Source organism: Numenius arquata, chromosome 5 (genome assembly GCF_964106895.1).
Source record: "Numenius arquata chromosome 5, bNumArq3.hap1.1, whole genome shotgun sequence".
Taxonomy (NCBI): domain Eukaryota; kingdom Metazoa; phylum Chordata; class Aves; order Charadriiformes; family Scolopacidae; genus Numenius; species Numenius arquata.
The window spans coordinates 56,585,183-56,707,835 of record NC_133580.1 but is presented as its reverse complement, the minus strand read 5'-3'; the positions used below and the strand labels follow the sequence as shown (position 1 = coordinate 56,707,835).

At 38.7% G+C, this 122,653-nt stretch overlaps 2 protein-coding genes across 2 annotated transcripts; one reads left to right on the top strand and one right to left on the bottom strand.

Annotated features, from left to right (window-relative positions):
* Positions 1-48,072: 48,072 nt before the first annotated feature.
* Positions 48,073-85,152, bottom strand: ACOX3 (acyl-CoA oxidase 3, pristanoyl). Its single transcript, XM_074147340.1, has 19 exons — positions 85,135-85,152; positions 81,528-81,706; positions 79,720-79,953; positions 79,194-79,265; positions 77,653-77,742; positions 75,638-75,781; positions 74,689-74,777; positions 64,809-64,905; positions 64,205-64,387; positions 62,683-62,805; positions 60,228-60,348; positions 59,636-59,755; positions 58,818-58,931; positions 57,018-57,133; positions 54,191-54,365; positions 53,613-53,680; positions 52,839-52,925; positions 49,262-49,323; positions 48,073-48,845 (listed from the first exon to the last, which is right to left on the bottom strand). Exons 2-19 carry the CDS (start codon positions 81,693-81,695, stop codon positions 48,833-48,835), a joined length of 2,076 nt encoding a protein of 691 aa, XP_074003441.1. The 5' UTR covers positions 81,696-81,706; positions 85,135-85,152; the 3' UTR covers positions 48,073-48,832.
* Positions 85,153-85,238: 86 nt separating this feature from the next.
* TRMT44 (tRNA methyltransferase 44 homolog) lies at positions 85,239-104,120 on the top strand. Its single transcript, XM_074147869.1, has 11 exons — positions 85,239-85,668; positions 88,156-88,273; positions 89,147-89,366; positions 90,651-90,719; positions 93,584-93,691; positions 95,072-95,143; positions 98,260-98,366; positions 98,980-99,163; positions 99,834-100,221; positions 101,143-101,259; positions 103,666-104,120. The coding sequence occupies exons 1-11, from the start codon at positions 85,239-85,241 to the stop codon at positions 103,899-103,901; spliced, it is 2,049 nt and encodes a 682-aa protein (XP_074003970.1). The 3' UTR covers positions 103,902-104,120.
* The last annotated feature ends 18,533 nt before the right edge of the window (positions 104,121-122,653 follow it).

Here is a 122,653-nt window from a genome sequence, read left to right as displayed (position 1 = left end):
TGTAATAAGAATCTTAAGCTAAAACTGCACCATTTTGAGAATTTGCTTAATGTTCAGGTTTTAAATTTATACAAAATAGGAAAGAGCTGCATGAAATTAAAGTTTACTGCTTAACGATGTGTAGCAGAATTCTTTCTGCTGTTAGTTCCAAAAATACTTCAGGTCATTCTCACTGATAATTCCCCACCTCTATTTGTGCCAACATTAACAAATAGAAAGTCACATTGATTGTAATGTACTGCATAGGGTAGGTTTGTTTTAGATTGAAATTCCCCCCTAAAAAAAGAAAAGAAAAACCCACTCAGTGAGGTATTTAACTTTCTTTTTTGTGTGTGTGCGCAGAGATTAGGGGGATTAGAAAAGAGGGTCTTAGAGGCATAGAGGGTGTTTTGGGTTAAACCCAAGATCTAATCCCATGGCTGTAGTAATTGTATTTTGAAAAATCATTTTTCAGCTGCTATGGTAAATGTTTCTAAAAACAGAGGAAAGGTTTACAATCTGTTACAACAATGAATCAAAATAACTGCTCATTTTCCATGTTAAGTCTCAAGAGCCTGGGTAAACACCACGTTGGCTCACTGGAAACAGAAGAATGATTGACAATGTAATGCAACCAAAAACCTGAAAGAAAGAACAGGTAGATTAGTTATCCACTAAATTAATACTCATCTGCTCCTCAGAGTTCTAGTCCCCAGAGCTGGGTCTGCTTAACAAATAAACTGTCTGAGGGTCCACAGCAAGTACACCATAGAAACCTAGGCCCTGGTCCTAAAATTGTGAAGCGAAACATATGCTTGCAGTTAAACATGTGATTAATACATTGGTGAATGCTGAAATCTGGTCCGTACTGGAGTTCTCATTGTGTGAATATTCAAACAGCCCTCCAAATCTCTGCAAGTGAGTGATCATAATTAGCCAGTCCAACACATAATTCACCTGCCTTTGGTAGCAAGTGCATAGTATCCCTGATCTTATGAGTGATGATGGATGGCATAGCACACACACCTAATTAACGGCAGGTTATCTATACTATAAAACACACACGATGCATTCACATGTATTCACTTTGCATGCACATACGCAGTCTATACACATAAATAAGAATATAAGAATTGTAGAAGTATTCATGAGGGAAATGCAAAGATCAAAAATGAATTCTGTGGGTACCAGATGTTAAAAAATCTGACACTGAGCTGTCTTTACCCTTGATAATTTAAAAACACTGGTGGAAGTATTGGCAATAATGCTTCAAACATTGTCTAACAGGTATTTCCTTCTGTAATACAGAGGTATTATCAAGCGAGATAATACCAGACGTGGCAGTCAATTCATGTGATAATGATGACATACTTTCCAGTTTAACAGTAGCTCAGGATGAAGTATAGACAGATGTATCTAGAGCTAGGCTTTTTTTTTCCTTTTTTTTTTTTTCCTCTTTTTTTTTCTTTTTCTTATTATTTTTCTTATTTTATCAGGTGGTTCAGATAACTTGTAGCCTTTTTAAAAGCTGTCTGAACTGTCTAATAGCTCATGTTAACTTTCTGTAAACCTTAGAACTCTGGTCATACTCCATGAATAGCTCCAAGTGAGACTGGAAGATCTCTGAAATTTTTAAGGGCTTCTAGTTGCTGAACACATAAATAAGCACCAAAGGATAGATTCTGATGGAATTTTTAAGTCAGACTAATAACTTTGCAGCTGATAAAATTAGCTGAAATTGGAAATGATACATGTCTGGAGAAAAGGATGATTTTGATTGCATTTTCTGCAGACCACAGGAATGAGAGTCACATGGCAGTAAGAGGGCGAGGGAGGAGGTGGCTGTGGTAAATAAGCTCTGACTTTAATACAGATAAAATATTTTCTACAACTTATTTGAAAAGTAGGGAGTTTTCAGTTCAAATCTATTCCAGACTGTAATTGATGCTGGACTAGTTGCTCAACACCTCTTCTTCAGTTCCTGCATCCATTAGATGTAACTGGTAGCAACTCCTAACATGAAGCACTTTGAAATCTCAGGCAAACAAGACTATACTATCAAATTGCAAATGCTGTCTCTATGTGACTAAATAAAATGAGACTCCATGAGCCTGTGTGGTCTGCAAGAAGATAGATGTCTAAATGGACATCGCCTCCTCTCTGATGTTTAGTCTCTTCACTGAAACCTTAGTTCATTGCTGAATATGTGCTTTTATAGATGTCTGAATTCAGCGTCTCAGCAGGGTATAGGCAACCTGCCCAATTACTCAGGGTGATGTCTCCAAGCTCCCTAACATTTAATTTGGACTGACTTTCAGCTGACAGTTTAAATTTCAATGATTTTTTTTATACTGTGGTAAGTCATCATCCATTTTCCAAAATGTTTTGTTTTCCTGGCTCAAATTCATACTCTGTTTCCCCTTTATTAGAAAGAATCAGTTTTGGGGCTGGTTTTTCTTTTTTTTCTTCTTTTATATATGTTTTCTCTTTGTGTCAAGTCTCAACTAGAAAATTCTAGTAGGCTATTAAGGCTCTTATCATTTAAAGACAGAATAGCAAAACCAAAATGAAAGTATCCCTTAGAATGTTTCTTTTTAACCTCTCTAGACTAATGTCATACTTTGTATCACAGGAAAAATCCAAAGTTAATATGGCAAACAAGATTGATTCAGCCTTGACAGAAAATCTTCCACTTTCTTGGAAATTTTTGAGATGAGATGAAATATCCAGTGCTTGAATCAAAACTGAGAGAAGTCAGAGGGCAAGGATACTCTCCATATTTATAGGATTTGGAGGAAAAAAAAATCCCAATGAAATTTGCTTCCAATAGAAAACACTTTGAGAAATGTGAGCTGCTGTTCTCTTCATTATACAATATGAAATATTTGAAGTAACTTATGAGAGACATTTGCATTAATACTTAGACATATAGGCTCATTAATTTGATGTGATGTCATTCAGACAAAAAAAAAAAAAAATGGTAGCAAGTAAGGGCAGGTTCTAGAAGTCCATGGTATTACTCATCCAGCTGGATCCAGTGCTTGAAAGGTAATGCATCTTCCAAACTGTGTTCAACAAGGCAGAAGTCATCCCATGGCCAGTAGCTAGCTGGCCTGACTGACTCTGCTGTGGAGTAGTGCTTTATTGTGCAAAAATTGTGACTGTGTTGACAGATCTTATCTGCATAAGGACAGCAGACATTTGTCTGAAAAGGTCGGGTTTTTGGAAAACAGCCTTCATTATCAGCCAGCTGCAAAGAACCCAACATTTGAAGAACCGGGAACAGGAAAAATCTCCATAAACATCTTTACGCGTTAACAATGTGTTTGATTCTGGAAGGTCTGAAACATCTGGGAGTGGTTGGAGTGTTTGTGCTACGAAAACCAGCTGAGGCTTTCAAGGTGAGCTAGAAGTGGCTGACTACGAGTCACCTGTCAGCCTCCTCATAAATCTGTTAAAAAGCAGAATATGTATAGACTGGTTGGTATTCTCTACTTTCATGCACGGAATAACATAGCAGCAGGTGACTTTAATATAAGCCAAGTAATTTGTGCACATTATACAGTATAAACTCATCAGGCAGCTATTTTGATACTGGCAAGACTTCTGAGCAAGCCAGTTTTGAGAAGGAAAATAGAAGACATGATTTATTCCATTTTCTTTGATTCTTCAAGATGCAAGAAAGCATCCAGCCTTTCTGCTACTAAAGCATTCAGAAGACCCATTAGGGATTATACTAGAGCCGTATGTTATGTGCTTCAACACTTAGGTTAGGTTGTCAAATTAAATAACCTCTAGCTCCATGATCCCTATCTTTCCACTCCCACCCGTTGCTTTTTGCCAAACCATCTTTTACAAATAGTTGCAGCAGACAAGCTTGGGGAAATGTCAGGCGAAGAAAGGGAGGGTTTATGAACAGAAAAATCTGATATATTTTAACATTTTAACAAGAGTTCCTACCTTGTTATTACCTATATACAACATTGTAAATCAGAGGGGGGGGATGTAGTGAGGCAAGATTCATTCTTTAGCTTATCACGAAATGAAGCTAAATATGAAATCTTCATAATAGCATGGAAAATAGTAATTTCCTCAAAATAAACTTTTTCTTTTGTGAAAAAAAAACAGCAAACATTATCTGTTAAATATTGATGAACTCTATTTTCAGTGGTGACACTGAGAAACAATATGAAAAGGCAAAGAGTAAATCCAGACACCAGTCAATCACTTCCACCTTTGTTGCAAACACAGCCAAGGTACCAGTCTTTGCGATTACAATTACAAGCTGCTTAGAACTGGAGTAAGAGCAACAAAGTCCTTTAGCATTTGTCATGAAACAGCTATAATTTTATGTGAAGGAGTGGCCTGGATTTGAGCCAAGTGGCCAGCTGGAAAATATACAGCCAGTTTTGGGATCTGTATAAACTACTACAACGACTCCTTCTGAAGAAACAACCTAGAAGTGTTCAGATCCCTTTGCCAGAATCAAATTGCAGGTACATCAAATCAAATGGAGGACAGTCTAGTCATGTCGTATCGTATCTATCCTATCCTATCCTATCCTATCCTATCCTATCCCATCCCATCCCATCCTATTCTTTCTTATGTGTTGTCCTGTTCTGTCTCATCCTGCCTTTAATGTGGTAATAAATAAAACTGTGACTAGGCAGTCACAAGGTGTTACTTTCTGATACTCAAGGAGTACATACGGTCAGTAAAATTAATATTATTATGTAATGGTCTGTAGCTTTTAGCTAAATAAAACAGAGTAAGTTTAATCCCTAAGAAAATGTTACCCTGAAATCAGAGGAGTTTTAGCCTGATTGGGATGAATTCCAGAACAGTTTAGGTGTATCCTGAATTTTAAACATACTTAGCTCAGATATTGACCATTTTGGAATAAAGGGATTGTGGCCTTGAGCTTCAGTAAAGTATATGATCAGCCAGAGTTGTACCCCAGTTGTCACTGAAGGGATGGACTACAGTATTTTACAGTAATATTTACTAAATGATGAAGGCTTTTAGACTAAATAGATAGCTATTGCCGGTGTTGAAGTGAGAAATATAAAGGCACAAGTAACTGTGATTACTTGACAGAGAAAGAGAACACACAGTTCCACAGACAGCCCAGATGTCGTCTTCTTCCTTTTTTTCTAGGTTAATGAAGAGGTATCTTGGTAATCAAAAACATTACCTTTCTATTTAAAATACCAGATCCAATGTATAATTAGAATAAGATGAAATAGCAAAATCCGGTCCTAGACTCTAATACTGTGAGAGTTTGCTGGTCTGCTCCAGATGTATAAGCTCAGAACTAACAAAATTGTATTTTCAATACTGATGCTGAAGCAGAATAAAATTTGAGTCAACACTGAAACCAGTTTCACAACATTTGTTGTGGAGCTGGATATACTGATAGTAAGATTCAACTTCAGCAACTGCCCTTAGTCTCTCACAGCCTGGAGACACCTTTTTTGGTACAGATTATTCTTGTGGCATCTCTTGCAACGGTAAGAGATGTTTAAACAGGATTTGAACATGATATTGATGTATCTTTTTAACTCCACAAATTGTGGCAACTGCTTCTTCACCACAGATGTTTTGTTCCTCTGGGAGAATCTCCCAATTAGTGGTGGTCTTTTGTAAGCATGCTTTTTTAAATGAGGCTGCTTACATCTTTGGCTGAAAACCGAAAAAAATTACCCATAGCATTTTATTGGTGCCTTGAATCTTGAGACTGTACTTACTTCTGCATTTAGATCAGCTCTTTTTCCAGTCACTTTTCTAAATCCATTTATGGTGATGCAGAAGGTAATATGACCAATAATGGAAGATTAAGACAACTCCCATAGAATAGCTTTAATCCGATTCTCAATAGTGTCTAATAAAATTCTATCCTTTAGCAAAGAGTTATCAGATCTCAGAAAATAACCTTTACAACCCTACTTTCCAGTTCTAAATAAAGTAGACATAGTTCTGATAAGGTTATTATTAGGATTTTCCTTTCTGGGGCATAAATGAATTCAAATTCTCCTTTTGAAAACTAGACATCTAACTCTGCATGTACTGCAGTGAATTGGGTCTCCTTTCTTGCTGTGGACTGGAACCTCTTCAGATCAACAACCGACTCCACTCTGTGTCTGTGCGGCCTGAAGCTTACAGTCAGAGCCCAGCTACTACTGAACTGTAAATAAGTGCATTGACACACATTCACTCTGCCTTAGCCTGGGTTTGTGGTTTGATATATTTCCCAAAAGCTTCGAGAATTTAGTCTGAGATTTTTTGTGTGCCTGGCATATGCCTTAACGCACAAGCAAGAGTGTGGGAATACACTTTTTTTTCCCCTACTTGTCCCTCATCAATAGTAAAAGACTTCATCTGTGAAATTTTCTAACACAGACCAGAGTGCAACAGTGGAGCCACAGAGGCAGAAGTCAGTAAGGGTAAGTAGTCGTAGACTGAGCAGTTCTGGGATCAGTCCTACTGCTCCCATGTAAACCCTTCTCTCCACCTCAGCTTCCCTGATCTTCTGTTGAAGGCCTTATCCCAGTGTGGGCTACAGGCAGGATCTGTCAGTCCACCCCATACAGCAGATGTGCTTCAGTCAGCAATGTACTTACTCATTAAGAGCAAGAAGGGAGAGCAATTGCTTCACTTTTGTACTTACTGGAACATGAACACCATGGAAAGGTTGGGGTTTGGTTTTTTTGGTTGGTTGTTTTTTTTTCCATGTCTTTTATTTCTTCCTTTACACATAGATGTATTTGGTTCCATTCAGACCAGCTGACCTTTAAGCTCTCAACAGATTCCTTTCATGAATTAGAATAAATACGTTAGGTGATTGCACTGGAAGCAAGAATGGGGAAAACTGGAATTTCTTACTCAGTGTCCTGAGAGTGCTGTGAGATTCCTTCCCCAAGAGCTAGAACAATGACCTGATGGGATTAGATTATGAGGACTAGGGTCTGAGAAGCTATCTCAAATAAATCCTAACTGAGATTAAGTACTGAGGTCCAGTACTGTAATATGGAAACGTCTCTCCTCAAGTGCCATCGATGTTGAGAAACATCTGAACCCCAAAGACGTGCACACCTACAGCTGCATCTCTGCATCTATCCTATGTCAATGCAGTTGGGATGAGACTAAGTATTGTAGTTAAGCCAAAATCCACGTAGGATGTCAGAGACTCTGCTCCACAGCTAGCTTTTGTAGGTGTTCTTGAAGGGGTGCTATGCTATGGTATTTTCTGGCTCCTTGTGATGTTTTCCTCTTTCTTTAAAAAAAAAATCCAAACAAAAACATGTTTAGGAGGGAATATACCTTTTCAATACAACGTGCTTGTGACTCTGCCACTTGTCCGGGAAATGTGGAATCAGGCTTTAATTCCATTCATTGGTTAAGGGAGTTCAAACTAACATCTCTCATCTCCTAGTCAATGGGCTTAACAAAGTCACTGTCAGGAAAAACGGCAAAACCCCCGTGCTTCTGTGAGAAAAGGATTTCAGAATTGTTATTTCTGAACAAGGGCATAGCAACAAGCATGAGCTCGCGTTACTTAGCAGAGTGACCTAGGCTCGGTCCTTGGGTCTCAATGAATTCCACCAAAAGACAGTTTTAATGAGATGCCCCTCAGGTGGTCGGGACCTAGCACAGAGTTCTGGACTCAGCTCTGGGAGCAGGTACTTCACCACAGGTCATCTAGACACAAAGTCCCAGAGCTATTGTCAGCTTCAGGATTCTTTTCCTTTCATCTGTTTTTTTTTTTTTTTTAAATTTTATTTGTACTTAGTTATTGGCCATTTTTAGAGAGCTTTTTCTAAAAGCAGTGGAAGTGAGCCCTGAATGGAACAAAGTCTTAAATCAATGTGAGATGCTCTCAGAAAGAAGTTGTCCATATACATCCTTTCTTCTTTGTGGGTGGCTCCAGAGAATAATGATCCTATTTCTTATACAGAGGCAAAAAGGCAAGATGGGGGGAAAAAAGTTGACCCAACTGTAAGCATCACTGTAAGCAGCTCAGGGGGACGAGGGTAGTGCAAACACAGTTCCATAAGATGGAACTCACTTTATTAAAAGCATCTGACATGCAGAGAAATAGGATATTTTGGCACCATCAGGAACTTTATCAAGACTTATCCATGTAAGGCTGCATTGATTGTTATTTATAGCATCAGCTTAGAGGGGGTATGGAAATTATACCAGGAACCTCATTAGTATCAGCATGAGAGCCGTGGCCAATCTCGCTGCTCTAATGATTGTATTCATTCCATAGCACAGATACAGCAAGCAGCCAGGGAGAAATCTTCTCAGTGCCTTTCAGCCTTATTATGGACGAAACGTGTGAAAATAGAGAGCAACTACAATACTGACAAGGCAAGACCTTCCAGGGACTGTTACCTGTCTTTTCTAGAGTCACTAGACTGACATATACTGACATCCCACCTGCCTTCCTCTCCACTGGAAAGCAGATTTGTCTTTGCTTCAGAAATTGAGCCATTGGAAAGGGGAAAGTTTCTAGAGACAAAGTTTTAAAAATCTGTGATTGTTTTCTTCAGAGTAAAGTGTACTATAAACTGAAACAGTCAAGGAATGACATATGCCTTTAGCAGACATGCAAGTTATCTACTGCAAGCATTCGGTGTAGTGAAATCTGGCATGAAATGGTTTTAATTGTAAACCTCTTACCACTTTGAGAACTTTTCAGTCTTGCAGGCACTTATTTTCTTTAATCTGATAGTGAGACAAGTCAAAGTTACAGCTGATTTACTGTTTAAACCAAGATGCTGCCAATTACTAATATGGCCTATATAACACAAGTACCACTATAGGTGTCACAGCTCTGACTGAACCCTAATTTTCAGGGAGTATGCATCTGCTATGGTCTCATTTTGAATTGTGGTGTGCTCATGGGTTTTGCTTCAAAAAGCCCTTATTCAGGTCTGAGCAGCTGGTGTGTCTGTCACACTAGCTCTTGTCAAGGCAAAAGCTGAAAGAGACTTGGTTTTCAAAGAGTTTGAGGTACTGGTATGTATATTTGAGGGCTTTGGTACTTAGCATGTTTGCAGACTGTATCACCAGAGAATTACAGAGGGGACAGACTGAAACTGAGGAGTCTCAGTCTATATAAAGAGCAGAGCTGCAAAAATGTTACTGAAAAGAAAAATCATGGCTTGAAGTGTAGAATTTTCCCTATGTGCTTGCTACTGTTTATTGTCTGCTTTTAATAGCATATCCAGAGTTTTAAAATTCAAACTCCTATGCAATCCGACTTTAATCTACTAGTTTTATATCAGGTAGATGAGTGGAAAAAGACATGCAACAGCACTATATTTTGAAATTGTGCATTCCTGTGGGAGTCTGTTAATTTTCAAAGGTTACAGTTCAGGCTCTAACTGAACAACTGGGATAGAAGTTAACAGTCTGAAAGTTTTAAGTATTATGCCTTAGCTGAATTGGACTTGAAGGGTTTTTTTGTAATCAAGGTTTATCTTGCATTCTGTATTGGCCTTAACTATTTCATTTACTAGATTTTTATTGATAGTAAACTTAGTGATAAAGCACACATGAAATATAGCCATGTCAGCAATTGAAACATTTGATTTAACTTGTCTCTCCAGGTTGGTGTAGTCATTCCTAATTGCTTTACCTCTGAACTTTTCTTCTCTGTGGATTAATTATCCAGGAAAACTTATCCTGACAGCCTCAATCATATCTGGAGTCACATTATGTTCAACCTGTGTATCCATCCAAATTTTTTCCCGTGGGCTGAATGTCAGTTTAGTACATTCTCTGGTCTTATACTTTGGATGCTACAGGAAAATCTATGCCTTGGATACACTGTTTTCAAGCAGGATTTTTATGTGCAAATTTGTTTTCTCCTTTTTAATAAAATTCTAATCTGATGTACCCTTTGCAACGGTTAACTTTGAGTCCTTATCAGGGCTAAGTAGATTTACTACAACATGTGTACATCTGAATTGGCACATTAAAATTTATTCTTCTTAATTCTTTCCCCTTGTTGTTAAAAAACAGGTGGGGTAACATAACATATTTTCAAATAACTAAATGGTATAATTTTTCTCATTGTCAGTGCAGAGATCCTTCTGCGTCATTTATCTACGACATTGCTTCCTTTCCTGGACATTATTCCATTTGCAGACAAACTTGAGGATTTCTAGTAGGCATATTTACTGAGAAATTACCTGCAATATGCATTTGTCTGTAACTCTGAAAGCATGTCTCTTTCCTGATAATGTTTTATGCTGCTTCATTTAAAATTACGCTTCTGCAATCAGAAACTTCAAACCGTCAAACACCTTTTTAACTTATTCTCTTGTAAGCTGTCAATAGGTGATTGAAGTTATGTAATCTTGTGTTTTCTAGGCCACAACTGTTGAAAAGGGAATCACCCTGTTGTTCTCAAATGAGCTATTAAATAATGATAGAGGATTGTGTGGTTTCTGGTAACTGCACTTGAAGTGCAGCAGACAGACGTTAAACATCCTGTGCCTCGCATTTCCATAAACTTTGGTTTGGAAATCACTAGGTTCAGTAGTCTTCAAAATCCCCAGTAACCACCTGGCTACCATTAGAAACTAGATGTACAAGCCTAACTTCAGGCCATGAGTGACCACTTGTGAGATGTGGGTTCAGGATCGTGTCCAGTCTATGACTAACACCTGAGCTGGTGTTGGCAGCTGGCTGCCAAAGGGCTGCTCTTCACACATCATTCGATAAGAGCAGAGGGAGGGGAGCAGAACATCAAAAGGACCAATAAGAAGGTCCAACAACGGTATATTTATACCTTGCAAGTCATCACTCCTTTTGGTTGCTTAAAAATTTAGCTGGAATACAGAACCACAAAAGAGAGGCGTCTGCTTTCCTAGAAGGAAATTGTGTTTCCTACAGGAATGCTTCTAAGGCTTCTGTGTCACATATTTTGGATTGTTTAAGGCTGCTTACTATGCCTAGTACCTGTACGTAAGTTAGAAAAAGCATTATTCTCCATTGACTATGAGAAATGAGAGCTTCCTAAGATGGGTGCTGATGACTGAGATATGAACATCTCCTTTTGAAACTTTTTGGGTACCCATTTGAGTGTGGTCAGGGAGAGAGCAGTATTATGCTTTAATTTTGGAGTCCAGAAGTAAGAGTTAGGGATATAAAATAGATTTTAATATTATGTAGAGATTCCTGCAGAGATAATGACAGCCAAGGAGAGAATTTGATAAAGTAGGTAGGGGAGGAAATGCTGTTAGGCTAATTGGAAATCTGGGATAATGTGGTGAAGAGGAGCAGTCTGAAGAATAGTGTCTGGCAAATGTTATATAACTGAAATTATTCTGGCCAGCTTTGGGTAGAGAAGAGCCAAAACCCAGAGCAGGCTCTGGTAAGGACCACTCAGAAAGAAGAACTGGAATGGAAAAAACTTGTGAAGCACTTTCCAACTGTCCCAAATTCCTTTGTCAGTAATGCAAAGTGTTCTTTACTGATTGCCTTGGATGGGGCTGGAGGTGGTGAGGTAGTGTCTAAGCTTCAGCATGTACCTAGCAGCTTTCACGCACGCGCAAGATGAACTGGAGGAGAGGAAAGATGATTCCCCAGTATTTCTGCAGAGAAAAAGAGAAGTTCTATTTAGTTGCTGAATTTTGCCCAGTTTGCCTACCAGCACCAAGCCATTGTAAGAGCACTCAGCTCATTGTCTCCTGAAAAGATGTTACCAGTGGAGCAGCTGTTGTGTTTCAGTGAAGCATCTAAAATTAAATCACATGAAGCTGTCTAAGTTCTTATTTTCCCATCCCAGTAAAGCCTTTTTTCTGGTTCAAAAACATCTTGACTGCCCTCAGCTTTTCATGACCTACATTCCATGCATTAGATAGTCTCGCCCTGCCCCCGACCAGTGACAGACACCCAAGGACAAAATGTCAATAATATTTTCCCAGAAATAGAGATGATGCATGTCTGAGTCAGGGACAGAGAAACCAAAGGGTGTATAAACAATAAAAGCATGGAAAGATGAAAATGATGCAAGAGAATCTGCTGGAATTTGTTTCCTTCATAATTTTACATGAACTCTAAGTATATTGAGTATCAAAGTGTTGTTATTTTCCTTTCAAAGTCTTGGAGGTGAAACAGTTATTGTTTTGCCATTTCAAAGATATCATTTAGGTGTCTTATTTTTGAAAGAGAATAAGAACAGGACAAGTAATCAGTGATATGTAGTCCTTGTATTATTTTCCCAGCAAAATATTCCCCTGTGACTTGAGGAATTTGAGCTTCAAGTTGTATCTGCATTTTTGTGTGCAAAAATTTTCCTAAAAAGACTTCCCTTTCATTAATTTATCTGGTTGCTATAAGAGGATCAGCCTACATACTCCCTGTTTTAACATATGCCCCCTAAACATCTGCATAGTATTCAGGAAGACAAAATGCTAGATTACACAACCAGAGCTGGTTTTTCCTTTGGGACGGTGCCTTCCATTCAACCTTAAATCACCTGGCTTCTTTAGTTTGATTGACTCACAGTTGCACAGTTGTAGAGTCTTCATTCATGGTCGTTTTCAAGACCAGGCTGGACCAAATTACAGGTGGCTTGATCCAGCGTTGGTGATCATCCTGCTTTCAGTGCAAGGCTGCACAAGATGACTTCCAGAGGTCCTTTTCAGTTGACATTTCTATGATTCTGTGATAACAAATGTGGTTGAGGGAATTTGAATTAGAAATTTCATTTCTTGTGGTGATGTATGTAATACTTAGGACAGTAACTGGAAAATGTGGCTGAATCCAGCATAATAGTATTTGTCTCTGTAGTCCCATTCACATTAAGGAGAATTGATTATGAATTGAGCCAGTTCATCCACTTGTATTAGCAAATCAGTTGCACAGGCTTCGGCAGAATATGCTGGATGGCTTCAGTGGTTGGATGGAAAAGTGTTTAATTGGAATTGCAAAGTGGCAAGACTCCAGCCAGTGGTTTGCTGTGACTCTGCTACAGAGGGCCTTTATGCTTCCCTTTCTGTGTCCAAAAAAAATTAGTGTTTAGATTCTGTAATATGTTTTATAAATATTTTGCTTGTCACAGTAATAAATTGTTTTTCTGTTTTGATGGTAAATCTGTTGGCTGTGGATGTTTCAGATAAGCCAAGCAAACTGAGATACTAAATTTTGCTACATAGACTGGAAATTTGATGATATGAACCTATCTCATAGGTCTGTGATTTGGTTTCCTAAGAAGACTTAGGACATTTTAAGTTCATTGACCCTCTGAGTGCAAAGAAGTGTGCATGAAGTACATATTCTCCCTTTGAACAGCAGGGGGAAAATTAGACATCTTGGAAAATACATAACACATGTATTAAGCAAGAAGAAGATTAATGCTAACCAATAGGAAAAAGTAAGAATGAGGGTTTTATATGTTATGAATACTATCCCTCTCCAGAGCATAGGCTTTGGATCCAAGCCTGCAGAATGGTGTATCCATCCATTTTAGAGCCTAGGGTCTTTCTGTGGCTAGACATTTACATCTGGCTTTTGAAAGAATAACACTTATGCTTTTCTTTAAAAATAGGACTTCTGAAGATGAAAGTGCTACTCTTGTTTTATATAATAGTCTTATGCTTTAAGCACTTAACAGGGAAAGAGCTGGTCCAGACAGGCACTGAATGCAGGGCATTTGACTGTGCTTTTCATTCTAGATACCAGTGCCCTGGCCTCCTGCGCTATGCTGCAGAGAACTGGAGCCAAAAGGAACCCAAGGTCCAGCAGTGAACAAAGCCAGAAGGGGGTTTGCAACTTGTGGCTACTGTGGAGGACACAGTCTTGGGTTTTGGTTTGTTCTAGCACAGCTAAAATTTGGACTCTATATTCTTTGGACAGAATATGGGAAGAAAAGTTGTACTATGTATACAAACAATATTCTGTCTTTTTCAGGATTAGGATTTTTAGGAAACTCTAAACTAGCTACTTGGACCTCTTTGGGCACAACCAGAGGAACGGTTTGCTGTTGTATCCCAGATGGGCACAGGGCAGAAGGCATCTAGTCTGAGACATTTGGGCACCAGTACCTATATTCCACCAAAATCCTCTCTTCATGGTCTAAGTCCCTCACTGGCTGTAGCTCTCAGTGGCTTGCTTAAATCTATACTTTTTAAACCAAGGACTGGATCCAGATCACTTCAGTGTAGCCTACAGCCTGACTGCAAAACCACTGCTCCTCAAATGCATAGTACTGCTTTAACAAGCCTTAAGTTTGTGAACAATTTCCTCCTCTGGTAATTGTTCTCAGATTTCCTCATTTCAGGAAGGTGAAAAGGCTTTTCCAAGAAAACCGCAAACCAACAGTGCTTGATGAGAATCCTAGCAAGTCATTGAAACCTTTCTGTTGAGCCTTGCAGTATGAAGCTTTGGAGAGCAAAGACAAAATATAAGCTGCTTCAGCTCAAGATAAGCTTCAACCTTTCTGCTGTAGACAAGAGGAAGAATTTATATCCATGGAGCTGAATTTCCCGTGTTTGATGCTGAATGAAAAGGAAAGCTTTGCTGGCACTGGTGGACACAAAGTAAAACTGTACAAAGTTAGAGGCCAAGCCAAACAGTGGAAAAAACAATGACTGACTCTTCTTAAGCTCAGCTGTAGCTGAAATAGCACCTTAGGTTTTCCAACCAAAAAAGTCAGAAATCTTTGGGTTTTTTTGTTTAGTAAAAAATGTCCAGAATGGTTTGTAATTTTCTACTTTGATTTCACAAATAAATAACTGAACACTGAACTGAACTCTGAGCAGCATAAATTCTGGTACCCAGAACAAAATTTCTTATACCAAGAAGAGGGAGAAGGAAATCTGGTGTGATGAAAAAAATAATAAGGAACAATTCGTATTTTAGGGAGTTATATGTGTTGGCACATGTAGAATCTTTTAAAATGTCACAGGTAAATTTGGAGACCAAAATCAGGCCCTGAAATCTTAGAAAATAATTCCTTGAGCACAAACATTTTTCTTCCATTGATACTATGCAGGTTTTTCCACAGGCCCACTATATCACGGTACCAAAAGAATTAACAAAGACCTATTTATTATTTTCCTACTGACTTTTGAGTTTTTGACTAATTAATATTCAAATTATTTCATTATTCATTGTGTTTTAGGCCATGCTCTATCCAGAGATTACTGTTGTTACGAATTAGGTAACCAGATTGTGTGAAGGCTGTTTGTCTGGATCAGTCAGGTCTGAGCATTTTTCAGAAAAAAGTCACCAGAATTCAAACTGATGTTGAGGAGACATTTTTAAGCACTTCATCTGGTGATGAAGCAGCCACAGGGACAGTTAAATCCACCAGGGGAACAATAATCACCTTTTTGGGGATAGAGGGCAATGCCGTCTTAAACTATGGTGCCCATGTCTGACTAGACATGATGACCTATTTCTTTTCTTGCAAGAGAAATCGAGGTGTTTCATCATATGTCATTGCTGAACTCAATAGGGTGCTGTCAAGCAGTTAAATAATTTATAGCAGAAGTGAATTGACGTAATTTATAGAGACCAGCTGCAAAGGAGAAAAATGCTCATAGATCACCAATGGGTTTCACAGCTACTATCTGACAACTGCGAATGATGAGACTTAGGAAGCTGGGTATCTGTTACAGGCTAAAAAAAGTATGTTATGGCTCCCAACGTGTCATGTTGTGTCTCACCTTCTCCAACATGTTCCTATGACTGTATTGATTCTCCTGGGCTTCTTATTCTGTGTAATTTGGCCAGTCCCAGTTCCCATCCTCCAGCAAAGTCTTAAATCTTTTTTCACTCATTTTCAAAGCATCATTCCCTTCACTGATCTGCCTTTGTCCCCTCTCCCATTCTTAAGTAGACAGTTTGACCATTTCTCCTCTCTACTTCCTCACATCCAAATTCATGTTTCATCTGTGTTTGCATTCCCTAGTTTTCTGTACCAAAATGTCTGTGCCCCAAAAAGGGGGGCATCTGGAAGAGACAGGTAGCCTATTTCTCATTCTGAAAGGCCGGTACTACAGGAGATGTGAGAAGCTTAAGACTGTTCAGTGAGGACAGAATTGGTGCTCTTTAGCTTTTAAAAGAAAAGCTTTTTCTACTGAGCCCATTTAATCTGTGATTTCATAGAAGTTTATCTTGTAAAATTTTGTCTAGATTTGGTGGAAACAGTGAGAGGATGCTCCCTGTAAGAAAGTGTTATTTTCACTGTTTCTGTGTTGTAGTATAGACTTCCAGCTTCTCCAAGAAAATGTCTGTATAGTTTTAACTTTGCAAAAAATGTTTAATTTTCTCATTTTTGTTCTTGGAGAAAGCTGAACAGTTGCACAATTTTGGCTGATACTTGCCAGTAAAATGCAGCCTAAGGCTAAATTTTCTGAGAAACGTGTAAAATTTCAGCCCAAATAGTTCAGGTCTGGCAAAGTTATAAGCTGTTGAATACAGAGTCTTGTAAGTGGAAGTGTTAGGAAATTTTAATAGTAGGCAGTGCTACCAACTCCACCTATAGGATATTTGAAATCTACTATTAGGTCTATAAATTAGATCATGCTAAAAGTAATACTAAAATAATAGTAAACATGTTTTTATCAAATCTGAAATGTCATAAAAAGCTTTAAGCTCTAAGCTGATATATAAATGTAGGTTCTGATCTTGCAATATATTGTAAGCAGAGGCGGAAGTTAACGCATTTGAGTTGTGGTGTCGGTATTCCCACAACAGCTTATTGGCGAAGATTCACTACCTTGATTTGCTAAATAAAATTTCTGTGGGAGTTCCTATGCTCTGCAGTTCATGCCCTGAAATCTCTGCTCAGTCATTATATGGACCATCTCCCACTGAAGTCAAGTTTCCCCTAAAGAGTATTGAGCAATAACTGAATAAGGACCTCTGTGAGTAGAGACATTTTTACTGTAACTCTATCCATGTAGTGTAGTTTCTGTCATGTTTTTATGATAAGGGAGAGCAGGATCAGGGTGTACGGAGGTGGGAGTAAGAGAGCAGTGCAATAATTAACATCTAGCAGACCTAAATTCTTTCTCAGTCGCTGGAAAGCAGCTGTTAAATGGATGAAAACAAAGAGGAAAGAGTACAGTTGTTTCAGACAAATAGGTCCACTAATGGTTTCCAAAGTTTATGTTGAAACTGTGGTGGGCAAGCAAATGGAGAATAGAATGAAAAGTCAGGGGTGAAAATGAGGTTTTATTGGCAGATGAAGCTGGTGGGCAAACTGATGAAAGAATGGTCTTCTCTCTCACTCTTTCTCCCTTCCTTTCTTCTGCCCTCACTCTCTTTCTTTCTGTTTCCCTCTTTCTCCAAATCTAGAATTCTCAAAAAAAAAAAAAAAAAAAAGTTGGAAAAGAGAGAATTTAATGTCTTGAAATGCCCATATTGTAACCCATTTCTCACAGCTACCACGACTTCCTCTTGATACTTCACGGTCAACCAAGATACCTTCCCACCTCTCATTGCCGTATAAAGTTTTCTCCTACCAACTTTAGCTTATCCCCAACCTTCTCTTGAATGCTTAATGTCTTTTCTTCTCTCAAGTACCTTTTTCCTTCCCACCTTATGTCTTTGCCTAATATATTTGGTTGCTTTATAAGAATTTATTTTACCTGCCTAGGGCTCCTATAGTACTTCCATTATCTTTTTGCGCAGGCAGCTGTAAGCACCAGCTTTAAGGTCATAGCAGAAGTATCATTTTGTTGGATCAGAGTCTGATGAGATTTTGTCCTTGGGATGCCCTGGAATGAGATGACAACTAAGGGTTAGCAACTGAGACCATTGCTCTTCTTTCCCTCTTGCCACTGGTGTGGGTTTATTCTGCAGAATCAGAGTTAGAAAACACAAGAACTGCATTGCCCTTTAGATGCTCTTCTGTGGGGTGATGGGTTGGTTGCCCCACTGCAGAGAGGAGGCTTTTCCTTATGTAGATTCAGAGTTCCTGCATGTAAGAATCAGATTTTCAATGGCCTCCACCCCTCTTATCAGTAAAGACAAAGATGGAAAAAAATCAAGCAGAGATGAATTTTGAGTGTGGAGAAGCTTAACCACCTCTCTCACTGATTATTACAGAGTCAGCCTTTTGAGAACAAACACTATTTTAAAAGAAACTTTTGAAAAAGAGGAGGATTTAGTCCTTAGAGTACAATGGGGCTGTATTGAATAAATCAAGGATAATCACACTAAACTAATTCCCCCTCAGAATGCCAACTTTCCCGAAGGTATTTAGAAGACAAATACCTATAGAAATGAACTATGTTTCTAATAATGCAGATGAATGGATCCCAGGCTTATGAATTCTTAAGGAAAGGGAATAAATGCAATTTCATGCTGGCTCCTTGGCATAATGATAAAATAGAAGGTCTGTACTGCTGTACATAAAAGGCATATGAGTATTCCTGAAATCTAGAGTCATCTCTTCAATCTGTCAGACCCATTTCCCTTATTCTTGCTGTGCTGGGAATGCTGGTTCTTAACACTCCTTAGGCTTTGTGTTCTCCTCAAAATGACATCTCTGGTAAATTGGAGTGGCAGGATTAATATACAATAGGAATTTGGAATATTTGCTGAATCTGGACTTTATAATAGCATGGCATGTAGTCTCATTTCAGAAATGAATTAAAAATGACTTGGATAACTACACTTTCAAGTAGGCTGGCAAGCAGACAAGGGACCATAAATCAAGGTTAATGATAATGGCAATGTACCAATTTGGAAGGGAAGATGAACATAAGGAGTATTGCAAGAATTGGTGCTAGGCCCAGGTTTACTAAAAGCTATTATTTATTATGTTAATGGAAACTAAAGAACACTGAAGTCAAAGCAGTTGCCAAAACCTACAGAAGATGGAGAAGACATCTTGCCTAGCTTCAGCTATCTGAGTACTACTTGCTTAGAACATTTTAGTTTCTAAATTCTCCTGAAAAAAAAAAGGGGAGAAAAAGGTCCCTCAAAAAGAGGTGTCAAGGCTAAGAGGAAGGATGTATCGTCTAGAAGCACCTTTCTATAGACCTGGAAAAAACCCAGATGAGTGCAGTTGTTAGATGACTGAAGTACTTCCAGGATGAATAAATACGATTAAATCTGGAAAAAGGTTAAATTATGTTCCCCATTGGATTTGCTTTGGACTAAGATATACAGATGGAGAAAGATATTTTGAAATCTTAGTGTCAATAAAGAAGTTTTAACAGAGATCAAGAAGTAAAAATCAGCTTTCAACATTAAATAGTTCCAGAGTCAAGTGTTTTAGTGCTTCATATATAAAGCTCAGATAGGTATTAAATGATTTCATTGCAAAAATAATAAAGAAATGTATGTGGAATTTGAAGAGTAACAGCATTGAATGAGAAGTCAAAGGGTTAGTTCAACAAATCATATATTGAAAGTTCAAAAAAAAAAAAAAAGAATCAAATTTGGCCAAATGATGACTAAGAGGGAAAAGAAAACCTGCTAAAAGTATTTATTTAAAGTTGAAAACAGCAAGGGGAGTGATAGCCCAAGGGGCATGAGTAAGGAGGATGAACTCAGTGTAACTATAAGCTGAATATTAAAATCATTGCTTAATACTAAATTTCTTCAGACTCTGAAATATTTTGCAAGAAAGAAGGTGGAAGCCCAGTAACATCAGAATTGTGCTTTTTTTGTTGCTAGTTTGACTGTTTTTAACTAGTTTTATAAAACAATGAGAGCACCCTGTGGAGTGTGTTCCTATGCTAATTATGGCATGGGCAAATTAGAAGTTAAGTGAAGTATGATTGTGGCCCTCTAAAGACAGAAGAAAAGAGTGTCTATCAAAGGTACTGTAATAAGTTTTTATTACAGTCTTAAGGTTTGCCCAAGAAAAAATGAATGAGATAGAAGAAGTAATGAAATCAACACTCTAATCTAGTGGTTCAGTCCTTTCCCTGAAAGATGTGAACACACTTTTCCAATTTTACTTCATTTAGGAATGGTGCGTCCTATTTCTACAGTATCCATAGTACTTGGACAAGATATTTAAGTGGATCTTACAGCAAGGTCTGGAACCCAAGTCCACTCTCGCAAAGGAATTCTTTAAACCAAAAGAAGAAGGATTATATCTTGGCCTAGTGAATCTTTTACAACTCCAGGGAAAGTTGGCTGTCTAGAAGGGTGTATGAAGTCATCCTCCAGCAGTTCAATGTTTAGATCCCATTCCTGGGACACATGTATTTGATATTCCTTAGGCAAAAAAACCAATTCAAAATAGGTGTTTCTCAGGCTGTGCAAGTGCTCTGCCCACTGCATGAATTGATGACAAACCAACATTATAACCACCAAAACCTCTGCTGGCATTTCTGTGGGGAACCTTCTTCAGTAGTTATGCTGTAAAAATCTTTGATATATAATAGAGATTCATAGATTCATAGATTCATAGATTGGTCCAGGCCGGAAGGGACCTCCAAAGGTCATCTAGTCCGACCTCCCCGCAGTCAGCAGGGACACCCCCAACTAGACCAGGTTGCCCAGGGCCTCGTTGAGCTTCACCTTGAATATCTCAAGGGAAGGGGAAGGATACTCATTGTCTTCTGATGTAACTGATGTGCTAGACTTTTCTGCATTATCAGTGGTAGAGCATATGTGGCTGGTGTTGACATAAGTACGTAAGTTACTGGTGAAAATGGAGACATCAGAGGGCTAACGTTTTGCAGTTAAGCAGCCTGTGTCCATATCTGACTTTATATTGCTGATTCTGAAAAAACATAATGTGCTGACAGCAGCATCCGTCTGGAAATTCAGTGGAAAGAATAGTCACACAGTCAATAAAAGCTCCAGAGCTGACTCTCAGGAAGCAGGAGTGGAGGACTGGTATCTCTGAAGGCTACCTACTTGCACTACATCACCTGTGTTACTAATCCTGAAAACCTTGCCATTGTCTGGAAACGATTTGTTTTGAATATATTCAGGAGTTCTGGACCTTGTTTCCACCTGCCCCAAAGCAATTCCCTGCACTGCAGGTAGTCCATTAAACAACAGAGAATCCCGGTTTAAGGTTTTAGAAAAGGGCTTTTGCTCTTTGCAGCTCCACTTGGATTTTTATTGACTGGATGGAGTAGACTATTATGTCACTTGCCCTGTAAAAATACACAAGCCATGAATAACATCAGTGTCAAAGATAAAAAGGAAAGGCCAAGGTCTGCAAAGGAGCTTAAGGTACTTAAATCCAAAGCATAGATCTCTGGAACCTTTTCATATCTTTCAAAGAGACTCAGTTCCCATCAGTGCAGATTTCTAGATGTCTGCATTTCTGGTGTTGGAAATACGGATTTCTTTCAAAATCCTGATAGCAGATCAGTAACTTAAGTCATCTCAGGGTTCCCAGGCTCCAAACGTTTTGTCAGTCTTCCTCATGAGGCCCCTGTCCTCTGGGGCATGCTCTCGGGACTTGTTCCCGTTCTGCCTGAGCAAAGCTTGGAGGACAAGGTGAAATCGCTTTTTAATGTTTGACACAGCAGTGATTAAGGCTGTCTTGTCTGGCCCAGAGGTTTTTGCTGGGATCCATCCATACATTCTCATGTAGGTCAATGAAGCGTCTCCTGTCTGTAGCTTGCCTCAGTCTTTGATGAACACCTTCTGTAGAAGAGCAAGTGATGTCTAAGTACCCACCATTCTGTCAGGAGAGGACTCAAACCATTGGGCTGACTGACTCGGGCTGCTCTTGAGGTTTCTTGACGGATTACTTATTTCACTGTGCATAAGCTGTTGAATAATCATTGGGTGGTGGAGGAAAGTGGTGAAAAGTCTCTCTGTTACCGTTGGTAATGCACCGTGCCTGGTGTGTAGGCAACACAGACCTAGATGAGTGCCCTGATCCTCTGGATATTTGGCAGTGAGAGGGCTGTGCACCTTCATTTAAGGTGCTTCGTGAGAAAAGAGCTGGGCTAAGTTGGGGCCTAATTCTAGGCAAAGATTATCTTGGGTCCTAAGAAAGGGGATCAAACCCCTACATTTTCAGGAACGTGGCAAGAAATCCATAGGCCAGTGATGGCATAGAAAGCAAAAGATCTGATCTAGGGAAGTTAGGGAAGTTTCAGAAGCCTGGGAATGAACAGGAGTCCCTAGCCACCAGTTTAGGGTTTATGCTAAACTGAGTTAAAGCACTCATGCAATAGTTTGTGATGCAGAAAAACATTGAATCTCTGAGCAGGCACAAGCAGGCCATGGATTTTAATAATCAGGGAAAATGGATGTCTGGGTGGCACTTGCAGGAAAACCACTGGGAACACCATAAAAAAAAGTTTTCTTGTTTCTTGACTATGTATGCCATTACCTGCATCATAAGTCAGCCCAGGATGGATGTTTAGAAGGCTCTTATGCAGGCTTAGATAGCACTTGGTAGCCCCCAAATGCTGCAAGCAGCCTGTCCACCGTCTGTAGGGCGTGTTGAAAGCATGGCTGAAGAAGAGGGAATTGAAACAGCATTCTTTGGGTGGGTAGATCTGCTTGTCACCAGCTATTGGCAAGGTGGGTGCTGTGTCAGAGCTTGCCTTCAAGCTTGCATTTTTAGACGATATAGACTCATCTCAGATCTTCAGATATCACTGAGGTTTCATGCCATTACTAATGATAAAAATGTCTCTGTCTTTTTTTTTTTTCTTTTTTTTTTTTTCATTAAAGACCTGCTGTCTAGCTCAAACCGGATCTCTGTTTTTCTGGACACTCGCTAGTATCTACCTGGGCTACCATTAAAGTAAAAATCCATTTGCTTCTCTTTAAGTACTGCTGTTCAAATATGGTCTCTGCAAAATGTAATTTCCATCTAATGCTTGAACTAGACCTCATGAAATAAGATGCTGAGAAAGATTTACGAGTCACCAAGGCTCGAGCTAATGTGCTGATAGCTGTGGAATTTCAGATGTTCAAATAGAAGTACTCACAGCTGTGGCAGGAATTTCCTAATTTGCCAAAAGCCCATAGAAAATAGCCCTCCAAGCAACGGTAACTGAAGGTTTAAACTGTATGTGTGCACTTGATTTTTTTACAATTTTACATAGTTCTTACCACCAGTAAAAAGTAATTTTGGAATCATCATATGTAAAGATACTTCTGAGGATGGAACAAGCAAGGAAGAGTGAGATGGACCTTTCTGACTGTTCTGCCCCTGGGAATTCTCCTGGTCGCACACACCTGATGACACCTGTCCTGCCGAATCACTGCCAACACATCCAGTGTCCTCTGGGAAGTTTCTTACTGACTTTAATTTGATTGAGACTTTCCTCAGCTTCTAAGCACAACATACCTAGCGTAACAGACCAGCTCTTGCCTTGAATACTCATTTGAAATATGCAGTGATATTAAGTGAATATTTAACTTAGGTAAAGGCTGCAACATCAATTTCGTTATTACACATAATGGAGAATTTGATGTAATGGAAAGCTGATTTATGTATATGTCACATGCCAAATCCAACTTTCAGGTTTTTTGGTTCACTTAATGTTATTTCAAGACATTAAATGGACTATATCCTATGTTGTTTTCTGCAGGAAAGATGGAGTGCAATCCTTTTTCATATGTTTCATCCTTCAAGTAAATGTTCAGAAGAGGGATGAAAAGCTATTTGAGGAGACAGGCGGTGCTTATAATCATGTAGTTGGGATTTTATGAGTGTTATTATTTTTCCAGTGTATATATGCTGGCATAACACTGGTTTGGACACAGTTATGAATGTGTATTAATAAAAAGTTTTTTACTAGTATAATTCCTTCCCTGGCCAAAATCAGCTATACAAGTGTAAGCATATGCATGTAAGCGCAACTATGTTTATACCATTACCAGGCACAGTTGAAGCAGGACAACCTTTTGTCTAGGCGAGCTCAAGTTCTTCATCTCTTCAGAATACACCAGAATGGCACCAACCTTGATGTTTAGAGATTTGTCCATTTTTTTGGTGAACAAATTATAAATCTTTTTACTCTCCCGTGAATTTGGGGAATAGTCCTTAAATGAACATGTTTAAAGAGATGTCATGCTTCCAGTGGAGGCATTGGAAACATTTGATTTTTCTGCGGTGTGTTTCAAAAGCCAGCTGTGTTGAGCATGCCAAGTGTTTGATGTTGGTAGTCTGACACGAGCAGTTAGAAATGTGTTGTTTGTGATCTGATTTTGGCTAACACAAGCATTGCCGTGCTTTGATGAATCCTTGATGTCTTAGCTCTTTAGGGGAAAGACGACAACAACATCAAACTTCAGCCAAGAAACCTCTATTCTATTTCAGTTGGAGTCAGATATCCAGCTGCAGGGTAAGGAAAGCCTAGGACACTCAGATAAAGAAAAAACCAAACAACCAACAACCTGGATGTGGACTGGCCAGCTCACACTTGGACTGGTGGTGAGTAACATCCTATGAGAGAGCGTTATAAATCCTGTAGAACTTCTGTACTAATATATGGACTTACCTTAGGACCAGAAGCAATAGTTTCATGTCCAAACTAGTGAAAATACACAGTGGAGAGATGTGGCACAGAGATATCATAGAAGAATCTGTGTTAATCGAGCCTGTCCATCCATAGCATTATTTGCGATTCAGATGATCCACTAATGGTTAAGGGAAGTTGCCTAAGAATGCATTTATTGGTGACGAAATACATCTTCTAAAGCAGTGGGAATTTTACTCTTACTATAGCAAATGATCTTTCTTCTGTGCTTAGAAGTGAATGTTAGATGTAAACCAAACTAATTTCTTTTTAATGTGTGGGTCGTTGGAGTAGAAAAAAGGCATTGTTTTTCAAGGTCTGACCCAAAGTTCATTGAAGTCTTTGAATGCTTCTCTGTTGTTTTTCATGGTCTTTTCTGTAGCCTCTTAGTAAGGCTGCATGTGCAATGCCTGGGCTTCCATGTTTCATTATATTGCCCAGGTTTCACACTGAGATGGAATGAATGTGTGACATCAGTTTGAGGAGAATAAATATAATTATTGTTCCAAAGCTATTTGGGACAACCTATCGTAAAATTAGGTTATATATTTTCAGTCTTTCTTAATGTAGCCAGTCAGTACGTGTCATTCCAAGAAGAAGCAGCTGAGTTAGGATGATTTCCAGTTCACCATATGTTTTCAGGAATTTTGCTGCACCAAATGAAAAATCGGTCTATCCTAGGAGGAGAAGAAGCCTACTAGACATCATTGGGTGTGTGGACTTGGACGAGCTCTGCAAAACAAATATCTTCCAAGGGATCAGCAACATCAGATGCTATTTGAACACTGATAAAACAAATGTGCTAGGCACAGGCAGTTCCGAACAGGCCAGAGTGAATTTTATATTTTGCAAGACAAATGTCTTTGCAAGTGCAAATTCAGCATTCAGTCAAAGCTTGTGGTCACAAGAAAGTCATCGGGTTTGTTTTCCCTTGTTACTTTCTTTTCTTGTTAGTTGCTTTTATTAAAAAGGTCTTTGATATTTCCTAGAAGACTCTTCTCATTTTCTTGTTATTTTAAGGTATGCTGCTGAAAAAAGTGCTGTGCAAAATGATCTCCTACAGTGTCAAACTTCTCTTCATTTTCAATTTGTTCCAAAAATAGTTCTAAATTTAAATATTGTCTAGCAGAGAAGTACTGAACCATTTTTGTTAACAAGGCCTGTCTGTGACATAGTGGCACATAGAGCTTTATATTTTAATCATTAATTTTGTTTGAGAGTAGTTGTTTGATGTGCAGCTATTTCAAGCCAATTTACTTTCTAAAATCCTTCTAATCAAATTGGATAACCTTCTGCTAAAAATATTTAATAAAAAAAAATCACACTTGTGATAATTTTGGTTCTGTATTGGAAGTTTCAAACTATCCTCACATGTATCAAGAAACTGCTTTTACTCTCATGTAAACACAAGGACATTAACATTTATCTTCTACCTCGTAGGCAGCTTATGTATACATGCTCCAGTACAGTTAAATAGTTTAATGTTTCAGGCTGAATTTGGATATACGACAATGCTGTGTCTGCTCCTGTCTGTAGGTCTAATAGGAGATTTAAGCCCATATTTCATAGAGTAGCTAAATTAAGGCTGAAATCACAGTGAAAGTGAGTTACCACTAAAATTTATCTGTTTCTAGGATTAACTAGCTGAATGAGAGTTTTCCACATCACACTTACGAATTTAGACTATTAGGCAATTATAGCTGACTGTTTTGGAGCTAACCTTTAACCTCTCTGCCTGCCTTTTTCTCTGTACTGGGGATATACACCTCCCTGCTTGTACCTCAAAGAGGGGTTTGATATATATCTTATATTACCTCATCCCTTCCGTCTTCCCACCCGTGGATGATTGCTCCTGGGAGAAGTACTTAGGATTTTGTGTGGTCCAGCTTTGAAAGACTTTGGACACAAGAATCAGCCTGCTTCCTTATGGGACTGCTTCACATCCCACTTCATTTTAGTGGTAGAAATTGTATTCCAGTTTAAATTTTCCTTTTTCCTAACTTCTTCCTAGGAGAGCCCATCTAATTATACCAAGCAACTCAGCCAAATCCGGTTCAGCCAAATTGACGCTGGCTAAGTTCGAGTTTGATGAGTCGAACTTCCTGTGAGCTTGCCAAAGCACCATTGCACGTGACAGAGTGGTAAAGCAAGGACATTTCCCTGAGAGTCTTGAAGGGGGGTGGCTCCTGAAAGCCAAACGCCTTCACACCTTGGCGTGAGCCTGGGTGAAAGCTGACAGCCTGGGCCCACATCTCTGCCATACATCCAGATTTTCCATCAGTTTGATTTCTTTTTGTGCAAGCTGCTAAAAAAATTGATTTTTCTACTTACGGAGATAAAATAAAATAAAATAAAATAAAATAAAATAAAATAAAATAAAATAAAATCCCACCTGTTTTTCAGCCCACTGCTATTTACCACAGGTGGGACTGAATCTTGTTTCTGTGCGTCCCCCTCCCTGTTTCACTTCCCGAGTCCAGGCCACAGGTAAATTTGAAATCCTCTGTGTCAGCCTGCAGGCTGCAGGCAACTTACCCTGAGCATTTTGAAGGGATTCTGGAAAGAAGTTTAGAGTTTATTAGAAGATGGAAACACTTTTGTTTCTAATGTGCAATTAGGGAATTGCAAATCTTTCATGAAAATCTGGATAGTCGGGATAAAAAATTCCAACGGCCTAATACCCCTTGTAACGTCCAGGCCTGGCATTTAAATTAAACATCTCTCTCTTTCAAAGTATGATCCTCTTCACTCTCCCCTTCACGGCCACAAAGCAACATTTAACGTCAGGTGCCTACTGAGAAAATCTACTGCTTCTGCTCTACCAAGGATTCATGCCCCCTTTTCTCCTACCCTTCCCAAAAGCAGGGAAAGGGTTGCTTAAGATCAGACACTTACCTTTGTGAGAGAAATTGTTTGATGGGAGTTGGGCCGGGTTTGGATTGCTTCCAGAGCAATTCTTAGAGCAGCAACTGTGAAGGCCCTGTAAAAACACCAGCCTGAATCCTTTACTTGCTGTCCTTTGCCATTGCTTTATCTGTGAGCAAACTAAAAATAGAGATGAATTATGGGGCTCTAAGCAACTATGTCAAGTGGAGCGTTTGAGATGATGGTGTGTATTTAACAAGAAATGTTTTATAATTGAAACAGAAATAGTAGGAGCTAAATGGGAGCTAAATATAGACTTTTTAATTCATTTGGAATCTGGAGTTGGCAGTTTTGTCTTTGTGGAATTTGTACTGATTTCCTTATTTGAACCAGTATGAAGTGCTTTTTCTATTTTTTTTTTCCCCAGACTCCAAGCATTTCAGTCATCCAACATTTTTGGTACACATCAGCATGGAATATCTGACAATTACAAGTTAAAATTTATAATCAGATTTTTTCCCCCCTAGGCAAGTTCCTGTGAGGAAGAGGTCAGACTGGGTGTCAGTGAATCCTCAAAGGGTGATAGAGGGGAACTATACATTTTTGCCAAACCTATTCTTTTTGTTTAACTTTGATGAACAAGTCCAGGGTGGTATTACTTTCACTCTGGTTGTAGAGGTACACAAGTTACTTCCTCCCATGCTCGTGCCGCGGCAGAAGTGCTCAGAGACACCTGAGTCTGGTGTGCACTATCTATTGCTGCCAAGCCAAGCTAGAAAGTCCTCCTGCGTGATTTCCCTCTTGAAAAGCTCCTGCAGAAGCCTCTGCACCACACTTCCCTGCACGTGGCAGACGTTCTCTAAGTTCTCCTGGGAAAATGGGAAGCAGTCTCCTTTTTTACAGGAGGGATGTTGCCAATACCCAACAAAAAGCGAAAGTCCATTGGGTGAGGCATTGCCTATGGAGAGCTGGCTATTACTGGGCAACAGCAAGTGTGGCAGTAAAGCAATTAGCGGAATATAAAGTGAAATACCAAAGTTTCTTAGTCCTTAAATTGCCCATTAAATGGGCAGTAAGCCACCAGTAGTTCTCTCTGTAGCTGCCTAAAAGTTGGGAATCTGGTCTCAGCTAAATGTCTGTCTCTGTAATTGGGGTGAAAGAGGATTTGTCCCATCTTAACACGTGATTACTGCTGCCCGTTGGAAATGTGCCACTCTACTGACTATAGTTCAGAATGAAAGAATCCTATTGTAATAACAGAATTACCCACAAAAACTCAAAGATCAATGTGGGCCAATAATTAACTTGAAGGAATTCTTTTAGGAGAGATTTTATGCAACTTTTTTCTTTCCAAAACAAATAACTTGTCTAAAAATACCAGCACTGCTCCAGTTCGATCTCAACAGAAATACACAAACAAACAAAAAAAGTTTTTCATTAAGGACTGCAATTATAGAAGAACAGGATATGACTTTCCACCACATCCTATTTCTAGCTGCAGGCTTTTTGAAAACGCACCAGCAGCCCATTCGCAGAAGCGACGTTGTTGACCGAGCTCGTTGGTGATGGAGCTTTCCAACGACAGCAGGTTTCGTCTTCACCTCTCCATCAGGTCTGCCAGTGGGCGAGTTCAGAATTAAGTCAGGAGGGGCAAAGACATCATCGCATCATCTTTCAGCCCTTCGAAAAAAACAAAGAGCACATACTTGGCAGCGCTTTAATTTCTATGGTTACTGATGAATAACAGCACAGCTGGGGAACTGTTGCTACAACCCACCAGCAAAGATAATTTAAGAGGTCACACTTAAGCAGATCCATTACAAAAGCACTGTTTTTTTCAGGAATAATAAAACTGAGGACTGTATGTTGTACTCTTTGGATTAGTATCAAGCGGACTACCCCACTAGTCATAAATTTGCCCTCATTACTGTCATTGTTTAGAAAGCAATAAGAGGAAGGATGGCTCTTTATTTAAGACACCAAAGCAGGGCTGGTGGTTTCTGGACAAAATCTTGACCAGGAACATGATTTGCTTGGATTTTGTCACGGTTTCAGATGTTGATGTCTCTGTCCCAATGCAGGCAAATTCTCAGTGCAGCTTGGAGAGCCTTTCTGGCCAGGGAGACCTGTATCAGGGCTTCACTTTCTACCAAGGGGACAATGATACAATTTTCCAGTGAAGTCCGGAAAAAATAATTGAGTAACCCTGAATCAGAATGGTTTGTGAGCTCTGACACAGACTTTTTGCATGACCTGGGTGAAATGGCAGGTTTGTGCTTTCAGTTTTGACTCCCTTTCTTATCTATTAGGCTACCAGTCATGAAGCCCTGGTAACTTCTCTGCGATGCAATATGTCTTTAAATAATTGATGAAATGGACTTTAAAAGCCCTTTGGGCAGGGAAAGCCTATTGCTTAGTTTTACAGAGTGCCTCATTTAGGAGGCAAAATTCACTCTTTTTGCCTGCCATGCTCTAGCTGTGGGCTCCTCTGAAGCAAATCCATTCCTAAAGCAGCCAGGGGTAACAAAGACTTTCACAATTTTTTTTACTTTTACAAATTCAAAAAAGTAGCATGTAGTCAAGGAACAGAACAACTATTATTTTATATCCCTGTGTGCAGAATTGTAAAGGATACTGTTAAAAAACCAAAATAATTATTAATGGGCTGAACATGTGAGTCAGTCTACGGAAATGCACTGTTGCTCTCAATACAAGTATCGCAATTTTACATTTTATTCAGTGTAATGCAGGATTAGTATCAGAAAAGACAAACGAAATCTATGTAAGTCCTTTTACAAGACTCTTCTTTCTACATATTGTCTCTACACACACTGGAACAAGAACATCATAGAGAATGAAGCCATTGACATCAGGAGACTTTCACCTGGGACAATTTTGGCCTACTTTTGCTAATTGCGTCATTACCCTCAAGCTGCGCTGAACAATTCACTAGTGGCAGACAGCTGAATTTCTAAAAGTGTGTGTAACCCAACTCTAACCACCAGCACAGTAGAAACTACTCTCAGTAGCTTCTCTGGGCAACCAAGGACACCATGAGATTGAACAAATAAATATAAACAAAGAATGTTTTCCAGTTTGCTCTCCATCTGGAATACTGGATATTTTTCCAGCTCTGAAACCAAGGCATGTTTGCACACTATTAAAGACAGTCCTCTTTACTTTCTGCCATCTCTGATGATCCCAGTGAATTTAAGATAATTTCTATAAATTAGAGATTTTCCTTACCTTTCAACACTTTCAAAGAATAAACCAACATCCATGGGTCACTTCATTTTTGAAAATTCTGGCTTAAATATTTTATTTTTTTTTTCAGTCTAAGGCAGAGATGAAAGTATGATTTTCATTTTTATTTCTTTCTTCCTAAATAGCTATTTTCACTTACTGGTTACATTCCTACGAATAATTAGGGAATGCCAGGCCCTGTTGCTGCCCGTGGGAGCTGAGGCTGCTGTTTGCAGCATTGAGCTGCAGGAGCAGTGGCTGGGCTGGGGTGGCCGGGGACAGCCAGCTCTCCCCAGCAGTTGCTGGGGTCATTCCCCATGGGTGGTGGCTACATGCGGCTGCCCTATCTCGGAGGAGAGGTGAGCTCTATAGCAGACAGGGCTTGCTCTGCACCAGCTGGCTGGAGCGCCTGACTGCCTTTTTGAACCTGCTTAATTTACCAGCAGAGATTTAACTTTGGGCTCTGCAGAGGTGCCCTTCACTGGCAGGTACAGGCTGGGTTCCCTTTTTACTTCTGTCTATAACGCCGCTTGAAGAGGAATGGTGTTGATTCATCCCTCTTGTGTTATCCCTCTGGATAAACAGTTTGTTTTCTACAGAACTTGCAGTTTAACCAATATGTCCAATATCCAATACAGGACTTAAGTAAATAAATATCCCCACACACACCCCCAAACAATCTTAGATGTTACCTAAAGTGTCATCTCTTGAGACACAAAAAATGAACTAATCTGAAATGCTGCTGTTGTTCTCATCTTTCTTTCTGGCTCATGGTCATATTTTTTCTCAGTAACAGCACTTCAGGAGCACAGGAACCATCACTCCATCGGTGGGATATTCTTTCTTCCCCTCATGACTGCTGAAAAGGGCTGAGACTGTAGGTAGATATTCACAGGCTTGTTTCCGGATCTCACCAGAGCTGGTCGGGTACAAGTGCAACAGATCTGGGGACATGTGAATGTACAGGTGTCTCCTCTAACAGGTATGCCAGTCTGGAAATGAATACCTTTGTTAGTGTCAGCAGAGATTGCTGCTCACTTCACCCCACTGTACACCTCTGAAACAGCTGTTATGAACTGTGCCCTGTAAGTGCCTGTCTCTAATCAGTGATTATAAAGGGATTCGAGATGATTCAAGGATTGGAGCATCTCCCTTATGAAGAAAGGCTGAGAGAGCTGGGACTCTTTAGCCTGGAGAAGAGAAGGCTGAGGGGAGACCTTATCAATGCTTATAAGTATCTAAAGGGTGGGTTGAAGGAGGAGGGAGCCAGATTCTTTTCAGTGGTTGCCAGTGAGAGGACAAGGGGCAACGGGCACAAGCTGGAACATAGGAGGTTCCACTCAAATATGAGAAGAAACTTCTTTACGGTGAGGGTGACAGGGCACTGGAACAGGCTGCCCAGGGAGGTTGTGGAGTCCCCTTCTTTGGAGATTTTCAAGACCCGCCTGGATGCAGTCCTGAGTAACATGCTCTGACATGCTCTGGGCAATCCTGCTTTAGCAGGGGAGTTGGACTAGATGATCTTTATGGTCCCTTCCAACTCAAAAAATTCGGTGAAATTCAGTGAAATTCAGTTCACCTCAGGTGCACCATTTGGCCAATATCTAAGGCCAGGAGAGGCTGGTTCAGACACCAGCCTCCTGTGCTAAATGTGGGTGAAGACGGAGGGTTGCTCAGCTCGTAGCCTGATGAAGTATCACAGACCATCAGTGATTTCCTCACTCGGGTATTATCCACAGAGTAAAAATCTGAGATGAAATCTTCTATTTCTCCTACATGTGCCTCCACACCCCAATGTCTTCAAGGCCCTTTGGCCAAAGTCCAGTTTGCAGAATGAGGCCAAGTTTTCCTCCCACCCTGTCTGACTTGTATTTGAGGAAGACATACTTGTTTCTGTCACAGAATCAGCAGTTTCGGCAGTTTTTCAGGAGCTGGGATTGTGCCCAGTGAAGCACGCTGGGGATTGCATTTGTGATTATTCCTGGTAGATGCTGACTAACATGCACCTGCTGCTCAAACAGGTCCCAGTCAACATACTGGTTGTGGTCTGGGTTTGCTGTTGTCTCAGATGTGCTGATTCATCAGAACCTCTCCCCTTGTGTGTCTTCCCCTTTCTCCTGGAACAGAGCCCAGACCCTACCCTCTCTAGTAGCACAGGGTTCCCAGGAAAACAAATCACCCTTCGTTAATCACCTCATAAGGCAGGCATTTAATAGTCCTCCACCTCTGGTGGTCTCCAGAGTGTAAATAAAGGAGCTGAGTCATCATTTTCACAAATGTGGAACTCTACCTAGTCTGTAAAAAAGAATAAGAGCAGAAAAAGATTTTTTTAAATACACTGTACATGGCCAGTTTGACCTGCTTTAGCAAAGTGTAGCCAAAGACTAGAAAGATGCTGACCTTTGTCAGTTAGATTTGGGGTCAAAGAAAAATTCACTAAGGGCTAAATTAAGAAAGCAGCAGTCTAAAATTTAGTTGAGGCCATGGGCAAGTAAGTATGCAGGAAGATACTGCACAGGGGTATGCTGGAAATCCCTAGCAAACTCTCTATGGTGTAGCTTCTTCAGCAAGTGTTAGCTCCTCATTTAATTTGTGGAATAAATTAGAAGCAAAAGTTATTTTGACTTTTGTTTTTAATTTGACTTTTTACATCCCTAAAGAAATAAAATTGCTGGTGCAAAGGAAGAAACTGTAATGGCAGTCTCTCACCTGCTCTGATTCTAGGAATAAAGACAAAACCAGTGTCTGATGCTGTCCTTCACCTCCTGCCGGTCCCTTCAAACCAGCTGCTGCAAGTCCATCCATTTTAATGATTCTCTGCATTTAATACGCCTTTGCTAATTTTCAAGGACTCAAGCAATGCATTTCTTTACAGGTGATTAATGAAATACACAAAACAATATCGGACTGAGACTGTCCTGAATTTTCTTTTGAGCACAAAAAAATATCCAGTCTGGTGAATATAACCTAATAGCACTTTGAATTGCAGTAGTTGGTGAAGATCCTGGTCAGAAGCATAGCCTCACCAAAGATGTGATGCAATTACGCAGTAGACCACACTCCTCCTGCTTGTCTTCAGCCAAGAAAGTTGAGGAAATTTCTGTGCTGGGGGTTTTGCTGAGCACAGAAGGAGCTGGGACCCATGGACCAAGTCTCACCTTCTACTGCTGAGCTGTAGCTCTGCTGCTGACACCTTGGGATACACGTGGGCCTACAGGAGGGACTCCAAAACCATTCAGAAGCAAATATTAAAGACACTTCCTTGGGAAGTGCATTTCAGACATCTCAAACTAAGGAGGGAGCTGGACGTGGTCCTTCCCTTCCCCGAGGTGGTACTTAAAATGCGAGTGCCACCTCCTTGCTGGCAGCACTGTTTTAAAGACTCGTCCTTACCCACAGAGGAGGGCTGTGGCCTCTGCAGCCTCCTGGTGTCATGCAGTGTCCTGAAACAGACTCTGTAGCTGCAGAGAGGAACAAGGGTTGGGATGCATCTGTCTGCAGCGTGCCTCCTATTAGCAAGTCCTGCACCTCTCCTATTCACAATATATAAAACTTCTTAAGTTTGTCTTCTTGCATATGGTACCTTTTTCACCCACAGTTGTACCATGCAGTTTTGAGTAATGTTATTACAGTGAGCTGGTTTAGCACTTCAAAAATAAAGTCAGAATGAATATTGGAATGTTTAAAAGGTGTATTGGACAGTTTAGATTGAGACAGCAAAGAGTTGTCCCATTTAAAGCAGATTTCTTGCTATAACTATTTCAAGGAAATATATTTTTCATGTTCTGTGAAATGGCTAAAAGATTTTAGGGACCATTTAATAATTATGTGCAGTCCAAGGAGATAAATAGGACAACAGAAAATGAGCATTTCAAAATTCAAGAAAATGTAGCATGCAGCGATGGTAATTTGGCAGAGCTTACACAATAGATTTCATTTTTTTCTGAACAGAACAATAATTGAAAACTGACTTAGCCTCTTAAATAAACCAGTGACAGCTGGGAAAAACAGCAGATTGGCCCTTTGTGCCTGTTTATAGTAGATTTTGGCAGTGAGATAGTTGATGTAGTCTCTATAGGATGCAGCTATTATGTCTTCCAGATGTGCTTGACCTTTATCTTGGATAAAAAAGCATCTTGCCATAGAAACTATCAATTTATATACTCTTAGCCCAGGTCACCAGCTTCTTAAAGATGCTGAAAAAAACCCTCATGATGATTATGCTTCCGTTGCTGTTCAGTACAGATATCTGACTTGCGAGTGCTTAGATTTTCAAATGTGAGAGCATAATTTCAGCTCAACGTGCCTGTAGAGCTCCTCTATGAGGAAGATCTGTAATGTGATAAGGGTTGCTCAGTACTAGCAGAGGGACATTTAGGAAGTCCTTCCATGGTTAGCTGCTCACAGTGTGTGGAAGTAGAAAGAAAAATGGCAATAGCTTCTTCATAGGTTGCCTTTTATTATTTACTTATGTGTGTACAGGATGATGCTACTGTTTTCTCTGTCTCTTTGAGGGAACTTTATCAAACACAGTTCCCAGCAAAGAGTTAAACTACAGACAGCTTAATGCTAACATTCCAAGTAGTTGAGAAGAGCATGGACCACCTTGTACCCATTGACTCCATGGGACACGAGCAGGAGTCCTACCAATGCCAAGCCTGCATCAATGTAAATTGTCCCACTGGCAAAACTCCAAAGCCAGGAGAGAAAGAAAAAGAGCCTCTGGCTATAAATGTACTTGAGACAAAGGAGGATTTCCAGTATGCTAGTTTGACTGTGTCAAAAACTATAGAGGCACTCAGATAGAGTGGCACAAGAACAGAGTGAATGTCATACATGAATGTTTATGGGGAGGAGAATTAAGACGTAGTGGAGTAGAGGAGAATGGGGGAAATGGATAGTGCTGTGGGATGAGAGGAAAGATGTGGGAATCCTGGGCTTGGCTTGGCAGCACAAAGGGGGAGGTTGAGATGGTCACATCAGGTTGAAGAGAGGACTTTTTTTGGTGGGATATAAATTTTGATGGGTTGTCAACAATTGGAACAGGCTGCCCAGGGAAGTGGTTGAGTTGCCATCCCTGGAGGTACTTAAAAGACATGTAGATGTGGCACTTAGGGACACGGTTTAGTGGTGGACTTGGCAGTGCTCAGTTAGTGGTTGAAGCTGATAATCTTAAAGGTCTTTTCTAACCTAAATGATTCTATAATAAAGCAAAGGAAGATGCTGAGTGGTTCGTACTTGCTGCCACATGTTCATGTCTCTGGGCTGGTAGCTGAAAAGCCATGGCTCCCTGGTCCCAATGGTTTTGTGGCATCTGTCTAGCTGAGTTAACCCTATAGTGACTGAATTTATTGCTTTTCCCTTTCATATAGGCCAGATGTGATGTCTCCTGAGACATAATACAAGTTCAAGTACAGCAACCCAGGGTGGAACACTAGCTCAAAGAGCCACACATCCTGGTGAGTGCATCTCAGACACCCCCAGTGCAGCACTGCAAATCTCCTACCACCCCCACATACTCCTTTCACCATCACCTGAGCCAATATGTCTTGGCCTCCTATGACCAGACAGGCTTATAGATGTGTATCTGTCACCTGATCTGAGGTGTAAGGTTCCCACAGGGCCACCTCATGATGTGACTTTGTATACAGATGCCACGTGTTGAGAATTTAAAAGGTTAGACGTGGGTATGACAGGGCAGACTAAGGTTACAGCAGAAGAAACCTGGCTGAAAGAAACACTAGAGCCAAGCTGCGTGAGCCAGTGGCCCATCAGTATGGTCCACTGGCAACAACGATGGATGCGATTCTGCCCTCTACATTGCTGTGGGACAGGAAGGTAAGCTTATAGAAAGGTGGGGGTATACAAATGTGAAGGGAAGAGACAAGAGAGGGGCTGAAAAACTTTCTCTCGTGTCCATGTTTTACCCGAAGGTAAAGATTTTGAGATCTTGCAACACAGCAGCAGGCCAGTTGCAAAGGAGTAGGAGGATTCTGGAACATAGTTTCTGGAAGATCATGTAGCAGTGTTTCTGCAACTGATTTTCTGAGGAGTTGTTTGTGGGAAATTTAAAAAGAAACAAACCCACGGTAATTGTTCAAATTGGGCCAAAAATGCACACAAATCAGAAAACATTGCTTTTCAGTGGCTGTCTTCTGGCTCTTCTACTGAGACAGGAGTGCCAGCTGGCAGCAGAGGGACAGCGGTTTCTGAGATGTTGTTTCCTGGAGATAGGAATGTTTTAGGAGAGGTGATAGGCAAGGCACAACTTTGCTTCACCACACTGAGCCACTGGTGTAATGTTGTTGGAGACCATTACTTAGTTTTGCAAAGTAGCCGCTCTAAACAGAGCTTTCTTCCTGTATTTAGCTGAGACCACCGAAAGGGATGAATTCTGTCTATAAATCCCTGTTTCTTTCACCGTTGAGGAAGATGTAATGGTACACACACCAGTTTACTCATATTTGGGACAAATCATTTTATAGTATCTTTAAATCATGAAGAAAATCAGGGAAGGCAGTAAAGCAATATGGTAAAATGTATTTCAACAGAATAACAAATATGTTGAAGTAGCCAAAAATAAAATGGAATTTGACAAGTGGGAGGAGAAAACAGCTATGTCAGCTGTTACATTGCTGCATAAACAATTTAATGCAATTATAAATCTGCTTCTGGTCACACTGTAGCATAGATAAAAAGGTTTTTATCATACACTCTTCCTCTGCTTTCATCAGAAGTCCTCCTCTTGAATCACAGGCTGCTTTGGCAATTTGGTAACATATGGCAAGCTGTGTTTACGGAGTGATGTGCAGATGTTTCAGCCCAAGCCTCCACAGATGCTCTTCTCGTCTGGACCACTGGGGATAGGCAGGTGCCGTCAAACCACATGGCCGGAGGCACTGGGTTCAGGCTGTGCCTTAAGCTTTACGCTTGCCGCTAGGAGGAGAACCACAGCTTGTTTTCTTCATACCCTCCTTGCAACTCTTCCAAAATCTGTGCCATTGCTGCTCAGATTTAACCCATACCCGTGATCTTTGCCAGATTTAATGAGTTTTACACCCCATCACTCACATACTTAATGAAGTTTGAGGACAAAGAAACAAGACTTTTCCCAAACTGTTAGACCAGCTGGTGACGCGTCAACGTGGCCTGTCCAGATGTTATGGCCCAGCTAGAGGATAACAAAGCACTGTTTTTATGGAGCTGTTGTCCTTGGGTCTTCTCCCTCCCCAGGTTCCCGTGCACGTGGGCTCGGCCAGCGCACACCCCTGATGCTTTGGAGGCAGCTTCCTACATGATGGGAGGCTGCTCCCTTCTCCTTAAAGCCCCTGGACCCTTCATAAGCTGAAAACCTTTGGCTCAGGCACCACTCCTTTCTATAGATTGTCTCTTGGGGGGGTTTTGTGGATTAAGTGTTGACTTGCTTGCTTTGCCCCACACAAGCACTGTAACCTGCATGAGACATGGCACAGTTCATACAGGTGCACTCTGTAGGGAAATTTGTACACTGCATAGGAAGGAAGGAAGGGCTTTAGACAGAGTTTGCTTCGAAGTGTGGAAATGGTACAATGTAATAATTTAAAACACATTGCAATGTGCCTAAGTAATTAGAGAGGGTGTATGCATCACAATGCAATTTGCATTAAGCTTTCAAGCTTTTCAAAGCATTTCTAGTTTACATAGCTATATGTTAATCCACAGACAGTATATAGTTCTGAATATTCTCATAGCAACCACAGATCAACAAACGATTTCCCTGGGCTATTTAGGCATACCACTGCTCTTAGGTCCTCTGATTTTTAATTAAAAGGAAATAGCTCTAAACATCTTGAGGTAATTAAAATGATAATACCTTCTGTAGGATGCATTTGTTAAAGTAATTCCCCTCCGTGATTTTGTTACTCAAGAATATAACTGCAATTTCATTAGACAAATGAGATTATCCAGGGTTTTTTTTCATAAACTTAAAATGTAAAAAAGGCTTGCAGTTCTCTGCAGTTCTTGAACGTAATAAGAGAATTCCCTCTCCCACATATTATAGTATAATTCTTGAGATAATGATCTTATTAACCTTCAAATTCTAATTAATATACCATATCACAAATGGTTCCTTATTATCCCTTTGTCATTTATAATGCTTTCATAAGGAGCTGATTACTGTGGTAATGTTATGACTCCTTGTTAAAAAAATATACATGCACACCTAACTTTACACATTTATTTCTGGCTGAATTCTGACAAAAAGAAATAGCAGCCAGACGGAAAACTATTTGACTAAGCCTGCTTAAAAATTGTTTATTTCTGAACACACATGCATGGATTGAGCTTTGTAAATGTGTGTCTCTGTGTGTCTGTGTCTCCGTGTGTGTGTGTATGAAATCTGTATCTTTAAAATGAAGATGTTGCAACATGCTGCAATGAACCACTGGATTCTAGAAGTTTTTAGAGAATAATATTATTCCAGGTGTTGCCTAGATACATATGGAAGCAAAAAACAACTGAACAAAAATTGCCACAGATGTAATTACTTAAAGTAGCAGTTTAAGGAGAGACTTCCACTGTGGATGAAAGCGTACTGTCAGTCCCTCTGGTCCTTATGTCCAAACTATCTCTAAATTTTAAAACTCCTTCGATGTTTCTGCAAAAACTATTGACTTTCTGCTCTCTCATACAGTAAAACTTACTCATAAAAGTATGTTCCGATTCTTTCCTCTGTCCTTGGCAAATGCACCTCTGTCCTTATCATTTCCATGCCAAATACAAGAGATTATTTGCACTTTCTCTCAGCACAGGACCTTGGCACTGTCCCTTGCTGTCTGTGTCTTTCCACTGTCTGCTATATTAGAGTGAGTATAAATTCTTGGTCTTTACCCTAAAGGCTCATCATAGCCTAATCCTAATTTTGAAACCTTTCATTCATTGATAGGGAATTTACTCCAGCCTCCATGATGCCGTCCTTGATGCCAAGTGCTGGCTACCTGTTTTCTCATCAGCTTCCTTTCCAAATTAGGAAGTTCTCAGAAAATTTCCAGAGAAGTTTCCCATTAGCTTCTTTTACATTTCACCCTTAAACTCCCCTTTAAGTTTATAGGGAAGTTTTATAAACATGTTTATAAAACATTTAGCTAAAAAAGGCAACCGGAACACAGAGATTGCTGCACATATATGGTGCTTTCCAGTACTGACATATTAGTTTGTTCATAGTGCATTATTTCTTGTCTTTTACTTAAAATGCAAGGTTTTGGAGATATATTTGTGAGAACTTTGTAACAGCACTTAGGATGGTAGGACCCTGGTCTGTGATTTCATCTCTCTCACGTTAACAGTAATCCCTCCTCCTCTCTCCACCAAGAATCCACACAAACATGCAACAAAAAAATAAACAGATTTCTAGAATAACAGCCATGCCTACCTGTTCCAGTATGTTAATTACAACTTAAAATTGAATCGGTATTCAAGAAAAGGTCCCATTTAAGGACTAGCACAGATATAGTGAACCTTGTCTTGAAGAACAGCTTTTGACCATCATTTTGACATCTTGAGTCACCTTGATTCTTATGAGGCAGAAACATCCATGAGTGAGTCCATATGGGACCTTTTAATTGTTTTTCTTAAACTAGTATTGCATCTCCGAGTGGAAATTTGAATACATATGAGAATCATTCTGGTAATTCAGAGGTAACATGACGGTTCTGAGAAGTGGTAAGACACACCCCAATACTAACAATGATGCTATCATGCTCCTCCCAAATAAAACAGACAGTAATTGATCATGTTGTAAATTGAACATCTAAGGAATGTACCTTTCTGGAGAAGTTTTTGCTCTCTAACCGCAATTGAAGCAAAATACAGCATGACTTTCAACTCTGAGCTTTCCTAGGTCAAAATGAAAAAAACAAGAAAACTATTTTTTTTTTCTTTAAACATCTAAAATCCTGTCTTGTGAGATTAGCTGGTGAATCAAGTTTTGGATAATATTATTATGGGAGAAGTCAAGCAAACAGAAAGATGACTCAAATAGTTTAGTGCCAGAACTATTTCTTAACGCAGAGGAAAATCATCCTTTGGTTGCATATGGAACCCTCCCACAATGAACAGGGAGCCTGGCAACAGAAATAAAACTGCAAATGCTCCAACTTTTGCTGTAGAACTGGCCTCACAGCTGAAATATAATGAGGAGACACCAGAAAAGTGGACACTGTCTGAGGAGGAAAAACCATAACATGGCTAAGTAACGCTGTGCCTGTTTCTTTGCTTGTCAAAACAGACAACCTGGAGATGGAAAGGTAACATTTTCTTGAATTCTTTCTCCCCGTCAAAAAAAAAAAAAAAAAAAAAAAAGAAATCCAAAACAAAAAGTGACCCAAAAATATAGAGGAGAATTGCTTGAACGTGTTCTTGCTCTGAGCACGATGGACTATGCAGGCTAGGAGTGGATTTCTCCTGCTCAAGTAGAGTACAGCAGGATGGCACTGTACTACCTCCAAAGTATCATCCGGTGACAGTTGTGGGGCCACTCTGGAACAGAGCCCACCAGTGACACCAAAGAGTGGGTCTGAGTGGGTCCGTGCCGATGGGTTGCGCCTTGGGTGAGCAACAATCAGTGTAACCGACTGCTGTGAAAAAAATACTTGTTTTTCATCTGCTGTAGCGCGCAGCTCAACTGCGCGAATATTCGTGTGCTGAGCGAAAGACTGGGCTGACACTTGCTCAGTGTCGGAGGCACTTGTGGGTTTCTTCCTTTTTATGATCTTGTCAAAGACCAGATGGTGGTACCCTTCCTCAGGCAGGAAAGGTAGTTATTCTACAGAAATACTTTGTGAAAATTGTGCTCCCACCGCCCCGTGCTTCTGGCTGTGGGACTTATCCACAGCTTTGGATTGGAACAGGATATGCATTTTCTGTGGAGCTGGAAGACATTCTTTTAATAAGAATTTGTAAAGAGATCAAAACAAGCACAGAAACCCAATTCCACCCTATATGTATCAAAAATAAATTTACAAGTGGGAATACTCCCCAGGAGATCTGTTTTTCCTGGCTCCTCCATCACACTAGTGAAATACAGCCAGTGCTCAGTTCTGGACTTTGCAAACACTCATCATTGATAAACGAGACAGAAAAAGCCAAGTGTTTGTGTGGGCTTAAAAAAAATCATTATTTAATGACACTCAGAGAAGTACTTTTTTGGAGGGCAGTTCAAATGGCACCAGCTGTTCTGAAAAGGAGATTTAAAGGATCTTGGTACAGCATATAACAAAACCATAGACCGCTGTTTGGTCATCCCAAATAAAGTGTGTATTTGCACACACTTTCTTTCAAAGTAAAACATTTCCTTAAATCTCGCTAGTGATCAGACACAAATTAGATTGTTTTGACATTCAACATTTTGTTCCACTTTTGGATGAGCCGATACTACTGTAATCACATCATATTTTAAGCTCTTCTTTGACATGCTAAACATTGAGCTTGTCCAGTTTCCTGTTGTAACACACTTTTCTTCAGCTTTGAAGTCAATACTGTTGCTCTTTTTATTATTTTTTTTTTTCTGATTTGTGCCCTGAGGAGGCAGTAGTCTGGCCCTGCGAGCAGAGAGTTTCTGCGAGCAGAGAGACAGAATTGTTCATAGAAATTTTCAGTTCCCACCACAGAGTTTCCATTTTCCAGGCAGGCTGGCACTTTTATGGGTCTAACTTTGGATGTGGCTTTTTTGAAACTAGGGCTAGACAAGAAAAAATTCTCTGATCGTGTCAAGGTTGTAAGGATCACACCTGTTCTTACTCCTCCTGTGACATTCCTGTAACTTTTGAAAAATTGTAAACCACATCCTTCTCTCCCAAATACATCAGTGCAGGCCACTTGTTGAAAGTGATCAGTCAATGTAGAGAAGAAAGCGTTCACCTTGTCTCAGCTTTGTCTGACCCAGACTGACAAAACCTGTTTTTATCCCCATATTTTTGAAGGAGCTGCTGCATACTTGAGTCAGCAAAACCAGGCTGTTTTTAACTTCTGAAGCATTTCAGACTATGCTGTACGTCAAGTCTGTTTTCACCTTTATTTACCAGTCCACCAATTCCGCACAGATTAGTAAAAGAGATTTTCCAATTACTTCCAGCTCTCTGAGGAAAATAATCAGCAGTGGAAGGTCAACGATTTCTCCCCTGATGGCTTTCTGAGATCTTGTCAGTCAGGAAGCTCCTAATCCAATTAAAGTGTGTTTCCCTGGTAGGATGCTGATTTTTTACTCATAGTGTCATGTAACACTAACTATGGTGTCTTAGCAGTGTATGTGTAAATTGCATGTCACATACATTCAACAAACGGAGTCTGAGAATACTTGGGAACTCCTCCAAGTGTGAAATCAGGTTTGTCTGACACAATCTATTTTCTATAAAATTTCTGATCAATATTTATTGTATTACTATTTGCTAGTTATGTTTTTAGTTGGATCCTCCTTTAGCTTTTCCATTATTTTGTTTGTGATAGAATCACGTTGATCAATTTCTAGTCCTTTTAAAATATTGGTATAATATTCAGCAAACTCTAATCTAGTGTAATTTCTTTGATACCTTTAAGTGTAACAGAAATGAGTATGAGTAGGCCATTCAAGTCTTCTGAGTCAAGCTTTCACAATCTTTTGTTGCCAGTTACATGGGTCTGCTGAATTTAAACTGTTTACCATAGTAAGTGTTGCTTAACATCCTCCTGGGTTACTAAGCGACTGGAAAGTATTTCTTCACATCCTGGTGATAAAAGCATGTAAATACAGAGCAGATCTACTTGTTGAGTACTTTTTTTTTGTTTTTTTGCTTCATCATAAACAGTTTTGTCATCACAGCTCTTATCTTTGCTACAGGGAATGACATCTGTCTATAGATTCCTGATTTGATTCTTACATTTTACAAGACTAATGTATTATGTTGTTAAAAGAGGTTTTGTTCCCAGACAAGGCTTTCCATTGCTAATGTACTGGCTGCCCCAAAAGACCTTGTGCAGGTGGTTGGGCCAGTGCTCTATGGCATATTGGTGTTAGAGCTGCTTTTCTCTGGATGCTTGAGAAGGTGTCCTGGCCCATGGATCCCCTGTTGAAAGCATGAGGCACATCTCTGTCGCAATCATGGGTCTGACCAAACTAGAGCTCCATGTTGGGCCTTCCACAGGCTGTTTTCCAACTCCTGGTTCTCTCTCTGTGGCAGGTACCCTGCAAGCAATTGCCCTCCTAAACAAAATTGTCACTACGAATTGATGTATTTTCTCTATCAAAGGACTTACAATTTTAAAGTATTCTTTACATAAAGGAGGAATAACATTGGATATTTTGTGATATGGCAAAAATGAGTTTTTGGCAAAGCTATGAGTACAGAGAAGATGACCAGCAAGTGAAATGAGTTGGGATGGCACTCTGCAGAAGGATGGAAGAACATGGGTAGGTGAAAGGGGCTCTTACTCACTGACACTGGATCTTTGGAGGCTTCTTCAAATCTCAGTTGACTGTAGTTCCCAAATAACAATGTAAAAAAATGTGTTAAGTTTGTTTCAGGAAATCCACTGGGAATTGTTCTAGCTGGTCTATTCTTTGACAAACACAGTGAAGTAAATCCTGAGGGAAACTGCGTTTATTCGAGAGCGACTCATGCTGTGGGAATGCTGAACAAATGCAACCAGACCGCAAAAAATTTGGGAAAGAAAAAGGCAAGGTAGTCAGCAGAACTGTTGCTCTCAGCAAAAACTGCATTCATCTCTCTTTCTGCCTCTGAAGGGAAATGATGTGAAATGCTCTGCTTGTCTTTGATAAACCTGTGACTTGCCTTGCTTGGAGAAGAGCGAAGCTTTATGCTTCTATTCCCACTGACAGCATTGCGGGCAGCCTGCTGTGATCACAGCTGACCTTCCCTTGGCTGGGCCCGTCTGTCTCAGATTATGCTATCACATGGAGGTCTCACGCAGCTAGCTCCCCTTTGCTTACGGTGCTCCTTAGGCCAGTGAACCGAGCTGAAATGGTCTGGAGCCTTACCCTGATCTCAGGCTAATGAGAACTGGGAATAACAGAACATTGCTGAGGCCTGTGGAGGTACAGCACTACGAGAGGAAAGGCAGACCTCCGTGATGTCCATATGGCTGCATCTGAGAGGGAGACCGGTCATGCTGATAGCATGTGCTAGTATTAAATCACCACTCAGGTCTGAAAACACATTAAGTCAGTAAAGAAAATACATGAATAAAGACGAACAGGAGAGAAACTTGCTACCCTGCAGAACGCGTGATAAATCACTTATTACAGTGGGAAAGAGGCTTTCAGACAGCAATGGCAACACGTGAGTCTACTTATCTCTGCAGAAAACAAGCACCTCTGGGAAACCCGTATCCACCCAACTGCAGCTGTAGAGATGGTAAGGCTTCCATCTGACTCCCTAAGCCTTTCTCCTGACACCATGGCTCAAAAGGTGATGTGAAATATTCATGTACTTATCTTGCCACCCCAGCAAGGGAGGTGTGTGCATTCAGTGTCCTAATGCACAGGAACAATTTGGTTTTTTTTCTGATTGATAGAAAAGCGTTTTTTTGCTTTAACTGAGTCTCATCAGCAGAAATATCACATCACAGAGGAAACCAGTTTGAAATACCCTTGGCTGGTAGGAGGTTTGACAAAGTGAAAAAGAAGAAAAATGCCACTATCCAGGAGACAAGCCATCACGGGCACAGGGAAAGGCTGGGGCTCTTGCAGGCCTGCTTGGATTCAACTTTCTGGTGGCAGATTTAGCTGCCTCCATGTAGTAGCCTGAAAGGACATACTCCCAAGGCAAAACTGTTTGTGACTGAAGCTATTTGTCAGCCTTTGACCCAGTTCCCCAACCAAGTTTAAATGACACATCCAACTTTTTATTTGGTGTTTGAACTGGGAGGGAAATGACTTCTGTTCTGACAGAGGCCTCTTTTATTTAATGTCCTGTAGCAAGGAACAAACTGCATATAATAATGACATCTTGTGGTAGCTGTTGAATTATTGCCCTATGATTTATTAGAGAATTGGATGCCAAATTTCAGGAAATCTTTCTCCCTCCATGCTGCAGCTTTACAAGTTCACACTTAAAATTGCTGCTGCTCTGAGAAGCTTGATGTAGAAGACCTCTAGAACCTTTGGCTTACTGTTGACTTCAGAGGAAAAGGATAGTTTGCTCATTTGATTACACAGGTCTGGCTTAACGTATGGGTCAGAAATTCATAGTCATAACTGATTAAAGAGTGGTTACCCAGATACACATACAGAAAACATCAGAGCTTTGATAATGACTGAGTGCAGCGTGGCTCTGGCCCACAGAATGGTCCTGCCTTTGCTGCGCCGTGGCTTTGTGCCGGGTGTGATATTAAAGGGAGATAGACTTTGCTGGCAGCATGTAAAGCCCGACAGCTGCTGACACCTGGCATGGGGCTTGCAAACAGTCTTGATGAGCAGTCACCATCGCCCCACAGCTAGGGCTGTGGGGATGTGGGGTGTCACAAAGAGTAAATCCCTGAGGCCTCACTGCCCCCCTGCTTCGCTTTTACTCATTTCAGCTTTGGTGCTCGGGTGTGGGTATCCAGGCATCCCATGAAGCTCTAAAGCTTAGTGCAAGCTGTGTGCAGCTCCTATTAGTGTCTCTAATTGTGACATTTCACCGAGTATCCCGTTTTGCCTGCCCACCATCACATTCTTGCCGATGCACTCTCTGCAGTGCTTCCTCTAGTCAAAGTTAGAAGCTTTTCAGAACAAGCAGCACTTTCCTGCCAGTTTGTACAGGCCTTATCAGCACGGAGGGACTCAGCTTTTATCGGGGAGTTTGGATGCTGACTAAATAGTCATAATAAATAAGATTAGCAGGAACGGCTTAGGGATTTATTTCTACAGAGGTGTCTGTCGTTCCAGTCGTGTTTGGTGGGTATCTCTGGGGCTCACTGGGTCTTTGGTTCTGTTTTGTGGTGACAAAGCTGATTTCTCAGGGCTTTTTTTGGATGAAGGCGGCTTAAGCTACATGTCAATCACTTTTGTTTTTTTCTCCTGGGCTACAAAGGCCTCATAAATAGACTTATACTTTATATGCAAGATTTATATACAGCTCTGTCTCCCAGCTGTGAGGAAGGAGGTATGAAAAGACCATACCACTTATGAAGAGCTCAGAGGTGATGGTGAAATTGCCTGTAAGCAAAACAATGCCACTGATCAGGTGATGGTACAGAATGTGGGGTGACAGACCAATGCTACTGGTCTCTGCGTTTTATGTAGCCGGGCATCTCTTACCCCATTTGCTCCTTTCTCTGTCAGAGATCCTGGTGCTCACGCTGGATATTGGGCACAATGTGCTCTCCCTACTTCCTTCAGGTCTGTACAAGTGTGAGCAGTAGGCACCTGCTGGATTCCCTATTGATACAGAAAACAGATGAAGATAACTATGAGACTCCATGATTCCGTAATATATACTGACAAGTATTTAGCTGTATTGACCCTTTTTTTTTCTCCCATGGATGATGCCACCTATTGGACATTATTGAGGCAAAACAGTTCAAAAAAAATATACTGTTGGTTTTTTTTCTTTCAGCAAAGGTGGCTAAACTTTTGATAGCTTCCTACAGCTCAATAGTTAGACAAAGAGTTTCTATTAGGACATTCCGAGTTATGGCACCTCATTAGAAAAGAATAAAGAATAGAGGTAGAAAAACCACAGGTAACACTGACTACCTCTGGCAAATAAAATGAAGTTCAGAAAAAAAAAATACAGGCAAGGTTTAACAAGATAGTTTATACCCATTTTTCCAACGGGACTAAAACCAACAGTTTTGGAATTTGGGGGTTTTTTTGTTTGTTTTTCTTTTTTTTTTTTACTGCAGTATGTTGAGAGTGATCATCTTTAATTGACCTTGAACTTGTGGCAGTAAAATTATTAAGATTGAGAGGCCTGGCTAAGAAGTTATCTTTACTAAAAGAACATCCCTTTTGGCTAAAATCTAACAGTCTGTGATTGTTTCCAACTCCCCACTTCCATGCCAAGAAAACGTGGGGTGTGCCACTACTACAGCCCCCACCAAGAGCCAGCTCTTCATATTGTCATGTTATTTGGTCTATGATTCCTTAGAATTGTGACAGCTAGACAGCTCCCTCAGGAGTCCGTGCCTCCAGGGATGGAGATCTGGCTTTGTTAACATTGAAATGATTGCTTTTCCTCACCTCTTTTTTTTCTGAAATGGTATATAGGTTGGGTCTCTGCAATCAGTTGGCTATGAACAGGGGAGCACAGGGGGAGATGCTCACCAAATGTTCTCTCACCACAATCATAGTTAATAAAGCTTCTGTCTGGCCTGTCCTAAATTGTACTCATGTTATTCTGCACTTGGGAGTTCTCAATGGACTTGATGGAATCAAAGACGACTCTGCAGAACTACTTGGTCACATCGCGGCAGTCTGTAAAGACGTACAAACTTTCATATATTGACACTGTAACAACAGACGAAATTGTAAAACCCCACAAGGACAAATGTCTGATTCTGCTCAAGTAGAATTCAACACTCAAGTACTGAAATCACATTTATTCAGTAGCCCAAACCATAATTCACCCTTGATTAGGCATAAACAATACTGTATTTTTTAACTTATAAAATAATCTCTTTGGCATAATAGGATTGCTCACAACAGTAAGGGCAACAGGAATTAGGTTTTAACAGTAGTTCAGTTTATAGATACAACAAAGGAAAAAATGAATTTGCTTTTCACAGCGTATCTAAAACATAAAATATTCTGAATTTTCAAGCTTTGTTAGTGTCTCTTCCATTTGTGAATAAAAATATCTGACCGTTAATGCAGCTGAAAGAGAAATACCTTCATAGTTCAATAATGCCCACCACTGTTGTATGTTCTTATAAGACCATATTTATAATAATTTGAGTATATTCTGACCTAAAAGACAGATGCAGTTTCTGTGTGTCAATGTATCCCAGGCTTGATAATGATACAGCCAACCAAAAACATATATAAAACTTACAAGTTTCCATTGCCATACATTTTTTTAAAAAAGATGTATAAACGAGTTGTTTTCAATTAATTTTATCTACAGAATTATACACAATTCAAAGACAGATTGTCTAAAATCCCAATCCTCTCCTGCATCCAAAGACCAATCAAGTAGTTTAACACACAGGCATATGAAGTACATCAGAATATCTTCACAGACTTCAAAGGGGCTGTCGAAAATTATTCCCATCCCTTAATACAGGTTTATCGCTGTTGGTGTTCTTGATGTCTTTTTGCTTTTTTCTTCAAATTCTCTTTTATTTTGTTCAGTTTATTCATAATCCCTGGTGGGAAACGTTTTTTAATTATTAAACATCTGTAATATGACAATAAAGTCAAGAGACAGACTGGAACATTTCTTTTATAGAAACTTTGCAAAGCAGTGATCATAATGAATCTTCATTTTTTTGTATTTAATTGAGAAATATGAATAGTGTGCAGATGTGTTGCTCTTGCTCCTGTCATTATTATAACAGTCCCTGAGACCAAGTTGGACTTGATTTCAAAGTTATTTTAAAACTTGGCACTTCCCTATGAAAATCTCTTTCATTTTCATTGTCTGACATATGGTCTCATTTCCTCCTGATGTTTGAAATCAGGGATCCATCTCAGGCCCATCTAGCCTCCTACAACTTGTTTGGTTTACAATCTTGAACTCAGCCTGCCTGTAACAGGTTTATTAATACAAAATTCTGCCCACCATGAAGGTCTGTTCAGAGCTTTGTTGCCTTGAAGGATCTCTGCCCACATATTTTTATATAACTGAAAAAGAATAATAAAAAGTATTAATTTATACAGAAAATAAAAAAAAGAAAACTTCTGCAAGACAAATTATCTATCTTATTGGTTGAAACGACTGAATTTCTAGGTAACAAATATGAATAATTATGTACAGGCAAGAATAAACACAAAGATAAAGCACAAAATTTTGAAGTAGTGTAAACATCAGATAACTGTGTAAATCATTTGGACCATCCTTGGCATAAGAGCAGGAAACCAGTAATCTTTATATTCTCTTGTTTTCAACTTGACATGAGTTGTATTATCAAAGGTAGAAATTTGGAAATCAGGTTTTTAATATAACCTAATCTTTGTTCTGTCCAAACCTGAAGACTGTGTCTGAAAGCACTCATGCATGTCTGGTTTTACCTTTATTTCAACATATTTCTGGAAAGTGACACAACTTCTTTCCCAGATGTGAACTGTTCGACCTGAGCACAAGAAATTCCTCTCTCATAAACAGATTGTTAATTCCTCATCTTCATCAATTTGCAATTTTACGTGGAATGGTTAAAAAAAAGTGCATGGGAAGTAAATTCTGCAAAAGAATAATTTTAGCAATTCTTGGCAGTGCATAATTAACCGAAGCTTAAAATTTAAGTAACATTATAGAAAGATGAGGAAAGGAAGGCCATATTTTCAGCAGTAAGTTGGGAGTACAGTATAATACATTATTAATGTAGTATAAAAACAGTGATGTAAAGCAAAAAGCATTTTCTTCCACATGAAAAGATAGCTCGGCCCTATGTATTTGAGATGATTAAAATAAATATTGAAATATATTTAATAGTAAATACATTTTACCTTGATTACATGGGCTAGTTTTAACTATTTATTCCACTCCAAGTTCGATTTAATATTGTCTAACAATTTTTAATTAATCTTGAAATAAATGTGGCGATAACTTCACATACTTAAACTGAGATTGCCAAAGCTTCTATGAGGAAACAATGTCTACACCATCTAAGTTTCTTTGAAAGAGAAACTGAATTCTTATTCAGTGCTTAGAGCTGCCCATAACAAATTTGGAAGTGTTTCTTCTGTTCTGATTATGATCTGTGGCTCATGGTGCAAGGCACTCCACTGCAGTACAACATAGCTTATCCTGAATTAAATTAATTTTCCCGTTATGCTTGGATAATCTATCCTTTACCATGCTGTAATTTTTACTAAAATGTTTGCATTGGTTTTTACGAGTTGCAAAGATAGCAACAAATAGAGAATTAAACATAGACAGCCAGGAGTCAAGGAGCTTTATTAAGTATTTTCTTTGAATGAGGGATTGGCAGCCTTTTTTCAAATTTCAGTTGAAAATATTTACACAAGTTGAAAACCACAGACTTAGAGGCAGTTCAGAAAACCTTCCTCAATTCTGCAGCACATGGGTTGGATATCACTGCCTGAAATTATTTTCTCAATGTGACTCAATGAAATGACAAAAACCTTACCAACTATTTAGCACACAGGAAGTCAGTAGTGTTTAAGAGTTCTATTGGCATATCTCACATATTATATTCCTAATATTAATCTCTAATATTAATTCCTAATATTAAAAAGTCTCTGTGGCTTCTGTATTTGTGTGAGCTAAGAGCTAGCCAAGGAGGAAGTAGCCAGATCATGACAGCTTTATTAGCTGCTGATAAGAAATCTCCAGTTGACCGCTAGAAAGTGGGTAGTACTCTAGGAACAGATCATGGTGTACTTGCACCATATTTTATATTCCTGCCTATAGCATTTGCTCACAGCTTCTATTAGATACAGAATAATGGGTGAAAATGCACTTTTGGACAATACAGATATTTTTATCATTCTTACAGATGATGCTCCTCTTAGAGTGAACTTTGGAGCTTCCCTTCCATAACCTCTTTCATTAAGTTAACCCTCCAAAATATACAAAGTTTCCAGTGATGATTACAGTGCTCTTGTTGAGATGGCTGATATGTAGAGCTAGTCCTTCCTCCTTTATTTGTAGAGACTGTGTTACCAAAGTTAATCATTCTGTTAGGTCAGCCTCTCCTTAGAAACATCTGGGCTGCCTTCTGTATTGCTTGATTACCATGGGAACGATGGACAACTTTAGAGATGAAGACACAGAGAGAGAATATTGAAAAGCATTGAGTACACTTGACTCAGCAATCCTGTCAAACCTCCTGGCAGCCTCCCCAGGCTCTGGTGATTCTCTACAGGGTCTATCCATGCTAAACCAAGCTATCATACTGTGACGCCAGTCTCTAAATAGTAGTTGTCCCACAGCTTGGCTCGGCTGATTAGGTTGGCCAGTAAGCAAGAATTTTGGTTTGCTGAGACTTTGGAATGAAATACAACTCTTCAAGTATGTCAAGGGGAAAAAAAAAGCAGAGGGGGACCATAACCTAGTATTGCCAGATCCACAGTGAACCCACATCCTCAATCCTGCTTGTAGGTCTGGTTATGATACCTCAGAAAGGACATGGCAGAACTAGGAAAGATACACAGAAGGAAAACAAGGCCAGTCACAGGAATGAAAAGGCCCCCCAGATAGTAAGTGTATATGGCATGGGACTAGAAAGTAATTTTTCACAATACTTCAATTACGGAGATTTCAGTGTCATGTCAGTGTCATACAGCCAAAAGACAGCTGAATTTGAAAATGGATGAGAAGAATGAATGGAAGGTAGATACATCTGTGGCTATTAAACAGAATGATACAAATGCAACCTATGGCTTGAGATATCATCTTGAACCACCAACTGCCAACAGCTGAGACACCAAGGAAAGAACACTTCAGTATTTCATCTGTTTCATACAGTGTTTTCCTTGGCCACTGTCAGTGACAGAGTGTTCTGTGAACTGGATCCAGTACGGCCATTCTTACGTTATTGACTCAAGATTAAGATTACCGAGATGCCTTGGGCAATGCTGTACCTTGCACTGGTTAGTACAAGATACTCTGTCACATCCTAGAATTCCCACTGGATAAACAGAATTCTCAAAGAATTGTGCAATTTCTGATATAATTTTTAACTGGAACAAGTTTTAAATTTTCCTTTCTCTTATTAAAATAAATATTTTATGAAGAATAAACAGAAAGAAATAATTTCTACACCATTTACATGGACATCACACAAACTGGGTGTAACGTGAATACCAACAGAGGCTGCAAAAGTCCCAGGCAGAGAAGAAACACACCTTACAACCTCCCCTAGGCATTAAGTTATATACTAAAGATATGTTATTCCTTAAGAATCTCAGGAGATGGTATAATTTTTATTTTGTTGTTCAGCAACACCACAAGAGCAAACTAAAGCAATACTATATGAGTTTCCCATTGAAGCCTGTCTCCAGCAAATGCAAAATGTCATTTTCTGCTGACATCAATTTAACTACGGTACCTTACACTGAAAAAGTGTCTCCCTTTTATTTGGTAGCTGTGAAGTGCCTTGGATATGCTATGGCTATTTACAGGCAATAGCCTTCTTAATGATTAAACTTACAAATTTTAAAATGGGTTTTCTTACCTCTCCACTAGCTTTACCAATGGGAGAGTTGAGAATGAAGTCAGGAGGAGCAAAGACATCAACCAAGGCAACTGCATCATCTTTCAGCTGTTTAAAAACAAGACATACATTCAGCAACTTCTGCAGTTGTCTATGGCTATCTGTGAACTACAGAGCAGCACAAAGATTATTTTCATAAAGTACCAGCTATTGGTAACTTAGGAGACATCCACAATAAGGAGTCTAGATTTATTTTGCAATTTTTCCTCGCAGTGTAATTGCCAAAAAGAGTCTGCATTTCAAATCTTTTCTTCCTTCGCTTAGGGGTTTTAAAACATTTTAACCAAGATGATACCATTTACACACATAAATCCATGTATTTTAGAACTTTAAAAATGTAACTTTCAGATTCTTCGTTGAAATTTTACTTACCTACAAAGAATATGGTCCAGTTTGAAAAGCTTTTGTGCTGAGAAAACAAATGAGCTAACACAACAATGAAATAAATAGAACTGGACTGCAGTATTTCACTGGCTTTCCAATGAAGATTGCTTGGCCACAAATGATAAGACTGTTATTTTGTAAGATATATTGTTTTTCATTTTTTGGTAAATAAAATAGGACTAGATTCAGGGTCGATGAGTTGCTAAACTTTACAGAAAGTTATTCAGAAACTGTTAATGTAATATCCTGCTAATTTACCCCTTGAAGTATAGAATAACGGATACATCTTTTTTTTCAGTATTTATATACTATATTATTATTTAATCACAACAAACAATACTGAAGGCTTACCCTGTTGCAGAGCTCCAGAACAGCATTCTGAATAAATCTACCAGCTTGTTCACCTGAAGCATAGCCACCTGCAAACACATTCACAAAGAAGCTTATATCAGTTAAGATCACATTGATACAATCCTTTTACAAAGCAGTTTATCAGTTTAGTATTAAAGAGACTAAATAGACTCTTCTGTGTAATTGGATTGACTGTCTTTCATTAATGAGTTGACTGCAGAACTGTCAAACTAAGACATTTGAAGTCTTTTGCATTAACAAGCTACACTACAACACTTGCTGCCTATACCCTGTCCTCTCCCCACAGCACTGGACCACATCAAAACTTGTGAGCCCTCCATCACCTCTGAGCTAGGTGAGAGTCTTCTGGGTTAATTTGTAGCTCCAGGTTCCTGCTCCTGAAATTTTGTCCAGAATGGTTGTTTTACATTACACCAGCAATAAGAAAATGCTCTAATCTAAATCATAATTGGGATTCCCTCCCCCTGCCAAGATACACTATGGGAAAAAAATTCCTAGTCTTTCAGTTAGGACTTTTATAAAATTACATGAACAGTATATTGAGGGAGTGATCTCACCTTGGTAGAGCACAGCCAGGTGTTTACTTAAAGACCAGAATCCATACAGAGCACTGAGATTCTTAAGCACTGGTTGCAGAGTAGATGGTATGCTGGGATCATGTGTGTAGTCATGATATCTTTGTAAGACTGTTTGTTCAATAAAAGCAATGGCTAGTGATCGACAGCAGTACACCTTAGGAAACAGAAAACGAGGATACTTAGTGACAACATAAGGAACCAATCTTCAGCTGGTGCAAAATGGCATTGCTCTGGTGAAGCTAGTGGAGATTTGTTGATTTAGATCTGCTGATATAGCTTGAGGCTAAAGAAAGTCTAAGAAGAAACTGAATAAAATCATTTCCAAAATTTCTTTACAAAGGTTAGTCATGAAATGCCTCATGAAATGCCTCTTAGAAATTAGATCCTAATTTTCTGCTGTGTTCCAGTTTGGGTACTCCCTTATACCAATCAAAGGGAGCACAGACTGTACACCTATTACCACTGTAACTTGGCAGTTGCACCCAGACTGTATGCAATCAAGTAGCTACATCAGAGAGAAGACCATACAAAATCGGGTTTGCTGACTTTAGGATCACTAATAAACCCATGCAACTCTAACAAAGATAAAGGCAAGTTCACCTTTGTTTAATACTACGCACAATTTTATAAGGAGGATGCAATCTTCAAAGTGGTTCAGTAACCTATTGAAAACTTACTACAGTCCATTCAAATAATAAATAAAAAATCTGACCATGTTAGCATTAGTGCATTCTGTTTATGGATTGCAATAGATTGTAGTATGTTTTGAAAGAACTATCCAACTAATCCTTGCCAATCCTCTGATCAGAACGGCAAAGGTCATTAGTTACTGTTAATACGGACTATAAAACCTTAAGTGATTGTACTCGCATAGGAAAACTTCTTTGCCTTATATACTTCACCTTTGCTGTATCATGGTATATGTCCTACCACAAAATAGACTGCTGACTGGAAACATTCTAGTTGGTGAACAGAAGGGGGATATAAAACCGTTGTTGTTGTGGCTGATTTGTTGCAATGCTGTAAACTGGTGTTTGGTTCTAGCCCATTTGTCCAGTTTTGGTTTTTTTTTTCATTTAGAATTAGTTGATTACTTTTCCTTTTTTCCTTTGAATACTTGCATCATCCTTGCATTTAAGTCCACTGTGGGGTTTAAAAAAGGCACGTTCCAAAGATCGCTGTCTCTCATTTGGTAGCTGTTTGGTGGCATACTTACGTCCAAGCTCAGATACAAGTGTGAATGGCAAAATAGCACACCTATTCTCTCCAGGTTTAGGGAGGACTTCCCCTTACTAGATGGACTTTTTTAGACATGAGTGTCAATTCCTTAGTCAGAATGAAGTAAGTCTCAATATCCCAAATGAAGCATTAATTCCTCATTCTTCTCCCCTATAATTCTATTTTCTTCTTTACCTTTGCTTGCACTTCTGTACTGTTTCTTTCAGGCTATCCCCAAACCAAAATAGCCTAGGGATAGGCTAGGAATCTCTTCCAGATCTCCCTAGCAAGAACAAATATTATATATTAGTCAGTCACTGGGCTGACAGAAAAGTGCTTCTTGATGCCCAGAAAGTTTTAAATCAATTATGTAAATGTCTTTAAAGCACAGCTTGTAAATCATTTTCAGATGTTTTTGAGGCATGCCATTTAAAATAAAGAATCCCGCCAACCTGAAGACAAATTTTAGGGAGAAAAGAAAACCTAATGACCTAAGGTATAACAATGTCTATCTCCAAAGCAGTTGTGTGCCTCAGTATCTTTGAATTTTAGCACATTTGAACATAAAAGAGAAGAGAACCTTCATACTTCTGAGCAAACCATTCTCTCTAACACTCTGGCTCCAGCACCGGCCTCCCAAGAGCTGGCCAACTGACAGGCAATCAGGCTTGAATTTCTGGCACCCATTTTGAATTAGACCCTGAAGAGTTTCTCTAATAAGCTGCTTCTACAGTAAAAACAGGAAAGATTTCCTCCGCTCTACCAGGGGTTTCACACAGACCAACCCCTGTTGAAGCCAGGCTGGCTCTTTCTAGGTGCCAAGTTGAATATTCCTTCCTGATATTTTTTAATGAGCTTTGCAGAGAAGGTGAACGACACTGGCCATCTTCAGGGAACAGGTCTCCCTCCCCAGTGACAAATGACAAGTGTTCTTTCCTAGGATGCGAGCCAGTTTTTCTCATGGAGGTAACGGAAGAATTTGGGGAGCTTGGGGATATACGCTCATAACGCTGCAATTTGGAGTTAAGCCATTCCTAGCTGTTAAAACTCATTGGTGAGATAGTGGATCTGCTGTATGTAGATTGTCAAATGTTTCCTTTTCAGGTTCCAATGCTGTCAGTCTGGTATCTTTCATGAGTACTTTGCACCATAGAAATTAGAGATGGAAAAGACCTATTAGGTCATCTAGTTTACCTACCTGCCAGAGCAAGATTCTTTCCTACAGTATGTATTTGGCCACAAGAGCAGATGGAGATGTAATAATCAGATGCTGCAGTAGATTTAATAGTAGTAGTAGACTTAGTCTTCAGAAGTTGTGCTATCAAAATTAAAGACATCACCAAGCACATGCCTGCAAGTTTTCTGAAGGGAAATATACCCTGGAAGACTTCTGCTGATGGTAACTGTCCTCCTGCTATCATGTTCAATACAATGCACATGGACAGGTATTAAATTTTATTCGTTATCTGATTTGCTGCTTTATGCTTGAGGAAATGACAATTCATGACACAAGAAGATAAAACTAATAGGGTCTGACAAACTTGGATGAAAATAAGTAAATAAAATAAGAAAGCTGAGTAAGTATTACCTGACAGTTATTCTTTGCCTCAAAATCACTTCGCCCAGACTGCTTCTCCTTGCTCAGCTTTAGGTCACTTTCTCGCAGGAGGTAGCAAACCAGCCATTTATATGCTGCTAAAGGAACTGTGAAAAAGAGAAAATCAAAATTCTTAACATTCATATTTATAATGCAAGAAGTCACATGCAGATGCTACTGCAGTCTCCATTTTTGTTACCCGAGATGAAAAGTGACAGAGCTAATTAATCAATCCGTTAACATGACACTTTGCCCATTACTGTAGATGCAATAAATAACATCTAGGTAAGATGGTCAGACTGTAGCAGTGAAGACATACCGTGCCTGACCATACACTAGTTCAAACTGACCCCAAGCTAAAAGGCAAGGTATATCCACAGCTCAATTTAGACTTCTGACTTGATGAAATTTTTTTAGCTTGTTATTTTCTTCCCATATTAAGACTTAGGTCTGCAAGGTATCCAGTCTCTTCTGAGAGTACAAAAACAGAAGACAGTCCACATTTTGTGAAAGCACATGACTTTAACATTGCAAAAGTGGTTGAACGTAATCACATTTGAATGACCTGCTTTGTAGAGAAGTGCATTATATTTTTAGAGCAGCCTGGAACTATTAAGAAAAAAAAGTGCTTTAGCTTGAAGTCCTTGTAAGAATCCTGCTTGCTTGTGTCTTAGCTTAAGATTTTATGTAGAATATTATTTAGGCAACTGTGAATGTTCACATGCTGCCTAAATTCAGGCACTTAAATTAACAGTCCAGTTTCTAATAGAATGGAACAATAAACAGATTCAGATATTTTTAAAACTATAGTCTGGTTCAGTAGGTATTACCAAGGAGGAGAGAACATATGCTTAGGTATCAGTTTGTGCTCTGCTGGATTTCACAAGTTGGAGACATACAACAAAGAAGAAAGCAAGCAGTTGTTCTGAACTAGTCTTTTTCTTGTAAGTCTTTGTATTTTGAAGCTACTCAGATTTTACCCCATAGCTACTATGATACTATCTCACTTGGTACTATGCATCACTATCTGGAGTTCAGCTTTTCTGCAATTATTTGAGCACTGAAGTGCTTACCGGATTCTAGGAATCAACTCATTTGCCCCTTATATATTAAGACTGGAGTTTCCTCCCCAGTATGTTCTCAGTTTCACAGATTCACTTTTGCTCAGTGCTGTGTCACTATCTCATTATCTGTTCATTTCTTTGTTAATTTTTGCCTCCAACGGCCAATCTGGGCTCACAGCAGTACAAAAGTGGGAATGGCATCTCATGTCATACTTGATTTGATTATAGCAGAGTAAGCCAAAAAAACTGCAGGGAATTTTCTTTCATTATTACTCATTTTTCTCTATGCAACTAAAAGCAACTGTCAAAACCAGACACACTTAAAACCTCTTCAACATATTTCTAAATTACTTGTATGGTTTTCTAAAATAAGATATTTTAGTGATATAAGGTAGTGGTAATCAATGCCCCTTACAGCAGTTTTACTTGAAAACAACAATACAGTGGCAAAAAAATAGACCAGAAATTCTATTTTAGAGGAACAAAAAATGGAAGAAAATTATCTGATGCTATCCTCCATTCCAGAATTGAGGCTGGGTACAATAGGACATATTTTGAAATGCAAACTATGTTCTCAGTAAATTGAAATGCATATAATAAAAACAAAGTCAGAAAACAGTAATGTGAAAAATATCTAATAAGTAGCAGAGCTTGAATCTCAAATCTCTGGATCCTTTGGGAAGGAATTTAAGATTCTAGAATCAGTTTAACAACAGCAGAAGGCTACCTGAGGAGTCCATGGAATCTTCAGTGCTAATGGGAGTGAATTTCCAGCCGAGGATATGATGGTAGTCTTGCAAAAAGTTTATTGTTCCAAAAGGGGATTCAAAAGGAGCTTTATCTGAAATACCAAAGGAAATAAAAATGATTTATGAGAAAAGAAATCAGACTTTTTGGAACTAAAAGCCTATTACAAAGCCACGCATACACTTGATAGGCCAGATGCAATTAGGCCATAATATTTATTTTATTATAGCCTAGTCCAGCCAAATGAGGACTGGTGAACAAGTGCTGAAAAATCTGACATCACTGCCTATAAACCCCCTAAGATTCAACTCCTATTGCTGAGTTTTCCAGTTCTATTAGATGCTGGTGAAACTCACTGCTAGAATGCCGAAACTAAATCTTTTATCTAGAGAACTACAAAATGTACTGACGGATATTGCTACCAATTTAGGTGATATGAACTGTTTTAAGTAAAATGAGCTGAGGGTAACCAGCTTACAATGCTTACAATAACTTACAATGACTTTAGGAGTAGTTCCATCGAACTATACTGCACTTCTCAGGGAGTAAGATACTACTTAACCTGATTAGGAATGGCAAAGTATCTAGCTAGCTTCTGAAAGACTTAGGAGAAAGAATATTTCTTGCAGCAAATATCCCTGTATTGTGAATGTATCATATGATGGAGTCTGTAGCACATTATTTATGCTCTACAAAATGATTAAATGACTGTCAATTGCTTTCAGTATGAAATTACCTCCTAATTCCATTAACTACACGCTGTTGAGTCCAGCACAGGATTCCACAATGAAAACTTACCTCTTATGCAATTCATCCAGCTCATTAAGTAGTTGCTGGTTTGCTGAAGCAAGACGTTGTTATCTCCCTCATATGTGCAGTTTGGATCATTGTCATTTCGGATTTCACCCAGACGATTCACTTAATAAGAACAAGTGCACAACTTAATGTGTTGCAATATATTAATGGAAGCTAAGAGGGATTAAATCATTATTCTGTGACAAAATGCAAGACAGTTGTCTCTTCCTGTATGTATAAGTAGTTACCAACAAATGACCTTGAAAGTTCACTGTTTAGCTTATGAAAATGAATAAAGATTTTAGAAAAGTGTGGTATTAGTCTTACATTTCATCTTTAAAGTCTGCATCTTTATTTTTGGAACTGAGACTGAATCACATGTACAGGCTGTCCGAATGCTGGTGCAGATGCTTGCACAGGTTTAGTTAGTTTTTGTGGTATCAGGTATAAAATGAACTTTAAAAATATGGGTATGAGGAAACCGAATTCTAAACATAATGCTAAAATTCAGACACCATGACGCAACAACAGTCAAAGAACACATCAATATAACCATTTTCTTTCTGATCAGTGTATGCAGAAGTCTGTAACTTACTGGCAAGGTAACCGTGTCCTCCACAGGCTTCTCGGCACTCCTGGGCTGCCTGCTGAGCAGTCCAAGAAGACAGTGGTTTGCTGGCAGCAGATAAGGCATGAATCTCACGTCCCAAATCAGCCTTTGTGAAAAAGTAAGTTACAAGTGAATAATAACTTTTACACAGAGTTCGTGACCAGTTAAAGCCATGGCTACGTAGAATCACAGAATCATTTAGGTTGGAAAAGACCTTTAAGATCATCATGTCCAACTGTTAACCTACCACTGCCAAGTCCACCACTAAACCATGTCCCTCAGCACCACATCTACCTGTATTTTAAATTCCTCCAGGGATGGTGACTCAACCACTTCCCTGGGCAGCCTGTTCCAATGCTTGACAACCTTTTTGGTGAATAAATTTTTCCTTATATCCAATCTAAACCTCCCCTGGTGCAACTTGAGGCTGTTTCCTCTTGTCCTATTGCTTATTACTAGGGAGAAGAGACCGATACCTACCTCATTAAAACCTCCTTTCAGGTAGTTGTAGTGAGCGATAAAGTCTCCTCTCGGCCTCCTTTTCTCCAAGCTAAACAACCCCAGCTCCCTCAGCCACTCCTCATAAGACTTGTTCTCCAGACCCCTCACCAGCTTCATTGCCCTTCTCTGGAAATGCTCCAGCACCTCAATGTCCCTCCTGTAGTGAGCGGCCCAAAACTCGACACAGTACTCAAGGTGAGGCTTCACCAGTGCTGAGTACAGTGGGACGATCACTTCCCTAGTCCTGCTGGCCACACTATTTCTGATATAAGCCAAGATGCTGTCGGCCGCCTTGCCCACCTGGGCACACTGCTGGCTCATATTCAGCCAGCAGTCAACCAACACACCCAGGTCCTCATACGCCAGGCAGCTTTCCAGTTGCTCTTTTCTTCATTATAAAGCAAGGAACAGTAACTGGCAATACGTACATAAAACTTTCTGAAATCTACGTAAGGGAAGAGCCTGTCTTTTGCTGCCACAAAAAAACCCTCCCACAGCTGAAAAACATTCAGCGCTAACTTTCTTATCTGGGACAGCAATAATTTGTGCCAGGTAATGGACACATGGGTACACCTTAGCTCAGATGTGCCAGCTGACATGGGGTAGTTCACTACTTGCTAAGCTGTTCCTCCCAAAGACGGAAAGGTAGGTGGCTGACAGTGGCATGTCCAGAGAAAGCTTCTGTCCCCTCTGTGACATAAGCAATCCCTTTCTCCCCAGTCAGCAAGGGGATATTTATAATATTTACTGTCTTACACAGTTTTCACTTAACTTTCAAGCATCAGTTTTGCAGAGTAGGAAAACTTAAATGTACCCCCTCAATTTCCAGAGAATTGCAGTAGCCTACAGTTACACTAACTCTGCTGCCTTTCTCTGAAAAAGTGTTTGGAATTGCAGTTTCTGGAGATAGTAGGTTGATACTACCAAAGCTTGTTTAAGAGTTACTCCCTGGTTGGGTTTTTTTTTGGTTGTTTGTTTTGGGTTTTTTGTTTGTTTGTTTTAGGATCCTCTGTAGAACACAAGGAATTCATAAGGATTACATTCTTAACATTGTCAACAATCAGATTTTCTCTATCACTATATATTTTCTGAAAACCACCATTTTGTGTAAGGTCAGTGACTGCACTGGAGATCATCAGGGTAAAATATCAGATTAAAAAATCAAACATATTCTTCTGTGGTTTGTGCCAAAAGGAGAGATTAGAATACCCAGCCATTAGTACACAAATTTTTCATGAGCTCTGTTTTAGATGAAAAAAAGCCTGACTGTTTAAGTGAGACTGAGCAATACACAGCCAGAGTGTAGGTCCTTAAAATTAACACTGCAAAAATTTTTAAAATTAAATACAATTTATATGCTCTAAAAAATCCCATACTGCAGTTATTTCAGTTGAGAATCAGTCCTTGCACTGAGACAGATCAAACTATTTCCTCTGTAAAGAGGTGACTTCCAATGGTCTGATTATGGATAAGAAATTCAGCATTAAGACTCAAAAGTCTTAACTTTGTTCTCCAGAAATATTTATCCAAATGCATGAATATGAATTGCAAACTCAAGCCAGACTCAGAGAGTCTGTGCAGAAATTAAGAATAGTATCATTTCAGAAAGTCTTTGATACATGTCCCCTGCAGTATCATTTATAACAGTAATAAACTCAATTTGCATTACCATCATATATTTATGATAAACAATTCTGCAAGGGAACATAGCTTTAAATCACACAGAAATCAATAAAACTTTAACCACTCCATCAAAACTAATTTGGATGCTTTTCCGAATGCAATTTAAATCATTACTTTGTATCTCCCATATTTCTGAGACATTGCTCTAGCATTCTTCATTGTAAGACAGCCTAAGACTTCTAAGTAGGTCCTTCATTCAACAATTTCCAGTTTATTATAGTAAGAACTCAGCTAAGAAGAAACGTAAATATCTCACCTGTCTCTGACTCCTTTGCTTCATCAATACGCCTGCATAAAATTCTACAAAGTTCTCAAACAGGGATTTGGAGAAATAATCTAAGGCATATGCAGCAGCCAGATAAGGAAGAAGACGCCATTGCTAGAACAGAAATTAAATAGACCTGATCACAAATTGATGTATATTTTTTATGGTTTTATATATATAACTGTCTTATAATATTGAACCAACCCATTTGTTTTTACTTAGTTCAAATTGGAAAACTGTTTTATGAAGAAGAAAACTTAACAATAACCATCTATAACATAATTATGTGTAACTACTCTTTACACAAATTACAGTTAGTCATTCTAGGTTCATGCATTTTACGAATTTGTGATAAACATTCTGTTAAACCAGTGCAAAAGTTCACTGAAGCTTTGGGGACTAACCACGTATTTTTGCCCTGTGTTTATCCAATGTCTTGAATGCCAGGGCCAGTCATGATTCATGTGTTTGCTCAGTACCAACGTGACAGAGGTTGTAACTGTTTCACTTGCGTGTTCATTGCTGAATGTACGTTAGTGCTGGTCGCATTCTGTGAAAAAAAACCCCAGGGCTGGGAAGCAAAGAAAAAAGCATCTTTGCTGCTCCATGCAACTCAGATGGAGCTCACGAAGGAAAGGAGAAACTGCTTTTGGAAGCTTTTGTGGTAGAGCAAGAAGAGAACGAGAGGTTCAGCAAGCAGAGCCTACAATTACAAGTCAAAACTGAGGAAAATTTGGAGTCTCAAAGAACAGTGGGAAGCAGACCCAGGTTATTTGGAAGAGGCGGAAAGAAGGCAGCTTTTGCCAGTTTGCAGAAACCCATGGAATCTTTCAAAGTTGCAAGATTAAATGCAAACCTGGAAAAAAGCACCCCCTTTGCAAGGACAAACTGGGCAGGTTTGTTTTCAGGACTTCTTACACATTAACCTTTCTCACTCAGCAGATCTGCATTTTCTCTATTTCCAAGTTACCCTACATATTCTTGTTCTATTTTTTCAGAGCAAAAGGTACTTCTGAAGAAAAACAATGATTATACTCCTGTCAAAATTAGTGGTAGCTTAAGACTTCACCACGATGAATGTCTTTGATTTCTATGCTTTTCAAAATAAAGGCTAAAAAAGAGAAAATTCACAATAGCAGCAAAAGAGGCACTGACATTTTTTAACAAATACAAGTTTCTACATCTGCAGTACTTTCACATGTGCATAGAAGACAGTCTTTCTTTGAAAAGGTTACTATTTTAGAAGATAAATGGTTCTAGGTACTTCGGAGAAACATGAATATTTTGGGTTTTGCTCTTCCAAGAACTTATGTCAAAAGCCTGATCATGCCAGGAGAAGCGTAAGGAGTTCTTAAGTTGTAATGAACCCCCACAGCTGCACTAGAGTGACACCTCAGATGACACACACAACTTGAATTTCACTAACTTCAGTGTCGCTATTTTGATCTGCAGTAGCTCTGAATCTGAGCTTCATTACGTAAAAGTTTGTAGATGTGAATTCCGAAGTATTTACCTGTGTCTGGTATTCAAGAACAGGTATTTCCTCTTCATCAGTTGGTCCAAACTGACGACGAGCTGCTGAGAAGCGAATGGCTATCGATAAGGCAAGCTTTAAATTGGTCGTGGAAACTGCTGTGATCAGAATTCTGCCAGTGGACAAGGATCCCAGAGATGCACTAAAACGCTCTTTAACATCCTGAATGAATAAAAGGCACAGACTGTATGGTGAGGCTAGCACTTCATTTACCTGCCTGGAAAGAGATAACTCTGGTAGCAGAGCTGAAGCCCAGAGAGCCCAGAGGACTGACCAATTTTATTTCTTGACACATTCAGATAAGACATTCAGGCAAGACTCAAGGTAGTTTCTCTGAACTACTTTGGCATCAGTGGGGTAGCACAAAGAGCAAGGAGTCAGTAAAATCAGTAAGTTGAGACATCTCTGAAAGGCAATTAAAAAACCAGCATTCTGACCATCTCATGTGAAAGTGTCAGCAGCCTTATTTAAGTAACTATTACCTAGTACTTCCCAACATGAGAGGTCCATGCTCTATCTCTTAACCTACTTATACCTTTGTATATTTAATGAACTATTAATAAGGCAAAACCTTGATTCATACCTTGATTGAACTTGAGTACTTTCCCTCAGCTGTGACATCTCCAGCTATATTCAGTATGTTTTCTTTAGGTACCCTGACATTGTGGAACATGGCAAATCTGTTTAAACAAATACACAAGCAATGTAAAATCTGCCTCGACATAGTCTGAGGTGTCTACATTACACAGTAAAGGTAGCAACAAAGACACAATTACACTATGACCCCAGGCATATCAGTGAACTGAAAGCAGTGCCCTTCAAGTCAGGTAAGTAATTTTAGAAGAGTATGCCTGGGAGAATAAAGGCTTTCAAACTCAGGGCAGCAGAGGAAATTCAAGACGGGAAATTATTTATTACAACTCTTCAGTTTGTTGGTGTTTTTTTTTAAAAAAAGATAATGCTTACAAAAGCAAAACAAACATCTCATGGACTCTAGGAGACCATTTCAGCAGCTTCAAAAGTAAAGTAGTAAACAACTAGTGGAAGGATGAGCAATGTATTCTGTTTGAGGGGAGGGACAGGTAAAGTTACTTATTAGAGACCTTATATAGAAACAGTTTGACAGACACTTACACCAACAGCCCAGAAACCTGAACTGAATTCTCAGTCTGCATGAGTAAGTTACTTTGCTTGGTATCTCAGCTATTGAAAAGCTTGGGAAGATGAACAACTTCCTTCTACTGCTTAGAACCTGACCAGGCCATTCTGACTCCTAGTAATTCCCTGCTGCAAACGGTTCTGCCGAACTGCTTTACTGAAGAGTTGTTCAGTCCAGTCCAGAGACTGCTTTGGAATAGAGACACTATATATTTTTATGAGTCTAAAATACAGATCTGTGAGGATCATTCATATTATTGCAATACAATGAGGACATAGATGAAATAGTGCCCTGAGAAGCAACTGAATAGAGAATCTTCCTTTGTTTAAACTCAAACTAGGATTTCTGTTCCCTGGAATGTGGCATATGAAAAAAAAGGAAGAGCAAGAAATTGTGGCACCCTTGCAGCAGTAAAGAAGGAAGTTGTTAGAACAGGCAGAATGTCCTGAGTATTCATATTCCTCAGGAAGAAAGTATATGAACTGTTTCACCCAAATGGGCAATACAACTTGGCACAATAGCAGTAGTATCAGCTCCACTCATGAATATCTCAGTATCTAATAGCACTTGAAAAGCTGTATTTGTAATCAAAGCAAATTCCTTTTTCCTGCCAATACAGGCTGATCTATTTAATAAGGCTCACGAGAGCCAGGTCTTTCACGTTAATAAATTACATAAGGGCTGCATTGCTACATTTGCTTTAAAATTACGAGTTGTTTCCAAGGAAACATATCTGCATACTGAATTTATTCAGCCTTAGAGATACACAGTATTTTCGGACTTAGCCACAGAGAAAAGCATGCTATCCCAATGAAGAATGAGCTGCTTACTGGCCTTAACGAACCCAAAAAGTGCTTCATTAAGTACCACTTTCAGTGAGACGACACTACTTAGTAACAGAAGCAAATTCAGAATTTCAAAAAATCTGATTGCCATCTTTGTTAATATTTTTTTTGTATCACTGAAAATAAAAAAATCTCATTCAAAAAAGATCTTTGCATTAAATTCACATCCTCCACTCCCTATATTGCAAATAAAATCCATCACAACTAAAACTGTATAGCATCTCCAATATTTTTAAGCAATAGCATGCACTTTAGACAGAACTTGAGCTTTTTAACTACTGTTACTCATTACTTTAATTACAGGAGAGTGTGTGTGGCAAGGTTAAGGTCCCTAGTTTAGCACTCTCTTTTCCTAGTTACTGTACATCCATAGAACTACAAGGAGGTGCTTCCTCCGAGGAGCTTACAATCCAAGTAACTTGGAGCAAGAAGCTACAAATGTGTTCAAATGGTGAGGCAGACACTAACTACCAAAGAATACTTTCTTGATATGATACCTGCCAGTCATTGGCAGCTAAGCACTGACATTTTTTATAAGCCATTAGAGCAAATGAGAATTTTAAGGAGGAATCTGAATGATTAAGGGAACTTCATGGATGTTTACAAAGGATCCCCCCCAAGTTAGGAAAAGATGCATGGAAGAAAATAATGAAATATTCTTTCAAAAAGCTATTGAAAGGGTGATAAAAACTGGAGTCAGAAACCAGACTAAAGGAGGAGTTAACCTAACAATCTTTGGGACACAGATTAGGAAGAAATTCATAGGGCTCCAGCTCTTGGGCCTTCTCTTTGCAAATACATATTTGGAGCACTTTCAATCCTGTCTGTGTGATGAATGGTAAGATTCATGACAGTAATGACAATAAACAAGATGGCAAATTGTCCTTTTGTGTTTTACACTGTAGTGATTAGTTCAATTCATTCAGCAAAGCTGTGCAGTTGTAGAAAATTATTTATATTGATATGTGCTTCAAAATATAGAGCTCTTAAAAAGCAAATTAAAATCTACTAATATATAAATCTATATACTAGTAACCTACTTTTAGGAAATTCAAGCCTACTAATGAACATGTGGCAGATGTGCCCCAACTAAAACACCTCCCAAGATGACCTAATAAACAGTTTACCTACTTTCACCTATTGTGATACAATCCCAAATTCTTAAATCTAAAGGAAGTTTTTTGCTGGAAAGAGCAAAAAAACTTGTAGAAAGACTTATTATAGCCTGACAAAACATAATGTAGCTAATTCTGTACCACATAAAAGATTACCTAGAATTATTTTGATTAAAAAACCACATCTATACCCTTCTTATAACTTTTTTCACAGCTAGTGAACCAGGAAACTACATTTCCAATCATTATATAACAATGTATTTTCTTAAAATAAAAATTAGTTCAAATAACGTTTTTTGAAAGTTTAGATTTTTTTCCTTGATATTGTCCATTACAGATACATTATCTCCTTTTTTTTTTTTTGTAAGCTGCCATCAAACGGAACACATATAAGATGGCAAAAACTTTAAGAAGGAAAAGAGAGAGACAGAACTAGCAATTAAAAATCACACAAAAATTTCCCATGTGTAAAGAAGTAAGATATATTGCCTATAAGTACTAGTGTTCCAAATAAAAGCAGAACCTTACAGGACTTGGGAGTTAGGTGACCTTGTGAGATCACTGCCAACTGCTGTTACGCTTCTTCTCCAAGAACTTTGCTATTTGAAATTGTTAGACATACTGGCCAATTTGAACTTGATATCGGAACATATTAAAAATAAATAGTAAGATTTAATGAAGTCAACGATCACATTTCTAATGGTTATTAGCCCAGTAAGCAATGTGAATAGACATGGACCACATCTGTCAACGCATTTAGGGGAAAAAAATCTCCTTAAAGAATTAAAGAGATACCTTACAATAATGGAACTGTATACATAGTCATGGGGATATCATGTACCAGCAAGTTGGGAAAATGGCTAAATTTCACATGCTGATGACAAGACCATAGGTTTGAAAGCTACCCTACTTAGGGCCTCTTTTGCATAGCAAATAGCGTGACTGAGATTAAGACCTCTCAGCAAGAAAGACAGATAGCCGTCACTTTAAATACATATCATAGGGCTCTATAGCAATGTACAATTTTGCATCATCTAGCCTTTAAAAAACAACTATGTCACATATTTCTACATAGATTAGCTAAGCAGAGTGAAGCACTATTCCAATAGCAACATTCTTGTTCGAGTTCTTTGGCCAGTAGGTTAGGGAACATTTCAAGCAAAAGTTAATCTTACTGACTTTAAATCATGCAACAGTAATTCATCTGGGCTGCAGCAATGCTGATAAAAAAGGAGCAGCTGGAAAAGCTACGAGCTCCTTTTGCCAGTACTAAATTAATAAGCTGTTACCTATAGTACAAATAGCTCAAACATGGTTTGGTGAATTTCAGACTCACTAAAATGCCTTTCCTGCCAGCTTTTGTTATTGACTACATTAGAGATGATGCAGTGACAGTTCTTCCACCCAGAAACAGAAAGCAGGTGAGTGGTATTGGAAGACTGTGAGTCAAGTGATCTCACGGCTGTTTATGGGATACAGTAAACCTTGGGAAAAATAACACTTCAGAGGTTTGGTAAAAAAACCTGCAGAAGGAAGGAAAACAGCCACATATTCCAGACTGAAACTCACAGAAAGGTTAGAGTTGAGAAGAGTTACAGAGAAGCTGGGGAAAACTGGAAGGCAGTATTTTAGCTCTAGTTTCTACAATCACGGCTCTAATTTAAGAATGTAGCTCTCTAACAGTAACGCTCAATAGCAACGATGAAACAACATCGTATTTTATAGGCCTCCTAATCCTATCTTAATGGACTTCATGGGCACACAATCTAAAGTTTTCATAGTCCAAGTGCCAGTCTTGCAAGGAGTTTTGGATGTGCAGACTCCCGCAACTGCTGAGAGCTGGGAGAGCTCCGCTAAGGAAGAAAAACGGTTCACTGCAGTTGTGAGGCTGTATTTCTGCGGGTGATAAAACAAATGCGTGACCAGATCTGAATCTACCTTTTCCCATCAGCACCGTCAAGTGCCTGTCAGTGCGAACTGGCTATGGCTACACAGTTTTGAGGTACACAATTGTGAGTGACAAAAATGAGGGGCTAAGGCAGCACTTTTTAGCAACATGACCACATCTTAGCAATGTGCACAGCACTCTGTGTACCCATATAGCATCTAACCTTGACTGTAGAGACTAAGTGGAGGGGGTAAAACAGGGAAATAGCAATGATTCCACTGAAAAAGTCACTGTTTTGACTTAAATTGCAAATATGCAAGATGTGTCTTGCAAAACATTTGGTTTAACTCTGAAAGTGGCATTGTTCAAAAGGATTAAAGGACTGATGGTACTGTATTCAGATAATGGAAGTACAGGTACAGGCATTTTCATTTTTAACATTTATTTTTATTTTATAGCTGCTTCGTTATTATTGCAATTGTTTGTGACTCTGGTCAGAGGCTGCAAGACAATAAAATGTTGAACAAGCATAAGCTTCTTTGAGAAGCAGGACTTATTTCTACACTTGCTTTCTTATTCACATCCCTGTACTGTCCCTTTCCCTGTATTGGAACAGCCTCTTCTGTGGCCTTGCAGTGAACCAGACCTGAAAAATGATCTGTTTGAAGACAGCCAAATTTTGGGGTTTTTTTTGTCAGATTAGTTTTCAGGCAGTTCCAGTTCCCTAGCTGAGTCCCCTACACAGCTACACAAATATTTGGCCCAGCACAAAGGCAGTGTGGGAGTAGAAGCAAACAACCAAAGAAGCTAGGTATGGAAATTATCTTCACCAAACTACTGTTTCAGATTGTAAGATGAAGCTCCAAGAGTCAATTTAGGCTTCAACCATGTCTTACAGCTCCTATCTTTGTAGTGAAATAACTGCAACCATTGCAGAATCTAAATAAGACTTAGGAGGATAAATATGTGGAGGCAAAAACCCTTTGAAGGACAAGACTTTTATTTGTTCTACCTTTAAACTAGCAGTAGCAGAATCTTAACCTATTATTGGCACTAATACTGGAATAGTAACAAAAAAAGAGAATTAACCATTTAAAATTCATCTGTAAAGGCCTGGAGGTTGTCTGATGTATGCCATTTTTGCCAATATACAAAAAATTGCAGTGAGGGCTTTCAGAACTTGCAATCTCTTTCCAGATGGGATTCTTTTATGCCATGTATTGCTTTTCTGCCCAATAAAACCCCTTTATGGATTTCCTCTTGGGTGTTTTGGTTTGTTTCCAGTACCCAGAAAACTGAATCTGGCCTCAGTGATTGCTAGAGAACATGCTGAATGTCTTACCATGTTATACGTGTAGCCAGACTGATCACACTTTAATTGCACATGAAAGCTAATAAAAACTCTTCAGTTTTCCAAAGCCCATCATTGTAAGTAGATAAAGCTAACAATTCTTCTTGCCCCAGAAAGATCCTTTTCTCCCCTACAATTAACATAAGTAGCTTTAACATAAATAGCTTTCTGTCTGGCAGTGGTTTGCTGTACCTTTTATAGCTTCATTTCACTAGGTCTTCCCTTATCAATAGTTTTGTCTGCTCAACAAACTGTATACACGTTATCAGTGGATGCAGCTGAAAGAGCTCAGAGCACATTTTACAAAGACAGGCACGTTAAGCACCACTTCAGAAACATAATTACAACTGATTTTCAAACTCTTCCCCATGCAGATTCAGTTGGGCATCATTTCTATTTCTAGAGTGGGGAAAGCAGTAATTTGCTGCTAGTTACAACTGGATGTGAAATTGGTTCACCACCAATTCAGAGGCAATCATTTACTGACGTACACTGCAGTAATGGGTAATTTTGGTAATGTTACGTTAGCCATGGCAGACAAAAAAAAACCTAAAGAGAAGAAACAGAAATGCACATCAGCACTCACCCAAGCTCTTGCTTTATGTCCCTCCTCTTATGCCTGCTATACATTTTATTGAAAAGCCCCTGGATCTCAAATACTCAGGGTTTTTTCAGTGGTTGTTTTTTCCTCAGTTATTTCTGAGACCTCAGTGAACAGCACATTTCAAAGACTGCCAGAGCACCAGGAACAGGTGGACATTTTTATATGAAAATAAAGACTGAAGCACTTGCATCCCCTGGTGGCAGTCTGATTTATTTTTTGGTAACAAAACACAAAACCAGTCTAAATCCTCCGTAAGAAAAACTGGAGGTTTATTTTTAACCATTTATGTATTGATCACACAAATTGTTATTAATGATCAAGAGAAATAAAAATATTTTAAAATATTGTAATATGATTTTGTCTTTTTTTGTCAGGGTAGCTGAAGTTACAAAGACTTGCAAAACTCATGTGATTTTTGGACATTCCAATTACGAAGCTATGAGAATTATTTGGAAAGACACCATTAGAAGGAGCAGGCTATTCAACTGGATATACACTGCAAAAATTCCCACTTTACTTCTGAAATTCTTTCTCTTACTGAAAACATTACGCTCTGCATTAGCAGGAAACCAGCCTTCAGCCAAATGACCCAAGAGATTAATTGTTTTCCAGAGCCAGAAGGGACAATTACGATCACCTACTCTGTTCTCTTATATAGCATAAATCAATCACATTTTCCAAGGAAGCTCTGGAATTTCTTCCCCATGCCCTATCTAAGTGTTCAGGTGCTTAACTCTCTGTACCATTATTGAAAATCAGTAGCATAAACTTCTTGAAGTGCAGGAACAAAACCTGACATCTCTGCCAGAGATGTCAGATTCTAATCTTCACTCTGACCGTTTATCCTGAGTGTAACTACGTGGAAACATATCTGATTTACTAAGTGTCTATGGTAGTTAAACGAGACTTCCCACATACATTCAAAAAGCTGGCAAAGCATGCAGCAGAGACTTAGCACTTGTAGTAACAGCGTAATTTAATATTTTCTTGTCACCACATACAATAGCCTTCTATAGTGCACAAGAATTTCAGGCTGTGCTCTCTGGGATAAGCTAGAATATAACATTACTAAATTGCTTAGGAGAACACATTGACAAGGCAGTGTCTAATTAAATGTCCCAATGTGAATCCTGGCATTTTGCAGATCATGCAACCAACAGTCCATTTTCTAGAGTGGCACAGCTTGTCATCTCTGCAAACAAACACAGAGCTATGAATCTACTATCTCTCCAGGCCCATCTAGGCCTTCATGTACCTCTGAGAAACAACATGTCCAAGTCCTGACACTTTTGACAGCTCAGTGTGAGCAGGAAGGTTGCAAAGCGAAAAATAGTTCTCTAGTTCCTATGAACAACTTTGGCATCTGGCCTCAGACTTCTCCAAAGAAAATAGCTGAGGCGGATCAGGAACACAGGCTTCTAGAGTTTTCAGCTGAATGAAGGGTACCTGTTGGTAACCTTGAGCTCCCTTGTCCCTCTAATCCGCAGGTGCTGTCTTAAATTTAAGCTTTCTAGTGCAGGGACTGTCTTAATCCATACGTAAGAGATCTAGATCAGTGATTGGGGCTCCTCAGGTGCTGCTGTTAGAAGAAAATAATACTTTTTAAAGCAGCATATGCAAAGTAAGCAGAAGGATTAGAGTACCCTATGATTGCTTTAAATGATGTGTGATGTCGTAACTAAAATAAGGGACTCCATCTGACATTAAGATAGGAAGTCATTGCCATCTCTTATTTACAGTGTATTATGTGGATTATCATTTCAGATTATTCAGTTATTACTGATATTTTAAGAAATGCTCTATCTTTTCCCAGTAGATCATAGGATACATGGATTTTTCAATTACATGTATTTCAGTGTTATGTGACAAGAACACTCTTCTTCCTCATGTTGCACATAAAACTGCACTGCAAATTGAGAACTAACAGCAGAATTTGAACTTTTCTACAGAAATATGAATTACATTTAGATTACTCAGGCCTCTGTTGCTGTGCCATCTGGTGGCTATTAGTTTGTAATGCAGATGCAGGCAGAAATATCCACCAAAACCGAAACCCCCTTCTTTTCCAGGCATTTTCTCACATTTTTCCTCTATAAAACTTGATTTTCTATATGCTTTTTATCTGTATTCTTCCTGCGTCTTCAGAAAACAGAGCACCTATGACAATGAGCTACATAAACATAAAAGTCAGTTCTATTTTTGCCAGTACAGGCTATTTGGGACATCAGAATGAGGCTGGTACAGACAACAAACTACAGAAGGCCTATGACCTTCTGGAAAGCCAGTCAAAGCTGTTACATTTGAAAGCAGGTACCTTAGGATGTCTATATTTTGTGTACTGCAATGGCACGTTATGAAGGACAATAAATATATATGTAACAAACTGAATTAACAGTTTACCTCTTGATTTTAAATTTGAGTTTACCTCTTTGAGGTAAATTTGAGGCGTGAAGAAGTGACCTCCCCCTGAGTCCCTACTGTGTAAAGACATAGGTCTATGTCTTTACACAGAGTTATGTGACTAATACAGGGGTTTAAATCGTAATTTTTACATAATGGCTGTTTTAATGCAGATATCTACCTAAATTTCCTCACTGTCTCTCCTCCCCATCAGACACCTTTGGTTAGTAAAGCAGAGACACAGTAAGGCCATTGAAGTCCATGACTCTGAAAAGGAGACGAGGTACTTTTTTATTTCAACTGTACACAGAGAATACCGAGATTGTGCCCAAGATTGTTGGTTTGTGTGTGTTTGTGGGTGGGGTGGGGTGTGGTTGTGGGTGTTTGTTTTGGTTTGGTTTTGGTGTTCCGGGATTTTTTGGGTGTGGTTTTTTTTGTTGTTGTTGTTTGATTTTTTTGTTGGGTTTTTTTGTTTGTTTGTTTGTTTTTGTTTTTGTTTTTTTGTTGGTTGGACTCGATGATCTCAAAGGTCCCATCCAACCAAAAATATTCTGTGATTCTGTCATTCTATAGTACAGAAAAAAAATAACTAACTTTCTCCTTTTCTTCTGCAGTGAACAGGTAGTCCAGAAACCCCATGGTTTAAACAAGATACCTAGTTTCTCTACTGGGTCTCATTAATCTTACATCTTTACTAACAGTATAGCTTGTCTGTGGACATCCGTTAGCCTTCCTGTGGGCAGACAAAATAATTAACACCCAAACGGGTGGAGAGGCTCATTAAGTTCATTACTCAGAACTTAATGGATTTGAGTTTTTTTTTCATTATTATTGTTGCAGAGTCTATGACTGCAAGAATGCTTGTGGATATTCACAGAGTTATCAGTGGCATTTCATATTCTAAGAAGTGAGAAGCAGAAAGACTATGGTTATTCATACTGAAATTCAAGATTTTTCAATCTGGATTTTTTAGAAATACCTACAACTTAAAACCACTACCAAATATCTCAGAAGTAAAGACAGAACTGACACAGGAGATATTTGCACCACTACAGTGTGATCTAATCTAGAACGTTGCCTCCTTCAAATGTATTGACTTACCCATTATCCAACCCATTCAGCCCAATTTTCTTTCCTATGTCACCCACCATCACACCTGGCATTGGTAGAAGAGTTTTTGTGTCTCGAATCTGCATAGAAGTGGAACAAAACATTATTTCAGTTGTGGAACAATGGAAGTTATTGGTTGAACTTTTCAAACAGCTAAATTACTCCCAACCTCTATTCTGTTACTGAGGCTAAAGAAAGCTGTCTGTTTTTCTCAAGTACATAAGCCTGGATATAACTTGTATTTAATGTAACCTCTAATTCAGGACAGAGATCCCTTAATGAAAATCGCTTTGGCAATATGACACTAATTACATCACTGTGTTAAATATGCCTTAACACTGATGACTGCTTTCATCAGACTAGCATTGAAACCTTCTTCAGGTGTATACAGACATAGTAGGAAACAATGGAACTTTTATGTAACATCCAGCTTTGAGATACTCCCCGATTTTGTAATAAATTATGTTCAGTCTGCAGCTAGTTCATGTTACTATGTACAACTTCTCTACTGCATTGCCGTATTTTCTGATGCCTTTAATATTATAAACTGATCTGTGGTAGAAACGTGCAGATTTCACAGAGATCAGCCTGCAACACTGGCAGACATAAATCATCTTAAGCCTCATGCAAGACTTTCAGGATTTCATATAGCGTAGGTTACTTCTAACTATGTATGTAGCGTGATCATCTGGAGGCTTTTCAGCTCTTCCATATATTTCAGAATTTTTTGCAGAAAACTGACAGTATAAAACTGGCTGTACAGCCATCACAAAATCAGTGAACTTTTAAAAACAGTACATGTCTTACAATTGCAATAAACATTGAAGGCATTAATTAAAGCATCTGCTGGTCAGATATAAGTAACTGCATAACAGAAAGTCTTTAATATGAACTCACTCCCCCCAAAAAGAAAAAAAGATGAGCAACATTTCTATCCTACCTGTACAATAAAGGAATGTAATCCTTGGCACTCTCCATCAGGAGTATAGAGCTGGGCATACACAACTGCGTGAGTGGCGTGTTTCCCCATATTACCAACCCAGAACTTTGCAGCTTCAAAGTCAGGAGTATTGATGATAAATTCCTGTCGTCAGGAAACAAAGGAGCAAATGATATAAATCATAAAAACCAACACATACCTATTTTCTTTTTTTTTTCATGACCAAGGTAATGTTTTGAAAACATTACCCTGAACTGCCAGGGTTTAATTCTGTACTTCACTCCAACAGTTAAGATCTGTCTTATAGTGTTCAATTTTGGAGAAAATATATGTAGCTAGGAAAAATTTAGAGCTGAAAAAGTTCATTACTTCATTGTAAGGCCTGAGATTCAGCCTTTTAATTGCTTACTTAAGCAGTTAAAATGCAGTTTTGTGTGGAAAGAAAGCCTGGTTGACAGTGTGAAAGGCAGCACACTTCCCAGTTTGGACAATGGGGGGACCATGAGTAGTGGGAATTCTGAAGAATACACGTATCCTGAAATTTAGACACAGCTTCAGCATTCAGAGTTTTAGATTCCAGACAGTGTGCTTTCTGGATGTAAACCTGAACTCAGAGCTTCATGATGGTAACAAAAATTTAGTCATTTCAGTCACTTTCACTGCAATGCACTCATCACCAGCATAAAGCTCAATTTATTTAAATGGATCTTTTCAGGCTGCCAAACTCACAAGGTCGAGCTTTTTTCTGGTAAGGGATCTGATTGTCCATGTTGCATAAATGATCACTGAATTGCTTGTGAAAAAATGCAGACTGCAATGTTGTCCTACTGAAGAATGTAAAATCTTATGCTTCAAATCTGTGATTCTCATTTCTCATTCTTTTGAAGCCACTTCATAACATACAGATATGAGTGATGTTGTTCGTTGACAGTAACAGCACCCAGTTCTGTACAGTACACTGCAATAAAATGCCACAGTCTTTGGCGAAGATGATGAGACTACTTTCTTGGGACATTAAGTAACACATTTGAAATTTAACTTGGCATAAACCAAGCATCTAGATGACAAAGAGAGAGAGAGAAAGTTCTATCACCCTCCTCTCTTAACTTCTATTTTCTTCTCCCTTAATGTAAAACTACACAGTTCTATTCATTTACTGAAAAAAAAAACAGTTAGGACAATGAATTTGTATGTGCAACAGTGTTGATTTCAGAAAACAAATTATGAACAGTAAGCAGTATCCTAATGGAAAGAGCAGTTTATTGTTTTGTTCTTTTGGTCTCTTCAATAGTCTTGTTATCTCTTTTTCATATTTCTTTTTCTTATCCTCAGGAAATAATCCTAATTATCATAGATAAAGCCTTCATATTTAAAAACAAAAGACAATTTAATCTGCATGTCTGTGAGAAACAATGTCCAACTATTCCTTAAGAGACACAACAAAGGAGAAGGATGCAGTAAATTAACTACTTGTACAAGAAAACAGAAATTTCTGGATTTATTGTAAATATTGATATATGACAGCCAACGACTTCTCTTTCTTGTATTTTGTTCTGCTGGAATGGAATCAATTTCCTGTTTTTTAAAAGCATTATGGGTATTAAATGCACTGATTTACACTAGTCAAAAATACTAATCCATAAGACCTTGTTTTAAAAACACTGGAAAGTTCTGTAGGAACATGCTTACCTGTTGAAATCCTCACATCAACCATGAACTGTATTTGCAGGAATTAATTTCTTTCTCTTAGAGATAAATGGAGAGTGAGCTTTCTATGAACTGATGCACCCACAGAACATGAAGTGTGATATGCTTGTCTCTTTTGGTTTTCTTGAACCAGGGCTCCCCAAAACACTTTTCCCAGCGTTGTGAGTATTTAACTTTTTTTTTTTTACATTTGGAATTGAACTGGATTCTTTCTTGTTAATCAAAGGAATTCTTGAATTGTTCTGTCCTGTTAGCAAATAATGGAGTCTAACAATGTCAAATATTATTCCTGTGAGTTAAGGACTGACCTGAGTGCTACGATCAAACGTGGCAGTCGTCCGTATGCCTTTGGTATTAGTTCCATGGCTGAGTTCAGTCAGAGCAAAACATCCAAATATCTAAATAATGAGATACAAGGTACAGTTGAAGACTGCTTTATTACAGCAATTAAAATGGTTAAGATTTTCAAATTATTGCAGATATAGCTATTGCAAAGTACCTTGCAATTGCAAGAAACCAATCAAATGTAACCCTAAGGCTAGGACATCAGACCTGCAGTAGGGTTACAGCTACTTTTTCCCTTTGCTGATGGCTGACTCATTCAGACAGGTACAGATTATTACATCGACTGACTAAGTTTTCAGCTGTCTGGGTTGAAAGAACTGTGTGGTGAAAATCAGCAAGTCTGCTTGCATTACAAGTAGTTCTGGAAACTCCCAAAATTAAGAGAGAAACAGAATGAGGCTGTTTATTTTTAAAATTGTGAACAGTCTACATTATTGAAGGGGATAAATTTATATCAGATAAATGTACACATGCACTTAGTTCTCAGCAGCATTTGGGAATGCTGCCTGCTTGACGCCACACTGAAATGTGCATACTGGAATCCCTTACCCTAGACTGGTTGGGTCTGTACTACATATTCTTCAGTAGAAAACCTTTAAAAAGCAAGTGAGAATAAAAAAAATATAAATAAACCTGAAGCCTCAGGGGAAAGTATTCTGACAAATACATATCCTCAGGATTTTGTGTAGACTTGAAGGTCATGAAAAGAATTCATCCTGATCTTTAACACGGGGTATAAAATCAGAACTATGTAGCAGTACATTGCTGTCTATGAACAGACAGACAGACACAGAATTTCAGAAAATTAAATAAGCAAGGAAGGTGAATGGTTGGCAAAACTAAAAGATAAGAAGGGATAAATAACAAAAGAAGCACGAAGCTCAGTTTGGGTGCGCTAAGTGCATATATCTTGCAAAAGAGGGTCAGGCCAGATAGCGAATGTTGCCCACATGGCCAAATGGCAGAGACAGGATAAACTGTTTAGGACTGGCTCTTTTTGTATCAGACAGGCTGCACTTACTCTGCAGGGCACTCGGACCCGAGTCTCAACTGGACTCCATGTGGTGTTTCTGTGGCATTAAGACATTATTATTTTCCATTTTATGGCATCAGAATGGAAAATTTATAGCATCATGGCAAGGGTATGTGTTGCACAGCGTATGATGTAGATGTGGGAGTGTTTGAGCGTGCAGAACTTCCTAGGATATACTCTTAAACGACTGTGGACGGAGACAAAACTGGTCTAGTGTCATCTATATTGCCTTTTGGGAGAAGTCCCCAAACTTTGCCTGCATGTTAACTTGGGTGGTCTAAAACACATCCAGAAAGTGCCATAATAGCTATCAGTGGGGACAGTCAGGGTTCAGTGCTTCAATCTGCTCTTTGGCCTTTTCTTTTGTTATTTACAAGTACCTAGGTACTTCAGAAATAATACAAGGGTGTAGGTAGTGTCATGGTTCTGACCATGCCCAGTTCTCACAAGTCGTTTTAAAAAAAAAATTACCTCCATGCTATAAATCTGTTTCACAAAGTCTGCAAACCTCTTAGAAGCACTCAAAATTGCACCTGCAAATACCTGTAAAAACAGAGAATTATGAATGAAATCAGTGACCCTGTGATGGAAAGCACAAATTGCATATGCATAATAATTTGTAATTGTGACGTCCATTAAAGAGACCAGGGAAAGTAGGCTGCACAGTAAACTACTACTTAGACTATAGCTGGAGTATATAAGTCAGGATTCGATCTTGTCAAGGCCCCTTTACAGAGGACTGAAATTTTCACAGCTCTAGCCTGTTCAAGCCTTCATTGCAAACTCTTAAAAATCTCTAATGAGCTCCCTTTCCTCTTGACCTTACTGATGTCCCCTTGATTAAAGCAAAACTTTAAGACTATTCTAGTTTGCTTTATTGCAAATGGATTGGGAACTGAAGGTAGCTGCTTCAAGATCAAACAAGAACTGTTTTTAAAGCTACCTTCAGTTTTTCTAGATGGCTATTACACCTCTATATACTTTGAACTGTACTTACACCACAATGTAAGAAATACTGGAGACATGGAGACCAATCATACATTCCTATACAGATGACCATATTAAATATCTTCAATGGGTTCTCTATGATCTCTTGCTGAGTAAGGAAATCATACTCAAAAAGTCTTTTACAGCGCAGGAATGTCAGCTCCTGGTATTTCTCACGGCACAAATCTTCTCCAGGATGATGTGCAAAGAGAGGATCGCTTTCCAGAGCAGAGAAGATTCTGTTCTTGAGGAGAAAAAGACTGACATAAGAATGTTAACCTAAAAGAGCTAACAAAACAAGTTAAGGTTCTTATAAGATAATACTAGGCCTCAAGCTACAACTGCTTGATAGATGTAAATTTATAAAAGCAAAACTCTAGATAATTAAAAAATATATTTAAACAGTCTGTCATTATATATACAGTTCATGCAGCTAAATTTTATGAAAACTTCTTTGTCATGAAGTAATAAGCATGGGACTGATTCACTCTGCATGGAAGAGAACAGTATGGTAAAACTTACTTGCTTTTTATAGCAACTTCAACATTTCACTATATGAAGCTGCTGGCAGGATCTAAAGGGCAATGGCCCTCAATCTGAAAACAAAGGTAAAACTCCAGGCGTTACATTCAGTTAGAAATATGCCATAACGGTAAAGCCATTAAGTTACCACAACTGCTCTGTTCCCAGATGAAAGCAAAAATATACTCCATTTAATGGAACCATCATATAGAGCCATTCAATATGGGGATGTGCATCTTTTAACATTTTAATTTGGATCTTTTTTTCTTTTTTCGTTAGAGTATATATTATGGTGTGGTTTTTTTTTTACCTCAGATCTCTGTGTTTGCAAGATACCCACATCTTCTTAATTGTTTTTCATGTAATTTAGAAAAAAAAAAGTGCAGTGCCTTACCCAAAATCTTTTTAAAAGATTTTTTAAGTCCTTTCCTCCTCTCTGGAGAGAATGACGCAGTAAGAAGGAAGAAAACCAGAAGATTTCCTGTGCTTTTCTTTAAAAGGTAAGGTCATTCCCTTTCTCTGTATGAACAACAATATTTGTCCATGCAACTTTGAAACTCCCTGAGACACAGAGCACTTTTGTTTTTTCTATGCTTTTAAGTATATCCGTCAGATGCAGAACAAGGCATTTTTGATTTCTCTGATCCACCTTCCAAGATTTTAGTAATTATGGTGAATGTTTAAGATTTGCTTAAATCCATGTAAATCTATACCACCTTCAAAAAAGTCAGTTCTGTCTCCTCCCACATCTCTTAAGTCATGCATTCCCACACAATCTCCTGTGCTGCAATTAATCTATTTTTTTGGTAGGTTTAGCTTTCAGTGAGGTAACCACACTCATCTGTCCAACTGCAATGACACATAAGGGTTAATGCAAGCACTGAAGATCATAGGAAATTATGCCAAATCAAGGAAACTGTTTAACAGAGGCATGAACTTAGCTCAGCTTAAGTGCATTCTAAAACCATGCAATACATGATTTAATACAAACACTACAGTAAGTAAGTATGGCAGAATATAGTCTTTCTCAGTTTGAAATGAACACTGAAGTTCTGTAATATAGCACTTGCTTATCTCCCCTGTACTGATGTTCAGTAATGAAATGAGCCTTATGAGACAGCAAAGTAGGCTGCTTAAAAGTTCAGCTCTGTTCTGAAAACTGGATGTGCAAAACCAATTTCTTCATGCTCCATATCTACAGAGTGTTATTAAAGTACTCTCCCTTTGAAAATCACGTACTCGCTTCTACTGGTATCTCCAAAATTAGAACATGCTTACAATTATTGCAAAGTTTACCTTAAGCTGGATGATATCTTCGCCATCTAGTAGCACTGCCATCTCCTTCCAGTTGAAGGAAGCTTTCTTCCGATATTTGCAAAGCGGTCCTTTAGGGAAATCTGGTAGCAAAGTATCCCATGAACTTTGGTTGCCAGTGGCTTCTTTCAGATTCGATGTGGATGCCATTGTTAGTTAACCTGCACCAAACAAGAAAAGACACATCACAAATTGAAGCACTGCAGATGTCTTATTTTTAATATTTAAAAGAAATCAAAAGGGTTGTTAATTAAATCTATAGACTTGTTCAAATGTATGAGTACAGCAGTGCAGAGCCAACTAAAAGCTTGCCCTTCCATTTTTCTAATTCAATTGGCTTGGTACAAACTAAGCAAAAAAAAGGCATTTGATCAAATGTAAATTAATGGTCTTTGTTATTAAAATATGAGGTAAACCTTTTAAAATAAGTAAAATATGAAACAGGGACACCATTTGTTTAATATTGCATAATAATAAGAAGGGGATGAGGTAAAAGATCCAGTCAAGAAAATAACGTCTTATTTAACATAATGTGAATAATTGTTACCTCACTTCTAACTTAAATGCAAAATAATAAAATATTAAAGCACCCAAATATGCATACAAAGCCTGTTCAAATGCAGGAGATGTCTGTTTTATCTCCACGTTACTAGTAAACACCTAACTTTCAACTAAATGGCATGTTGGTTATACGGTAACGGTTTCTTTTTATATAACTGATGTGATGAACCGTTGTTTGTATGTAAACATGAGACAGAAAACGTGAGGAAAACAGCAGGAACTCTGCCCTTATCTTCCAGTGGTTGAATATATGAAAGAGTAAGTGGGTAATTAAACCTTTATTTCATGTACACCAATTGCAAGAAACAAATTTCTGTAAAATTCTGCACATTTGCATGTCCTTTGTCTAATTTAATCTTGTCTGGGTTAGCTCCCACAGATCCACTCAGCTATGTGAGCACTATGATATCTGGGTGTATCTGCCCTGGCCGTTAGGAGTATGGTGCAGAAATGAATAGGCTGCTTTACACAGGGGTAACATAACCACCACCAGCCCTGTGTGCTTCCATATGGTAAACATTTAGAACTGTGAAACTAGAACAATGTCAACATGCTGTCCATCACCAACACTGACTTGAATAGAACAGGTGAATGGGACAAGCAGGAGGCCCTGCCTGCAATGGGTCTGTAAAAGGTACAGTTAAACCTGCATAAATAAAGTCAAATAAAACTATCACAGTAGTGACTTCTACAAAGCACGCAAAACTATAGGGCTTTTCTTCTACATGGGTGATGCAGTTCTGAAAAACTGTAAGCACGTAGGTATGCACTTCTCTTAAGTGTCATATTGCCATACTCAAGAATAAATTTATAAAATAATACCAAGTCTGAACTTCGCAACCACATTTAAACTTCACTTTTCCTTCTTTCTTCACTAAAGTTTAAATTTTCATCTCTGTTATGTGGTGGCTTATTGCATTTTTAGTCTGTCTTTCCACTAAACATTTTTTTCTGAATACACTTTTTTTCTGTGCTGAGTTTACCTCAGACTCTTATGTATGTGATCAAATGCCGTAAGGTCCCATGAAGTCTCCTGGCATTCTGTTGTGTGTATCTACGGGTCATGCAAGTGCATCGCAAAACTTCACAGAACCAGCAGGATTCCACTATCAGTAGGTACAACTGCTCTGGTTTTGGAGAGAAGGGGAATCTCGCTTTGTGTTAGAACCTGGCCCAAAGAGTAAAGGCTGATGCTTCTGCTGCTTCCAGAAGCAGATGTCGGAGTGCCCTCTGCTGCTACTGGCTCCTATCACACCCAGCAACTTCTGTCACTTCACGCAGAGATCTGTGCTATGCTTGTAAAACACAGAAGTGATCAGGCAGGGGAACAGAAGCTGGCTGCCTTATAACAAGGGGACTGGCTGGAAGAAGCAATTATCAAAGGTACTGGGAGGACATATGGGCCCATGGCTGAGTACAGACTATGAACATAACAAAGTACACAAACTACTAGCTTGGCGTTCTACTTTTTCTGTCACTTTTTTTTTTCCCTCTTCATCATGATATATTTCCTTGCTACATTTCTTTTCGTTCAACCTAATCTTCTTATGGAGGTCATTTTCTAGTTCTGGATGGTACAGACATAGTAGATGACTGCAGGGTAGTATTTCTGCATGTGACTTCCAACTCGGTTTTAGGAAGGTGTAGTTCCACTATTAAGCAACGGAAAATCTTTGGAAAGAAAAGATCGGGGGGAAAAGGCACTGAGAAAGAGCATTTCAACCTGAAGCCAAGTAAACAGACATTACTCTTCTAGCTGGAAAACAGGTAAATCAGACAGAAGTTCAAGGCTTCTGGCTCAGAACAGAGAAAAACTTACATGAAAATACTGCAGCTGTTGCACCTAGTTTTATTTACATTACAAATGAATGAGATGATTGCTCAAATGAGAAAACCTAAGTGTTCATAAAAAAGGATCTGGTACTTAAAAAAAATTGCAATTTATCTCTCTGCCTTCACACAGCGTTTTAATATGATTTGGTTCCAAGCAAACAGTTTCAAAACTAATTAGGAAACCAAACCAGGCAATTACCGTAGGAAAGTAACAAAGGACCGCCCTAAAGAATAACCTCAGTGTTAATTTCAGCCTTGTGCTGACATTTGGAAATCTGCATGGGGATGTGGCAGCAGAAAATATCACATTATTTTCAACGTGCAGGCAACTGCTGGAGTTTCACTGAGAAATGCTGTGCTGAAACCCTTTGTATGAGGAAGCTGCTCCTGCGAGTAATTAAAATTCACGACTGGACAACACCACTATGCAAATCATGAGGGAATATTTCCGTTTGCGGTGCGTTATCGCCAATTATCTTGCACAACAATGACACAGCTGAGACACTTGGTAGCCGTCAAGAATAAAGATATTGTACCCTTATTGTATCAGAAATACAGTTATTCACAAATGCAGAGCCGCCAGAAAATAAAATAAAATTAAAAAAAAAAAACACCGTTATGGCAGTTAGCCACGGGAAGACAACACTGGAGAGGTTAAAGGCAGGGAAGTAAACCCTTAGCAGTCCTTGGAGGCTTCACTGCAAAACCGCTATTCCAGCTGCCTAAACTCAGGGCGGGGCCTCCTTTCTGCTCTGAGGGGGGGGAAAAGAAAAGAAAAAAAAAAAAAATCAGACTACGTAGTGTACTGGTTTTTACTACGCAAAACGCAGCGAGATTTGTTCCCTTGCGGAGCGGGGCGGCCGGGGGCCTGCGGGGCCCCGCTCTGAGCCCGCTTTCAGGAAGGCGTCTGCGCGCTGAGGTGCCGCGGCCGCGGTCACAACCACACACGCCCTCCTCAAACTAAAGCTACAAATACGCTTAAAGTGCCCCGGCCTCCATTTGCCTCCGGGCGCAGGCGGCACCCTGTAATTCTCAGCTGCAGCCCGGGACCCCCGCCGGCAGGCCCGGCTCCCCGGGCAGGGCTGACAAGAGCCGCTTCCCGCCCGCGGCCGTTGCGCCGTGAGGCTGACGGCCCGCCGCCGCCTCGCTTGCGGCTTCGACGCCCCGTCCTGGGGTGAAGGAACGCGGTACCTACCTGCCGCCGCCGTCGTCCCCGCCTCAGGAACTGACGGGAGCAGCCTGCGACGCGGCCCGCCTCCTCCCCCCTGCGCGGCGGCGGCAGTGGCGGGGCGGCCACCCATGGGGCTGGTGGGGACGGCGGCCGTGCGGGATGGCGGCGCCGCGCTGCCCCGCGGCTTCTGGGCGGCGGTGCGCGTCTGGCTGGAGAAGCCGCAGGTGGCCAACAGGCGGCTGTGCGGCGCCGCCATCGAGGCGGAGGGGACGGTGACTCTCGGGGAGGGCGGGGAAGCATCTTCCCCCCTCGACGCCGTGTGGGGCGGCGGGGGGCACGAGGGGCGAGCGGCGGCTGCCGGGGCGGCGGAGCTGGGCCGACTGTGGAGGGAGGTGCACGGCCAGCTGCCGGCGGGACACGGGCCCCTGCCGCCGCCCCTCACGCCATGGGGCGGGCCGGGCTGCCGCTCCGAGCTCCGCGCCGTGCTGAGGACGCTGTTGCCCCGGGGGCGGCCGGTCGACCCCCCCGCCCCGCCGACGAAGGAGCTGGCGGTGGAAGGTGAGCAGGAGCCCGGCGCCGGGGCGGGGAGGGAGGGCGGGATGAGGTGCTGCCTCAGCGGCAGGCCGGTCCCATCCGAGATTGTCGTGCAAATGAGATAAATTCAGCTTTTTTCCTTACTTGTGGGAGCGCAGATGGATTTTTTTTTTACTTTATCGTGTACTTAGGTTTGATTTTTATCTTTTTGTTGTTGTTTTTGTTACTGTGCTAGGGAGTGTCAGCAGCTGAAATACAAATTACAGGGTTCAAACACCTGTAGGACTCTGGTTTAAACAAGCCCCGCTTCATCCTCAAGAAAGCACAGTAAGGGAGGAGCTAATGTGACTTTTGGAAGGTACTGCTGAGGTGAGAAAAGCTCTTAGGGAAGCCAGGCACCCTGCCCCTGAGGGAGACATACAGAAGATGCCTCATCTTTTTGTTTCCCTTAAAAACAAAAGGCAAGAAGGTCTGTCATGGTGCGAGCTCCTGTCATGAGTAAGCTGCCCACCCAAAAACGCTGCTTGTAGCACAAACCTAATTACAGGTTTGTAAGGAGTGACGGTAGCCTTCAAAAATGCAGAGTTAATGAAAAAAGTAGGCAGCTGTGGCACCTGCCTGGCGAAGAGGTACTGTTTCTGTCAGCTTTCTTACTCTTCAGTATTGCTTAAAATTAATCTTGATTTTTTTTTTATTTTTTTTTTTTTAGCCATTTACATTATATGATGGTAAGACACTGCAGTAAATCCTACTAATGCAAAGAAACTTATCTATAGCAGAGGTTTACACCTTTTTAAGGTAAATCCTGGATAATCTCCGACAAGAATCTGAATTCCCGCCCCAATTAAATTTACGATTAAGGGACCTGTGGTCATTTATGGGGGACAGGTGACTTAGGATGCTCTCGTGGCTGATGAGTCTTACTCTGATGCCTTCAAAAAAAGTATACATTGCAGTTTTATGATTTATTTTTTCTTTTGATGTTAAAAGAAGATGTTCCTGCACTACATCTAGAGAGCCTATCTGTAAGAAAAAGTTGAGGAGAAGACTTTTTTTAATTAATAATTTTAAAATAAAAAAAAAGAATGTTAGGGAATTGGCTAAGGATGGTCTGAGATAGCAAGACTTGATGTTTTCTCAGTTGTTGTTTTTTCCTGTCTCGCTCAGAAAATTTTGGAGTCAGCTTGAAATCTGATTGCTTAGCCAATATAGCATTCTTGGTTTTCAGAATATTTGTTTTGATGGTAACTGAAAAATTGTTTTCAAAAATGAGAACTTCATAAGTTAGTCTAAAGACAGCCCTGGGTAAACAATAACTAAAAAGATTTTCGCAACTGGTTTATAAAGTAATAATCCATACATATCGTATACCATAAGGAATACAGTAAATACTTTGAATAACTTTTTAGGAATGATATAGGGAATAAATTAAGATAAAAAATCAGTTGTGTGTGAGTAGTAGGTTGTATTGTGCCATTCATATTTTGCTCCTTTCTTTTTATTTGTAAGTTATTTGAAAAGAACACACTGTCCCCCCTCTCTGTTTTCACTTGTGTAGGAGTTAATTGTGCTACATGCATGATTGATATTAGATAATGATTAGATAATGGGACAAAAGTTGCAGAATATCTTCTTGAAATATGGTAGAGGATCTTAAGGGTGTAGCCAGGTGTTCGTCATCTCATCTCCAAAATCTTTGGCACTTCCAAAATCTCTATAGTGTTTGGAATCTGTCACTGGACATAGACGTTTTATTCCACAGGTAATAGACACCATTGAGATCAGTAGTGTGGTTGCTGAGCATAATTTAACGTATTAACATAATACACGTGCCTTCACCTAAAGCCAGGTCTTCTCAGGCAGCCTCCTTTCAGAGTTATGAGACGTTAATTTAGGGACAGACAATGGTTGTTTTTTTCACAGTGCTTAGGCCAGGAACTCTAATTTGGAAAGCTGCATGTTGCTAAAAGTAAAGTGTAGCTGTAATTAATTAAAATAACACAATAAATCTTGTGTTTGAGCATGGTAAAATCAATAGATACTGATAATACTGTTGATTATTTTTTAATATTGCACTGATTGTTTATCTAGTACCAGGCCGATATGTAAGTCTCCGTTAATTTGGAATGTGCTACCTGAGACTCTGAATTTGCTGTGGGGTAGGGCAAAGCAGTGGTTTTGTGCTAGAAAAGTCTCATTGTCTAGCTTTTACTTTATTCAAATGTTTACATTTAAAGAACATGAATAATTTTACTGATCAGCCTTAGATATTTGGGAAAACATTATGCAGCAGAATGCAAAATTTTGAGCATTCAAACAGTTCAGTAGTTTCAGATGTCAGGCATACTGAGAAACGGATCTGTTCTTCGCGTTGTGGTACTTCCCGCGTTGTCCTAAATCTTGCCTCACTAGTTTGCATTTAAAGTAGTAAGGAAACAAAAGTTTGTTTTGGTGCTCACCAGGATGGTTTGCACCATGGAATAATATATCACTGTTTAAATATCTTTTCAGATGTTTACAATGGGACTGTGACCTTTCTGCCTTTGGAGGAAAACAGTGAAGGAAAATATATGATTAAAAAGTGCAATATTTATCAAATTCAACTGACACACATAAAAAATGAGGAATGGTAAGTGCTAGGAGTGAGAGAGGAAGCAAACCCCCAGTTATTGCAAGGATCACACCATGTTTTATTATTGGTATCTAGGTGATTTTGTTTGCATAATTTGGTACTTGACTAGTAAAAGGCAGTAGTGTTGTGATCTTAGTGCGTAGTGTTCAGTTAAAAATGAAACATCTACAATGCCTAAATCAATACAAAACAAATCTGAACTTTGAACGTATGCATTGACTGTGCATGTGTGTGGTCTAGGAAAAGTATGTATATTCTGATCAGGAGGAAGTAGCTTTGCCTGGGAGGTGAGGTTCTGTGGGTGTTAGTTAAGGGTGAGGGTCAAATTGGAGTTGCTGTTTGAAGCCTACTGAGCTTCAGTCACTGAAATATAGACCATTGCAGCTTGGTCCTAAGCATCTGAGGGCTTAGCTTTAATGAAATCTAAATAAAGTTAGAGATGATGAAATAATGAAATGTGCCAGCTGGTGTATTTTCCTCCTAAATCTTCCTGTTGTTTTCATTAATTTCCTGAATTCACTTTTACTAGTTAGTCTTTGGATATATTGCTAAATTGGGTTGTTCATCATGTGCGAGTCCTCAGTCATTGTGTTAAATTTAGCATGGACTCTCACATAAAGTGTTTGACTTGGCAGATAATGAGCTGTCTAAAAAAAATTAGGGGAGACTGTTGCATTATTTGGTAACTTTGCTGTTTTATTTTTCTTCTGTTTTTGTGTATTATGTATCTCTTTATTCCCCAATCTACTTTTACACCTCTGTTTGATCTGCTGACTTTTTGCCATTTAATCATTCTTTTAATTTTTTTGAGGTAGCTCAGATAATGAAATACATTATATTTATACAGTTTTTTGTTTTTTTTTTTTAAAGGTCTGTGTCTATTGTAGCTCCATTTCCAGAAGATTGGTTTTCAGATGGAATTGCATATCCCAAACTAGCATGGCTTGGAAATGAACTTTTGTCGAAACTGGCTAAATGGTCTGTGGAGCAAAAGCCCAGTGAGTTTAAAAGTACACTCTCACTCATTTCTGTAGCAAAATACAGCAAAGTTTATCAAGACCTTAAAGAAAAATACAAAGAGATGGTTAAGGTAGGTTTGGCAGTAAATGCAGTAATAATATGCTTTCCTATAATTGTTTTTGTTACTGTTTGTTTAGTGAAACTGTGTCTTCCACTGAATTCTTATTTTTAATAGAAGCAGCAATTTAATTGAAATGTGTATTTTATAGTCTGGTGTTTTGGTTTTTTTCTGTGTATGTGGGAAACAATTTAGTATTTGGAAGTATTTGGAAGAACTGACCTGGAAAAGCAAGATTTGGAGCCAAATTCACAATAAATATCTGGGGGAGTTAAATACTTCCCAGAATGTTTCCCTTCAAATAAGAAGTAAACAGTAGGTCAGTGGATGTAAATACTAAGTCATCCATACTAGAAGGCATAAATAAAGTACTACCTTTTCCAAAACCTGAATGATTCTGGGAACAGCGCTGGTTACTAAGCAGGTTAAATTTCCTATTACTCTTTAAATTTAGATGCAATGTTGATATGTCTTTCTGAGTTAGGAAATCAACGTTGTAGTATTGTTTTATCCTGGAAATCTGAAAAATGATAGCAATTATCTTAAGTGCTGTATGAACTAATATCTATATCCTTATGCAGCAGACTAGCTACAAGCAAAAAAAAATGGTAAATGCTTTTGTAAAACATATTGTGAAAATGTTGAAAGGTTTTAATGTTGATATATCTGTACTAATAGAAAGATACATATGAGAGGAAAATTGGACTGGTGGGTAAGGTAATGGTTCAGTCTTTTGCTCTACAGTAGACTTAGTGTAGTATTGAATATTTTAATCTTTGTTTCAATTCCTCATTTACAAAACAGGGATAACACTTCCACTTTCTGTCTTCCTACTTCAAATTTTCGTTCTTCACGTTGTGTTGTGCCAGGATAATTCTTTGCCTGTTACATTGTGAAAATAAATTTACAAGTGCTCATGTTATCATTGTTGCACATAACAGGAATAATAAAGTATTTTTCTTCTGCCAGAGTTAAGAAAAAGGATGCACACGCTGTTACAGAACAGATGCAGCAGTTTACTTGTTTTGAGCTGCACATACGAAGCCATAATGTTCTTGGAAACTTTATTGATTGTATGACAGCAGATATTATCTACACCTTTATTCTTTTGTGTGACTCACAAAGTCACAAACAGTCTTTATTTACATTCTTTGTGTATATTTTTAATGAGGTTATAATGCAAAAATTTGAAGTGCAGAAGTCTATTGAAGGGAATTAGTATCCAGATCACTCTGAGTACTTTTCAAAGTAATTTCAGATGGTGCAGAAAATATTTTTTATTTATTTTTTCTGAAGGTGTGGCCTGAAGTGACAGATCCTGAGAAATTTGTTTATGAAGATGTTGCCATTGCCACTTACTTGCTGGTAGGGAACTGCTTTGCCTAATGATATTCTGTAAGGGTCTATTTCCTAATAATAGAACCTCTCTAAAGAGGTATTTTCATTTTATAGTTGTTGCATTCTTTAAAAGAGAATGACATGAAGTACTACAGGTGTACAAGGCAAAAGGAAGGGGGTAAGAGAAAGGGTGTGGGTTTGGGGGGCTTGGGGTGTTTTTGGGGGGGGATTTTTTTTTTTTTTTGTCTGATTTAAGCAGAGACAAAGTTCTTACTACATTTTCAAGCATAACTTAACGTAAAATTCATGTCTATATTCAAGTTGTGTTTGTATTCTGATCTGCTTTGGTAGTACTCTGAACAGCATTTCAGGGATTTTATTATAGCAAGTGATTACAGAAGGTAAGCGTTTTATAACAATTGGGGAAAAAAATAATGTCACAAAGCAAAGGGAAAACCAGTTGATTTGGTTTTTATATTGCCCTATACCACAAAAATCACCACAATAACAATGCAAATTAAGTTTAGAGGTATACTAAAACTTCTTTGTGGAGATCTGGTAAACACTTGAAGTTCTTTGAGACAGGAAGTTTATGACCTACGCAGACAAGATGTTTGTTTGTTGAGGTTTTTTAGGCAATGAAGTGAAAAGCACTGATGTAGCAGAAAAATAGTGATTAGACAGACCAATTTGCAGATCAAAAGCTATTGTTTTATAAATATTTCTCTGACTTGTTAATTTTATGCTAGAGGCTTTTCACTGCTTTGCCTTTTCCTGATAAAAGTTCACCTCAAATCCCCTCTTCAAATGCAATAATGCCAAGTGTAGATGCTAGGAACGCAGATAAATGCTTGGTGCAATTTTCTAAGGCACCTACTTATTTAAGAATTTATGAAAATTCTGCCACCTGCAATCATTAGAAACTTCATTTTTTTAGTCAGCATCAAAATTTGTCACTATGTAGGTACATCAGTATTTTTTGACTGCTATCCAGGCTGCAGTTAACAGCATGTCTACCTTGAAGTAGATATCTTGAAGTATAATATAGATACCTCTTATGTCTTCTCTAAGTCAGTATTTGTAAATAAGGTATCTCATTTACAGAACTTGTTGAGGACTAATTCATTTTGAAATTGACTGTTCATAAACTTGGAACCTCAGTTTACTTTCCCATGAAGATTTTTAAATTGTCTGAGGAAGCCTGACTAACCTAATCTCCTCTCAAAATCTCAATTGTTGGGTTGCTGTGACAGAACTTTTTACATCAGAGATATGATCATGATGAAGTGGTCAGACAGTTGGTCTAGATGATCATTGTAGGTCCCTTCCAACAGAACTATTCTAATCTATGATACTGGTTTGTGGAAATAGCAGTATAATAGACTTATCTTTTATCATTTTTAGTACTGTGATAATACTGGATGTTGAAAAGTATTTGTAGCCACAAGAAAATTCTGTAATGCCACTCTGGAAAATGTTTTGCAAATCTTTATGCACGAGTATTAGTTTACAGTGATAATGTGTTTTAGCTGACGTAACACTGATTTTCAAAAAATTACTAAAATCATCCAATAACTGGCTTATATAAATGAAAGCTTAAAGTATGGTATTAATAACCTAACCTCCTTGCAAAATTTTCAGGTATCTATATGATGGTATATAATAACTCATTATTTAGAAGTATGTTAAATAGGTGGTTAAGGGAAGGTAGGTCCAGTGTTAAATTTTTATGGATTTACGGCGTCTACATCTGATCTCATTTTACTCTGCAGTCATATTAAGGTCATTTACTGTCTAGGCACATGCCCAGAGAAGTAGGTATTCGGTTTGCACTGTTGGAAACTCAGCAGGAGGTGGAGGATAGGTGTGATCTGTGTAGGAGGTAATTAGGGATTTCTGGGATACAGCCCGGGGTGCAAAAGCGGTATGTTTAAAAATGTGAACCCAGCCTGATAATCTCATGGATTATCTGCAGCTTCTTTCCCTCTAGCAACACTGACAAATTAACAAGCAGGAATGTTACAAATATTAATTTTTGTGGTTAAATACTCTTGATGATTTTTGTTAGTCATAGTAAAAATGTGTGTGGGGTTGATCTATGCGTGCTCTGTAGCTTCTCACTGAAGGAAAGGGTTTGACAGGGATAAAAAGAGACTAATGCATGACCTGCAGACACACACCTGATTATTAACTAATCATGAATTATATAACTATGTAAAAGTAACTACTTGTGTACAGAGCAGGGCCTAGAATTGGGCTGAGAGCTTTGGGGTTCTGTTGGCTGATACAGAATTTGGGGCAGCTGGCTTGTAGCTAGGTAAGTTACACTTTGTTCAGTAGAAAGTGATGTTACATGTACCAATGTATAGCCAACTGATTACAAAGAACATTTTGGGTTTTATTTTCAGCTCTGCCACCAATTCTTTCTTTAATACAATGGATATAAATGTGTCTGTGTTGTTACTTGCAGACATGCTGTTGAAATTTACTTGCTACTTCCCTTGCTTCCTCTGGTTATCCCTTGCAGCCTTTGGTTTGCAGCCTTTGGTTCAGCAATTTATTGTACATTTATGCCTACTCTAGCCAGGGTTGTATAGCCCTGATTAATTTCAACTTCCAGTGACTCAGAAGGGAGTGGAGGATGTGCTTAGCACTTAGAAAATGATTGATACTTTGTAACATAATTTCTGCCCCTCTCCATAAACAGTTCTAGTGGTTTGGGTGGGTTTTTTCCCTCCTCTCAAGTTATTTTCTCTATGAGTACACGGGATTTCTTTTGTCACATCTGCATTCTCTCCCAGCTTTCTCCTTTAATTTCCAGTAACATTTGCTGCTTTCTTACAGGAAAACTTGAGAGCAGAAGTCTAAAACGTTTTCTTTTTTTGTCTTAGATTCTTTGGGAAGAAGAGAGAAAGCAAAAAGGGTTTACCAAGAAACAGTCCTTTGTGGATCTTGGATGTGGAAACGGTCTACTGGTTCACATTCTAAATAACGAAGGGGTAAATAGAGTGATTTTTAAAATAATAATTAAAAAATAGAGACGGTTAACATTGTTGTTATGCTTTCCTTTTATCTGGTATGCAAATAGCCAAAATTCAGTTAATTCATGTTGCTAAAATACAATTTTGTCACTCTAGTTACCAGGAAAAAATCCTAGCAGAGCTTTAGAAACCTTTCACTTATTTATCTATTTTTATTAGTGCAATTCATTTCAATTCAAGGCTATTTTTCTGAGGTAAGAAGAGGGAAAAGAAAAAGTAATGGTGCAAGTTAGTTACTATGTAGATAAAGCAGAAAGGAATGAGGAATCTTAACACAGAGATTCTCTTTCGCAAGAGAAGGTTTACAAAAACTTAGTTTTATTGAAGTTGAATTTTACTTGTTATGTCCTGAAGATATTTTTCTGTATCTTTACAAATCCCAGGATGGATTGTTTTTAAATTGTGAAAATGCCTGACAACAAGCTGTGCTTTTGCGAGTGAAAATGTGGCAACAGCAAAATTCAGTTTCTTGAGGCACAGTTTCTGAAACAATAACAACAAAAGTTAGTGAGATTAAACAAAACCCAGTGAAGTTCGGTCTGTCTGTTTTAGAATATTGTATTTTCCACTCTTGGGAGAACATGGTAAAATTTGTAGAGGAAATTAGTATCTTGTATTAGATCAATAGACATCATTGGGGGGGTAAAAAAGTCCAAGTTCTGCTAACACAAGCGCTCTTGCCTTGTGTGGCCAGAAAAATTTGATCTAATACAAGATACTGTTTTCCCTGTAGACATTTCTTTTCGTACATCATTAGGTCATCACTGCTGTAGAACTGACAAACATTGTTGACTCTCAAAAAAATCACGTGAGAGTTTTATGAGACTTATTTGGTTCATTCTGCGGGTTCTCGAAGTTCAAATACTATTAGTTATGCATTCTTTGTTTCTTGCTTTAGTTTTCAGTCCTATTTCCTTTTCCCATCAGTTCACATAGGGAAAAATGTGTTTGGACTCCAGCAGCCTAATTGACTTCATAATATTCGTCTTACGAAAGGTTTTGATATTTTAAAAATGAACAAAAAATAATACTCTGCTTTTACTTTTGTAGAGATCCAGATTTTCAAGGGCAGTCTTAATAGGTGTGCCCAGGGTAAAATTTCAAACCAGGTATATTGTTAATGTTTCCTAGTCTTTCCCTTTATACTTAGAAGGGAAAGAAGGATTAAAAGTATTCAGTTTCTGCCTGAAGTAGTGAAGCTGTATTTCATTATGTGTCTTAACTTTTAGTATGAATGATATAGTTGGTGTTAATATGTACATTTAGTGAGCCTGTTTGGCAGCTTCTGCTAAAAGTAGTACTTAAAAATGATACTATTTTGTTGTTTAAATATTTCAGCATTCAGGTAGAGGAATTGATGTGAGGAGAAGAAAAATATGGGACATGTATGGACCAGAAACTCATTTAGAGGTATTATGCAAATGTATGTCAATCTTACTGATTTGTAACTTTACTCATTTGTTCATTGCTTCTGGTTGTGTTGATGCAAATGTAGTCGAACATACCGGTTTATTTGTCTGAAGTGATCTATGGGTTTGGTATGATGCCACCCATCTGTCCTGTGGAAATATAAAGTAAGTTGTAAAGGGTATTATTAGAGCAATGCTGTATCATACCCTTGCGTATTTGCAACTTACTTTTCTTAGCTGAGAAGGCTAGCATGATTTCCTACTTCAAGTACAGACATGCACAGTATAAAACAATCTTTGATTTTACAGGAAGATCAACATTAAGCAGCTTTGTTTGCACCACTGTACCTCAAAAAAAATATAAGTATCCAAATTTGTGAGTAGTTTATTCTTGAAAGTGTTTCTGATTTTCTAGTGCTATGCACTGTTTTGGGGACAAAATTGTTGTTGAACCTCAAAGGAGCCAGTCCTCTGCTGTACTGACTTTGTGGTAAGTAATTGCAATAATAGCCTTCAAAAAAATGAACAGGAAAATAAATCTGAAAGAAGTGCCACATCAGCATTTTTATGAGAACAGGAACAATTCGAGCACAGTAACATTCACTTTTAACTCCAGCTGTTCTTGATCTGATACTTGTTAAAGTTTGGTACTGATCAACAGTTGTGCTTTGGAGTTGAGGTGTTTCTTGTGCTCTGAATTCCTAAAATGTCTCACTCTATTCTCTCAAAAATTATCAGCTTGCAATATGTTAAAAGAATTTTCCGCCTGTAGTTATTTTGTAGTAGTTTTGTTTTAAAGTTAATTCAACATGTCTTTGAATGCTAACAACTTACATTAAATCAACAAAAGAGCAGCCGTTTTCACAGATGGTAGGTGGAGCTTCCACAGTCTTGTGCAGCCTTTTCTTTGCCACCCTGCCATCTTGGGTGCAGGTGCCAAAACTGCCAGATTCCTTTGCTCCAGTCTGTAACCAGCTGAAACGCTTCAAGAAAGAATCCAAACCATCAAGCTGTGGTGCTCCTTCGTTCTGTTGTATTATATTGTCACTTCTGATCACACCAAACAGCATTTTATCTTTTCCTTCACGTTATGTATTCATTTTTCTGCCTTTTTTTCTGTATTATGGAAGTCTTTGAATTTTGTACATTCATTCAATATTAAGGTCTGATTGTTTACAGTTTCTTAGATTTCTTGATTCATAAGGAAACTTCTGAGCACTAGCTGTCCCTCTCTGCAGCATGAGAGAACAAAATAGAAAAAAGATGTGATTTATTTGCCTTTTTTAAAAGAATAAATAAATTCACAGAGAACACTTGAAAAAAACAGACAGAAACAAAAATATCCAAAATATGCATATAAGGAAAGGACAAATTTATGTGGGAAGGAGTTATATAATGAAGAGGAAGGGTGAAATGATTTTGCAAGGCTCCTGTGGCTACAGGAGAAAGCACCTGATCACAGCCTTTTGTTACCCTCAAAGCTAATTTTGTTTTGATTTTTACTTAAAGCGTGAGTTGCAGCATGAATGTTGCTATCTGTGACATTCAGTGCCAATACTAGCAATATAAATGAGTGTAACAGGTGGCACTCTGTGTAGCCAAACTGCTGTCAGACATGGTGAATACAAATGTGATTATGGGTGACTGTCAAAATATGGAGTATGGCACTGATAATGCATGCTATACCTAAATCAAATGATCAAAACTGAAATGTAATGTAGGAGTAACTTGTTTAATCAACCATAAGAAAACACTTATCAAACACTTGGTTTAAGATGTGCTAACCTGCCAAAAAGAAATTTGTTACATATATATATGCATTTCTAGATAATATAACTAAAAATGGTCAGAGATACGGTATTTAAAGTGAACAATGATGCACTGTACTGATACCTAAAACACCTAACAGTGCTTTCATGAGGGGAATTGATAAGGGCAGTATGAGATTTCAGAAGTTCCCTAGGAAGTGTTGTTTATGTTTTCTAGTTCTTACACAGATACTATTTTGCATATACATGTGAATTTTGACCTCATAAACCATGCGTATTTTAAATAAAATGAGAGTATGGGCATCATTTTCAGGGCTTTTCCTAAAGGTCTGCAGAGATCCAAATTTAAAGCTTTTTTCAAATATGCTCAGTAATTATTTTGAGATTCATACATGTTTTTAGCGTATCAACATAACTTTAAGTACTTTCTTTGCTGAACATAGTTCAAGGTAAGAAAATGTGTGCATGAGAAAGAAACATTAAAGGTCCTCCAGAACTTTTAAAATTTAACATGTTTGAAGAATTCATCCTGTTTGGTGGTTGGTATTGGGTTTTTGTTGTGTTATGTGGTTTTTTTTTGGTTTTTTTTTTTTCCTAGGAATATCAGGGTAGGGTATTCTTGAGGCTAATAACTACTCTGTGAGCCAATATTGTGGTGGGGAGACCTCTGTGTTGATGTCTCCTCAATCCATATATCTTGAATTTCTATGAGGCAAAAGGCTATCCTAAAGGCCACCAAAGAAGTTTTTCTCTAACTAATTTTCTTATTTTTCTCCTGATCTTTGCATGTATCAAAAGGTAGTCTTGACAGAACTTGGAAAGGAATGGCATGGCAACGTAGACAAGAGGGAAAGTGTTAAGCTGGATTAGGTTTATTATATGTGAATGATGAAGAGTAGTCTATGTATTAGAATTTGATTTGGGAAGAGTCTGGGAAATAAGAGAAGATAGTAGTGAAGCTGTGTTCTGGATTAGTTGCTGTGTGAGTCCTGGGACTGTTAAGACATAACAAATTAAGTGGCTTTCTGAAAAGTTGATTCTAGACATACATGTGACAGGAGAATGGCAAGAAAACATAAATCTTATGTATATTTGTTTAGAAATATTTAGGGTGCCACATATGTTAATCAGAATTGTTACTCCACTCTTTGACTAATATTTTGTGGTTAACTGTTAACAGTTAACTGTTGCTAAATTACTTCTTTGAAGCTAATTCACAAGGTTCTTATTCACCTTGTATTTGTCAGCTTGTATGATTTTATATTGTTGCTTAGTGCTTTGTTAACAAATAAAATGCATTTAAAGAAACCTGTAATAAAATTCGCTTAATGTATTGTTTGGTTTTTAGGAATCTACAATCATGCCAGGTGATAGTAATCTCTTTCCAGACACTGACTGGCTTATAGGAAACCATTCAGATGAATTAACACCATGGATACCTGTAATTGCAGCTAGGTATTTGTGGAGGGAGGAGAGTGGGAGGGAAGGAATAAAACAACCAAAACATAATTACCTGTGTGTGCTTGCTGAAAACTGTCACTTTTGCAGCCCCACACCTGCTGTCCTTGCAGGACTTGCTGCTTTTGATGCCAATTGATTATTTTTACAAAATGTTTCTGTTCCTGTGGAGAAGCACAGATGTAGTGTTTACTTTCTCATAAAATCGAGGACAGCATTTTGCTTTTGAAGTTCAGAAACCAGAATTGATTTTTATTCTTTAGGTGTGAATCTGTTGTTTGAGGATTGTTTGTTTGTTATTTTTAAATAAAATTGCTGTTAGTTTTGCCTTTTCTTGAACTGTTGTGCTCTTCACAACCAGCTGCAATAGTTTAATATCTAGAAGTTTAGTCCTGCAAACCAAGTTGGCACAGTAATTTGCTATAGCAAATACTTAGTTAAACATTATTTTTGATTATGCTAATAGATCTACTGAAAGAGGAACATATAAATATTATTTTGTGAAGCTCCTGTCACTTAATGAAAATTTCCATTATTGCTTGTATGTGATGGGTTATTTGTTAAATTCTGAATTGACTTTCCATTCAGCAGTTTGATATCCTTCTCGTAGGTCTTCCTATTCATGCTGCTATTTTGTGCTGCCATGTTGCTTCTTTGATTTCCATGGAAAATACAGCCGAAGACAAAGCAAGAAAACTCAGTACAGAGAATATCTCGATTTTGTTGCCCAAGTGGGATTTGTATGCGGCTTTCATGTGGAAGAAGATTGCCTTAGAATTCCATCAACAAAAAGGGTAATTTTGGACTGTGTAGAGTTTTTGTCTTTTTTTTTTAAGCTGCTAGCTGTCTGAAGCATATGGGTGTTGTTCGTTAGTATTGTTTGTGCATTATTATTGTTGTAAGATCAGACTATACTCAGTTGCATTACTTGAGACAATATGCTCTGAAGAGACTAAAAATACTCATTGTTTTCTTGAGTAATCTGCTTTTAATGTCATAGGTACAATCCTAAAGACAAGAAAGAATGGAAGGTTTTATCGTTATTTCTTATGCCACTCAATAGGATGAAAAACATATAAAACTCATTTTTTGCCTTAATTTTTCCAGCTGCCTATGTTGCTTATTTTTACTTAATTTTGCTGTTTTTCATGTCCTGTGAAATACTCTCATAGTAGGAAGAGGTGTCCAGTTTTAATTTTGTAAATAATCTGAGGATCAGGAACAGTGTTTTTGTTCTGTGCTTGTATGGCATGATGGGTTATGGTTTGATTACTGGATTTCTTCTGTGGCACCAGTATTTGAAAACTAAAATTAAAGAACCCCCAGACGTTGGTGAGTGTTGTGTTTGAATGGATATCTCCTGTAGGTAAATTTAGATGCCTGCATAAGACATGTGCAGGTTGAGGGGCTGTGTAAGTATGGGACTCTGTATAAATAGCGATTTACCTGTTTCTACTAAAATAGGTGTGCCTTATTGGAAAAAATAGGACCTACCCACCTACAGAATGCGCTCTGATTGACAAGCAGATAACACAGTATATTAATAGTCGTCAGACCTGTGCTGTGGTCACACATGACAGAAAAGTTGAATTTAATCATAAGGATGACTCTGATGTACGCAAAGAAGCACGCTCAGAACTTCCTGAAAATGAGACTGAGACAGCTGGTACAATTTGGATGCCTGGATTTCAACCCAGAGAAAAAGTAGAACGAATCAGAAATTGTGCTTCACTCCCTCGGGATTTTGTGGATGATGTAGTTCTCAGTGTGGCAAACTTGCTGTTAAACGCAGCTCCTCAAAAATCAAGTTCTAATATGCATGGTGGAATTACAAATACCTGGAACCGAGGAGGTGAGATATTGTTTACAATTGTTTACCTCTTTCCTTTACATTATCTTTTGCTGGTAGAGGTTGTCTTTTCCAATGAATTTACGTGTTTCTACATTTAGAAAGTGAAATAGATTTTTACAAAATACCAAGAAGAGTACAGTAGCAATCAAAGGCCTTTTTTCTGCCATGTTTTATTACACTCTGGGATGCAAATAAGGCATATAAGAATATTTTTAAATTGGTGTGGGGTTTTTCTCCTCTACACTGAAATATGAGGACAGAATCAATTTTTATTTACAAAACAAACCCAGAACTCCTCCCCATTTACCAAAACAGAAGACTGTATCTGTTTGGGGAGTATTATATTAAGCTTCTTTTTGGATAGTCACATAATAATTAGCTGTAATTTTTTAAGAATTCTGTAAGAAGTGCTTTGAAGTGCCATTTGGTTATGACATGATTAGGAATTTTTTAGTTTAGTCTTAAGAAGAAAAAGAATAGAAGTTGCTGTTAATTTTATAAGCATTCAGTTCTCACTGCTACCATATTTTCATTTTCCTATGTCCATTTTTATTATTTATACACTGTAGTTTGTCCTGTGTTACTGTTACAGGCGATCCTTTGAGTCATTCTCTCTTTTCTCTAAATACAAGCATGTAAACAGTGCTTACTGCACTGAGAGTTATATGCTACTGTAAAAAAAAGCAGAGAAAATAAAAAAGGTTTCTTGCTGTGGAAATTCTGACTGTAGAATGAAAGCTGCTATTTTACAGACAATAGATGTATAAAATACATACGGATGATACTGGGAGCACAAAGTTGCAGCAGTACTGGTAGATAGGTCATAGATTCAGCTTATCATTATTAATTTGTATAGAAGTTAAATTTTCGTAGGATTTTACATATATAGATTTTGAATAGCAACACCATTATTTTTTGCAGAAAGCCTTTCCTTGAAAGAAGTAGCAGAACACCTAAATAAAGAGACTTTACAAAGGCTAAAGAGTGAATATGGAGGCCTGCAGACACTACTCAAGAACAATCATCAAGTATTTGAAGGTAAAGAAGGGGATTGGGGTTTTTTTTGTTTTGTTTTTCTTTAATCATCCATTTTATCTCCTCTATATGCTGTTAAACTCAACTGAAGAATTACTGTGGTCATGTTTGGTTTTTTTTTTAACTACTTTTCTATACCTTTGTGGAAAACTGAATATTCTTTATGTGCCTGTTAGTAAAAACTTCTTTGAATGAGGTTGGTAAGGCATCTGTGAGCAAGGAGTTGTTCTAGACCAACTGTATGTGAAAAGACAACTCTTTAGTTAAAGTGGCTAATGTAATGCTACTGTTTGACTTAGAGTTTTCATTTTTCCTATAATGTATTGATGATTTTAGGCCGTTAACACGCAGAGCAAGTTCATCAAAGCATTTAACTGAGAGCTAGTCTGGCCTTGCCAAGCCCCACAGTGTAAATGCCAACACAAGATAAAACTAGTCTCCATAAGAACCTGTAACTGTGAGGGTTGATGTGTTCATATAGCCTGGGGAAGCATGGGAGAAGGAACTCAGGAACTTTGTTGGTTGATTTTCTTTTTTTTTTTTTTTTTTTTTTTCTTTCTTGTCAGTGTGGAGCTTTACAAAAGGTCTAGCTCTGCAGTAATACAAGATCTTCAAGGTTTTATCAGTATTTAAGGCTGTGTCAAATTTGGAAGTGTGTTAACTTTGTGTGTCCCAACAGTTCTACATCAGCTGTAGAATGCTGATCAACTAATCCATGGTAAATCATCCCAAGTGTGCAACCCAGTTGCAGCCACTGACTAATTTAGCCAAGTTTAGGATTTCTGTGGCAATTACAGAATGTGAAGTCATACTGAAATCCTTTTGAATTACCAGGGGTTGGAAAGAGTTGGTTACGCTGCATTCATTATGTGTCTGAATTTGATTCCCTTTCATGAGGGATAGGTGGAATAGATTTACAACCTGTTACATAGAATGAGGATTTTTATTTGGCGTGGATGCTGTCTGCACATAACTTCTGAAGAAAGACTAGGATTAAGGCAAGATCTTTCTCAGTAATTTACATCACATGGAAGGTCCCTGGAGCTTCAGTAGAGACCATTTGGTTCTTCCCTTCAGTAGCGCATCACCAAAACAGGGGACTTTTATTAGCGAGTGGTCCGGAAGGACATTGATTATGCCAAAGAGGACAGAGAAGACCATGGCTGCAGCATTTCTGTCATCTTTACTGCAGTGTTGTTTTTTTTTAAAGAAATGGAAAACAGATGGATGCGCACATACCCCCCACAAAAAAAGGGACTTGGAATAACTGATCTGTGGCAGTTTCTTTTGATCAGGAGTCTTGTCCAATACAGGACTGATTTTCTCGGGGGGGGGGGGGGGGAAATGTGCTTGATCATAAATAGCGCTATATCTGCTCATTTTTCTTCATCTTTTGAGAAAGATTTTAAAGCTCTGCTGAACCCACTTCTGGATTGACTTTGTATGAATTCAGATGTATTTGTGTATCGCAAGGAAACCTGGAGGGATGAATTCATCCAGGCCTGAATGTGTGATACTAAACTTTCACTGGACTCATTACCTTTTTGAATAGCGATTATCAGAATGCAGAATGGTATCAGTTAACTCCAACCTACAAGTGTGTGATACAGAAGGTATGATTGAAGCAAAGTATGGAAATAGAGCATGGCAACTTAAAAGTGGCAGATTCTTCCCTCCTCATCTACACTGTCACTTTTAATCTATGTTTTCTCTTTCTCTCTTACTAACTTCCTTTTATTCTCTTGTTTACACATTTAAGGAGTTGACAGAGGTTCACAAATGTGTGTGTGCAGTTTATGGTCCTAATACAGCAAATGAATTTAAAAAAAAGACTTTATTAAGGAATTATAGTTCACTGTTGATTCATATGAAGGATTAGACTTGTCATCTCTTTGGTGCAGTGTATTTTTGGGTCAGTGAACCATTTTGCAAGAGTATTTCTGTGTAGTGAAAGTACTAGAAGCCTCTTACTAGATTTTTTGCTGGTAATCACATTTTAAATGTGGAATAATAAAGTTTCGAAAATGGGAAGGATTACAGTTCTTGAAGTTGAAACTTCTTTTTCAGGACTTGCAATCTAAATTCACAGGATTGTAGTCTAAATGATCCTAACTGCTATATATAAAACAAACAAACAAACCTCTGCAAAGATGATACAAAGGTGCCTGAAACTATTCAGCAACACAGTAAAACATCTCACGGGGTGATCAATCAATTCTTCTTTAAACCGTGTCTTGGTTTGTTGTGCACTTCTTTCTATTTCTGTACAAATGGCACATTTGGTTCTGCCTGAATGATCCATTTGTAGAATATGTACTTTATTCACAGAATGTCACTATGCATCTTTTCCAGTACAATTCCCATGGCTGTCTATTAACAGCTGCATTTTTGTTTGTTTTTAAATCTTAGTTCTAAATGGGAGAGTTCATATTCGTGACTGGAGAAAAGAGAAACCGTCAAGGAAAACTAAGCCTGAAGTGAAACGATGCCTTTCAGCTGAAGCATTTAAAACACGTCTCTGTTGGTTTTTCCTTCATCATCCTGATGGTTGTTCTTTGCCTTCTGAATCTTGCCCATATGCTCATGGGACTGGGGAGCTAAGGCAGTCTCAGATTATTAAAAAGAAAAAACATATACAGGAATAAAATGTAGCCACTTATGTTTAAGTTTGTGTATATAACTGAATCTGAATTGACTTTGGGACTGCCTAGTCCATGAAGATCTGTACAATATGGAGGATTTTTTCTTATTCCTATGTATCTTATATTCCAGTTGGTTTACAAGTTCTTTTGTATTTTTAGTTCTTTAATTTTTTTATTAACATGAAAAAGGCATAGTAAAGTATGTATATACTTTTAGATTCTATCATGACATGTCTAACTTGCATTTGTATAAGTAGAAAAGTTTGAAAACTTAATTTCCTAGAACATTCTTCGTGATCCTCAATCAGATCAAATGTACCCAATGCAGCATTTTCAAACCCTGCAAATTAGCGGTTTGTTCCAAATTTTTGAGGAGGATTTATGGTTTCTTATGACTTAGAGTGGCTCTCAGGAGTCAGAAATTGGAAGGAATTCACTCTTTCCTAACCTGACAGCTTCCTCTCCATGTTACTATGGAGTAATACTACATATTACCCTTACTTTCTTGGTCGCACCTAGTCCTTCTTTCCTTCCTTCTCATACTGAGAACACTCAAAATTAGTGTTCGTTTGAATAACTTTCTGGTGAATTAGTGCAGAGGTCTTCACATGTAGGTGTAGGTTTTCAGGACTTTGTAGGGCATACTGTCCTTTCCCTCTTGTTTTAAAGTAAGGAGTAGCAGTGGAAAACATATTTAATAATATTGGAATGGCAGGGTTTCTGCTTCTCAGATAACAAAGGAATGTCTTAGCACCTTGAGCAGGTTATGAGAGATGGTATTATTTTCTTTAAAAGGTTTAACTTAGAAAGAAGTCCTAATTATTGCTCTGTGACAGTCGTTGAACTAGTGTCATAATTCATATCTGTCAACTGCTAAGTACTTGTAAAGTTCAGTATCTGCTGTACAAGCACAGTCATGTTGCTTCTGGCCTAGCTTGTATACTGATAGTGTGGAAACTCTGCTCTGATCTGCTGATACAAGACTTAGATTGCAAATCCTGCTGAAGAAAGGGGAAGATTTTAAAAACAAAAGTTACTAAAGAAGAAAGGTGGAGAGGAATGACATAAAAACTGATTGCAGGACAAAGAGGTCTTGGGGTAGCAGTGAATAAGCCACGTGAGAACTCTCTTAAGAGCTCAGGGAATCTGAAGAACAAAGGAAGTCATTGAAGACAAAGCAGAGGAAAAATGCAAGATGTCACTGGAGCCACTTTTTGAAACCATTCCCACACCCTAACTTTAAGCCAACAGGTTGCGGTCCATTGCATACAGAAGCAACAGGGTCTAAATCTACTGACAGGGTGGGAGCAAAGACCTGACTGAAGTGTTGTGTGTTGCCCCTTCTCCCTTTACATTTCTCCTCTGGTCCTGGAAGCGGCTCTTGCTAGATAACAGTGACCTGATAACTGCAGCAGCGCCTTACTCATGGATCACATACCACCTTAATCCAGTATGCCACGTAGTACGTCTACCTGGCCTACCTCTAAACTGGAGCTGTGGTGGGCTCTGAGCCTTCCCCCGTGGCTCTGGTCTGCAGTGTTGTGTACCCTATCCTGAATTTAGCACTAATCAGTGCCGTGTTACAATCATTACAGAATTTACATGTTTTAGAAAGAAGAGGTGGCAAATTTAATGTAGTTCAGTTAAGGTTATTGGACTAAGGGAAAGAATAGTCTAAGCCGGGTAAACTGTAACTCCTATGAAGTAGAGGAGCACAGTAATGGAACGCAGCTGATAGTTACTGTTGTAAGAATCTCAGAAAAATATTTAGCTTAGTGAGGGGACAAGAGTTGAGAAAAGTTGATACGTTTGGTGAAGGGGAGGCCCCTGTGAAATTTTAAGTTCATGCTGTCTCCAAAAGGAGATTGTTTCCAGAGGGTGCAAAGAGCAAAAACAAACTTTCGATGCTTTTCCTGTTATTGGTGACTTCCCCAGTGATTCACCTTGGGGTGGGATGTGTTTGACTTGAAACAGGTGATTTCCTGAGTTAGAGTTCACCTACGGCACCCCTCAGATGGGCTTGCGGGAAGTCAAGAGTTAAGAAGCTGGAAGAAGGTTGGTTGTACTTCGGGTTTTTTTTTTTCCTTTCTCCTTCTTTCCAGTAAACGGGGAATGAAATACCTGCTTGAGTCATTGAAGTCACAAATATGTGCATGATATGACTAGTGAATTAGTTTTGAAACTACCTTTTTTATTATTTGTGCAATGCTATGATAACTAGAGAGCGTACTGTATTACTGTAGTAAACAGCCTTCTTTGTACAGACTTGATTTCTGAACTTAGCAGCACGCAGGTCTGTCACAGATGCATGATGGCTGTTCCTCTCTGTGTTTGGCATCCCTGCAGGTGGTAAACCAGCCAGCAAGTCTCTTGTAATTACAGAAACTTCCCTGTTGTTCAGAGAAGTGGTAAAAGAACATTTTTGCATCCAAGTGCCGGCCTTATATAATTCTGCATTTAAATGTGAAGGTAACTGCCAAAGGCATAAAATAACTCTATATAATATAAATTCTGTATCTTGTTGCTTGCTCTGTGGTCCACAGTCTTAAAATGGCATTAATACAATATTCAGTTTTGGCAATGGATGAAGTACAGTACAGAGTAAGAATCAGTTTCATTCTTGATAAAACTCTAGCTCCACAAAGAAATCAAACGTAAAGTCTCAATTATTCAGGTAACACTTGTCATTTTACTCCTTAGTTTATTAGCACCACTACCCATTAGTTAGGCTTTATTTGAAGCCTGTTTTATAGGGGGAAAATACTTGCTGTTGTAGATGCCTCACAAGAGTGAAAATACAAAGAAAAGTTGGATGTTAGATTGCAGTCGGAAATGCTGGGACCTAGGGATTTTGTGAACGAGTTTCAATAAGTCTATAGATTAGATATTTTAAATAGATATTTTAAATAAAGAACAAAAAAACCCTGTGTTTACGTTCTCCCATAAACCTTAGTAAAGGACTGGATTTTAGTTTTCCATCAAATTCCTAAAATTGGAAAAAAAAAAAAATCACAAGAATATATTTTTACTTATGGAATAACCATATATAGCTTCAGACCAGTCTATTTTCTAGCACGTTTCAAATCAGGAAAATGTTTTCTGTGTGTATCATTTGGATTTTCTGTTTACAATATTATCGTTACTACTTCGTGTTATAAATTATTAGCCCAGATGTAAAGCGATTCCTAGAGGCAGTCTTACAGCTTGTCTGACAGCAAATGTAGGCCTCTAGGTATGCTTTGTAATAAAATTAGGCTGCTTCATAAGGGTTTTGGGGCTTGTTTGTTCAGATTCAAGGTTTAAAGTGATAATTAACTCTATCTTCAGTGATCTCAGCATGTTTTTATGAGCTGGAATCTAGCTTTAGCAATATAAAGTAGACAAGAGTGAGCAATCAATAGCTTTGCTTAGGGCATCATAATGGCAAACATATCAGAATCAACAGAGATGAAAAATAAAATCTCTAACAGTCCTACCAAGTGACAGCTAAACCAAATATTGGGACAGGTGTCCACTAAAGTGTCTAAACATTTGGCATCTGCTGAAGTCAGACATTATGTTTTGTTATTGCTGGTAACTGCTGTTTATATAATTGAAAGAGGATTCTCATACCAAAATTGCTATTAATTGGGAATTCACCCAGAATATAATGCTTTCACAGTCACCTTTTTCTGCTGTTGTATCCTGCCGGACCTATGAGCAGCGTCTTGAGATTTTCCTTCTGGCTGTTGGTGCATTTCCCCTTTCGGAAACCAGTCGCAGCAGCGCTGTATGTACGTGGCAATGGTTTCATGACTGGACTTTGCGTGTTGTGAGTAATTTTTAGTGAACGAACACTGTTATTTGGACCTGCTGAGTTTATGCTGTTCGTTTGTGTTATAACTTAATGCTCATACTTATCAGGTAGAAATACATAACTGCTTTAGTGCTCATTTACCACCTTATAAGCGCTGCTTTAAGCCACTTCTAATGGGGTGCTACTACAGTACTGCCAGATGGAATCTGCTCAGCATTTGCAACCCAGCCCCTCTCTTCCCTCTACAATTTTATTATAACAGGTTTTGAGAGCTCTAGGGAGACGTAGCTTCGTACTCCTTTGCGGCAGGGGCATCGTGGCAAATTTTTGTTCAGAGATGGGTGAACACCACCTCGCACTAGTTCTTCGGTGAGCCGAGCCGCCCCATGCGTCCCGCAAAGCTGTGATTCCAGCCCGTCCCACGTATGCGGTGCTGTGCCCGCCGAGGGACAGGCCTTGGATGCCGAAGCCGAGAGCGCCTGCAAGGCTGCCAAAACACTGTCATTCACACTGCCAGACAGTCCTGCTGTCTGACAGCTAGCCAGGCACTGGATACCACATCAAAACAATCTTCTCCCGGAAAGCCTGCCCTGAATTTTGAATCATTTGATTGTTTCGCTATAGTAGCAATAAGGAAACTGTCCTCGCTGCTAACTGGTATTAAGAGTGGGGTGTGGACAGAGATAAAACAGCTGTGAAATGAGAGTCTTTTTGCTTTGGATTGTTGGCTTCATGTTAGTAGTTTTTAATCCATGGAGCTGAGAGAGGAAGGGAAAATTGTTTTCCCTTTTCTCAGGTACAAAATATTGAGAGAGCAGAGAGTTTTCCAGTTGGCTGTCTTTTGCCAGTATATCATTGCATCACCATGGTATCTTCACTGGCCTTTGGTGCATCATGAAGAAATCTATCCAGTACAGACATTGCTATCCTTATTTCTGTTATACTATGGAATAGTATGCGCGTAATAATTTTGGTCTTTTTTTCTTTTATTTTATTTAATGTTTGTTTTGTCAGATTGTTTCAGAGACACAAATCCCATAGTGAACACATCACCTGTTAGCAATGATCTGATAATGCTCTGAGCATAAGTATTGACCGTTTCCATTGAGTTTAGCCCAGTGGTCATATTCTGTCATGTATTTGGAATTTAAGCAGACAGGGAATGTCTTCTGTTTTTTGAAAAGCTTTAATGATAAGAGATTTTTGCCCCTTCTTTCATTGCTTTTTTTTTACTGGGGTGTCTCATCAAAGTTGCTGATCTCACTTTTAACAGTAAAAAAAAATGCAGAGAAACTTCATTAATGACCTGTGGAAGTACCTCGATGTGAGGGCGGAATCACTTGAGTCAGATACTTTAAAATTACAGAATATATCGGTGCCGTGCAGCTTTCCCGCATGGCCAGCAGGTGGGGAAAGTGAAAAGGCTGCAGAGGCAACTCCAGCAGCTGCTGCCTGTCCCCGAGTTCAGCGGGTCCTGGGGCTGCTTCTCCAGCGCTGGGAACAGCGGGCTGGTGGCTGTGTTGCATTAGACGGTGTAGGCAACTGGCTCCTACATCGTTCTTCCAGGCTATTCCTGTATTTTTCCCTTGAAAAGATAACGTGCATTTACTTCTTTCGAGGATCTTCCTTCTGTATAAATATATCTGCCTAAGTGAAGTAACTGAAGTGTATTACAAGTAAGTGGTGTTATTTTGATAATTGCCCTGATTAGATAAAAGAGACTAGATTATTTCAAGTCATTTCTTGGCAAGCTGAAATGCAAATTATTACTTACTACTAAGAAACAGGGTATTTAAGTAACGTTGCACCTTTTCTTTTTTCTTCCTCTGAAACATTGCATTCTTTTCTAAAAATTCCTGTAGTGTTCTAAGTCTTGCAGTAGGTAGATAGAAGAAGGGCTTTCCTCTTCTGGTAAGTTAGAAGGTCCTGCATTGACCTGATAGCTCCTGATAAATAGAAAGATGTCACAATCTTTCCTTTTCAAAGACTTCTTGGAATCTCTGTACCTGCAGTGGTCAGAACCAGGAAAATGCCACACAGTGGTACAAATTCGTGTCTCCTAGGAGTCCTTATGTGAAGAAGTGTCTTTATGGTACAGCCTTTGTGAGCTCACTCTTTTTTTTTTTTTTTTTCCCCTCAGTGAACTTCTGGAGGTAAAATGACCATTGCAATAGGAAAAGGTGTTTAAAGATATTTATGAACTTCATGCCCTCAAAACAGTAGTATGAAACTGAGCAGCTAACCACTAAACTCCTAGTGTCTCAGCAAAACTAGTAGACATGCTGTTTTGTTTACAGATGTTCTGCAAGAAAGGGCAATCAGGAAGATGCTGGCTGAGCACAGCCAAAGTTACCTCGTTAAAGTGTGTCTCAGGCATGTAATTACTGGTAGCTCAACTTACCGCAAAAGAGAGCTTGTCATCTTTCTTACTCTTTGCCACCAGGTATTTAACGTCAATTTGCATATGACACAGAGCTTGCAAAGCTGATTTGCATGGTGTCTCAGTCACTGAAACACTCCCTCTGTTTAAATATTGATGCTTCCCTCAGAAAATATTTATTCTTTGGCTTTATATAGGGAGTTCCTTCAGTTTGTACTACCATCATTTGTTTCTTTCTTTGATGATACTGCGTCATATTGTATTGCTGCTAGGACTTTTGAAAGGGTCGTAAAGAGATTAGGAAGCATTAATGTGATTATGAGAGTGAGAGAAAATGGGTGATGTTGATGTTGTCTACCATAGGAACAGCCAACCAAGAAGCAGCAGTGGTCTCCTGGGCAACTGGAGAAGGAACTTCCATGGACAGCAATTTAGCCAAAGATTGACTTCTGGGTAGAAGGATTCTAACTTTAATAATAAAAAGAAATACTTTAAGCCAGTATAAATGGCACTTGATGGTCATGAAAGAAAGTTCCAGTGCTGATGCATCACATCACTGTCAACATGAGGACAGGTCCATGGAGCCATACTTCAGTGCATCATGGTTGGAATCTGCCCTAGGCTCATCACTTTGACCACAAGGTGGAGGTACCTCTGCAGCTGGATGGGAAGCCCTGCTGCTCCCGTGCCTCATTTACAGCCAGATTTTGGTGTTACCGAAAAAGGGAAAATTTACAGCCAGATTTTGGTGTTACCGAAAAAGGGAAAAATCACCTTATTTTTCCCTCCTCTGAGTCCAGAAGGAGGACTGTTTATTAAGGGACCTGCAAAGGCAATGAGCTATTTTCTTTTAACTTTCTTGAGATGCAGGATCAAGCCTTGATGCGGGTTCAGGTCCCTTTGATGCCATTACACATCAATCTCAGCACTCCACCTCTGCACTTCAGTAGATTATGGGCTTAATTTTGTAAAATCCAGACATATTTTGTAATTTTGTCAACAGGCAATCAGCTTTGGCTGGAAATACTATTCTTAAATGCATGCACTTAATGGAAATGGCTTTTTATGTGTTTCCTCCACAAATGATGATTGTCAATGTTTAATCAGCGATGGAACAGAATCTGGCAGCTTCACACCGTTTTGATGAATAGGAGACTGATGTTTCTGATGAAAGAAACAGGTTATGCCCCAGCTAGTTCTTTGAAGTACTTTCCTCTGTGGATCATTGTTAGACCTTCTGTAGGGTCAGGATGAGTTTGCTGCTCTTTGCACAGGAAATTATTTCTGCCAAGCTTTGTAACATTTTGCAGATAGCTATGTCTACATCTGTGGAGAGTAAAACAGGGAATCAGCTGTATGTTCTTGGCAGAGAAACCTATAGGTTATGTTTCCTCCTCCAAGTGGGTGTTGAAGAGAAAGGGAAATAAGATAGATCCCAGTAGGTGAGCACAACCAAAGGCTTTTAAAGAGGATGAAAAAGCAGGATTGCATTTGTATTCCTTGGATCTTTCTGAAAGAAATAATTACTGCCTACATTGCACAGTATATGTCCACAGGAGTAGTTGTGGTTACTGGCTGGCTGACACTGAAAATAGACTGAAATTTTTGTTACTGAATATGTCAACCCTTTCAGCATTTTCCCCTAACAAGTGCAAGGTGTACAGGCAGAGATGAGATCGGTGTGTGCTCAGTTCTTTTATTTAAGACTTTTTTTAGCATAAGTCAAGCAGCTTTGAACAATTCTCCTTTGACTCATTAACTGTCAAAAGCAAATGTAGATGGAAGGCATAAAACTGTTTCTTTCAGAAAAGAGGAGTATAGCTGCAATAGTCTTTCTGCATATGGAAGCATCCTTCACAAGAATCCAGGCTTATACATAAGCAAGCACTGACACATTACATGATGTATTTATAATAAGACAGGGAAATATATAAAGAACATTTCAGTTGCCTAAACATGAAGTGCCATTTTGAGATACTGTTGACTCATCTCATCTCCTGGTACCTCACCAGGTCTCCAGCTTGTGGCCCAGGGGGGTACAGGGCCTCCATTAGGTCCTTTGTCATATCTTGTGTAAACGCAGTACCTGTCCTAGGATATCTCAAATGGCACAAGATACTTATGCTTAGACTCATCTACATGAATTAAGCCCGTGTAGATGAAAATAGCATAAAGTTTGTTCCTAGCTGGTTGAAATACAACTTCTAGAGACACATTAGGCCTGAAGGATGCATTAAAAGTCCTTGTGCATAAGGTGCTAGTTTTAGAATCCTAATCTGTAATTTTTTATAAAATGTGAATGATGGAATAAAGGTTATGCTTATTACATTTTCAGACTATGCCTCATGGAAGATACTGTGAGCATTTTGGAGTGGATGGTGGTAAATGAGTGCTTAAAATGGAGAAGGTAAGGGTTTTTAATGTGAATTTTGACAACTGTATTAATAACAAGGATGAATAATTAAAGGTAGGGACGAGCAAAAATGGGTGAATGACTTCAGTTAAATGTGCTCTTTTTCAGGAGATGGTTAGAATCACTGTGTGTGTGAATACAGAAGCAGAATTAGTACATGTTCAGCACCAAAACAAATTATGTAGCTAGGTTTTAAATGCTCAGTGCAGTGATATGTATATTATCAAAGAGGAAACTAAATCTTAAACTCTTTGAGCTTTGGTATGGCAAGTCCCAGGGTGGCTGTATAATGGGCCAGTGTTGTGCTACTTGTTACATTCCTTGAATGAAATTATTCTGATGCAGAAATGAGTTTGTAGCTAGAAAGCACAGTCCCTGGCTGGCAGGAGGTCGTTCCTGGAGGAAGAATGAAAGGGAGAGGCACAATTATAATTTAAAATTATCTTGAATTAATTGCATAAGTGATTTGAAATCAGTGAGATGAAATCCAGTAAGTTCAAGTGCTAAATACATGGGGAAAGATGTGTGTTTGTCGGCAGGGAGGGGGAATTATTAATACAACATGGGGAGTTACTGCCTGGATGATGATATTATAATGGGTCACAAACTGAATAGAGACCAATGGTGTTTGCTGCAAAAGAGGGATAAATCTAATTCTGGGATTTATGAACAGGAAGATGATGCATAGGAAGCAGGAAGTGAGACCGAAGGTGGAGTAGAAGGTCTGGTTCTGTACACCGTGACTTAACAGAAGGCCGCAGGAGATCCATAAAAAAATTATTAGATATTTAAAGATCAAAGGGCATGATATGCAGGTGATATAAATCACATCAGGCTCAATAATTCCCAAAGAACTAAGCTGATTCACACCAGCTGAGGGGCTGATTAAAAGAGTTTTTTAATATTTTTTTTCTAATGTAACCTTAACAGTGGCAATTTACATTAACTTCTCAGTGCCATCAAGTTTTCCCCAAGGCTTACAGGAAAGAATTGAGTGTCATAATTTAACTCTCTCTCTTTTCTTTCATTTTTATTTTAAATGGAGCTATAGATTTTTTTTTTTGCTGTTTCTATTTTAGCATTATTTAAAAATGAACACAGTTAAAATGGAAAAAAGGAAGTACTTTTCAAATACAAGGCACAATTAACCTCTGAACCCTGCTGTCTCTTGATATCATTGCAGCCAGAATTTTAATAGGATCAAAAAATGGTAATAGATAATGAGAAAATCTCCTGACATATTAGAGGAGATTAAAATAAAAAAGACTTCATGAAGAAAAAGGACATAAAGCTTCATGCTTCAGGACATAAGACAGCCTTTACATATCTAAGTGGACGAAACTGATTTCTCAAAGAGCATGTTGTCCTATAGTTGCCCTTAATGGGGTTGTCTTACTTTGAAACATCTCCGGTTACCACTTGTCAGATGGAGGATTCTGAAGCAGATGGACATGGGTCTCAATGAGTCTGGCAATCATACTTTTTCCTAATTTGAATTCTGTGCAAAGTTGTGTGCTCCTGCAGCTAACCTCGTAGCGATGTGTAACGGTGACTTCAAAGGGCTATTTAAATAAACAGCAAAGGCTGTTTTATCATCTGTGTATTCATGTCTATCTGTATATTCATATCATATGCTCACCACTACATTGTTTCAATGTCCTTTATGTACGTGTGCGTTTAATTTTTACCATGGGAGGCTGGATCATTGGGGTGAATAAAGGTTTCTCCAAAAATTAATCTAGGAAAAGGTGGACAGCAATAAAAAAATCAACAAGGGAAGAATGTAAAAGCATTGGTTGGGTACTTAGGGACAAAATTAGAATGACAAAACCCAGCTGCAGCTGAAACTAGCAGGGAACATTAAAGATCGTAAGAATGGATTCCAAAAATGTGCTAGCTACTAAAGGAAGTTTAGGAAAAAATGTGCCTGTTGGTGAACAAGAGCTTAGTGATAGACAATGAGGAGAAAGCTGAAATTCTCAAGACCTTGTTTCTTCACTATTCATAGGCAAGCTTTGTCCCTGACTTCTGCATGTACTGCTGCAGTTTGGGAAGGAGGTGGCAACTGACAGAGGTGAGCAACAGAAAGGCTGATTTTCTTAAAATCTTGGGGGCGGGGGGAGGGTTGGAATTCACCTGAGGGTGCTGGTGCAGTGACTATGAGGCTGCTGTCTGTTGTTTACCAAAACTCATGATGGTCAGGGAAACAAGACTGGGTACCTCCACCCTGCATTCTCAATGGATGGCTTTCTTGGCAAGGGCTTGCTCTAGTCTCCTTGCGTGGATCCTCAACTGAACTGATTTAATACCATGAATAATAATTTCTCATGGTTCTTTTCTTCCCCCAAGCCTACGTATTGCTCTTTGGATTTTTCGGTGACTCATTTCTAATAGACTAACACTGTTGGAGTTACATTCTAGTGACAAGATATGTGAGCTTTGGTTGATTTCTCCTAACATAGGTAGGTCTAGGAAGTGTTATCTTTTGAAGGGAGAGACTGGATTTTCACCTTCACGGGCTCTTTACAGTGATCCTCATTAGATCCTTCCTTAGAATTAGCAGACTACTGTAACAATTGAGTAGCCCAAACTGGAATGCTGAGAAGAGATTTTACTTTTTAACATGCGAGTTGAACATCAGATGTGGGGTGTTTCTGATGTAATCTGGGCCTTATGGAAACAAGGAGCGATTGTTAGCTGAGTTGGATTACTTGAATTAATAGATCCTATGCACATTTTAAAATTTCTTAGAGCTTCTTTCACACTTACTTACCTGGAAAGCCTTTTCCAAGCCACTTGAACAGCATCACAAAATCTTTTTGTGGCATCTTGCAGCTATTTGAGGAATATGTTAATGCTTCTTCTAGGTCATGTGAAAGTCGTGTCTGACAAAACCCTGATTTTGGGAATTGCATTTTTTCCTGTGAGACCGAGCCAAAACAATGTGCTTACAATGTTTTATGTTAATAGAGAATCTGGCCTAATATGTCTATTTCTAGCACACACAGAGTAGAGGCTGTGCGTCCTTTATGCTGTGGCGTGACTGTCGTCTTTGCTTAATGCTCCTTGCAACTAAATGCCCCAAACCAGAGAAAAGAATGGGCTGAGCTGAAGAAAGTGAACCTTCTGTTTCAATTTCAAGTGTTACTTTAAAGGTTTAAAAACTTCATAAATGTCACAGTTTTTCTTTTTTGTGGTCCTTAGCTCAATGGGAAAAGTCTTCAGATGGCAATGAGCTTCAAGCTGGATCCCTATTACCTTTGATTGCTTCTTCATTAAGCTATAATAGATTGGTAGAGCTAAGGGTTGTAAAAGGTCTGTGACTTTCTTCCAAAGATGTACTCTGTCTTGATTTGAAGGTCTCGGCGCTTAATCACTCCTGTAGTTGAAACTTAGTTTTGTTTCCAATTTGAATTTGTTCGACTTGACCTATCTACCCCTGCTTCTTCATTTGCCTCTGCTTGATTACAAATCTTGCTCTGACTCAGCATCCTCATAGGTCTCTTCTTGATAAGGTAGGCAGTATAAGCTTTTAATTCTTTCATGTTTGTGTCTCTTCAGTTTTGTGCCATGATTTTCCAAATGTGGACACCAAAATTGGAAGCAACATTTCCATTTTAGTGCCATCAATAAACGCGCTGAAGTAATATCTTGCTTTTCTTAGGTTCATATACTGAAGGAACATACTAGCCTTTCTTGTGTCTTCATAGCACTCAGAGACTAATGCTGAAATGTTATCATTTGTTCATTTTAACTCTAGATTCATTTTAAGTCATTGCTTTGCCAATGCACCCTCCATTTTGTAGGTGTGATTTGCACTTTTCTTTCTAGATGTATAATGTGAATGTGATTTTATTAAACTACTTTGTGGGCTTAATTGTTTCATATGCTGAATTACTTCAGATCACTCTATATAACTGCTTCATTTTGCCTTTTTTTTTTCTCAGCTGTAATTGTTTTAAGATTGCATTAACCTTATTTCAAAATCATTTATGAAAATGTTACGTATTCTGAAGTCCAGTGCCCACCCTGAGGAATCATATTAAAAATTACTTAGGTTCCACAGTGTTTTCCCTTTTGTGACTATTTCTAGAGATTCGTGGGCCATTTTTTAATTCACTTAATGTATGCTTTATTAATAATGTATAGTGTTAATTTTTAGATCAGGTTATCATACAGTTATGCATAAGTCAAATGCCTAATAAAAGTCTAAATATATCCTCACAGTTACCTTTTTTTAACGAAAATTGTGACCTCATCCAAAAATTAAATAATACTTGGTCAATAAGATCTGCTTTCTGTATAATCATCATCACTGACTGTAATTATATTCCAGCACTTATTTTTTAATTGATAGACTGATACAGGATTTAATTGAGAAATTGCTCACGTTAGACTAATTGTGATCATGCAGACTGTCTTACTTGCCTTTCTTGAAGGTATGTGAACCAATTAGAAATCTTCTGAATTTGTTAAAAATATGCAGCAGAGGCAGATATCTCCTTGGGTAGCTGTAGCACATCATTGATGTGTACAAAAAATTTTGAACAAGTCATCAAAATATTTTATCATTGAAAAAGCTTATCTGCAGAAATTATTTATCATAGGAGACCTTTTTTATTTTAATACTGTTTTCAATGGAAAAAAAAAAAAAAAAAGAACCAAATAACTGTTAGTTAGTACTTCACGTGTTCCTTAATACCAGCTTAACCAAAGCATCTCCTCCTGTAAATTAAATTGTCTTGTGTCCTAAAGAATATTAAATACAGTTTACAGCAAATCAGCAGTAAGAGCAAGATGACAAAACATGGAGCAGGAGAATGATATAATTATTATTTTTGCTGGTATTTTAATGCCTCTTCAAAGTTAAATCAACCTGCATATAATTGAAATTCAGAGCAATGTGTCCTTGATTTGGGGATAGATTGAGCATCTGGTAAGAGCAGCAACTTCCATCTCTGTATTGGCAGAAAATAAAACTGAATCTACTTTAACCAGAAAGGGGCAGTGAAAATCAACAGTTTACGACTGAGAACCAAAGAGACAGCAGGGAGAAATTCAAATCTGAGCCCTTCTGAGGCATTGTCAGAGGTGGATGGGAGGCAGCTTGGAACTGAGGAAGAATGGGCTGTCCCCAGAGTCTACTGGATTCAAGCTGCAGCTGTCACACAGGTGGAGGAGGAATTGTCTAAGCCAAGAGATTTGGTGCCTTATCAAGGAAAAAAAAAAAGCACCAAAGAGAAATCCTTAAAATAAACAAAATACTAGAAAAGGCAAAGGAATAGCATGGCTGAAACATGTGTTGACAAGATGAACAGGGAGCTCTTGCAGATCTGGGAAGGGAAAATTAATCTATGGAGAGAGTATAAAACTACAGACTTCATTTGATGTTAACACAAAATTTGTCTGGCTAAAACTTTTTTTGGAGGCTTCCCAGCAGGAAGAGGACCAACCAACCACCCGTGTCCATCAGAACAAGAAGAATGCTCTTATGGTGGTGGGCTGTGTACTTTGAGTGCCAGGAGATGGGCACATCAGTAAATAGTGTTGTCAAAGACAAACAGCCCATAGCAGCCCAGCCCTAAGAATCCACAGCCGAGAAGGAGGAATGGTCAGTGGTATGCAATGCACATTTTACTTTATCTTCTGGGTTGCTATATGATCTCCAGAAACATGCAGACATATTTTTGTACACCAATAATCATGTTTATTTTCTCATTAGTGATGCAGGACCAAAGTTTTTGAAGTATGTTGATACTTAGTTCTCTTGTATATTGGGGGGATTATGAAGGGATTTGGCTGTCTAGATACCTTTAAAAGTCTGTTCTTTTAGCTAAAATTAATTGACGTGGACAAGCCTGTTTCTGTTTACTTCAGTGAACTTTGAAGTGGGACTGAGTTCATCTGCTTGATTACCTATTTTAGCATGCAAGACTCTTTTTCCAAGTCATATCGCAAAAACAGTATTTTATTCTATTCAATGCTCTAGGTAATTTGATGACAGATAACACCAGTGTTTCAGAACTGACATGTACCTACTCCTCCTTCAAAGAGAGGAATCTGTGTCAACTCTGCAAAGTTGCTAGGACAACACAAGGGAACTTAAGAATTCTTCTCGAGGAGCAGCACTTTTCTTGCTGCTGCATTAATTACATTACTCTATATTTATCACAGTTCAAGAGAAAAGTGACAATTAAGCTATGACACTTCTCTGGAGATTTGCCATTTTATTTAGAAACAGCGTGAAGTTGGGGGCGCATAATCAAAATGAAATGGAGACCCTTGCTATACTCTGCTATCAATTATACATTAGATAAAGAGATTTTTCCATCAGTGCCCAATTTAGGAATTAATGTAGTTTTGCTTTAGAAGTGATAGGAGAAGTTTAAGCAACACAAAGTTTGGTCTTAAACACAATACGAGAATCAGAAGTAGAGAGTTACCTAAATTGTATGCTTGGCAAGTGAGAGGTAGGATAAGATCGTACTACCAGGGATACTTGAAAATGCTCTTTGAACTTCTCATTCTCCCTTCATAAAGTGTCAGTTCATCAAAACTGTGGCAAATTCTTGGAAAAACAACCTTTTCCAGCTTGAAAAATGTATACATCTTTTCATGATTTATCAAAATACCCCATATCACTTGATTTCTGAAATCAGCTCCTTGATTTCTTTTACTTTTTTTGCAAAAGAATGATTTGTTTCATCTCAGACATCTTTATGATAATGTTTTGGAGAGACCAAATATGATATATTCTGAATGCCTCAAAGGAGGTTTCAGGTGATTGGAGGAAATGTGTAGATTCTCAACTTTTTGCCCAATGTGGAAAGGAGGAAAAAATCCTAAGGGTGGGTAAACGCACTGCTTGGATAATGTTGCCCCTCTAAGACTATAGGCAGTCCAATCTGAGCTAAGGGATCATGCTGTCTGATTGCTGAACATCATCTCTAAGGTACACACAGGTGGTACTCTATAATACACTTAATTGAAGGTTATATCTGCACCTGCTTACTCTCTTTCTGGAGCATCGTGGCAAGGAAGCAATCTTGTGCCAGTAGGGGGGTACTTTAATTTATTGCTGGGCGAGGCTGGCAGATAACTCCCTCTTCCCAGGGAGCAAGGAGAAAGCAGGGGAGGATGTGCATTTAGATGCTTCTAGAGCTAATCTTCTAAAACTCGAAGCATTAAGGCAATTAAACACACTTCTGTTCTGTTTGATCGTAATTGAAATAGCTGTGAAAATAATTAAAAGTAACATTTTATTTTTTTTAACCTGAAGCATTGATTATCTGGTACTTACAAAAAGAAAGGGTATCAAGCAGAGAACAAGAGCAGCAGTATCAGAGTCGGAACACGGTATTTTTTCTCAGACTCATACTCTATTTTCTCTACACTGCTTATTAGACAGCACTTATTAGATAGCACAGAGGGCTATCGTGGTATCCACGTGCACTATAACTTTTTGAATGTTTGATCCTATTTAATTGCCATCATGTCATACTATATCTAGAATTGCTTCAGTGCTAATTGTGTAGAGGGACATGATAGGATGTTAGAAATATCTGGAAAGGTCAAGGACAGCCACAGTCCACAAAGATCGGTACAGCTCTGTGAAGAGATTCTAGTTTACATTTTTGGACTGTTTTATTGCAAAATGAACCCAGTTACTATATTACATTTACCCATTTAACAACAGGATTAAAAGAAAGTCAGCACTGGGCAAATACTCTTCTGCAGGTAGGATAGTCCTGTTGAAATAGAAGTAAAATAATCTTTGTCTCTAATTTACTTGAAGAGATAAAATTGGTTTTGTTTCCTTGTGTCTTCAGCTTGCATTATGAAGTCAGAGGACAATACCAATTATACATGAGTAATAAACTTAATGAATCAGAAATCTAAAATAATATTTTGGGGTCATATGTAAAGTTTCATACAGATGTTTCAAACTAGTTTTGTTTTGTGCTCTTAGTTTTGCCTTACCAATTTGTGACACAAGACAGAGGCCTTTCAAAGTCCACTCCAAAATAAATGTGATTTGCACTGCTTAGTTTGGCATCTGAGAATCATACACTTTGAACGAAGACCCAGCTATGATAAATGACATTGGAGTCACTAAGTAAATGTGCTTTCAATATTTACAAAGTTTCTGGCCTTAAATTCTTTGAACATATGTGCTGATAAATTTAATGTATTACTCCTTGGAAGCTTTGGATATTCTTATGTCATGAAATCATTTCAACAGATGGTTAATGTATGACGCCAGCATTTCAGTGAATGTCAGCAAAGATGTACTAGATTAGGTTTATCTTTGGCTTAAATCCACTGAATCAGGTCTTGCCAGGTAAGAAATGGGCATGTGCAATCTACCTGATTGTGGTGTTCTTAACAACAATTTATGTATATCCAGTATTCCTATGCAGAACTACAAATAATTTTGGTCAGTGATATATTGCAAAAAAATTCAAATTTTTTCACTGAAAACTAGTATTTTATGCATTTCCCTTCAAAGACATTTACTTCTATCCTGCATTTTTACCATTAAAAAGGAAACCTGCAACATTAATTATTTTTGCAGATAATATTAATTTGAGAGAGATGGAGAAAAAAGTCAAACAGGAAAATTCAAAATACCTGCAGAAGATAGCAAAGAGTTGATTCCACATGGTCTAATGCAAGAGGAAAAAAAATAGTCCAAACAATGCAAAACTCTGTGGTAGGGAGATATTTTACACTAAACACGGAATGGCAGAGTAACAAGTTTAGTTACTTTATGATTAGATTTCTGTAATGATTCTCATATCAGTACTTGTGCAACTCCAAAACAGCAGAGAACTTATCTTCATAATACATTGTGTTATAACACAATGGCACTATTTTATAGATTTTACAGCTGAGAAGCTGTCACACGTGTAGATGTATTCTTCAGAGAGCAGAGCGTTCTCAAAAGAAACAATTTTCTGGCTTAAACCGGACAAGCTGTTCCAAGAGGCATTCATCAAGTGAAGCCATGGTACTTTTTCCGGATTGAAGTGCCTAAAAGTCCTCTCCAGCACATCAGGAAAAGAAGTCGTCTTACTTTAGTCCTGATATGAATTTTAACCATAAAACTGTTCAGCCTTCCCCCCTGCCCTCCCCCAAAAAAAAAAAAAAAAATTGAGTGGGCAGTGAATTATTGGAAGAAAGATCTTTTTATTTGTCTCCAGTAGGAAAACATGAGGATATTTAACCTTGAATTGAGAAGATATGCCTCCTTTTTCTGTGACTGTTTTCATTTCTGGACATCACAATGCTGAAAACAGGCAAACTGTTTTTCAGTAACTAAAGGAAAACAAAGTCAGGAATTAGCAGAAGAGATGAAAAATAATTATGCTAAGAAGATTGTATGATACTTAGCACCTAAATAAAAGGTACAGTTTTCAAAATTGCTAAACACCCTACATCTCCTTTCGTAAGCCTAATGTAATAGTAGTTTATATGTCTAATAACACTATACCATTATTCTGTTTCAGGAAAAGGATTGCCACAGACTTCAAGGTAGCCAAGATTTCAGCTGCATAGTTAGCAGGAAAAGGCATTACCCAAGGAGGAGGCACTGGCTTTCGGGATACAGTGCTTTTTGGGGGTATATGGGTGACCTGACCTGGTATGCCCAGATTGGAGCAGAAACTTGAACCAAAATCTGCTTTGTTCAGGAACTAAAGTAACTGAGTCATCTTTCTAGAGGCATTCTTTCTGTCAGTCTTACTTCTTGGCTTTTTGCTGCTTTGTATTAAAAATGTAGAGTTAATTTTCAATGTGTTTTACTGCTGAGGAAGTAGAAAGGAAATCATCTGCTGTTCTTTTTTCCCCCACAAATTCTAAACTTGATTTGCTTTATTTTAGATCTACTTATAAGAAAGCTCACAAAAGAGTGTTTAAAACTTAAAAAAAAAAAAAAAAATTCCCTCTTTCATCTTCTAGCTGGGACCGTTTTGTAACGGCAGAGGACAGGATCTACTACTGTACCCTAGTCATGCAATGCCCTCCCTTGCTCCCTTCCCTTTCCCTGTGGTGTTTACTCAGAGAACAGGGGCATTGAGCTAAAATTCAGCTCGTGGTTTAGGACTAGATTAGCAAAAGGAATGTCTCATAGTGATATGCAGAACAACTTGTGAAACTAGGGCCAC

Coding starts and splice junctions, on each gene's coding strand:
- ACOX3 (XM_074147340.1), bottom strand. CDS start 81,695: ATGGCATCCACATCGAATCTGAAAGAAGCCACTGGCAACCAAAGTTCA. Junction 79,954..81,527: donor AAGATATCATCCAGCTTAAG/GTAAACTTTGCA, acceptor TTTCTCCTCAAG/AACAGAATCTTCTCTGCTCT. Junction 57,134..58,817: donor AGATTCCATGGACTCCTCAG/GTAGCCTTCTGC, acceptor TCTTTTTCACAG/TTCCTTTAGCAGCATATAAA.
- TRMT44 (XM_074147869.1), top strand. CDS start 85,239: ATGGGGCTGGTGGGGACGGCGGCCGTGCGGGATGGCGGCGCCGCGCTG. Junction 99,164..99,833: donor GAATTCCATCAACAAAAAGG/GTAATTTTGGAC, acceptor CTACTAAAATAG/GTGTGCCTTATTGGAAAAAA. Junction 101,260..103,665: donor CAATCATCAAGTATTTGAAG/GTAAAGAAGGGG, acceptor TTTAAATCTTAG/TTCTAAATGGGAGAGTTCAT.